The 101370-nt window shown below is 37.9% G+C and overlaps 8 protein-coding genes across 12 annotated transcripts; 6 read left to right on the top strand and 2 right to left on the bottom strand.

Moving 5' to 3' along the window:
* Positions 1-18730: 18730 nt before the first annotated feature.
* spopla (speckle type BTB/POZ protein like a) lies at positions 18731-32572 on the top strand. 4 transcript variants are annotated; one of them, XM_044365667.1, is made up of 13 exons: positions 18731-18918; positions 19160-19192; positions 21388-21471; positions 23842-23955; positions 24444-24565; positions 24856-25007; positions 25153-25280; positions 27465-27642; positions 28291-28346; positions 28477-28599; positions 30232-30374; positions 30481-30534; positions 31062-32572. In XM_044365667.1, the coding sequence occupies exons 4-13, from the start codon at positions 23878-23880 to the stop codon at positions 31204-31206; spliced, it is 1179 nt and encodes a 392-aa protein (XP_044221602.1). In that variant the 5' UTR covers positions 18731-18918; positions 19160-19192; positions 21388-21471; positions 23842-23877; the 3' UTR covers positions 31207-32572. The 4 variants fall into 4 exon arrangements, with proteins under 4 accessions (XP_044221602.1, XP_044221604.1, XP_044221601.1 ...); XM_044365669.1 differs by lacking the exon at positions 19160-19192 and having other exon boundaries at positions 21388-21482; XM_044365666.1 differs by lacking the exon at positions 19160-19192.
* Positions 32573-34308: 1736 nt separating this feature from the next.
* nxph2a (neurexophilin 2a) lies at positions 34309-57158 on the bottom strand. The gene is made up of 3 exons (XM_044365670.1): positions 56485-57158; positions 56233-56382; positions 34309-39789 (listed from the first exon to the last, which is right to left on the bottom strand). Exons 2-3 carry the CDS (start codon positions 56275-56277, stop codon positions 39043-39045), a joined length of 792 nt encoding a protein of 263 aa, XP_044221605.1. The 5' UTR covers positions 56278-56382; positions 56485-57158; the 3' UTR covers positions 34309-39042.
* Positions 57159-62631: 5473 nt separating this feature from the next.
* On the top strand, positions 62632-68660 carry LOC122991852 (UDP-glucuronosyltransferase-like). Its single transcript, XM_044365283.1, has 5 exons — positions 62632-63588; positions 64910-65041; positions 65281-65368; positions 65683-65902; positions 67821-68660. The coding sequence occupies exons 1-5, from the start codon at positions 62728-62730 to the stop codon at positions 68101-68103; spliced, it is 1584 nt and encodes a 527-aa protein (XP_044221218.1). The 5' UTR covers positions 62632-62727; the 3' UTR covers positions 68104-68660.
* Positions 68661-72606: 3946 nt separating this feature from the next.
* Positions 72607-74675, top strand: LOC122991854 (mast cell protease 4-like). Its single transcript, XM_044365287.1, has 5 exons — positions 72607-72775; positions 73044-73191; positions 73539-73671; positions 74005-74268; positions 74436-74675. Exons 1-5 carry the CDS (start codon positions 72724-72726, stop codon positions 74586-74588), a joined length of 750 nt encoding a protein of 249 aa, XP_044221222.1. The 5' UTR covers positions 72607-72723; the 3' UTR covers positions 74589-74675.
* A 1608-nt stretch (positions 74676-76283) lies between these two features.
* Positions 76284-78325, top strand: LOC122991855 (mast cell protease 4-like). Its single transcript, XM_044365288.1, has 5 exons — positions 76284-76400; positions 76668-76815; positions 77142-77274; positions 77611-77871; positions 78039-78325. Exons 1-5 carry the CDS (start codon positions 76349-76351, stop codon positions 78189-78191), a joined length of 747 nt encoding a protein of 248 aa, XP_044221223.1. The 5' UTR covers positions 76284-76348; the 3' UTR covers positions 78192-78325.
* A 986-nt stretch (positions 78326-79311) lies between these two features.
* LOC122991858 (granzyme B-like) lies at positions 79312-81901 on the top strand. Its single transcript, XM_044365290.1, has 5 exons — positions 79312-79911; positions 80269-80416; positions 80750-80885; positions 81221-81484; positions 81652-81901. Exons 1-5 carry the CDS (start codon positions 79860-79862, stop codon positions 81802-81804), a joined length of 753 nt encoding a protein of 250 aa, XP_044221225.1. The 5' UTR covers positions 79312-79859; the 3' UTR covers positions 81805-81901.
* Positions 81830-86271, bottom strand: rabl3 (RAB, member of RAS oncogene family-like 3). The gene is made up of 8 exons (XM_044365289.1): positions 86167-86271; positions 85461-85552; positions 84457-84586; positions 84242-84356; positions 83987-84137; positions 83259-83330; positions 82619-82657; positions 81830-82453 (listed from the first exon to the last, which is right to left on the bottom strand). Exons 1-8 carry the CDS (start codon positions 86210-86212, stop codon positions 82397-82399), a joined length of 702 nt encoding a protein of 233 aa, XP_044221224.1. The 5' UTR covers positions 86213-86271; the 3' UTR covers positions 81830-82396.
* A 121-nt stretch (positions 86272-86392) lies between these two features.
* On the top strand, positions 86393-99930 carry gtf2e1 (general transcription factor IIE, polypeptide 1, alpha). 2 transcript variants are annotated; one of them, XM_044365285.1, is made up of 6 exons: positions 86393-86590; positions 87471-87766; positions 87945-88102; positions 94930-95125; positions 96229-96467; positions 98611-99930. In XM_044365285.1, the coding sequence occupies exons 2-6, from the start codon at positions 87477-87479 to the stop codon at positions 99066-99068; spliced, it is 1341 nt and encodes a 446-aa protein (XP_044221220.1). In that variant the 5' UTR covers positions 86393-86590; positions 87471-87476; the 3' UTR covers positions 99069-99930. The 2 variants fall into 2 exon arrangements, with proteins under 2 accessions (XP_044221220.1, XP_044221221.1); XM_044365286.1 differs by having other exon boundaries at positions 87474-87766.
* Positions 99931-101370: the final 1440 nt, after the last annotated feature.

A 101370-nucleotide genomic window follows, 5' to 3' on the forward strand; every position in this document is an offset into this window, starting at 1 on the left:
GGTGGTTGTTAGTTTATTTCATAAATACACAACTAAACTGTTCAGCAGATTGTTTTGTGCATGTACGAATAAAGCTTTTTCATCAGATGTATGGTTAAATCAAAATAAATGTAGAAAAAGCAAAAGAATTAGGGGAGCAGCAGCTTCAGTTCTCCATCAGCAAATATGTGTTTGCTGTGTCTACACTGGAAATATTCAGCCACAGTGCTGCTATGCACTAGAGGTGTTTTTTATGTTCACATTTGAAACACGTTAGGTGCAGTTTGCAGGAGGCAAACAATACTTACGAAAATCTTAGAACATCTTGGAAACTGGAAAGACTCCAATACTAAAGGTGCTTAGATGATTTGACAAGAGTTATGCACCCTGGTCCTGAGAAACACATTTTTGTTCTGCTGTATGTGTGTTTCTATATAGATATGGTTGGAATGACAAATAAATTTGAAACTTGAAACTTGATATAATCACAAAATATAACTCAATTGCTGAGAGAGCAAGATGTCTCTAGCAGATGTTTCCTGCTTGTGGTGGAGGGTGACCTGGGGAACAGTTTGAGTTTCAGTTGTAATTGCTTTTGTTTTTAATGACCTAATTTCAATTTCACTTAAGTTTTGCAGGGAGGTTTCAGTTTTCCTCATTTAACTCTGATTATATAACTGGGTTTTGTCACAAACTGGCTCAGACTCAGTGACAAAAAGGGGAATCACACATGAATAAAGACACCAACAGGAAAAAGGAAATGAGGCTGACCAAAGATCACCTGACGAAGAACGGTAGAGGCTGAGCTGCTGGTGATGGCTTTCTCATGAGGTGAGGCACAACTAGTTGCTAAAGACCATGATAGGTGGAGGAACATTATCGATGCCTTATGTCCCAAAGGGGTCAAAGAGCATAGATAAGTAATGAATGCAGTGTGTGGATGAGTGTAGTGTGTGATGTGTGAAAACAAAATACAAACCAAAGATATTTCCTGGGATAACTTTGTTGCAAACTTTAGATGAAATGTTGTATTGACTACATTACTCTTATGTGATATAATCTTAATTAACTGTAGCTAAGTGAAAATAAACTGTGAACTCATCTACATACTTGACTTTACTGTTTTTGTTTTTTTTTTTCTCAGAGACAATTATCACTCACATTTAGACTGAATATTGTTTAAGAGAAGCAATACTAATACCCCAAAACTTGTCATATTGACATTGAGGTACTATGACATCTGATTTAGTTTTTTTATCTGCTTCTATAGGTGATTAACTGCAGGGTTATGGCTTTTCTCACTACTCTTTGATTTTACTGTCCAACTGAGAATTGGTAAAAGATGAATTAAGATATAATGATCATATCAATACTCATTATGACCATTGCAAGACCTTATTTAACCTTTGTAATTGCATTTCTTTCTATGTATTATTATTATACTGCATGGGATTACACTGATGCATGTAACAGAGACTAACCTTTTTTTAAAGTAAATTTTTTCTGACATGTCTTATTTATACATCTCTACATCTGTTTATTCTATGACTTGCACTAATATATTACGCCGTAAAACTACAGGTGATTATGATTATAATGACTATTAGGTTAAGACAGTAACACCTTTATCATTTTTTGTTAGTGCATGGAGTACAGTGACCTAATCAGCAATAACTGAAAACACCTGTGTGGCTGTGCAGGGCCTTTAAAGAATAACTTTGTTTGTTACGGCTGGAGACTTATTTTCATGGTTTTGGCATCATTCATTTTGGTAATAATAACATTGTACTTTGTATCAATTTAATTGCTAAGATCTGAGAATGGTCCACCAAAGAAATCAGGAAGGGAAAGAAACATGAGGAGTCAGACGATCATACAGGTCATGAATTTTTATTACATGGTTTACTTACAGTACATATATACATATGTAATATTTCCAATTAATACTGTATACGGTAGTAAAATGCACATATAATCATTGTCAAGTGGGCTTGACGAGACTGGGAACAAACTGTTTCACTCACTGTTTAAGCTTTATGATTGTATGTCATCCACAAACACATATTCCCTTTATAAAGACTTGTTTTGTGTGCAAATTATATATTATACTCTATCACTTTCAAATATATTATTCTTAGGGGAGCTGTATGCATAAAGTCAACTGAGCTGCATATTGAGACCATTAGTACATATTTCAAATTTGACAGTGACACAAATAAGAAGTGACATATTTCAAAGGATTTATCACATTGTGTTTTTGTTTTCCGAGCTGTTGCTGGGTCTATTGTCTATCTCTCTTAAAGCTGTGAGAAATTTATCCATTTCCACAGCAGGTTCCATTGTGGCTCCATGGCAATAATCCACACTAAACAATCAAGTGTATTTGTATTTTTAAACCTGCATTAAACACTGACTTTATGAAAAGACTCAAAATGTAAAATGAGTCACTAAAACCAAAAACACCCGGGTGGCATTTTGGCCTCTTTTAGCTCATTGTTGTGGTTTCGTAACCTGCAGATTTAACGTATATTTGAGCCTTAAAAGCTCTCATCAACTCCCCATGGGCAGCCATTTTCACATACACGCTCAGATAAACCTACTGTATGCTACCTGCGCAGCACCACATTACAGGTGAACTTACAGACTGGTTGGCTGAACATAGTTGAGCATCTAGCGGCTAAAAACATACATATTCATCTCAGCACTTGGAGTGTTTCTCTATAGAGACTAAAACAGGGCTGAAAAGAAACTACTGGATTTATATTCTTCAGGCAGCCACAAGCACGACTCCCACAGGTTGATATCATTACCATAAAAACTGTATAAGCTGTTGATGTGTGATGGTTTGTGCCTGTCAGTTTGTTTTCCTCTAACATAATACAATGCAATCTAATATAGGGGCTTTTTTAACTTATAAGCCTGTAATATAACTTTAATAACCTCTTGAACACGGTATTCTCATAAAGTGAAGTTAAAGTGAATGCTTTGACAACACTGCAAGTTCTGTATCTGCTTCTCCCAACACATCATTGAATCTGTATGATACTTATACTGACTGAAACATTCATATCCAAGACACTATCATTTTTATGCGTGTATGATTAGATCAAATGGATATATGGTAGATCTCTTGTACATCATTTTATGCACATTTTCACAAGCTCCAACCTGACACTGTATGTTTTACACTTGTAATGAGGGATCCTGTGGACCTAGATAACCTGCAGCAATATGTTGTTCATTTTACTAAAAGATACAAAATGCACAAACTTTTGTGAGCTTTCTCTGTGTGAAACTTTTTGATTACTGCTAGTCAGGTAAGATTGTGTTTTTTTCAAAAAACAAAAAAGGTGAAATAGCCACATGGACTTTTAATGACACAAACATTTTCCCTAAAACTACTTTTGAAGTCAATTACAAATGTCACCCAGCATTTCTTCTCTTTGGCCTGCATGACTTGTATTTTTTGTTAAAGTCCAGTCAGCCATATCCCTTAGGCTGCTTTTCACCTCCGATCAGAGGGACAGTTTCTTTCAGTACAGACAGACATAGCTCAACTCCTACAGGTAGCAGCTGACATGACTATTAGTCTTTCTTCTGGTACTTGCAGGTGTCAGACTCGCCGGTGCTCACTTGTCAGAGCTGCTCTGTGTGCTGTCTGAGGTGATTCATCTTCTTGCCAGCATCATTAACTTCCTTGTGAAAGGACTGGCAGAAGGAGACTCAAAGCAAGGCTCCAAAGAGTTTATGTGCCTTGTCAGGAGCTACTTTCCCTCCTCTGTAATCAGATCAAAAGTTCTCCTTCTTCTTTGTGCTTTTTTTTATTTTAATTGTTGTTCTGTCTTCGCTGTCTTTGGATGCTATGCTATTGGTGCTATCAGATATTTGTGTCCTGAAAGCAAGAAATGCAATATCCCATTGAATGTTTAAAATGTGTCTGGAATTAATCTCATTGAGACAGCATTCAATAATAGAACAAATGTTGCAATTATGATTACAGAAATCTACTAAAAATACAAAGAGTAAATGTGTTCATATTATTAATGCAGACACATTTATCATCAGTAAAAATAAACAAATGGACAATGGCATAAAAAACACCCCAGGCACTATTCTATTTTGTAATTTCCCCATTAAACTAATGAGTTTCTGTCTTTCACCATTAATTGCTTCATTTCAGTTCTGCTGCAGATGTTTATTTTTGCAATAGCATATATTCACTGATTGTTCGCTTTATTTAGTCTCCTAAATTAAACTACTTAATTAGAGAGAGATTGAAATGTAAAGACCTGTCAAATTAACCTTTTTTCCAGTACATTACATTTCTGCATTAACCCAAAATGAATTCCTACATCGGCATAAGATATCAGTATATAGGTCACACTTGAAACAAATGATGAATCTGCGCTCGATGAAGCTATCAAAAAGAGTACAATGTTCAAAGATGTCATCATGTGCTCCTGTGCACGAGAGCAATGGCCTGCCGCAATGATGATATGTATACAAAGCATATATGCTGCCTTATTAAATGTAGCATAACACTCAGGAGTTTATGAGCATTACTGAACCCAAATCTACTTTTATGTTTGTATTAAGACTGCAAATGGTTGGATATTTTGTTTTTTTAGAAGGTTCAAAAATAATTTGTCTCTTAAAATGTCTATTAAACATATTTTTGAATAAAGAGCAAGGGACATGTGCAAGATCTCCAAGATTGTTTTCTTCTGGGAGAAAATAAAAGGGAGCTCACCTCCTAACCTTTTCTCCAAAACTCACCTCATTCAGCTGCTTGATAACAAGTTATTATCCAATATGGCAGCCTTTTGAGACTAGTGAAAAGTGGCAGAAGGTCTATACTAGGCTGTTATTAAGCTGGAGTATGGACTCTTAAGGACTGCAATAGACTGTCCTTCAGCCTCTAAGTGCTTTATTATGAGACCGCACAGCTTCAAATTCAGTTTGGTCTTGTCTTATAGGTTATTTTACAAAGGATATCCTTCACAATCTTACTTCTTATGCTTGCTGGCTGAGAGGAAATATACATCTGAATTCTTTTAATGTAAGCTATTACTGTCAGATATTTTTCATGTTGTCATTTCATTTTTCCCATTTGTGCCTATGGTTTTGGTTGTGTCATTAGAATTTTATAATACTAGAAAGTCTATGCATTCTTTTGATCTGATGCAATTCTGGTTGTGACTACTGGTTGTTGCAGAACTAAACACATTTTGTTTTAATGGAGCTGTCATGAATAATAGAAATAAGTACGGTCTATGTAATACTATACAGGTACTACATAATACTATGTGTCTAGTGCAGAGGATGATGGTGAAATTGTTGTTCCCTGTCGTTAAGTACTGCAGAGGTACAACACTCCCAAGATGATTCTCGCTCCTTGTTCAATAATGCAGCTCATAGAGAATACACGCCCATTTGTTTAGGATCATTGTTTGCTCTATATATGTTGCAGACTATTGAGCCAGCAAACCTCCTCTATGAATTTACAGTTTTCGTCGGGGTTATAGGAGGAGAGCGTGAGGGAAAGAGAGTGAGCGTGCTAATAGGAAAAACACTGAATACAGGGGGAGTTTCATCTCTTGTGTCTCCACTTGATTAGTTTAACAGCTCCTTTGATCTTTTGCTGTGATTGAAATGTTTAAGTGGAACATGGGTGGCAATGGCAGAGCCAGAGAGCAGGTGCCGAGTAATGCGCCACCAAATGCCTATGAGGCACAACATCTTAATGTCAGGGGGAAATTAAAACACTTTTCCATTACCGAGGCCCTTGAATCTTAATTCATTTGTCCACACACAATACAAAGTAGGTGACAAGGTCAGTAAATACTCAATGAATAAGACGTGAATGCTGACCTTTGAGAGCAGGTAGAAATGAGTATAATTTCAAAATATATATATATGAGAGGGAGAGTTCACGTGTTCCAGTTTTGGAAGTGAATTAAGCGTTTGCACTGAGGGGCAGTTTGCATTGATTAAAGCTACACTGGGAGACTTTGCACATTCACATCTATGAATGGCATCGAGGGGTATGTTTCAAAATTGTTAACCTCAGATTCCAGAAATCCGTCAACTGCAAACAGCACACTCATGTTTACCAAGGTGCTCTGCTGTACTTCATACAAAAGGAAACCAATGAAAGAAGGGCAAAGACTAACACTGGTGAATCAAACAAAAAGGCACCTTGTTTAATTACAAAAATCACACACATACACACTCTTGTATCCATGCATTTACACTAAAATACAAAACAACATTCTCTGTACATATCTCTGCTGCCAAATCCAGTTTCCATCACCCATCAACTCTTGGAAACCCTGACATAGTCTGGAGCCCGAAGAGTCATAAGCTTGAGGTATCTTCGAGACACACTTCACAACACAAACAATTTGGTATCTGTAATGTTATGTCAATACCGCTGGACACAAGACAGATGTTGTTATTATTTTGTCATTTCAACATTTCACACCAGTTGGAGAACCTCAGAGATCCTGTTGCCCTGCGCCAGAATGTCAACTAATGACCGGACAGTTGGAAAAGAGCAGCGAATTTGTTACCACTGACAGAAAGCAGTGATGGATTCAAGAGCTGGTGAGAATCCACAAAACAGCAGCAGACAGTCTTAAAGGTCTAGGGACACAATAACAGCACAAGGAGTTACTGCAGATTTAAATACATGCTCAATGGAAGAATAAAATAATAATAGAAATGAAAAGTCACTTTAAAAACATAAATTACTTCAAACATTGACATCAAGAAATCAAATCCATTATAGAGAGAAAGATCTTTTCATTGTTCACTAAGATAGTGATAATTCTCCTGCACTGTTGCAGCTGCTTTTTTCTTGATGATAAGTACAAACACAGTCGTGCAGGACTCTGATTTGTTGAATTTGTCTTGATCTCTGCTGAAATGATTTCTGTTTTGGTTTTTGTGTGTGTGTGTGTGTGTGTGTGTGTGTGTGTGTGTGTGTGTGTTTGTGTGTGCATGTTAAAAATATATTATCGATGTTTGGGAGCGTCAAGTTCTACAAACAATTTGGATTTTTTTAATTGTAATGGTCCTCAAAATTACATACAGTAACTTAGAGATCCTCCATTAATGTCATTAAAGTCTGTAATGTTCAAATCAAATAAATAAATAAATAATGGTTATATTGTGATGTAGTGTAACTATTTTTGGTTGACACATTTTTCCTGACCATGTTTTGTCTACTGATAACATGCCGGTGGAAAATCCATTAACATTATATGGAAGGCTTTAATTATTAATGATTTCTTGTAAACCATTTAAACTTATACGTGTACTAAATGGGGAAGGGCCAGATTCAGCCTGTCTGGTCTGGGAGTGCAGTACAAAACAAGACATAGTGGAAAGGAAAAAAATAAATAAAAGACAAATCAAGCAAATAGGCAAACAAACAAAAATAATGACAAACAACAGTAGTAACAACATCATATTACAATGAAAAAGATAGCAAATGTAGAAAGCAACTAAGCAATATGGATTGATTGTGGGAAAAGGGAAGGGGGGGGTGAGTGAATGAAAGTGAGAAAAGAAGAGAGAGAGAGGAGGGGGAGAAAGAAAAAGTGAGAGCGTTAATAATTATTATAATAATAATAATGCTAATAATAACTACACAACAATATAACGTAATAATGATAATAGTCTTGTTTGATAGTATACTGTGGCAGCAGCTGGTTTTCTTCTTAATTACCAGTTTGTGCACCACTGTCAGTAGGAGAAACATTATTTCACTATATGTTACTGTATGAGTCTGTGTATACTGTATATAGATTTATCTAAATGCAGTGACAATTAACTTGATCACACTTGAAACAGCCACTCTAAACAGGTGTCTTTACAGTGATTGGTAAAATCTTACCCACCCAAAAATTGCACCTTTGTCTCTTGTTATACTATATAATATAATATTTTTCCCTGTGTGACTGTTTTACATCAACGCTAAACTGATTAAGTTTTTTTTTTATTCTGAGCAGCTGACAATGGACCCTGTGTTTCATAGTTTAGTTACCTGTAACATTCTCCAAATTAACAATCATGTCACTCCAAGTCCTGGTGCAAGTTATAAACAGGAGTCAGATATCTAAATGCCTGCAAGTTCATAATACATCTGTAATAGCAATGTTTTATGGTGGACACTTACTTCAAACTTAAATACTTAGATCTCAGATATAGCTCTGCAATGTTATCAGTGAGCAAATATGATGTCCCCATTACCCTTCATGTGTGTTATATAGCTTGTCACCTTGAAACAGAATACACAATGTTAAAGTCACCTTGACTCTATACAGTATGAAGCATAAGGGGTGTCATTATAACTCTGACTCTTGTGAATTTCTACAATAGTCCATGCCGTGCTGCCTCTTGTTGAGCTTGTTGTCTGCGTTAGCACAAGCTTAAATCAGAAGAGATTATCCACTGATTCTTGTTACAAGTCCAATCACTCCAATCACATTTGCTCCAAAGTGACTTTTCCCAGTCATCCGGCCAGGGATTTCTTTAGCCATCAATTAGAAACGTCGCTTCTAATCTGAGTCGGCTTCCCACACACTGGTCATTTCCCATTAGAGTCATTTTCCCCAGGATCCCGTGGAGCGATAGACATCTCCGTGGCTCAATAGAGGAGACGTGGAGGAGACCATAATTAAAGAGGTGGCATTTACTCTCAGTCAGGCCCTCTCAGAGATCTGAATCTGCAATTACCTTCCAGAAAATAGCATTGTCAGGACAAGACCCATGTTAATAATGGCCCCCATCTCTTGGGCAAGGTACAGAATGCAATCATTTCCACTGAAGCCGCACTTTGATTGTTTATCGCTTTACCCAGGGTTATCAGCCACTCTACTGTAGCGGATGTACACAGAAGGAAATAATCCTGTGGTCCACTAACAGGGCTATTCAAGTATTTTGCTGAGCGCTCACTGTGCTCATAAAGGGAAACTTTAACACCATACTCATAAAGGTTGTAATATCATGGATAGGATTCACCAACCAGCCGTCACTAAGTCCCACTATCTATATACTTGTATCGCTCTCTCTTTCTCTCTCTCCCTATCTCTCTCAAACGTTTTCTATCTCATTCACACTTACTGCAAGTGCACAGACTCCCCTAAGCCTCTACCAACTCGTGCCTGACTTTCCAGATACTTTATCAAGTGCATAAGGACCATTTGCACAGAAGGCAATTAAAAGCTTTAGTGGTTCCTGCAGGCAGAGGGGTAGTTTGGGGGCCCCAGTCGACACATGAGCCAGCACCTTATTTGAGAGGGCTGGCTTTGTGCAGCAAAATGGCTTCAGTAATTTATACCAAATAGACTGTAGGTAGGGTATGAGAGCCAAGAGGAACGCATCTGCATTAATCAATATGAAATTATCCTGGACGTAATTTGTGGAGGGCAGCCATGCACCTGCCTAGGAATGTGATTGGGGGAAGCCTGCAGATAAATAAGTGACTAAACACTGCTGAAAATCTGGTGGCTAGAACAAGAAAAGAGATCCAAAATCAAATCCAATCATTAGTCAGATCCCAAGGAAATGAGATGACAGAGAATTGAAAGAGTAGAAGTAATGAATGTAAAGCACTGATGATTTATGGAGCATGCATAGTACACAAATAGTCATAAAGCTTTATATGAGCTTAACAAAAAAACACCCTAAGAGTATGTTCAGTTCAGTAGATGTGACCTTTAGACATGCATCCCCAAACAAATGCAAATGTATTGGGTACTGATTGTCAAGGGTTTGGGAGGAAATAAATCTATTAGCATGGTAAATTCTGGTGCCAGAGATAAGCACGTCCTTAAAATGACCATATGCAAAAGTAGCGATAGTGAGGATGTCCAGCGGATTATCGCTTTTGCCTATCTTCTAATCAGTCCTCTTGCAGCGTTCATGTGCAAAGGCCAAGATCACTGTGTCATGATTTTGAATCAGTCTCGTATTTATTTACATTCTATTTTTGCTGGTCATTAGGTGTTCATTTGTAGACTGAAGTTTCCTTGTCTTAAACACACACTTTTTTTTGCCTTTATACACTGCTTTACTGCAAGTTCCCAATGTCGTTAATGTCAGTAAATAGAGGGGAAGCGGAGGACATTCTGGAGCTAGTCCGGCCCCTCTTTGGCAGCTGGTGACCTTCCTGGTCTATATGCTACATGACTCTCACCAGCCTCCTTTTTCAGGTTTCAGACAGCCCAGCTCTCTTTATCACTCCCTAGGATCAGCAATTGCTCACAGACAGTCTCTCAGTAATGCATCCATGCTGGGTATCTCTTCAGAGCACGACTGTGTGCTTTGCAAATGCTATATACAAGGAGTGAATACAAGAGAGAGAAAAAGTGAGGGTAGGGAGTTCAGAGCATTTCAAGTACCATCTCCAAGAGGAATATTTTAAGCTTTAGACTATTTCTTAAGGCATTTTTTAAATGGGATTTCATCTTCATTGGATAGTTATTAGTAGAAAATAACCGGAAAATACACAAGTCCTCCAAATTAAGCAACTTAATAGGTTGTTTGACCATTTGCACTCAAGAACAACACATAGGAGCGTTTTCTAATAGGTGCCCCTATCAGCAGTAATCAGCAGGACAACATTATTTGTCTGTGCTTTCCAAAACTGTTATAAATCACTATTTACTACACTGTTTTATGATGTGACAAGGCTATGGTTAAGGTCTGGTTAGGTTTAGGCACAAAAACCACTTGGTTAGGTTTAGGGAAAGATCATGGTTTGGGTTGAAAGGGTCACTCTGTTAAGGTTAGAGAAATATGTGGTGTGGGTTAAATTGACTAATTCCTTAAAGTTATGTGACCTTCATCATCATGGCTACAATAATAAGTCCACAGTTGGGTTATAGCCTCCATCAGTCAAAAGTTTGGACACACCGTCCCATTCACTTGAATGAGAAAGTGTGTCCAAACTTTTGACTGGTACTGTATACGTCATCTGACCTGCGCCACTGCTCTGGGTCACAATTTCTACGACCACTATATGGAATCCGTCACTCAAACGTAATTACCGGTCATATTTGTGCGATTGACATTACGAGCCATTTTTCATGAGAGGAAAGTCTCAAAATGCAAGGTGAAAGAGATGTGGGGGACCCTCAAAACACACCACACTCCAATCTCGGAAGTCAGGGTTACATGCATCCAAGACCACCATGATGAGAAAGTGAGAAAACTGTCCTATTACTTCTACATGGAACGCTTATCCTATTTTCAAAAATTTAATTCTGGTGTTGCCAATAGAGAAAAATCAATAAAAATGTCTTCTAAACAGTAGCTAGTGAGCTCTCCTGTTAGACAACATAGAATATAACCTTTAGACTACAAGACAAGATCCACATTTACATACAGTAAACACCAGGTTATGTTTTATTTTACTATTTAAGTTTTTGGTGACTCGCAAGAGGTTTGCAAATTATACCAACTGAAAAACATTTAGACCCCTTCCCATGATGAATGGTTCATAAGCATGGTACCACAGGCTTAATTGGTTGAATTCCTCTCTTGGCAGACAAGGAACTGTACCCCCAGGCATAGATAAAAGACTTCTAAACTCTCTTTTGTGGAGCGAGGAGATGAAAGGGCAGAGAAGACAGGAGCTTGTCAGGAAGAAGCCAGTCCCAGCAGCCAGTTAGTGTGCAGGTGTAGCAGACCAGAAGAATGACAGGTTATCATCAGCTCCCTGCTTGAGAAATGAGACGCCTCGCCATCAAGTCATGATGTCTTATTCCTCCCTCAACACTCACACCAAAGCATCCTCACTTCTGATGTGACAGTGTTTATACTGACGGTATGTTGTTTGCAAATATGAGACGCTGACATGTACAATGGTGCTCGCTCATATTTAACAGCCTCATTTTGCCATGGTTACTGTGGCTCCAAACATTGAAATAGTTGTCATTATTTAAAGGCAATTTTTACAAGATTTCCCATGAAATTTGTGAATGTTGTCATTCTTAAAGTATATTAAATGTGACATAATAGCAAATGGTAATTGTTAAATCAATTATATTTCAAAAAGGCACATACCTTACGAATAGGTAAGCGCTTGAAGTAGCTGCACACACAAAAGGAACTGTGTCATATTAATGTTTACTGATATTGTTTCAGGTGTAAAACAATACTGCTCCAGCCAAAGCCTCCAGACCTTTATTATTTCTGCTCAGGTGAAACACACTATGCATTATGTAGAGCTGTAACATAACAAACAAAGTACTTTGACTACAACATTGAAGGTGGTTAGTGATTTTATTGAGGTATTTCACAAGCTTTAAAGGTGCTCACATGCATAATGGATGAACAGCATATATGACTCATTGCCTATACATAATTGCCCTAAATATACAAGGCAACCAAGGAATTTTTATGGTGTGGAATGACTTACAAAGTGGGTCACCTGAACTCATGTTCTATTGAAAAGGTTTTTACTGAAAACTGAATTTAGTTTTACAGACTGAAAGTTGAGATTTCAAACTCAACATTTGCATTTTTTTTTACATTTAATATTTAGATTTAGCATCATCTTACATCACATCTTACATCAACTTACATTTAATCATCTTTTGCAATAAAAACTAGCTATTAAAAAGTACACAGATTTCACTGTAAATCCTGCACAAAACTGCCTTTGTTGTGTTTTTATTTTGATGTTAATTTACACCACTCCTGTCAGTTCCCCATATGAATATGACTGACCAGATCTAATTGTATTCTGCTGTTTATGTTAGACACACAGAGATAAACAAACATGCCTGTCAAACGCATTTGATCTGTTTTTTAATCAAGTGAAATGAATGTGGTTGAAGAATGTGATTGAAATGTGTTAATCTTAAAACTAATAACTGTGATTTCAAGAACGTCATAGTTCATTTGATAATCAAACCAGAGGGGAAAAAATTGTATTTTGGTTAAATTAGTGTCTCATTTCCATACCAAGCGGCACTATTAATAACAAGGAGCCAGTGTGCAATTTCTCTCACTGCTCTATGGGAAATGAGCTATGAAGAATAGCAATAATTGTCAATGGACATCTTGGCAACAGAGCATCTGCTTCATGCTACATAATCAGCCCTGTCAAAATCCTGAAAAGGCTCAAAGATTGCTGGGAAGGAAAAACACAGAAAGCACTTAATTAAGGAGAACGAAATAGAAACAAGTGTAATTTAATCTTGTTTGGAGTTTCATTACACTCACCCTCCTGTACTCCCCCTCACAGATAATTTTGTGCCAACTCTGGTGTTAAACTCCGGTGTTATAACCCTGGAGATATTTGGCTCATCACATTTTTTGTAAATGTGGTTCTGAATTGCCACATCACATATTGTTCAAACAGGTCTACGTTTTCCGGCTGTGTCAGAATCACTCACAGGATAGGTAAGCAGTACCATTACAATGTAATTTCACATGCTAAAAGGGATTAATTTGGGCCGTTGCTTGTTTTATTTCACAAAGTACATATATAGCAGTATAGGAAATCCTACTATCTGTATTATTGTTAGCTGAACTGCTCAGTTATCAGAACCAACTGACTGACTGAAGGAGACGAAATCCCTTTTCATTAGAGGGAGGTTCTAGCACATAAGAGGAAAAAAGGTCTTCAAAGCTTTTTCAGTGATTACATCTAAGTATTGGAGTCCCAGTCCAGTGCCCAGGCTCAATGAAGCTGCACATTTTAAATACTGGCACTGAGAGTAGTATTGTGCCATGTTTTTTTAACCATCTGAATAAAACGAATAGACCTTCGATGACATGCAGCAAGACTAAATTGATTTCATATGTTGACCTTCAGTCAGACACTGGAATTCTACATTTATTTACAGTTTTGTGCCTGAAGAGTGAATCTTCCATGCGTAACTATAGTCATACTGTATGTGTGACATTATATTGCACAGCCTACACAGTTGTTACTGTGAGTGAAAGAGCTGTATGCATGGTCGGCGGGGGAACACTGATTAACATATGAAGTTATTCATAAATCTGTCCGTGGTTTATGTGCATTATGTGCAACTCTAGACTGGCAGCCTATGTGTGTCCACCAAAGATTTAGTTAAAATCATGATTAGTTCGGCCTCCTTCAACTTGCAGGATCATGCTGAACATTACAGCAACATTTCCAACATTACCAATTGTTAAAGATTAATATGTTAAATGTGTTTCAGTGTGATTACTACTGGGAATGGATGAGAGGTGTGCATATATCAAACCAATTATGAACTACAAAATTCTTATGCATGCTGAAATGAAGTAAAGGACACACTGGATACCACAGAGTTGAAAATGATCTTCTCAGTGAAAGAAGAAACTAATTTTCACATTCTCTGTCTATGGTCAACCAGCGAGATTAGTTTGACAAGGAGATTCAAGGTGATAGAGTAGACAAAGTTAATGACAGCCTACAGAATGATTAGCATTTCATGTAGCTAGGATTAGATTCATTTTGTACCATGAGACATATTCAAATGAAGGATCCATAGTTAAAATGTATGGAAGCTTCTCACAATGAATGCTGTTTTCAAAGTTCGTTTTGTTCTTTGGTTGTTTATTTTTCCTATTTCCATTTTAAGTAGAAAAAATACCAAGCTTTTTCAGTTTAGTTCAAATAAGCAGTAAATGGCGTCTTTTAAAACAACAATTTTGTGCCAAAATTCAACAGTCATTCGGGTAGAAATCCATCACAGATGAGACAGAGGGAACAATTTCTCTACAACAATAGCCACAATGGACCAAAATATAATGCAGCGCACATTGTTTTAAGTTATCTATTTATATAACAATAGACATATTTTTCTGGAGAAAAATCTCTCTAGAGTTGGTTGACAGGCAGCCTTGGAAACGTAGAAATCTCTAGCTGAAGTAGACATAGACGATGCAGGTTAATATATACAACAAAAATGTTATCACCACATAAAACATCACACATTGTGTCACTGAATTTTATGTCTATATATACTGTATCAATCGTGTGAGAAGAGTATGATGGGATACAATTTTTTGCGTCATTTTTTTAAGGGAAACTAGTGAATAAAGAACTTTCTTTAAGACTTCTGATATTTTTTGACAAATACTGTTTAGCCTTCTTTCATATCCATCTATTCTTCAATATTTGGGTATTACCATATATTTTATTACTTAGATCTAATCAAATTTGATGAAATTGGAATCTTTCCACCTTCTATCTCCTTTGTTCAGTATTATGACTTTACTTCCAAGACACTGGAAAGAAAGTGTGTGATTAATGTCATGCTCAATTTTTCTCTTGACATCTGTATGACCATGTTCTGATAAGGTCACCGGGGCTCGTCTTGTCACTGAAGCCTTTTTCTCCCTGCTCATTACTTCTGTCTGTATCAGTCATCATCACTGAAGGCACTGAATACTTGTCAGGAAAAACATCAGTATTATTCGTAGATCCCCTTAATTAGAACAATAATGTAAATTGGGTGCAGAGACTGTCACAGCTGTGGTTAAAGGAGATATTCATGTAGAATTATTTTCAACATATGAAATAGGACATAAAATATGTATTCAGTGCAATTCATTCTGAAGCCAAACACGCACGAAGAATAAAAACTTGACAATCAAATTGATGTAAAACTTTAAAAAAAGATATAATGTGCCAGGTGCACACACCATGCTCTACAACTACTAATTCTACATCAGTGCTTTTAAAAGAATAGCAGATACATGCAGTTAAATGAGTATTCCTGAGCCTTCTTATTCTTGAATTGTTATCCTATGTTGTCTGTGGACATATTCAGTAAAGCCTGCTTCCCTGCCCTTAAATTAAACTGATTTAAATTCCTGATAAGCATCCCTGTATCTTTTCAACTGTGATCTTATCATCCATCCCTTCCACTTCAAGATGGGTCAGTGTATCATCACTATGATATCAAAAACATTTGATGTGGGCTTTTATATCAAAATGTGACATTTTGCTGCTGTGTTTACAGTATATTTGACCAAGCCCAAACTGGCTTGCATAGGTATTTGTCGTCACTATATAGTGAAAAAATGCAAAGACTAAACTATATTTTGTCCATGAATGTAGACTGATTGGTGCAGAGGAGCCATTTATCGCTCATTTTGCAGAACAGTGTCCATCCATCAGAAAGGGAATTAGTTATCACAGGCCTACAGGGAGCCATTATAGAGTATTGTTTCAGTGAATGGCTTACCCCAAGCTGCTTTGTGTTTGCAAGACGAGAAACATCAGAAGTAGACAGAAGAGACAGTGTGGAGACCGGCTGAGAATGAGCAGCAGTTGGTGTTTTCATCTATCATGTAAGCTATATTATATCATTCTTTTTTTCTGTCTCTATCCTATGAAGATGGGCTATTATATGCATTGTACACAGATGATGAGCCTACCTCTTCGTCTCTCTCTCTCTCTCTCTCTCACACACACACACACACGCAATGAATGACATTCATTCTTTTACCTCAGCTAGCAGTGCTCAGTGTCTGACATCAGCCCTTAACCAAACACTTCAACCTATAATCCAAATTCAAATGTAATCCCAAAACAAGCCCTATTACTAAAAGACCCTATGAGGAGGTGAGGAAAGGCCAGAAAGATACCACTATCCAAAATATCCTCATTTTGAGGGTCTAAAACTCAAATCTGCTCTCACAAAGATACAGGTATAATAACACATGCACACATTCATACACCAAAATGCAGAGACTACCTGTTGTAAGCATTCTGTATGAACTCCATTTAACAAATCCCTGAATCTCACAGTGTGTACATTTTTAGCTAAGCTAGCGGCATTGCTCTAGAGATGACAATTTCAGCTCACCCAGACTAAAATATCTCAACAACTATAAGATGGATTTCCATGACATTTGGTACAGATATCCAAGGTGCCCAGGAGATACATCCTAAAGACTTTGGTGATTCCCTGACTTTTGTTTTACCTCCACCACAAGGTCAGAGTTTCCACTTATCACTTATCCAACATCTCCTTGATGGATTGGGACAAACGTTTGTAGACATTCATATGTCCCAGATGATGAATCCTAATGACTTTGGTGATCTTTTCCTCTACCACCACCACAAGGTTGACATTTGTGGTTTTGAGTGAAATATCTTGTCAACTATTGGATGAATTGCCATGGCATTTGGTTCAGACATTCATGCCCCCTTCAGCATGAATTGTAGGAACTCCTCGCCCATCAGGTCAAAATATTTTGGTTTATGACCTGCAAAATTTACATTACCATCTGTCTCAGCTGTACTTTCTATTTAGTGCTAAATAGCAAATGGCAGCCTGATAACATGCTAAACTAAGATGGTGAACATGCTAAACATTATACCTGCTAAACATCAGCGCATTAGCATTGGCATGCTGATGTTAGCATTGGCATGCTAATGTTAGCATTGGCATACTGATGTTAGCATTTCGCTTAAAGCATCTGTGCCTGAGTGCTTGTTATTATGTCATTTTCTGTGTGGCTTTATTTTATCTCTCATCATTCTAAATTTTACTGCATTGCATTTGTATGGGACCTTTTTGTACTCTGCATTAGGGCTGGGCGATATGACCAAAATCTCATATCATGATATAGGTAATATCATATCCTGATAACGATACATATCACGATATAGCACATTTTCTGTAAATTCAATGAATAAATATTTTATATAAAATGACCACATGGAAAAGCCTATTTCTTATTACATTTTACATTAATCCTGCTGCTGAATGTGAATCTTTGCTATATGGTGTGTCGCGGGCAAAAGCTTCTTGGAATGTCTCAGTCTGGGGTTTCTTTTGAGCACTCTGCTGTACTTTCGTGGCTCTCATCCGTAGACTCTCCCTGTACTCTTTGACATGACTTTTGTGTAGGTGGTAAAAGAGGTTATTGGTGTTTGAGTTTGATGAGGGGACCGGTCTGCGACATAATTTGCAAAATACAGTTTTCTGGTCCGAGTCAAACTTTTCATACCCAAACCATGTCCATATGACAGAAGTATCCCCTTTCTTAGGTACGAGCTCCTCGTTGGACTCCTGTGCACACTCCATGTTTGTTTATGTCATCTTGCCTTCATCCTTTGCCTTTGCCTTACATCCGACTGTGCGGAAGAATGCAAAGTGTCGTCAAATGACGAAAGATATTGCCATAAAGAGTGTGATTTGCGACATCACGATATAAACGATATAACATAAAATTAAACAATATACGCTTTTCTATCGTCAAACGATATATATCGTCATATCGCACAGCCCTACTCTGCATCATCATCATTATCATGGTTTATTTTCAGAGGAGGGGATCCCAAAAGAGGGAAACAGACAAACAAGTCTGACTGAGTGGTTATTCTTTCTTAGTTCTTCTTCTTTTGTAAAAGTGAAGATGTAGCCTAAGCTGTGAGTTGTACTCAAATAAAAAATAAAATAACTCAATGTCTGAATGATCCCTTTCAGAATTACTGCCATGCATGCACCATGAATATTTTAAGGTCCATGTGGAAAGAGGGCAAACTACTATATGGTGTCTTACAATAGAAATGTTCAATGTTAATGTGTTTTATTGTGTGTCTTGCCTGAATAATATGCATATAAGCTGTCACACTAAAGCACTGGATAACATTTTTTCTTTATATAAATATTATTATTCTTAGTCTATGTTGTTGTACTGGTGGCAGTTGTCACAGATGAGATGGAGCAGGACGTTATACAAATTTCGCGCATGCGCAGTAGACATACAGTCTAGCCTCTAAAGCTACCAGCCAGCTAGACAGATGTAAGCTAGCACAGATATAAATTAGACAAAGAAACCTTGTGAAGAGTCTGAGTGAAAAACAGTTTAAAGTAACGGAGGGTGAAAGGAGCGACTGTGACATAAAGCTATATGCATTACTCGATACATATGGAAGTATGAAATTGAAAGGTACGCCGTCACCGTGTCTTTTTAAACTTTTTGTGGGCAGTCAGTGCACAGATTAGCTTCGGCTAGCTGCTAGTTAGCCGACGTTGTTTTCCCACCAGCAGATTGTACCAAAACGTGAGGGTTTACGTTAGCTCGGTTAGTTAGCATCCTGTCACAGGATGAAGGCCCCTTTTGTTTTACACCGGGTAACGCGGGGTCTTAACAGCACATTACTAACTTAACTTCATGTATCCTTTGCTAGTTGGTGTTGCAACAGAGGAGTAACGCAACTAATGTAAGTCTGCCCGGTAATATGTTATAATATGTCAAGCTAGCTGGTCAGTGTTAGCTGGATTTGCGGTGTAAAGCTAAAGGGAAATTAACATTAATCTCGCTTGTGAGAACATTAATGTTAGCTTGGGTTAGCTAAAAAAACGTATTGTACACAGAATTGACAGATTGTCGTAGCTAATGCATTTTAATAGTCCTCGTAAAATACTAGTCTTGGTGAAATTAGCTAGAGAGAACGATGAGCCTGGTGGAGTAAAATCGTGAAAGCGATATTGATGGTTTTGAAATTAGTGTTGACACCTGATGTTACGCTAACATTGAACTGTAGCTATGTCGATTTTTTTCTCCTATTAAGGTTGGTCACATCCGTTTACATCTCGAATTGCATTTAGAGTTATGCTAACTGTTATCTGTGAGGCTTAAAGAAAGATACGATCATTTAGCTTTCAACTAATGCAAACAAGCTAGATATCAGCTCGGATAGCATCCTTACTGTTGTATGAAAGGCGAGACAGCAACATTTCTAGCTAATGTGTTAGCCAAACAAAGTTGCGGGTTAATCTTGAGTTAGCTAGTTTAATTGGCCGGTTTATGTGTCGAATATTCAGCTAAAGGCTAGGCTACACGAAAAATCACCAAAATCTCAGTTAATAACATTTGATATGGTAAGGTATTTACAGCCTGCAGTGCCACATTGGGCTAGATATGTTAGTTTAAAGGATGGGTTCACTGTTTTTCAATTCTGTCTTAAAACAACAGCCAGGTATCCAAATCAACATTGACACAGCTTTTTCTTGCCATAATCATTCCCCCTGTTCATACTGGCCATTGGAAGATCCCTTCATAATGCACTTACAACGTAAGTGATGGGGGCCAAAATCCACAACCATCCTTCTGTTTGAAAATGTATTTAAAAGTTTATCTGAAACTAATATGAAGCTTCAGCTGTCCAAATGAGTCAAATCAAGGCAATATCTTTTAACATTACAGTCTTTTTAGTGCCAAAGTCCCTGTTTTTGTTACTATATTTCCACGGCAGGTCAACAGGGAAACACTGTCTGAGGAAACACAGAGGGAATTTTATGCTAAAAAGACAGTAGATGTGGTAGATATCCACTTAATACGACTAACTCAGCCTGCTGAAGCCTCATTTAAGCTTCAGATAAACTTTAAAATGCATTTTGCACAAAATGACTGTGTGGACACACTGTGGATTTTGTTCCTCATCACTTGCATTGAAAGCACATGTGAGAGCGATCTTTTAATAGTCGGTATGAACAAGGGGAATGATTACGTCGAGGAAATCCTCTTTTAATGTTCATTCGGGTACCTGACTGTTGTTTTAAGACTTGAAAAATTGTGAACCTATCCTTTAACTAATGATCTTGATTGGGTAGAAAGCTCTCATTTTCAAATGATGTCACTTTGTAAGTATTGACACTTACAGCCAATTCACATAGTAGTGACATATTTGTGACGTCTGTCACTTGCACGTCTCATGGAACAGATATGCTTCTATTTTATTAAATGACTTCGAGATACATGTCTCACAGAGACTCCCTGCGTTTTTTTACGCTCTGAGTCTATTTCTGTCATAGTGAAGCATAATCTGCACAGACACCTGTTTAAAACACACAAATATCCCACTGTATGTATGTTTTGAACTTATTAACAGTATCTACATTGATGAAGGCTCCCAGTGTGTCTGTGAGCTCACCTGTTTCACTAAAGGCAGATTCCCCTCACTCATTTTGGTGTGCGGGGAAATAAAATCAATGAATCAATAAATACAAACACTGTTGATTTCTTCCCATGGCGCCAACATGGAAACTATTTTGGTTCAGTAAATTTCTGCTGTCAGTCAGCCTCGTGAAGGCAGGTTAGCCGGCCGCTGGACAGGAGCTGCTGCTGACAGACATCCGGTTCTGCGAACAGAGGCGCTGAATGCAGGTCAGAGTCGGTGTGGATTGGAGAGATAGAACGTGCTCCGCTCACCTCTCGATTCCTATGTGGATTCCCAATTCGACTTACATAATTAATTAATACCCCGTGGTAGATCAGGTGTATTGACACAATAGTTATTTAATTGCCAGATGCCTCAGTAATGTAGGAAGCCATGTAAGAGGCTAACTTTAATTACTTTTAGATGGGTACATCAGGTCCATTTCCCAGGACTAATGTCTGCCTTTTCCCCTCTAGACTGGAACATGAAGATGGGGCCATGAAGGATCCTGTGATAACCTAGATAAACTCCATCTTTGAACATTTTCAACCATTCAAGAGGTGCTGTGAAGGTTATAATTTTCTTGCTCATGCTGATTCAGATTTCACATTTGACTTTTTATAGCTAAAAGTGGTTAATTTGCAGCAGTGTACTTTACAAAACAGTTGTTTAACCTGTCACTTCAAGAAAATGTCTGTAGACTCATGCAACCTGATATCTGTTCGTTAAATATTCCGCTATTCATGTGCAGTGTTTAAGCAAGGATTGTCTGGGAAGGGGTCAAACAGACCCAGTAGTACTTATCTAGAGAGTCACTGCTCCATCCAAGGGGAACAATAAACAGCACTGTGAAAACTTAATCCTGATGAGTGCTACAAAATAATGTCAAAACCATTTGAGGATTTGTCTCTATCCTCATTTGTCAGTAGTTAAAATATGTTCCGCATTTTGGACTATGTTTATACCTCTTTAAGGAGAGTTGGAAATATTTAACTTTGAGATGGCTTGATCAGAGGAATGAGAGGGATGACATGGGCTTGGAGGCTTTGAAATGAACTTCACTTTGTGGGGGAAAAATGAAATTAAATGTGCTGACACTCCAAAAGGGGATGTATCCCCTGAATGTCAGGGTCGGAGGGAACATAAAATACTTACAGATCTGATTCAGCTACAGTAAATGTGCCTATGTGAACATGCCAGATGTTGTGTTGTCTTTGATGTACAGTTGTCTTAACTGTCATGCTGATTAAGTGACTTAAAATGTATGAAATTACATTTCAGGAATGTAATGGACATGATATACACGAGCTGCTCTCAGACTGCTGGAAGCTGTAAGCAGCCCGGCTGGGTTTATCCAGGTTATCGGTGAGATCTGCACCGTTAGCCCAGGTCAGCCTACCTCCTCCAGCTTGTCTTTGGCGTCCAGCTGGGTGGACAGCAGCAGCCGGCCCTGTCAGTGTCGGAGCCTCCGCGTCAGACGCTTAGACATCTCATAATTACAAATGCTGGTTCAGTCTGTTCACATAAAATCAACCCGGTTTAAGCTTGTACACCAGCCCGGACCGGCAGAACTGGAAAATGACCCAACCCTAAGATTAGGTTTCTCACAATACTCATTTTTGTGACAGTTGACATTTCTGACCAACTATTGTTTCAAATGGGTTTGTGACATCACTTGCAAGATTGAAGACAAGTGTTTTCATGTTTGAGATCTTTAAATGACCTCTTGTGAACTTGCATCTTCACCTTTTAATCAACCCATTGCTGGTAGCGTTTAAGGAAAACTTCACAGGCTATTTGACCTTTACTTTTAGCCATGGCAATGGATAATTGTAGTGGTCATCTTCATGGTTACACTCAAGGCAGAAAGACTGAATATTTGAAAGTGGCATGTTTGCACATGAAAAATAAATGGCTGTTAGTTGACGAAAACAACATGTAGAATTTGCTTCTGTCACCATCATCTGTACTGGCTTGCTACACAGTGGTTACTGAATAGCTTTGTTTAGTAACAACTACCCAGTTCACCTCATCAGTTAGTCAAGAGTGTGACATGAGAAGTTGTTTTCCACTTTGACTGTGTGTATCCAGTTTAATTGTCTAGAGAGCATGTGTGTCCTCCTTCCTCTCCTCATTTACAAAATTAATCAGTTTGAGACTGTACTCAAGTTGTGAGAGAATCTGTGCACATGACTACACAAGTGGCAACTAAAGACGAAGTGTAACAGAATGTCTCCTCAGGTGTCATGGTTGGATGCATTAGGTTTCATGAATCATAAATAAGACTAGTGGTGGGACCTGAGGATAGCAAGTTAATCAGTCTGTCTGTCCTGCTATGTAGCTAGCTATAAGAATGAATTTTAGTTTTTGGTGAGCTTTCAAAAGTTTGAAAATTGACAGAATAGCAAATTGATGTGTAGGATTTGTAAAAGTGAAATGTTGTCAGTAAAATATTTGATAAAACAGTTTATTTTACATTATTTACAACTTTGTTGTTGTTGTAGTTGTTTGCACGCTAGCCATGCTAACTCTCACGGTTTATGTTTACAACCCCGCCCACACTATTTCCTGCCCCCCTCTTCTTGGCTACACCACATGAGTAAATTTCGGCTGACTGCACCAAATTCTGGTGCATGAATTATTCACTTTGTTTTCCTGCCTGTCTCAGGTTGTCAGCTACTGTGGTTAAACTGATTTCCAGAATTTGGTGTCTTGTGTCACTTAAGTACAAGACCTCAGGTTGTAGAAAGAATGCAGACTTTTTGTTTCATTACATTTTATAGCAGTTTGGATGCAAACAGATTAAAATTAATGTGATTTTTGCAACGTTTTTTGTGACCAGTTTGATTATAGTTTAGTTCATATGTGATCTTTGTTCTGTTAGTTTCTGGGAAAGTTAATGCTTCTTATTGTTTTCTTCGAACAATTAGTGCTTTAAGGACGTGAGTGGTACCCCTAAACTGGTGATGTCACGGGTTCCCACCCCTCCTCCTCCTGGGGAGATGTCAAGTGGACCTGTGGCAGAGAGCTGGTGTTACACACAGGTTTGGACACAATTTAACTAATTGAATCATGTTTTATACAAGGTGATAGAATCTATCATGTTTCAGATAGCTTGTCAAATTATCTCAAGTTCTATCACTGGGGATCTTTAATTTCTTCCCGTTAGTATGTTAATAGTCCTTTTTCTGGTAGACATTTTGACATGTCATAGTAGGAAAAGCACAATTATTTATAATAACATTAATGCTGGCTCTATTCAAGTGTACAGTAAGCCATGACAACAAGCCAGCATACACAATACCAGGACCCTGAAACCGAAGCATTCATCATTAATTTTATTATTTACGCTTCTGCTTTTTCTCAGACATAAGTGGTAAAATTTCTGTCAAAATAAACATTTTTTTCAGTTTGAGGAGGTAAAATTTTCATGCCAAGTCTTTTTTTTTTTTTTTTACTATGTTTTAAAAATGAAAATGGAAAAGCACACAGATTTGGTCTGACAGTTCTTTGTGTTTCTTCTTGTTCCAAGGTCAAAGTTGTAAAGTTTTCCTACATGTGGACCATAAACAACTTTAGTTTTTGCAGAGAAGAAATGGGGGAGGTGTTGAAGAGCTCAACCTTCTCCTCTGGCCCTAATGACAAAATGAAATGGTGAGTACACGGACGAAACTCATGCATTTGCTTTTTGGATCTATGTTTAATGTAAAAAAGAAAATGCCAACTTCCCCCAAACACAAACATAAATGCTGCTTAAAAAGTCTGCATGTTTTGTTCTAGTGTGGATAACCTGCATAGTAATTACACACTCACTCCCTCAAAGCTCTGAGAATCATCTGAAGACTCATCATAGTCTTGTTTTGTCAAAAGTGATTAAAACCAGTTGTGACTGTCTTTACTAATATGTAAAACGACTGATGCAGTGTTATCTGTTTATTTCCCAGGTGTCTGCGAGTCAATCCAAAGGGACTTGATGATGAAAGCAAAGATTATCTGTCATTGTATTTACTTCTTGTTAGTTGTCCAAAAAGTGAAGTCAGAGCAAAGTTCAAGTTTTCTTTGTTGAACGCTAAAAGAGAGGAGACAAAAGCGATGGGTGAGTACAAGCACCCAGAACAGCATCACATACAGTTATGCTACATTGGTGTTCCTTTTACACCACCAATATATTCATTTTTCCATTTTTACAAACACAAGAAAAGGCAATGTCTAGACTTAGCATTATTTTCTTTTTGTTACAGAAAGCCAAAGAGCATACAGGTTTGTCCAAGGCAAAGACTGGGGCTTCAAAAAATTTATCAGGAGAGATTTCCTCCTCGATGAAGCCAATGGACTCCTGCCAGATGACAAGCTCACACTGTTCTGTGAGGTAATTGCCATACTCTGGGTTTTCTTTCTATTCCTCAAATTAATAAGAGTCACAATCTTTTTATTTATTATTGCTGTAATTTTGCGAAAATTGCACATGATAACACAGAGCAGCACTTTTTCTCGTTCCCACATGGTGCAGACAGCTGTACCAAAAAACCCATTTTGTTGGCTGAACCGGAGATTTTTTTTTTTCTTGAACTGTGGAATGATTTGGTCACTTTGGTGACACACTGTGTCTCTGTGTTGACCAGGAGTGAAAAATGGATACTGAATAGATTTGATTTTGTAATACCGACTTTATTAATTTGAGAAGTTGGAAATGATCAGAATCACATTAAGGTGTTTAATTTAACTGTTTGATTCCACATGTTTTCATGTGTGTCATCTTCATTTTCCCAATGCTGCTTACCTGTGCAACGTTACTGAGCTGCTGTTTTGTTGGATGTAGGACAGTGTTTGTCTAAAAAGTTCATGATGTTTTTTAACTAAATCTTTGGTGTGAGGGTTACATATGCTAGATTATTGTTGTTGACTGAATCAAGTATTAACATTACTTTATGAAAGCTGCTGTATCTTTTGGAAGTATCAGAATGAATCATATTGAATCAGATGATGAGCAGAGTAGTAGATTTCATGTTTCATTCAGTCTTTGCTGGAAACACTAAAATCAGATCTCTGATGGATTTAAATGTTATGTGCAACCTTTAGCAGTGTTTCCCCTATGTTGACTGCCTTGGCCTGGCGGTGGGGTGGGGTGGGGTGGGTGGGTCCCATTCTAACCCATTGTTGCTAACTTTGGGGCAAACAGACGAGACCTTTCTTGGCCTTGAGAAGCTGCAGCATTTATTAACCAACACACTGCAGCCTGTACTGCACATTTACTGCCAGATTGACAACTTACTGCTAACTTTTTCCTCTCCTCTGCTTGCATTCACGTCACTTTTCTGCTGCTTGCTCTCTCACTTAACCACTCCGACGCGTATGCACTGCCCTATTCCTTAAAAAGAGCTACGCTACCAGGAGTCTCCAAGGCAACGACATAGACGTTGACTCACGTTTCAAAACAGAGCTGCTCAGAGGCTCTCAAACACTTCTCCTTGTCCTGGAGGCCCACAAGGCCTGTACAATTATAGGGGAAACACTGCTTTAGGGAACCAAGGCTAGCTTGATTAATTCTTATCAAGACCAGTTTATACCTGACTGTAGATATATGAGCTGTAGCAAATATATTGTTAGCAATTGCTTCAAATGACATTAAAGGGATAGTTTGTATTTTTTGAAGTGGGGTATAGTCAGTGTATTACCTGCAGTAGATGCTGGTCCGCACCCCCCAGTTTGGAGAAGCAGGCAGGAGTACCAGAACAGAAGCTAAGCAATGTGGATGCAGACAACATCAAGATGTATTTTAGCCACCTAAATAAAGGCCCAACTAAAAAATCAATATCAGTTAAAGTGTACTTTATATTTAGAATACCTTGCTGTCAGACAGCTTTTTCCTTTAGAAATACATTTTCGAAACTATAGAACTTCCATATTCCTACACATGCTGCGCACTGTATTACACCACAGATCAGATGTTTGGTCAGAAAGTGCTGTTGCAGCAAAAAAAAAATACAAACTTTTCCTTTAAACTCTTGTGTGTGGGAGTGACATGCTTCTTCCATCTTACATCACTTACAATTACACTTGTTCTCAAAATAATTGAATTGCGTATGTCAGGAAGAATAAATGTCTCCTAAAATGTCTTTTCAAGGGACAAATTAAATGAAGTGTCAATGAATTTTCATGTAAATGCAATTGGCCAAATACTGGCAGGATTAGACAGTGTGCCAGACAGAAGTTCCAGATAGATTCAACAATTTTTAGGGAATTGCCACTTTGATAAACAAATGACATTCAAATTAAAGACAGAATTAGGTGTTTCTGCAAAGTTAATTAATTTTTGTTTCAAGTGGTTGTTTTTTTTGCAAGCAAGAGTCCCTCCCACTGCAGGTTTGTTAGTCTTTAACTCTTTTTTAAAAAGAGCTAATTAAACACAAATTATATTTTTCTCCAGTCCAGTTAGACATACAGTATTTGCTACTGGATGTATTAGGATGTTTAGCCTTGATGAGACAGCTTCAGTGATTTTTTTTTTTTTTTCTTTTTTTTTTTTGTCTCTGAAATGTTTCTTTTGTTACAGGTAAGTGTTGTCCAGGACTCTGTTAACATTTCTGGCCAGTCCAACATGAACATGCTGAAGGTACCGGAGTGTCAGCTGTCTGATGACCTGGGGAACCTGTGGGAGTGTTCACGCTTCACAGACTGCAGCCTCTATGTGAGAGGGCAGGAGTTCAAAGCCCACAAATCCATCCTTGCAGGTAAGAAGGTCCTCTACCCCCAGCACCTTGCAGGGATTCAGACAGAAAACAGTGCATGGGGGCTGCGTTGTTACGGGCTTGTTGATTCAGAGCGAGAGGGCTGTGTTTTTTTCCACGCAGGGCTAATATCTGTCTGAACGTGGCCTTTAGTAAGCAGCAACCAGGAGAGAAACCCCCAAATAGGCCCTAGCGAGATATGTCATGCCTGTTCTTAACGGCCTCTCATGGAGAGCCATAAGCACCTTGAAAGGCTACTGAGGGTCTGTATTCCTGGCTTGATTTGTAGCGGCCTAGTTCTGCAGTGGGCGCTAATCCACCCCACTACCATTGCTTGGCCCTGCTTGACCCAGATGACTGTAGGATCCAGGAGATTGAAAGTCTAGCTCTCTTTTCCAGCTTGGCTCCATTAGATATGGTGGTGGCAGCTGCAGTGGTCAGAGAGAAATGCTGACAAAGTGGCAGCTACATGGATTTTGCAACATCTGTAATAATTCAGTATTCTGTAGCTGGTTTTTTGTGTTCGTTTTTTTATTTGCTCCTTTTTAAACGCTGTTTTGTAAAAGTGCCTTTATACCTTGATATGATTTGTATAATATGATGACTGGTCATTATATTTATCAGTGTCCAATTTATTTATTTATTTGACAGCAAGGTCCCCGGTCTTTAATGCTATGTTTGAACATGAAATGGAAGAGAGTAAAAAGGTAAGAATAACTGGTTACATTTGCTTCAACGCTTCTTCATGTACAGTAGCTCAAAATACCTTGTCATGTTCTCGATGACCACTCACTGTAACACAGTGGTAATAAGAGTCTTTTTATTTTTCCCTGGCAGAACCGTGTTGACATCAGCGATGTAGACCCAGATGTCTTTAAGGAAATGATGGGCTTCATCTACACAGGAAAGGCCCCAAACCTGGAGAAGATGGCAGACAATTTGCTGGCAGCTGCAGACAAAGTAAGTGTCAAAATAATTGAAAGTCTTGTTGATGTTTTTCCAAGGCAGAAAAATAATTTCCTTAATTTCTGGCTAAACATTTTCACAGGCAATTCTATACAATGCTTTGGTTTGTATGTTAAATACCATACAACAATGTTACCTTATACTGTAGATCCTGTATTTATTTAGGCTTTAGCCACCTGCCCCACCCTGAAAATATCCCCAGGTTCAACACTTGCTTTGCTTTTTACAAACATTATCAAAATACATGAACTTGGACCCATCAACCTGATCAAAATGACTGAGATGAGAATTTCAGTTTTTATTCAAACACTGCTAATTCATTTTTTAAGTTGCTTTCCATTGTTTAAGTGTGTTATTTTTTGGCAGTTTCTGACTAGTGTATCACTACAAGGAATTATGTCAAGTTAGTAATTACATCAATGAAACAGTAAGTTGAGATACAGTATAGTCATGGGCAGTCATGCACCTTGCTGTCTTCTACTTGAGCATTTGGAGCCTCCACCAGTCAATAGAGAGACCAGCATTGAATGAAAGTCAATGAGGCTAATGTGATCTGTAATGTAACTATACAGCTGTTAGTCTGCATCTAAAGCGGCATCATTTCAGTATTGGTAAATTGTGAAATTGTAGACTATTTCAGCCCCCCCTCTTTTTTTCCCCTCAATACAAGATGTTTGTACAAGGTATGAAAAATATTATACCCTTGTAAAATATAATTCTGTACATTCCAGTCGCTCTTCAATAAATACTGCTTGCGAAGCTTATAATGTTGCTTTTGTTGAGACAGTCATAAGATGGTTCAAGTTAACCCATTCAAGCTGTAGTTCGTGATATGGTTTCTATTCTACGTAGGCGTGTGGCGATAATGAAAATTCCTTGGTCATTATCTTGGTATAAAAACATTATTGTGTCACTGAAATAGGATTTAAGTCTCAGCAGTATGAAAACATACTTTATGACAACAACAAAAAAAAAAAAAAACTTCACTTGAGGCGGTGTTTTGTTCAAAATAAACATAGGCGGTACAGAATAACACTGTCCCAAATGAACAGAAAGGGCTAAATTCCAAGAGGACGTGGAGACTTAATCTGCTTTGTAGTCCCTAGTTTGGATTTTTTTCCCCCCCTTCTGTTGTTATGCCGCCAGGAGATGTACATATTTTTGCTCATGTCATTTTGCATTTGTAATAAATGCAGCTTTATAGGTATAATGCAGTATTTCACCAGAGGACTGTGATTTGAAGCCTCCTGTGTACTCTTAAATCCTTTCTTGACACCACCATTCTTTCACCAGTTCTCACATCCCTCTTGTAGGTTAAGCAAAGTGCATTGCGAATAACTACTGATCATACATTTGATAGATGAGTTTTAACTGAACAGTGAGCCAAAATATTGAGCAACAGCCTAAAGTGATAAATCTCCCTGCTGGTGGTGAAGTTTTGAATCTTGTTCATTTCTTCCCCTATTTCTACTGCAGCCATAATTATTCACAATTTTAGTAACTGATTGCACCTGTATCTCTTATGTTTGTTGAGCAGTTGAAGCCACACCTCAAATCACAGACTACCACTTTGCATCTTGACTGTAACTGCTGCTTTTTGTGTCCCTCTCTCACCACCACCCCAAGTACGCGTTGGAGCGTTTAAAGGTCATGTGTGAAGAGGCCTTGTGCAACAGCCTTTCAGTGGAGAATGTGGCCGACACCCTCATCCTAGCAGACTTGCACAGTGCCGAGCAGCTCAAAGCACAAGCCATAGATTTTATCAACAGGCAAGTATCGCAGGGAGGAGGAAAAAAAAAACCTCCAGTGATAAATTCCTGCTGCCATTTCTGTTTACCAGCCCTGAATGCTTACCTTTTTATCTCCTTGCCATAGGTGCAGTGTCCTGAGACAGCTGGGCTGTAAAGATGGAAAGAACTGGAATAGCAAGTATGTAATTAGCTGATATATGTGACACAAGATTAATAACACACTCTTATCTCTTCCCCCACCAGATGCATTAGAATTCATTGTTTTAGCCCAGGCAGACAGAGTGCTATTTGCCTTTTCAGTTTGAAGCTCCATATCTTTGTATCCAAGTTATTAATAGACTCATACCTGGATAAACCCTGGAAATGGAATATTTGTAGAATTTTAAACGGACAGGAGATGGTCACTATGAGAAGTATTTCTTTCAGATGATGAACTGTGTTTTTATAGGACACCTTGAAACATTTTCCGCTCTGTTGTATTCAACATGTGAAAATATTCTAATCGTACATTAATCTCAACCTACGTACATGTGCTGGAAGCACTAATGTCTCTTTGCAAGTTTATCATACGGCTTCTCAATCAAGTCCCCCTTATTTACTTTGTCATTACGATCTCATTTATGTTTATTGATTTTTAATGTGTATGCCTGAGTGTTTTAATGTTCTCATGTCTGAGTGTTAACTTCATTTTGCCTGTGCTTACAGTCATGCTACGGATATAATGGAGACTGCAGGCTGGAAGTCAATGATCCAATCCCACCCTCACTTGGTAGCCGAGGCCTTTCGTGCCCTGGCTTCAGCACAGTGCCCACCCTTTGGTCTTCCCAGAAAGCGTCTAAAACAGTCCTGACTGCCCAATTGTGCCCCAGGACTTTACTGGAGGTGTGAAGCATGGGTTTACAAAGGAAGGACTAGCGAGGGTACCACTCTATTTCCACCAAAACTGAACACACTTGAATAAAGAAGAGTGGAGTTTTCTGGCCAGGGATGTGGGGAGGCTGGCACGTGGACTACTGGCATCAATGGATTGGGAAAAAATTGATTCAATCGGTGTTGCTTGCTTGCTTTGCTGCCCCAACTGAATTCTGTTCAGCCTGGGTAGCAAGTCAAGCTGTCTGCTACTGTTTTTTTTCCTGTAATTTTAAAAAATGGCCTTAATATATCTGCCATTGCTCTGGAGCTGCTCTAGAGTACTTTGTCTATTTTACTCTGTGCCTGCCTTGTCACAAAGACCAGGCCTCCTCCAGGTTGCACTAGTTCCCATGAATAGTCATTTTGATATGGAGTTCGATAGGAACGTAACAAAGGTTTAACTAAATGGGAAATATTATATATTTGTAATGTTTAGCCCGTTTTGTGACTAGACATTAAAAAGCATGAACACTTTCAGTGCAAGGTCAGTTCTTTACACTTTTTAAAAGATGTGTATGCCCCATATTGATGGCACCATTTCTATGTAAATGACAGTTGAACCATCTTCAAAAGACCAGTGTACAAGAAAGTCTGTTCTATTGCATATATGTGGGGGAAAAAAAGTAATCTGCCATTACGAAGACCCAGTGTCAATTCTTATAGTACATGTAAGACGGAAAAGTGTCTATTCTTTGGCCCTAATATATTATAAAACATTGGAAGTATATGGACGTATTTACCCAGTCTCCCATTTGAATGACATATTCCAGATCATACATCTGTGAAGTGTTATAGATTAAATTTTGAGAATTTCTTTCCTTAGTATTGCCAACTTGCAAATATTATATATTCTCATATTGTGGTTAACTAAAAGTGGAGAGACTAATGCATGGTCATGTTATTGTCAAAGAAAGTGTCCAAGTACCAATTTCATTGTTTAACAATTTCTTTTCTGCAATTATCTGACATATTTGTGCAGAATTAAATGAATTGAGTATGTGCAAAAATTTCCTCTAACATGCTTGGATATTTGTAGGATGCTGAGCATCACTTCTACTGGCAATGTTATTCTGTGTTTGAATGAGGGGTTGTCATGTTTATTCAGTCCGTCTCGTATGTAGTGTGGTGTGACAGACACTTCAGAGGATTTTGTAAATTAAAAGGGTAGCATCATTTTTACATGATATTACTCATCATTCAGTATCATGGTGAGATGTTGAAACTTTTGTTTGGAAGCAAAAAAGATGGAAGTTGTTGTCTGCAAGAATGCCTGCATTAACCCATTAAAACATTTTCCAGCAGTCTGACGTTGCCCAGGTTTTTTCTTTTTCTCTTTTTTTTTTTTTTTTTTTTTTTTAACTGGGGATTTATTAAGTCAAATATTAGATTTCAGTCACTCAGGAATGGTGATTATCATCCACACTGTTTCTCTTTAATGGTTGTGTTAATGGACGTGGATGTCAGGCTAAGGTGGTCCACTGTGATAATCAAAAGTAAATGTGCACTGCATTAGCAAAGTAACATCAATAACGCTGAACCCTGTATAATACATGAAAGACATTTTTCCTTTTGTTTCATGTGTGAATGCTCGGTACAATCTCTAATTAAAGTGCACAAGGCCACTCTTCCCTGCTGGAACAGAGACGTCTTCACCGACAGCTCGCTGATCCTCGTACGCCCCTCTCAGCACAGGAAAAGCCCTGATGCCATCTCTGCTTTAGGATGCCTCTCCAACCTTTTATCTTCCTCTTTTGCTTTCCTCTACTAACTGTGACGCTTGAAAGAGAAGATACCTGCAGTGGCATCGTCACAATCAAAAATTTGTTCAGTCATTTGGATTGTAGGAAATGAGATTGTTAAAGAAGCAGTGGACAATGACACTGCGGACCTGAACTTCAAACACTTGAATATGAATATGGGTTCACCAAGTTTATTGTTAAAAGGTTTACATAAAATACCCTTGTCTTATACTTCAGGCCTAAATAAAGCAGGGCTGCAGTAGTGCTTTCACTTGAGTAATGACACGTCTGTTTGCCTAAACTAAAATTTGGTGTCTGGTCAGCATCGTTTCCACATGAGGAAATGACAGATTAAGACTAAAGAAACAGTTCGTGTGGTGCTCAGTGCATCCCAGGCAGTATTTTGTGATAAACTCTTAGATGCTTTTCTAACAACTGTGCTTTCCCCAGACTCGTCCACTTAACTGTGTAGTTTCCTTTGTTTTGTTTTTACCAGAAAGCGTTTTCACAAACCCAGTTAAAGGTCATGAACTTGTCAAATCCAGCTGTGGAATACACATCAGCTCTAGACGGAGAAAGCATTTGTAGACTCAGAACCTTTGCAGTTAAGAGAAAAAAGAATTCATGAACATATGAAAACACAACATGTCTTGTTGCTGTGTTACATTCTGGTCTGTAGAGGCGGCAGCAAGTGAAAAAATTATGTGTGAATGTGTGATCGTAGACTGTTAGTCTAAAGTGTTAATCAAGAAGCAACGAAAGGTGTTAAAACCGTAACAATCATCAAAAAAAAATATTCCCCAAAAGTAAATCCAAATTTTCATCTTGGTGAATTTGATGTAAACATAATCAAATGATTGGTGTTAATTGTAAGATCAGTGTATGACTGGGGCAATTACCTAACAAACTGGGAATCATTCATTATTTGGGTGTCTTTAATTATCAGTATTCACACCATGAAAAGTGATATTTCCGAAGGATTTGGATGTGTGCAGCAGGAAAGCCTGGTGTGACTTGATGCCTTAGGAGTGGGTGCCTCACCCTGATCAGATAAGAGTAATGGAAGCGAATGAAAAGACCCCTGTCCCTGATGGCCACTGCAAAATGGATGTGCTCCCTGAGGTGTACCTCTGGTATCATCCACGCCTGTGGACACAGATTTATTGGCCATTAAAAAGCTACACTGAAATGTACCTCTTAAAATGGTGTGTTTATCCTGTTGAGAAGTCCTTATAGGAATGAAATGAGACAACTGTGAGCACTGACAGACGCGAGCTGACTCAGTATGACAATATGCTGCGCCAAGTTCAAATAAGGTTTAATGCCATAAAAACCTAAATTGATCTTTACAATTTCATTTTAACAAAATGACCCCCTATGAAATCAAATATTCCAAAATGAACATTTGTACTTACAGTATACACACAGCAGTGTTCTTATTCCTATTTTACAGGGGAAACTGTTTAAACAAGATTAAGCAAGCAGGAAATCAATATAGGTACAATCTGCAAGGATTACAAAAATGGAAATCAAAGCAATCTAACTATAAGCAATAAATATGACATCTATCTACATGATATTGCTTAACAAACACCAAAAATAAGGAACAGTATACTCATTGATATATTTCTCTGGAAAAAAATAGAATAAATTGACATTGTTTACTCTGAAGCAATAAGTAAACACGTTTAGTTTTAGGGTTACACATTAATACACAGCATTTGCACAAAGGAGTAGAACTAAAACATCAACATAGATCAACTCAGATTTAGTTATTTCCTTATCATACACCTCTCTTTGTGTATATAATTTGACAGGATCATTTACAGCTGATGGGGAAAGACATCAGAGATACATCAAATAAAGGAACAATGACAGAAATGACTGTCTTGTGTTTAGTCATTGCCACATGCCCTAGCCTAAAAACCCCAAATGTATGCAATCATCTCCACTCATGGCATTTAATGTGTGATGGTTTTTAACACAACCTTTAAAGCTGTTGTGATTGCTAAGTCAAAGTACATTACACCATTTACTACGAGACTGGATGTTATCCAATTTTACACAGAAGCCAGTCAACTAAAGCCTGCTGTACAATTGGGAAATGTTTGACATTTTAAAATTTAGTCCCACTTCTCATTGAAATTCCAGACAGATTCTGTATTTTCACTTTTTTTCCCCCTTTTCTTTTTTTCTTTTGGTTTCTTCACTCTTGATCTTGGGTAAATGAAATTTCCCAGGCTAATTAAAGCCTATTAAAGACAGGTAATGTCAGGGCTGGTGGCGGGACCATGACAAAGTGCTGATAATTGTCTGCCAGACTCGCTAAATCCACCTGTCCTGCAATTATCGCTTTCCCCCCCACCTCTCCTGACACATTAATCCACTGTGGGGCCCTGTTCGCCAGGCTGATGCCTCAAAGTGCATCCTGCAAACACAGATGTTGGATTTCAGACTAGTTTAGCAACACATACGTTATGATGATTGTAGCAAGAAAACCAACATATTTTAGGAAGCGAACAAGGCAGGAGCCAGGTTATGCATGGATGGGTACCTACATACGTATGTGTAATGATAAACGATTATGCTCTCTGCTTGCTTTTAGAGTTTGATTTCTTGGATCCATTTATTTTCTCATGGGCACTTAATATTAAGCTCAATCAATCAATTCACTTTATTTCAGCACCAAAAAGAGAAAGATAAAAGAGATTAAAGATTGGTTGTAAGGCCATATTAATAATTCAGAGCTACTTGAAAAAATACCCATTGATCAAACGTATCTGAAAGAATAGTCCTTGTCCTGCCTGTGTTCTGTTAACAGATACAAATGGATGTTAACTCTACTTCGAGGCAATGAACAGATTATTTTGATTAATTAGTTAAAATGTAGCCATGTTTCAAGTGGGAAATATATAATTTTATGCCCTGTTGAATAACAATTCAAATGTCTTGGTATTGTCACTATTAACATGACTGAAAATTGTGTTATATTTCATCCCATAATAGACAGTTTAACCCTTGTGCCTCACTAGGGACATTTTTGGCTTTTTAATTTGTGATTTTTCAATCATTTTGGCTGTGTTAATGCATACGGCATAAATTTTGACAAGGGTGTGGATTTTGATTAAAATTTTGGTTCAACCTCAGCTCCTATAATAAGACTATAATGAAATGTGTAGCCAAAATAAAGACACTCGGATCCTTATGGACAAAAATGTCCCCAATTAAACCTATTTAAACTGTAATCTTTGACCCCTCAGCCTTTACAGCATAAAATCATGCATTCTATTACATAAGGCTTTCAATCTAGAGCTGACCTGGCTTCAAAATTGTAGTTTTTACTATTTTCCACCAGAGTTAACCATTTTCTCATGTTTGCCCTATGGGATAAATACATGCTATTTTCCTGGTTTCCACTAGAGGCATTGCTGCTATATTATGGAGCACTGAGGTCAATGTAGCAAATGTACGCAAGTAAAATGATGTGTGTGTGTGTTGATATGGATTTCAGAGAGTGGTGTGTGTGTTTGGAGCAGCCACTGAAGGTCACAATTCCCCCCCCCCTCCCTGTCTCTCTCCTTCAAAAACTAGCTTTTAAAGGTTAAAGTTCTGAAACTGAATTAATATTTGGTAGTGATAATTAGGGCTGAAGCTGGTTAAAAAATTTTACTTGGTGAAAGTGGAAATTTACAGAGCTTCCCTGGGGTCAGCTGAGAAAAAAAAAAAAAAGATCCATGTGTAAATCCATGTACACGGTTTATAAACCATGCTCTCGGATTCATAATCCGTGCCCACGGATTCGTAGACTGTGTGCAATCCATGCGCGCAAACACTGCAGTGAAGCTCATTTTAAGTTGGATATTCGACAGAAATTCACACCAGATCCAGCAGCTTCTTCTTACTCAGTTTCACTCAGTGTTGGCAGTAAGAGGACGGTTAGCTCACCTCCAAGCACTTGCTCAAAACCAAGGGGAGGGGGGGTTCACATAGGGACCATCAATAAATATTTTTATGGAAAAATCATCTTTTTTTTCAATAGTCTCCATGTCATGTGGCCTTGTGACTCCAAATCAATACCAGATATTATTACTGCACTGGACAAATAAGACACACCTCATTGTACCGTACACCGTTCTACATTGTAACAAATGTAGAACGGAACAGGTGAGAAGAAGTCAACATAGCAAAGTGGCTGTAAACTTAACAACATGTTTTTACATTTTTGAGAAACACAATATAGGTATTTTGTTTATTGTTGGACAATTATGAAAATGAAACAACTAAATTTCAACAATGTGAGACAGGACTGTAGTAGCGTAACATAATTCAGTATTGATTTGGTGTCACTGGGTCACATGACATGGAAGCTATTGAAAATAAATGATGAATTTTCCTTCAAAATAACTGACAAATAAAATTGAAAATAACAATGGTTTTGTGTCATTCAAAACAGTAATTTATATAAAAGAGAAGAACCACTAAAATCCACTAAAAAGAGGTGTATCTTATCTGTCCAGAGTGGTTATACAATTTGGATTGATTTGGAGTCACTGGGTCACATGACATGGAAACTGTTGAAAAAACTGCAATTATTTTCTATTCAAATATTTATGTAAGTAAATTAATTACACATTAGCAATCAAAATAGGTGTGCTACATGAGACCAATTTAGTAAAATTCTTTAATCATAATTTTCACTAATATAGGCAAGTCAGCACGAAAGTATAGGTGTTTTAGAGCGAGCGCTCGGAGGTGAGCTAACCGTCCTCTTACTGCCAACACTGCGTGAAACTGAGTAAGAAGAAGCCGCTGGATCCGGAGTGAATGTCTGTCGAATATCCAACTTAAAACTAACTTCATCACAGTGTCTGAGCACAGTTTACAAATCAGCGTGCACATATTATGAAAAGATCTATGTGTGCACTGACACTGCACAAAAAATAATAATGCAACAAAATCAATGTTGTTGCTAATCACTGACATATCCCAGACTGTGATAATCCAAAAAAGAATTTCAACATAGCAATTTTGTGTTTTTTTTTTTTCCATTTAAAAATAGTCGCATCATGTCAAAAACTGGCATTTAAAGAGTTAAAATTCTGAAAATGAATGAATATTTAGTAGTTATAATCAGGACTGATGGTTAAAAAATTTAACTCAGTGAAAGTGGAAAATATTGATATATAGTATTTTTATAGCAGTTTTAGTAAGGGTACACTGCACAAAAAATAGAAATGCCCTAAAATTAATGTTGTTGTTAATCACTGACATATCTCAGACTGTGGGGGGAAAATCCCCTTACATTTTTTTTTTTTTTTGGGGGGGGGGGGGGGGGTGCAACAAAAACAACAGTGGCATTATGTAAACAAACTGGCATTTAAATGGCTAAAATTCTGAAAATGAATGAATGTTTGGTAGTGATGATCAGGACTCAAGTTGGTTGAAAGATTTAACTCAGTGAAAGTGGAAAATAATATTAATATATAATATTTTTATGCAAGTTTTTTGATGCAGACATTTTTTTCTCCTTTAACGACATCAGTGCAACTTTTTTAAAGTGAGGCACAAGGATTAAATGAGTTGAGGGAATAGTTTGACAATGTTAGCATCAATGCAGCACTGGCACAGAAGCCGGTGATGCGTTTCCAACTGGGAGGACTGCTTGCCTATGGTCTAGCCTTAAAGAAAACATCTGGACAACATGCTAATTACCGGTGGTTTACAGAGAACAGTGCTGTTGTGATGGGGAGGAGTTACCCAGGGTTGGTAGCTAGCTCTGAATCCCAAGTCAACCCCTTAAACCAAGTCCCTGAACACCTAACTATCTGAAGTGTTAGAGCTTTATACTTCTCTGCAGTATATACAAAGGTTTTGTAATAATGCACCAAATCCCTCCAGTGTGCAACCCATTATAAGTTGCACTTCCAGCAAATTGTCTCAGGTATTTAGGTGTTTTGGGACGAAGGGCTTAGAGGTTGACATTTACATTGTTTAAAGGTAAAACAAAAGGTTGATGCATACTAACAACAGCTAGGTCATCCTGTGGAGGAATACGGTGTGTCACTATGGTAGTTGTAGTCAGGGCATACCTTCTGCACCAGTTTATAGTCTACACTGTAAAAGGCTATATAGATGCATATGACTTTGAAGGGCTTTGAACACAGCCAGGACACATGGCTCTGCGTCTGCTCCTGATAGCACACCTTGGATGGGTCAAAGCTGCACAGGGTAGTCTTCTTGTTGCGGTCCGTCTTCTCATACTCAATGCGACAGTTGAATGATTTGGTGTCTTTGGTCTCCAGTGTGGACTGCTGGGCGATCTCAAACTCCACCACCTTGGAGGGCGGCACCAGGCTGACCGACACGTTCCCTAGGCCCGTGGAGTTGTGGCGGAAGTAAACGCTAAAAGTGCCATTCCCGTGGTCCACGATCTTCCCTGTGATCAGCAGGTTTAGCTTGACAGTCTTGATGTTGGAGTGGAAATCCCCCCACCCGAACATCTTTTTGAACTTGCCAGTCTTGACGATGGGCCTGCGTTTAGTTCTGGCCTGTGCACCCTGAACATCTGTCTGGTTAGATAACCAGTCCCAGAAGTCCTCCATGTTCTGTAAATATGTCACTTCCCTCATGTTGCTCTTGAACCCCGGGGAGCCCCTGGCAAACAAACGCAGGGGGTTGAGGATCTGTGGACTCGCCCCCGTGGGAGAAATCTTCTGTTCGTTAACTCTGTCCCCCCACTCGATGAGCTCTGTGGCTCCTCCACGCACTTTCCTGCATGTGACCTTCAGAGAAAATGGAGCAGAGGTAGACAGAAAAAGAGCATTACAGTTAGGTGACATAAAACCTTTTAAAGCTATTACTATGTAATGTAACATGATGATTATGCAACCTATACCAAAGTGTTTTGGAGTTGTTCTACAAACACTACATTTCTGGTTGGTCTTTCCAAGGAAAAAACCCACTGGTGCACAGACAGAAATGTATTTGATGTTTCCAGTTTGCTAAGAAAATGTTTAAAAAGCATGATGTAGTTTTAGACTGGCAGTGATATCTTTCACAGACATGAAATCTTAAATTTTGGCGATTGCACTGTAAAAATGCTACAGCAGCACTTCAAGGAAAGAAAACAAGCACTTCAGCTCTAAAATTGGAGAGAAAAAAACCCACAATGAGCATGGAGCACCCGCTTGTCACACAAGTTAAGATTTACTTTAGGAAACGCTGAACTACAGAAAAGGTACCCATGGGAAAAATGTTTGGTAAACTAAAGCTTTACAAAAAGAACTTCAAACAGATGCTGAAGGAGTGCTCAGTAATTGGAAGTATGACATTTTATTGAGAATATACAAAAAGCCACTTGATTTCTTGGCATAATGACATTTCTTGAATTACTCAAGTTGCCGTCTTAAAAGTGCTGTTCTTTTAAAAAAAATGTTTTAAAAAGTGGGTCAAACAAAAATATTCCTTATTCACCACTAAAGAGCAAGGGTTGTCAAATGGATTTTATATGTATGCCCATCATTGAGACATCTGTCTACAAGATACTGAATACAAGAAGGTTTGACATTGAGCGTCTAACTGCAAAAACACCAAAATATGTGAGAACAAATAGCAATGATTGATGGTTATAACTGCTTAAATGCATATATTAATGTTTAGTTTTACAAATACATATTTAAAACATTGCAAATAGCAATGCAAAGCATGCAATAAAACTGTTCCCAGACATTTGTAGCACAAAATATGGTACAAATAAATAAATAAATAAATAAAAATAAATAACTGAATAAAAATATGAAATTCATAACACAGTATAAGGGAATGATTCTGGATGCATGCACCCCAGCTGGGATCACATTTGCATTAAGCTTCTAATATTTTAGAACGACTTGTCAGATTACATGACAATGAAAATCCCCTGGATTTAACATGTGAGCTGGTCCCAGATCACCAGGGCTATTCTTAGATATTCTATGCACATGAACTTTGACTTGTAATGGTTCCCAATGATAAAACACCCTTCTTGTATGGTAAAGTATGTACTAAATGCTAATCCAGACGCAGCAATGAACTGTGATCCCTCCTTGTACCTCAAAGCCTTTTAGCTTCGGGAGCGATTCCTGGTCCACTTCAGATAAAGCTTTAATAATTCACGGCAATAAGCTTAGCTAGTTTTATTAGTAATTAGTAGTGCCGGCTTTCCCCAGGCCCGGTTGTAGGGATCACTGAGAGAAGCAGATGTTGAAAGCACCGAGCAGCGGCTGTTTGAATTCTCACTGAGCTGCGGCGCGCTACTTCCAGACTAATTATAATTTTGCTGTAAGCCTAACTGAAGCACATGTGTACAAAGCTAACAAACTAGGTCTGTCTGCTACAATTTGTTTTGCCACAACATTACACCCCTCACATTCCTATAAACCTTTCATTTGGCCATGTGAAAGCGTCCATGTAAATGTATATGAAATGCTGCGCAACTGTCTATCTTACAATTAGAACTTTTCTTTACTATGCTTCCTATGTCCTAGACAGTAGTGACACCTTAATGAAGCAAATAGGACATAATGGCTCAGCTATCTGGATATATAATGTGAAATCAATGTGTCTCCCACGGACAGTGAGCCTGGCCCATCTATCGGCCCTCACAATGCTTAATTGAGACAGTTGCTCCCCATAAACACGGATGAATGAGGCAACACTGCAATAATGTCCCTCTGTGTAGCTCATCATATCCACAGTCATTTAATCAACTAATTCCAGTGGCAGTGCTTCCTCACTGATACTGCCACTTAGTAATACCTCGCGTGTGCTCCGCTGTTAATTTGATATGTCTCTTACAACATCACAATAACACGCTATGCTGAACATAAAACCTGTGTGACTGTGGACTCCCAAAAGGATCATTTATTCACCGCTGTGAACGAGCAAAACGTGGCACTCATCCTCTCACCAGCCTGAGCTGTTATATCTGTTACTGATTGGGTGTCGTGCTGCGCAGCTTCAGAGGTGAAACCAAATTTTGTCTTTTAGTGTAAATCTCAGGTGAGCTTTGTATAGGATGATTATAATGGAAATGAGAGAGGAGTTTAAGTATGATGAGCAACTGGGGAAATTGCTGTGACAACGAGAGGATCAGGAGAGGGATATCTAATACTTAAATGCCCCGAGAGAGATGAAGCACTGGGAACTTGAAAGCTTGCACTGAGACATAGGCTTTGGTTTCTTTCTCTCTCGCTGTCTCCCTGCACACACTAACACACCTCGTTCATTTAGGCGAATGTGGTGCCTCTTAAAAAGAGACTAAAGGAATCCGAGTTTCTGTACAACAAGACGCTGTAGAAAAAAATGAGGCAAGGTCTCATGAAGGAGAATCTACAAAAGCTTAATTAAGATTTGTTAATCGGTGCTGCTGTGCTAGAGGCATTTCAGGGCGACTTGAAACAAGACATTATTATGATAATAACTGCAGACTTATGGAGCTGAAAACACCAGACCTCATTTCAGCAGCACCAGGCAAAGAAGTGACTAGTGGCAAACATCACTGATACCTGTCTGTGTGGTTTAGCTTCTACCTTTTCCTGTTCATCCTAAACAAAACCACAGAGTCATGCATGAACCTTATACCCATCTGCAAAGATATTACAGCTATACCACAGCAGTAAAAGCTATACATGTCTTATAAAAGAGTAGTAGAGAGTAGTGATACAGCAGTAAACATACTATAAATCTACTATAACTATAAATCATGTCAGTAATGTTAATGGAGATCCACATATGTATCCACATAAAAACTGCTTTCATACTGAATGCATATATTTTTAGTATCTTCAATATCTGCAGTATTTTTTCATGCTATTATGCATACAGTATTCCCCTTTAGACCTGAAATCTTTCTCTCTCTCTCTCTCTCTCTCTCTCTCTCTCTCTCTCTCTCTCTCTGTCTAATGACTAATAAATACAGATTTATTACACGTATTAATCATCATCATTTTGCATCACCACTGACAGTTGGAGTGTCGTATTTACAAATCTCAAAATATTGCATTGTGAGATTTATTACAAAAAAGTGATGTGTGTGTTATGGACATTGTGGGAATTTTTGAACCCAGTACGTAGTTTACAAATTTTACACTTTCAGTAAAATTCAAACACTCAATGAAAATGTAGATGTAGTGCACTATTTGTCAAATAAGAACCAATTTTGGACATAAAATTCTCAACTTAAGTTCAAGTTATCATAAATATTGTATGGTTAGCTGTCAATTTTAAATATTAAATTCACTGACACATAAGTTTAGATCAATAAATATTCAGTATTTTTGGTCTGATCCAGCATTAGTAGTGTCAATACTATCGGTTGATTTTAGATGTTCACAGATATATCAATACTGGCGTAAATATCAGCCAATAAATGAGAAGTAATTTCTGTTTGAAGTCATTTACATACATAGTTTGTGCACCAGAGAGGAAGTTTGGTTTTCAATTGTAAAATGCCTCTTTCAGTACATATCTTGGTCACAATTCTTTAATTATCAAATTTAAGGAATCACGTTTTTGGTTTTGCATTCATATTAAAAAATTAACATTGGCTGATATATTGTAAAATTGTTTAGACTCTCAAAAAATCTGCCTAAAAGAGTGTCTGGACTCTATATCACGAATTTGTATCATTGGTATAGATGTCAGCATCAAAGGCGGGAAAACTGAATTTTTCTAGTTCATGCTTAAAGTGCACACACCTAAGTACATTTTTACCTCTCTATGAACCTTGGGTGTGGAATAAATTGCAGATATTGTTACTTCAGCTGTGCTCTCTTTTCTTTTAGTCTTTTTTCACAAACTGCCTTGAAGAAAACCTGTTGGTGTGAACAGGATTTTAGGCTGTACGTTCCCCATATTAAAGAATATTTGCTTTTTGTTTTAATGTGTATATTCTACATGTATTTCTATGTAGGTATCAGTATGAAATACATTTTATGTGCAAATTTTCTGTTTTTACTGCCATCTCGCCTAAGACCAGGAAAAGAGATTTGTATCTAAAGGACCTTCCTCTCTAAATAAGGGATAAATTAGTAGGTAAAATGTAAGTAGGTCACAGATGTTCTCCACAGTGCATCTACTAAACCACTTGGAGTATTGTACAATTATCATTTGTAAAGGTTCTACCCCTATGGCACATGTACTGTATGTGTGATTTTGTGTCAATCAATACTATCCAGAGGTATTAATGAAACTTAAATACTGACAGTGGCCTGAGCAGCAACCTGCCACACACTAAGTCAGGATGAATCAGCCTCGACGTTCATCTGTAATGAGCATTATGGAGCTGGCTGCCTGCTTGTCCCGTGGGTAGACATATCTTTTAGAGGCCTGACATAAAGGTAATTGCCACAGTGACCAGAACTAGCCTCTAGAAAGTTATTAAGAAGCCAGTGACATCTGGCTTCTGGATCATCTGAAGAGATGCCGTTAAAATGCATTTTCAGTGAGCAGCCGGCGACATTGTACTCGGCCGTGATGGGCTTTGGGCCGCAGGCAAGGCTACAGTGTTGTTTTGATGGCAGCGATGGAATCTGATGGAATCTCTCTCAACCTGGCACAGTTGACAATGTGGCCCGCCACTCGTGAGCTGATATCTGCTTTTCTGTTTCTTATTGTCCCTTTTTTTTTTTTTTTTTGTATTGAGAGCTTCTGCATAGTGTCCATTGCCAAGTTCCTTGTTTCAGTGAGCTAAAATAATCTGTTTTTTAGTTTTCCATAGTTGATTTTTTTCCAGCACATAAGGTTGGAATATGCGTCTGGGGAAAATTGGTTTCAGGCATCTTTCTCACAATAAACAAAATGGGCAATTAACCTGCTCATCAGTGCACGCAGAGTAGCTCCAATGATGCACTCCACTGTTCTTCATGGATTTATCTGTGCAAATTGACCTCACTTTGGTGGTGCAATTCATTTCTCTGCTAATTTTCTGTGTCTGAAGCTTCATTAACTTGATGTGCTTCTACGTAGTAAAAATCTGGACCTCCCATGGAAATTACACCGGCTTCACCGCTACCTTTCGTAATACTCTCCCAGTACTATTGCAACACAACACCTGCTGTATTAAAGATGCACAGCCCGTGCTGCTAGTGTTAGACCACAGATTGTGGCGGAGCTAGATGGACTGCAGCCTCTTGCTTTCAAGCATCCAACATGACAAGCAGCTCCACTCGCATTAAAACCATTGTCAGCCTACAATCCCCTGCCCCACATCCTTCCCCAGCCATCTTCCTCCTGATGTTATAGGGCATATCATTTGTAATGATTCACACCCAGAGCCAGTTCCAAGAGAGAAGGCCCTGGAGGCGCTTAGGCAGCCCAGAGTGAGAGTCTACACGCTGCTGAAGAATAGATTGCTGCTCTGATCGCTGGAACAGCCTCACGCTCCAAAGCCATCACTTTTAATCAGAGGCTGTCCAGGGAAACACATGGCAGGTGCTTCAGCACTGTGGTGGATCGCAACAGCAAATCCACACCGGGGGCACCTTACCAATCACGGATGGCTACCGTTAGTGTGTGTGGGTGCATGTGACATACCTCCACTCCTATAGTATAATCCTTAAGGCCATTACTACCTGACCTCTGTCAGAATGAGACAGCCTCTACTATCTTAAGACTCAAGATGTTATAGATCCAATATTTAATTTGTGGATTATGTCATCCTCTACATACTAGATATATTATCATCTGATACTTGATATAACTTCATTCTCATTTAGCAGACACATTTTTTTAATATGTTGATAAGTTGAATGATAATGTCTTATAAATATTTAGAGCAGCTAGTATCTAATGGATGTTCTTATAATCACATTTGGGGTCTAATAAGAATAAGACCTCCAAAGGCCTCAAAAACTCATCACTCATCAGGTGATGTATGTATGTTTACACCAGACCAGCTTCTAACTGTCTAAACATGCTGTGCAGGTGAGAGGAGAGGGTATGACAAGCTCCAAAAAAAGTGATGCTGATGTTTTCATCACAGTAATCCCAGTGGTATCACCAGTGCTTTATCTCATCCCTTCACCTCTTTTACTGTTGACAGATGTGCTGAAAAAAACCTGAAGAGTGTCACATCATTGCCATGAAACATAATATGTAACAAGGGAGCTGACGCTATCTACTGTAGATGCTCAGGTGGAGAGAGGGGGAGGCATCCATTATTAGAATGATTGACATTAAAAACACAAAGCTGTGAACATCAAACTTCACTGAACTTTTGGTGTAGGAGCACACAGTGAATAATAATTGTGTAAATTCATTTTTTTTTTATTCACACTAAATGTGCGGTGAAAACTGTGACCAAAATGATGGAAAAGTAAGAAGCACATGGCTGTACAGGTTGAATTAATGTGCTCGTGCGGCCACTTTTTCAGTGGGTTCATTGTTATTCAGAGCTGAATTTTCCTTCAGCACCACAAAAGTACAGAGTGTTCAAATGAGTAGTCAGTCGTCATGAGATAATTATGAATGCCGAAGAACTCAGGGGTTGCATCACTAGCTCTAACTCCATCAATCCAAACAGAAAACATAAACCAAGCCTTAGGGCTCTGAGGTGTGTAAGGTATTATTTAGTTTCAACAATATTGCCTGGTGATGAGTTTGAATGTTTTATAACCCAAGTCAAGTGCTCATGTCAGCAAGCATACGTGTTGCAGAGGTGTCCATGAGCAAGACACTGTATCCCTGACAGCTCTGGTGCTGTTGATCTGACACTGTCCTCAACATTTGACCTCTCTTGTGAAGGACAATAAGCTTTGATAGAGAGCAAGAACCCTGAATCATGCCTACTTTCCAAGAAATTATAGCTATGAACACCACTATGTAGAGTTCTCAATAAAGAGTCTTTCCCATACAAGTCCTATTTTATTCTCTGTGTTGCATCAGCATCTCTCATATTAAAAAAAATTGACTACTGTATGTTTGGGAGGTGTTTTCGCACACATGTTGTGGCAAAATATTATCTGACTGCTCATTATGTCACTCTGGGCTGCTTGCATCCTATGATTAGCATAAATTAGAGGAAATAACCCTCCTTTGGCTAGCATAAATCATATTATGTGACTTATTAGTCATGTTTATAGTGTCAGTGTTTTTCTTTTTCTTGCTAAGTCACACAGGCTCCTCTATTTTCCCTCCTGCCAGCAACTGACACTGACTGAAGCAATGCCTTACCCCACCTTTTTTTTGAGCTTCAACAAACATACACTGGTAATGGTGTTTGTATGAATCCCATAACTTCATAGTGAAGTCCACAGTGTCATCAAAGAACATTTTCCTACAAGAAGTAAAACACTTAACTACAGAAATCACACACAGTTATCTCTACTGCAGTATGGAAGCTGCAAACACAGAATTGTAGAAACATGCTTCAGTGTTTTGTTAATAAACAGAACAGATTACAGGAAATTATACCACAGTTAGCTCCGACCTTAATGACAGTTTGTTTGGATTCTAATCCTGATATACAGTAGCACTCCCAGACCTTTCAAAGTATCACATTAACTTAAATGCCTGATCTTTTATATCTGTTACTTAGCAGCTAGTACAAAGTCTGTTTTCTGCTGGGAAAAGAATAAACAAAAATGGTTTTGTCAGATCTACTGACAACACAAATGTACTAAACTTAGAATTTCCTTTCTGTGTCATAACATAGAGCTGGTTGGAGGCAATCAGACACCAAAATGTTACATTGCAAGGAAGCCAGATTTGTAAACCGACCACATTTTCACATGAGCCATAAAAAGCAGTTGTACACCTGATGCACACAGCACAGTACTCCTGTATTATTGCTTTAATATTAAAGACAGATTGCTTCTACTCACTCTCAGGCAGCAGGAATTGAAGGGTTATTGTAGAAGCATTTTATTTTTAATCATTACTTAAGCTCATAAGTTAGTACAGTCATATTTGTGTTTAAAATAAAAATCACTGCAATTCAGGACTTTTAATAAAGTAACAGCAGCAATATCATGCTGTAAAAACACTCCATTACAAGTGAAAATTCTGCTTTTAATTAATATACTGAATGGCTCCTGTCAGAGTTATATTATATATTGTATTATTGGATGTGTATTAGTAACGCATCAACATATAAAAAAGCATTTTAATGTTGTACAGTAGCTGGCCTACTGGCAGCTAACACTAACTTTTTTATATACTGTTGGGTATATATATATATATATATATATATATATATATATATATATATATATATATATATATATATATATTATATCATATTTTACTTACATTTCTATTGAAAATCTTGATCTACAAAGTAGTTAGTAAGCTTAGTTTGCAGACAAATGTAATGAAGTAAAAAGTACAATATTAGCTCATAGTGTAGTGGCTGCAATACAGTATAAAATGCTCAAGTGACATACAAATACTTCAAATTTGTACTTGAGTAAATGTATTTAATTTACACTCCATGACTGTTTTCAGCTGTTTAAAGCAAGAAAACCTGCAGCATCTACGTAATAGTGGCAAAAATTCAAGGATACAACTGAATTTATATTGACAAGCATCAGTGACTCTGACAAAATAGTAAATCAACAGATCAAGGAAGAAGGTTTATCATTTCGTCCATATTTACTATGGATTCAAATGCTCTCCTCACATCAATAAAATCTATAAAAATCCAAATTGTATAGCTGCATGAATTTACAGCCTGTAACAATTTAAAATAATGTGCTTGCTGTCAGTTTGTGAATTAACTGCAGGAGATCATTGTAATTTTATTTTCACCTGGCGGTGGCAAGCCTCGAGGGTGAAAGTTGGATATCGGTGGTGTGGGTAATTTAAATGCAGCGATGATGCCTGATGTTCAGAAAGTGTTAACAGTGATCCCACTAGGAGAGAAGGAGAGAGCGTGGAGGCGCTGGGACGAGAGCCTCCAGGTAATCTGGATACTTGTGTTATCTCAGCACCTGCCACATGTGACAGCAGCAAAGCCCTGAACACTTCACTTTTAGGCAGGCGTTACCTTTCAACGCATCATCAGTTTCATAATCCCCTTACATGGTCAAAGCGCCAACTCTTGTGCAGGCTCCTGAAACCTGCAGCACACCTCCGTGCGCCTGATAGCAGGGATTCAGGAAGATAATTCTATGAAACACGCTGGACTCAGTGTAATTATCATTCTCTTCACCAATTTTAAACACCTTCTACTGTGTACAACAATAGCAAACGTGCTTGTAAAACTCCTCACCTAATACTTAAGAAGGCATGGCATGTTAATACTTCAGGGTTCCCGTTTTAGTTTTGTCACTTCCCCTCAAGAAAACATAATCTAAGCTGAGCTTTCTTTTTTTTTCTTTTCTTTTTTTTTCATGTGTGACAACTTCAGTTTTGTTTTTTCCTCTCTTCAAATGCATGCTGTGAATGATTCGGGTGTTTTATTCAAAATGTTTTTGCTTGATTTGCTCAAACGTACGTCCACTGAATTTGACAGAGCAAATGTTTCTGTTCTCAAAGCAGATTGTGCCGCGGCTGATTTCACAGAAACAGCTCCCTTTGAAGAAGAAACAGGAGTAGAAACAACGTTGCTTCCTTTTTCTCTGAACAGCTCTGAAGACAGGTACTTCACAAGAAATATACAAAGACAGAGGGGAGCTGACAGTGCTTTGTTAGGGCTGGAAATGACAAGCTGAAAAGAAAGGCCTCAAAGCCCAGACGCAGAGGAGGAAATGCAAAACTGAGAATAATCAGAAAGGAGATTTACTGTACTTACTCTAAAGCTGTCACACCTTGCTTTTTACAGGAAAGCAACGCAGTTTTAATTAAAGAGGTCAATCATTTTCCCAAGCGCTGACTTGTAGTGTGATTGCCTTCTCCAAGTACCAAACCAGGTGGTAATTAGGAACTTCAGAGTGTTTGGGAAATATGAAAGTCTTCAAAGGCAAAAACTTTACTACTGTGCCTAGCTAGAGTCATGGTTTTATGTGATTACGCAGCTTATCATGGTTTGGTAGTTCTGACATGAAGGAGAAGTCATGGCTGTACAGCAACAAGACAACTATGTGGTTTTCAATACTGGATTGTTATGCAAACATTTTTTTAAAAAGTGACACCACGATTCCTCAGATGATTTAGACAAAATACCTGCTTTATATGAACTGTTGTCTACATTTTGTTTTGTTGCAGCACAGCATTGAAAGGCAATGCAGACAGTAAAAAAGTTGAAGTTGTGCATCAGAGGATGCTGGATCTTCCTGACCCTGCAGAGTGATAATGACAATGCTATAAGATAGCGGAGCCTCCAGCTAACACCGCCTCAGGCTGCACATCGCCCATAAAAATTCATAGCTGTGGACCAGATAGATCAGGAAACTCAACATCAGAGGCGTTGTTAGGCTCTTGAAACATTGGGGGCTTAGCCCAGCCCAGAAATCTTAAGATTTTCAGCTGATAATTGCACCATTATTTATAAGTTATTTTAGAGTAAAATGAATATAAGATGTGAGACAATGTGTTCTTCCAAAAGGTTCCGGTCAGTTGCGTAGGCTGGTGACATGAAATCAAAATAAACAAAATGAGTGCAGTCTGAGTTCTCATTCAACTTTGTTATTGTTATTTTTATTTTCAGCAGCAGCAGTAAAACTCTAAGAAAAAATAAGAGCCTTGACGTTGATGAAGCAGTCATATGCTCGATCGTATGTTGCCAGTTCTGGTCCGCTTCTGCTTCTATTGTGTGACAAATGCTCCTTTTGAACTGTGATTTGTGATTTGAACTGACAAATTGTGTTAACTCTGTGTCTTAGCTGTCTATCTGATTTTCTCCTCTTCTTCACCTCTCCAGTAGCTCTTCTGGTGTCTCATCTGTCTGTTACATTCCTCATCTCTTCTGTTCTCTCCTCTTTACTGTCCAGCTCATTAAAAGGATGCAATCAGCATATGCCAACCAAAATCTAACCAAGTCTCTAATTTTTTGATGTGATAATTAGATCATAAACACGTTATTTACCAATGTATTTTATACAGAGACTTGACCAATGATTTGAGCACACCAACCAATATCAGATTATACAAAAGCAAATCATTATTGCACTGTTCCATCACAGTGAGTGCAGGCTAGCAAGACCAGTGGCACACTGGTGTGCCTTGGGAGCTGGCCAGGTGTGCCTTGGAATTAGTCTTATTTATGATGACTTACATACAGTAGCTATAATCATATGTAAAAGTGTGCCTTGGAGATACTTGTTTTCGTAAATGGTGTGCCTTGTGACAAAAATCTTTGAGAGGAGCCCTCCTCTTCACCAACCTGAGCTTGTGGATGAGGCAATGGCACTCTCACGTCCTGACTCATCTGCTGCTACAGCAACAGGAGATAACTCTTCCTCCACCTCCTCTAGCCTCGCCTGCGCCTCGTTGCCTTCATCCTTTTTCTTTTTGAAAAAGCCTCTTACTCTATATCCATAGCCTTCAAGTCTTGCCTTAGTGAATTAGCTGGCTAGCTACCACCAGATGCCAACAAATGACAAGCCTTGTAACTGGAGCGCGTTCTCTCGCTCTATCTCTCTCTCTCTTTCGCGCTCACACAAAATGCACGCATGTGTAGTGTGAAGTCGATCCGCTGCTTGAATGAAACACAGAGGACCCAAACATATTTGCATTTTTGATCAACGATATCACATTATTTTCGATGGCTTTAATGCATGATTGGAATGACAGATGAATAGGACCAGCGCTATTTTTTCTAATTCTTATTTTTGTAAAATTATATATTTATATATATATATTCATAAAACATTCAGGGCTGTAGCCTCGGATGCCCAGGCCTAACGACGCCTCTACTCAACATCATATTAAACATAATGGTTCCTGCACCAGAGCCGCCAGAATGGGTGCGACTTGCTCTGAGAGAGCTGCTCAGCACCTCGCTTCATCCTGAAAACCTCACATCACAGGAGGAGCTGAGGAAAAGTAATCGTGCTGCTCATAATTGTTTGACTTAAGTCTTAAATGGTCCATCCAGCAACCAGATGAGCGTTATTGTCAATGCAAAGGGCAATTGTGTCACACCTATCAATCACTTGGAACTTCATTCTCTTCATTTTAGGACCTTTATCATGGATTGATTGCTGGTACACACACAATTATGATTGATGATTGAAAAAGGAATAGGTTGCGGGGCTCAATACAGTCAATACAACCTGTAGTGGCTGCGAGATACATTTGAGGGATTTAACCCGCAGAAATGACAACCTTTCCTTTGGAGGTCTGAGACAACATACAGGCTGAGGACTGCAAATGCCACAGACAGTATTGTTTATGAGGGATTATCTAGTCAAGCCTTCTGGCTAGAAAGATTGTGACCCCAATATGAGCACAGATACACATCAGCACCATGTAAGCTCCAAAATGATTCCTGGAAGGCAGCACATGCATACAAGGCCCCTTCACTCTGTCAATCCATGTTTAATCACTTCCACAGAAATTTTCTACTGGTCTGCCTGCCATTTTCTCTCATATTTTTCTCGCTCCCCACCCAATTTCTCTGGTGGCTTTTTGAAGACTTAAGTTCCACTCTTTTTTTCTCTCTTTCTTACAAGGCAAATCCTGGGAGAGGTTGATGTGAAGACCAGGCAGAGCAGGGATGTGAAGAATATAAACACATTTTTTTATTGTCCAGAGGGAAAGGGGGGGTGCAGGGGTTGGGTAGTGGGGTCTGTAAAAGAGACTAGGACCTTATCACAGCCCAGCAGCTCTGTAATTCGCCGCCATGATAAAGTGGCGGCGCGGAAAACCTTACAAGGCTGGCACAATCCAAAGACGGATTAGGTTTTTCTGACATAAGCTTCCTGAAAAACTAATCAATCAGCCCATGCAGTATTATCAGAAGCGTGAGATTAAAGAGCTGCTCCTAATCCCCCCACTGTACATTTTATTACACTTCCCAGTGTTAGTTGCCTTTAAATATACAATAAATAAATAATAAAACCAAACCTAATTGAGCATGGGGAAGGGGAAAAGGGTTAAAGAGCCCTCAGAGAGGGAATTTATGTAGAATTTATGTTTTGTTATGAAGACAGGGATAAAACTGTTGTCCTTGCCAGAGCCCTTTTTGACTTTGAATAGAGCCTCACTGTCTCGCTCCAGCACTGCAGAGAAAAAAAGTGGGGAAAAAATCCTTTGGCACATTTTTACAACAATATTAGCAGCTAAAATTGAACCGAACCGAATTCAAATTCTCACTTGTTGTAATGATTTCCCACTTTCACTGACAGATGAACAGATAAATAATCGAGTAACTAGATGTTAATAAAGAAATAAATAACTGCTCAAATTAAATGCTAAATCCTGTGAGAAATCACTTGTAATCCTCTAAATCAGTACACATCAAAGTTGGGGATGAACTCCAAGCATGTAGCGGATCCAGGGGACAAGACATGTTCAGCTTACTCGTAACGAGCTCAGCTTTGTCTCTTTAATGCGTCACACCCTTCTATCAAAATGCCTTGCTCAGTCTGACCCCGGGCGGCGTTACGGTAACAGAGGGGGTAGCTATACATTTAACACCACCACTGATCCTTTTGGTATGGGCCACATAGATGCTTTGTCATGGCATGATATTACCAAAGAGCCATAGGATACGAAGGCATAATAGACTTTGTCAACATCTCCTCACACTTAATCCCGTGAAGCATTGAAAAACCCACTGCATGCAATCTGTGGACTAAAGGCAGGGCAGGACAGGCAGAGGGAAGATGGCAGAGAGCAGAGCTCTCAAGTATGTTTTATCTTCATCTACATTGTTCTGCTGTCATTGCACAAAGGATAACTGCAGCAGATGTCATGGGGAAGAATGGGTTCTCCCAGGATGGCTTTGACCCTCTTATTTGTCCCTGGGGTATGGCACAGATGCTGGGGCCGGGGTTACATTTTCACTGTTTGATTCATGTTCTGAGTGTTTCTGTATGTGTGTGTGTGAATGACTAAAAGAGTAAGAAGAAGAAAAGTCTTTGTGTTTTGGTGTGTCATTTGGATGATTTGGCCACACGCATGAAAGATTGAAGAATGCTACAGACGCTGACCCTTTGCTTAAAACAATAAACATGTTTCCTTCATATTACAGGGTATCTTGGTGACTCAGTTGGCTGAGATGCATGCTGTGACACTATATGATGCCCGGGTTGAAATCTGGCCTTGCAATTTTATCGCATGTCACACACAACCACATCTGTCCAGCGCCTCTTCATACTAAACTATCCTATGGATCAGTTACTGTAAGAAAAAAAAGAAAGAAAGAAAGAAAAAGAAGAAAAAAAGGAAGGTTGTTCGTAGCTCAAGAAGTTTTGGTACATATTTCACGCTTTCACTGAGCTTTGGCCTGGTATTTAAACATTTTTTCTCTTCAGAGGGTGGGCGAGTATTGATAAGGACCAATGTGTCCCAAGTCAGAGAGTCGTGGGTCTGCTGGGAGGGAAACCAGTGAGGCATATGAAGAGAGCCTCCCCAGGGAAGCAGCCTTGTTCTCTGGAGGCAGGGCTCCCAATAGACACAAGGCTGATTACAACAGCATCCAGAGCAGCCAGCACCACTTTGCCGCTACATCTGCACAGTTCAAGGCTATCTTTAAAAAATCCCTCTTTGAGGATGGCACAGATGTGAAGAACTTCTTCAATCACATGGCATTTTCTGTTCAGACGTGATCATGGCAAGAGCCCTTAAAGCTAGGATGATCACTATAAAAACCACACTGTATTCAGCTACCTATAGAGGACAACATCAGCGGCTGCTGGGGAAAAAAAAAAAGCGGGCAAAGACCTTTGTATTTCCCCAAAGCTTTTGATAAGTCTTTGGAGAGCTTATTCCTGCAATCAAAACAGAATTAGACTAGGGAAAGATTATGTCCAGAAGCTTAAGACAATCAATTTCTGGTAAATATTAAATAATTTCACAAGGACTTGTGATTTCATCACACTGTATAAGTTATCAAGGAGCAACAGCGTAAGCTTTTGTAAACCTGTGCAATTTTCACTTATTGTTCACAGCTGTCTTTTTTAAAAAACTCCGGCCTAGTTTTTAGTACAGCTGTGTCGGGTGTTCAACACAGAGGTTGAACCTTGTTCAAGCCTATAAGCAAAATTTATTAAAATGATTGATTACCAGAAATATCCATGTGATATAGCTGAATAAATGAAGAGGCATGCTGTATTTGTATGGCATTGTTGAGCCATAAGTGACAGAAGCAAGATCAAAAAGGCCATAATATAAAAGATAAAGACACCACAGTGGAAATAAACCATAAACTTTGCACGGTGGCACAGCAAGCAAATCAAACAAGCAAATACTAGTTTATATTCAGTGAATGGTTAATTGATTATTTAATCTACATTTAATCCACTTTTCAATTAAGAATAATTGTTAATTCTGAACTATAATAAGCATTTTTCTCACATTAACTATGTAATGTAAATGGTTGTTTTATTGTTTAAATACACATTCAAGCATTTTTCTATAACTATAAATGTTTCTTTGGAAAAGTCACAATGCCAAATAGGAATAAAAAGTTCATTCAGATGCTATTAAGGAAATTAACTACATAGTGTATAATACATTATGGCTTTGGCAAAGTCACAATCTGTTCTGCAAAATTAAAGCAATTGGACAAAAAAATATTATTTTTGTTTTTACGATATGTTCTTAATAGGCTATATAAATAAATAAAACAACCATATATGTGGAGATGTTGAGGTTTCCTCTATTTTAAGAGATGTTAAAATTTCATGTTCATTAAGTCAGATGGTATTTTACTGTAAAGCCTGCAGGTTCTGATGACACAAAAGTATATCCTTTGTAAAACTGAATGAGTTCATGTCAGCCAAACACATTTGCTGCTCATGTCTGTAAACTCTATCTCATGCCAGGAATTGATTTAATTGATATTTGATATTATGTGGTGATTGATACAGCTTATATCGCAGGAGCTATATGTTGCAGATCTACAGTAAATTGCATATTACTGGTAAAATATATAAATATAAATAATTTAAATATAAATATATAAAACTTTGTTTAGCTCATGTCTTTTAAGGGTCAACTGTTAATATTTAAAAATTTACATTTTAATAATTTAAAAAACACAAGAACAACCTTAAGCCAACTTTTTCTTTAAAGCCCTCTTGGCTACAGACATATTTTTACATTTCTGGCTGCGCTCATTCAGCCACCTCACGCCTCACCTGGTGCAGGAGGACAAAGAACAGGAATGTTTGCAGAGCTCTCATCTTCGATGACTTCTCGACTTATTCAAGATGAGCGGCGCTTAAATCCTCTCTGGAAGATTTGGATAGGGGCAGACGCACATGCCGCTGAAACATTGCTCTGATCACCTGCGAGAAAAGTCGAAAATGTCACGATTTAAATCTGAAAGGACCCCAAGGAAATGACATTTGAGTCTTATCTTTAAAAGATAATAATGAACTTTTTCTTACCGTTTTGCAAATGTAATACCTCACTTAGGCGGTTGGAATCATCCTTGTTCAATCCACTTTCGACAAAGTGTCCTAAAATCCTCGCAATCGTCTCCGTCTCTCGGGTTGTTGAGTGATTTTTTTTTCCCTGAGCAGCTTGGACTCTTTGATTTCTCTACAAACAAGGTGAATCGGCTACATTCAGTGTTTCAGGTGAAACAACACTCCTAAGTTGCGAATCAAGCCAAACCGACATAAACTGTGAGATATCTTTTCCCCTATTTAATCCCGAGTAATTGTATTAATATGATGTCGATGTCAGGTACAGCCAAATGAGCCCGTATCCCACAGACAGAGCTGCAGTAAAGATACAGTTGCAGTCCGCTCGCTGTGCGCTCTCTTCAGCTCTACTTGATTTCAGTGCGCAAAATCCTATGCTGCGCGTCTGGAGATTCCAGGTTTGGCGCGCATCCGTGCAGAGTCAAACCAAAGATCTAGCTTTGAAGTCTTACTCTCTCCGTTCAGGAGACAAGTAAGAGTCTTGATGTCACTGTTATCAGGTTTTGTTCAGTTATACGTCCACGTTTTTAACCCTTTAAACGCGCAATGGCACTTGGGCAACGGAGAGTTTCACTGTGTTTTAGGCTACTAGGTTGATCAAAGAATAATCATGGACGTATAAGTTGCAAACCCAGAGTAAATGTAGCCATACTCGACATCTTCTGAGATGTCCTTTGACGGTCTATATGTATTTGTTATGTTTGACACAAAACATCTGTGTTTTACTTTACAAAATGATGCCTTCATACATGAAAACACATATTGTCAGTGCTTTTGGAATCATGCTGGTGAAACACAAAGTTGTGTGTGATCTTTATTCATTTGAGAACCGGCTGACGCAGCACTCCTGACCACACGGAGCAGACAGCAAAAGGTCAAACGTTGTGCTGATTGTTTCCGAAGGCAATAGGTTTTTCTCGTGGACAAGACAAGAAGTATTTGGGGATCTATGTGACTTTGGCACCACCATGTGGTCACAGCCAACCATCTCACTTTCCAGAGAGGATTTTTCAGCTGCAGTGTGCAGATGACATCTGTTCATATTTCTGATTTATATCATCTGACTAGTTGCAAAACTAGTCAGTGCTTTCTCTTCATTTAAGCTTTAGCAGCTTTGTGACAACAGCCCAGTGACTGAAGGTAATAGAGTCACAATGAAATACAAGAAGAGCAGCTTAGAGCAAAATGTTGCTCATTACACAACAGAGGCCTTATCAATTCAGAGTGAGAGTATCGCCTTACTATTTTTTTCTTTTCTATGCCACAACAGACTTTGGGTTGATTGCAATGCCTCAGATCCTTTAGGCGGGAATAGTCATACGTCAGTGCAATTAACATGCCGCTGATGAATTTAAAATCTTTAACATTGTATATGAATTTTGTGAGTTTTCAATACTAAATTAATTGCAATTGTTCCCTGATATTCATAGATCAGTTCTTGCAATACTTTACAAAGTCATCTTCTTTCTTTTTATTAATTGCATGCAGCTTTGTGCATTAATTTGTGTCACAGGCCCAATTAGTAATTTTTTGACCATATAAATTTGTTTATTTACATCCATAATAAAAGCATTTGAGGGGAAATATTCTTTGGATTTGCATGAAAGGAGGAAATGCTTCATTTCACAGCCTGGATACTTTGTACAAAATGTGATCCAAAGCATTACCTGGTATTGTTAGATGACTCTCATATAATACTGTGTGCCCTTTACTGAAGATAGAATTACAGATATGTAGAACTAGTAAAATGATATTTTACTGCACTGATCTGGTACTTTTCCAAACTGGAACACCAAACTAACTCTCCTCCATTAGAGACCTGCCCACATTTAATATGTCATGTTGGAGTAGAGGGAGGAAAAAGAAAGGGAGAGAGAGTACACATCTTTCTATGCAAAGTCTTATCAGCTTTCCTCTTAAGCAAAAGTGAGAAAGCCACAATCTGTGAACTGCAAACACTTAAATCTCACTTACTGCGTATTGCAAATACTTTTAATGATCTGTTAGCTGCAAATGGCCTGGGCATCTAAGTGACAAATGTTATGAAGTGGAAGAAAACACACATCCAGCTAACTTTAACCTTTCTTATGAACTGGACTTCAGCCAGCAGGACTGTTACGCCTCTGCATAGTTAGTTGATAACATCATCTAACTGATTAATAGTCACATGGATTTCTGCTGGAATCCTTTACATAAATGCATCAAGGTTTTGTAGGATCAGTCAATTCAGCTTTGAGTGATAAGAACTTCTACCACCCAGGTTTTAGAACAGGTCAATTTTTATAGTTCCACTCATTATTTTATCAGCACACTTATAAAACATAAATAACTGTATTTGTCCTTTGAAATTTCAGATAAACAAGGAGAGAATTTGAAATATACATCTCTTCATATGACAGCATTAGCTTGTTAAAGAACAGAAAATCCTTAAACCATTCAGTTCATGTCACAATCCTCTTTTTGATTGACCATGATAAGAATGGTCCCAAGTGCCTGCATATTTAGTGAGATGAAAAGCATAGTCTTGTACAGGGAGATGACCCCTGGATTGATGATGAATGTTACAGAAAACCAACAGGAATATCCATTTGGGGGTGTTTTTACAGCTTTGGCACCACCATCTGGTTGAGCATTACAGTCACTTCACAGTTCTGCAGGAACATCAAAACTTTAGCACAATAGTTTCTTATAAAAGGCTGTTTTTTTTTCTTTTTGTGTGTGTGTGTCTTCAAAGCAGTTAGGAAATCAGATGTTTCTCTTGTTTCTCTTGTTTCAAATTCCACAGTGAATGAAAACATTTTTGTCATGAAATACTCAACTTACAAAAAAAAAAAAAAAAGTGGTTTATACTGCATTATTGAGTAATGAATTATGACTTTTTAATTGGTTGTGGAGGCAGATATTAGTGACAGGCATCTTGCCTACAACAGATGAATTAGACACAGTGTTTTCTTATTTTCCAAAAATGGCACATTATATCAGGTGGTCGGTGCGTTGTAAGACTTGTTAATTTTCTTGCTGGTTCCTCAGTGTTCATGAGCATGTTACAATTTCATTAATGATTAATTTAATTAACAGTATATACAGCTTCTCTATGAGCTACACATGATAATACATAGTTGGAGCTAAAAGTGTTAATTACATGAGATCTGTATTGTGGTTATGGAATGAAAAGTTCCCCACCTTGTCTTATGGTAAAAAAAAAAAAATACAGTGAAAAAATATGTAAAAGATCAAAAATACATCTCAGAATCTCACACTCAGTTAAAATAGCCTGATCTAAATGAGCAAGACTTAAAAAAAGACACAATGTTTATATGTGGTTTGAAGGTTCCACACTGTAACCTCTGTTATTGCAAAGAAAGTGACCTTTGTACATACTTATGCTATCTATATACACGGTGTCTACACAGGAAGTATTTCAGCCACATTTTTTTCCATTGTCTGTCTCAGAGAGAACAGATACATTTTAACCAAAACTGTCTCCATAAGTTAAATATGTAATTGCAAGCCAACATTAATGATTCTGTTTTGGCTTTGAGTGCTGTCAAAGCATTTCTGAGGGCACAAGAGCATTGTGACTGAACCATGACTGCTGACGTTGTTATTGCAAAGTGACCGGTGTAAGACAGTGCTGTAGGCTTAAAGTGGTGATGGTTAGTGTTGGAACATCCAACCATGACAGCAACACAACACAGGAATGGACATGAACCTGGTCACCCTGTTCTTCCCTGAAGATAAAAAGTCACACCCTAAACTGGCTGATGACACTAACAACACTCTGCCCGCATCCTCCTGTGGTCAGATCAAGTGTAGACAAAACGAAGTGAAAAATGTTTTAATGTGGCGAGGCGGTCATAATCAATTTCGATTCCGGCCACAGACCTTTGTTGCATGCTGTAGCCCTCTCTCTACCCATGATTCTGTTGATGACTTTTCAATAAAGGTGAAAAATTCCATAAAATAAACTTATTTTTTTATTAAGCTAGGAATCAAATTTAAAACTAAATTATATTGCTTTAACCCCTTAACATCTACCCTTTTTATAGAATGTTTGCCTATTTGGCACACCCAAATGGAAAAGCTTATAACTGAAGAACTGTAAGGCCATGATGCATGTATTAGGCTTCATTTGACAAGTGACATATTCTAGTTTCTGGAAATGTGCTTGTTTAGCATGTGGCTAAAACACAAACAAAACCACATCAGTTCAAATAAGGCTCAAAGAAGTGTTTTCGGTCCTCGTCTATCATGAGTCATATTTGAATAACAATAATTAAGACATGCTTTATGCCAGAACTATGCAAAACACCATATACCTTCTACATCTTGTCAGCCTGTATAAAACACAGAACCACATATGTTCTCATTCAGACCCTGAGGGACAAGGTGGTACAGAGTTATCTTCCCCCTCCCACATGAACAACCTAGCTACAAAAGCCCCTTGGAACTTTTAAATGTGGGAGTTGTTGTTGTTGATTCATTGTGATAATGTCATGAAAACCAATCATTTTCAAGACGGGAGCACATCTCACACATGTCAAATAAGACACTTTGCCACTATGTAAGTTGTTTATAGACTGGAGTGATTATGCTGCAGCATCACATTATGTGTGAACGGGACACGGAAACTCTAAAACACTGAAAGTTATGGTGTTAGAAGTTGCTGAAAAGGACATTAGAGGGGGCGACTGCCTAAAAAGACTACTCTGATACAAGACCTTTTGGAAAGCAATGAAATACCCAGTCTTAATGATGAGATAGACTTTTCTCCTGTTTTGTGAAATATTACTCCAGGAATAATGAAAAAAAAGTATTTTAATATAAGGAACTATTGGTGACGATCATGATTTTGTAGTCAATATGTGCTTGTAGTCATGAACAGAAAAATGTGGACCAGGCTATAGATTGATGAATTTATCATGTGTACATATGGAAAGGATTAGGTCCACTTTGACTTGATAGCCACATTATATCTATCTTCCTTTTAACATTCAGGTTTGCCCCCTCCCCTCCCCTTCACTCCTCTCCTCTCTCTCTTCTTCCCTTCTTTCCCTCTCCCTTCTATTGATGATTCATCACTTCCTTGTTTTTGATCAATAGGCTAGCACACTGATAGAGAACCATCCTCCCACTCAACTCATTAGTGTAACACAATCTACAGTCGGTATGTGAGCCACCTCTGACAATGACACTGATAAAGACTTATGCGGGTCGCAACGCATTGGTCATGTTAAATACATATTGCCATGTAAAATAAAGGCATTTTAATTCTGCACAAACCCTACAGTGTGCCTTGGATCTTTTTGAAGCCATGCAATGAGCCTTGTACAACAGTTACTTTCATAGAAGGTTTCCTAAGGTAAAGCAAGTTGTAACCAGGGTTAAAATTCCATGAATTACATTGTTGTTTTGATGTTATCACCCCCTCCAAAGAGGAGGGTGTCAGGTTCCTCCTACGAAAGGCTTCGCACGCCACTGGTCTTCTCACACAATGGTTATAGGTATATGTGTGTGACTAGAGAGAGTTGAAAAAAAAGACAGCTCACGCAATGGCCCATTAAGCACGCATGTGTCTGTGTTTCAGGGGGAGGAGAGAAAGGAACAGCCAAAGTAAACAGAGACTTTACACTGCTTTGAACAAATCAATGAGCAGTCCAAGCTGGAAGCAAAGCTATTATGACTTGCAAGTCTTACTGATCTTTAATCCACAGCTGAAGAAAACACATACGAATACAAGCAGAAATTGAATGCAAGTAAAATACATTTCATAAAGAAAGTAGCATGATAAACAAATTGAATAAAGAAAAACGTTTTCTTTTGGTTTCACCAAAGAGACTAACACTGTATATATAGTACTTCTATTGCACTACTTTACGTACCATGAGAACAAAACTACTCACAACTTACAATATAAAGGGCGTGCAAAGTATATATAAAGTCACATAAGAGAATGATTAACTGGAGACAAAGTCAGACTGCTAGACTTTACCACAACTTCCACTGGGAATCTCGCTCTCCCTGTCTTCCTGTGGTTACGTAACATCTCGTGTGATATCGCAGCCTGAGCTTCCTACAGAAATTACACACTCACTCACACGCACACTCACTCACTCACACGCACACACACACATAAAACCACCTCTTAACAACAGCCACAAGTAGTCCTTACAACAAGTCAGCTTGCAAACCAGAGAGGAGGCAATGAGCAGCGGGGTGTGGTTTCCTACACTGGGGCTGATGGCCTGGCTGTGCTGCCTCAGTCTGGGGCCCGTTCAGGGGGGGAAGGTGCTGGTTATGCCTGTGGATGGGAGCCACTGGCTTAGCATGAAGATTCTGGTGAAGGAGCTCATCCACAGGGGCCATGAAGTTGTGGTCCTGGTGCCTGAAAGCAGCCTGTTGATCCGAGGCTCAGAGAGCTACAGGACTGAGATCTACCAAGTGCCCTACACCAAAGCTGAGCTGGACGAAAATTTAAACGGGCTCAGGGATGGAGTGTTCCTCAAGCCACCAGCAATCACAGATATGTTTATCAATGTGCAACGTTTGATTAACTTTACTTCTATTCAGGCGAAAGGTTGTGAGAGTTTGCTTAACAACAAACCTCTAATGAGTCGAATGCAGGGAGAGGGCTTCGATCTTATGCTAACAGACCCCTTTCTTCCCTGCGGCTCCATCCTGGCTCATGTCTTTTCCATACCAGCTGTTTATTTCCTGCGTGGACTTCCATGTGAGTTGGATACAAAGGCTAACCAATGCCCTTCTCCTCCTTCCTACGTTCCTGTGTCCTTCTCTGGTGGAACAGACACCATGACCTTCCCACAGAGAGTCAAGAACATGTTTATGCGTCTTGTGGAGTCCTACTTGTGCCGCATAATGTATGCCCACTTTGGGGACCTGGTCAGCCGGTATTTGGGAGACAACATGACCTACAAGGATCTTTTAAGCCATGGTGCTTTGTGGCTTCTCAGATATGACTTTACTTTTGAATGGCCCAAGCCTGTCATGCCCAACATGGTTTTTATTGGAGGCATCAACTGTGCGAAGAAAGCTCCTCTGCCAGCAGTGAGTATATAAAGAATGTATGCCAGAGTAAACAAGCATGAATCACATCTGGATTCACTTAAAGCAAATCAGATATACTTGCTTGTTTAGAGTCAAGCTAAAGCAAATCCCTTAAACCTTGATGTAATGAAATACAAAAACTACACTGAAAAACAGAAAAGTGTACAGACATCACAGTTTCAGAAAATTAAGTCATTAATCTTTTATGTTTTCTTTCAGCAGCAGTAGTTTTCAGTAAAAAAAAAAAAAAAAAGCTCTAACAGACAAATTGTGACTAAACATATCTGGAGCATCTAGCAGCTAAAGAGCCAAATATTTTCCTCAGCAGTTAGACAAGACCAACACTAAAAGGGGAGTAAATATTCAACATAAATTTGACTCCAAATTAATGTTGCTCCATGTCTGTCTGATGTGTAAACAGGTAACTGTTTGCTCACGTTAGCCAAAAGAACTTTATAAGATGAGATTATGTCCAAGATATACGTTTTTCAGCTGTTGTGGATTTCTTCTGACCCCAAGTAGCCAAAAAATTTCATAAAATAAAAAAGATAATGCAGCTTTAAATGATAGATGTCTTTGTTCATGGCTTAAAAGACTAAAAAACATTTATTTGTTTAGTTTTTTGTGCAGTGTGAATGAGTCAGCACTACAAAAGTGTTTTTGGCAACACACATAGTAAGTGGGAAAGATTCCAGGATTATTTCTGCATTAATGCTTGCGAAGACAGACAGGAAACAGCTGTGTCAAAGTATAGACGAGTCCCTTGTTTCCTTGTATTATTTTGTATCCCATACATAAAATAATCATAACATACATTGTGGAGTCTGCAAAGTATTTCCTTCATTTTGTCTTGGGGAAAGAAAGCCTTTACACTTTTGAACTGAAATAGGGACATAAATGTTTAACAAGAACTCTCAAGGGCAAAATACTGATGCTGGAATGATTAGTTTGACTGTTTATTATGATTTGTCATGAGTTGGCCCTTAACACTGTGAAAGATGGAACATCTCAATCATGGAATGTGTAGAGAGGAAGTGAGGGGCCCATTTGTGTTGACGAGTATCAAATACTTAACAAAAGCAATGTTTTTTTTTTTATTTTCAACTCTGCTGCACATTTTAATCTGTTAATGTCAAAGCCTGAAAAAAATTTCCAAGACACCAGTGCAATACACCATATGCTATTTGCTGTGAGATTACTATATGCATATGTAGAGATATGTAAGTTTCCAATATCAGTTGTTTCCTACTTGATCAACTTCCATATACCCTAAAAACTGAGATTTTTTCTAAAATTCATTTTTGCTCCAACCTCCCTGCAGGACTTGAAGGAGTTTGTGGATGGCTCAGGAGACGACGGCTTTATTGTCTTTACCCTGGGCTCAGTAGTGTCCAGCATGCCTGAGGAGAAGGCTAAACAGTTCTTTGAGGCTTTTCGGCAAATTCCACAAAGGGTAACAATCACTTTAACAGTTTAAAACAGTTCATTCAGATTCAATCAGATCACCGACATCAGTCTCTGCAAATCGCTACTGATTACATTGATTAGACTGACATTTGTTCTTTTCTTTTCACACTCAATGCCCTAGCCAGACTAAGTGATAAGACCATGTCCCCTGCCTTGCCTTGCTGAAAAATGTCAAACAATCATTACATAAATAGTTTGTACATAGAATTGTATTATATGTTTCAGGTTGTGTGGAGATACACTGGAGTGATACCTGACAATGTACCCAAGAATGTAAGACTTATGAAGTGGCTACCTCAGAATGATCTCCTAGGTATGTTCATACCATTCAAACTAATCAAAATATATTGTTTTTGTATGTGTTTTAGATAGTAGTCACAGTGATAGAACATTAAAGATTCTTAAATTAAAAGATAATTGAATAATTTTCTTCAAATGTTACCTCACTTTCATTTAATGCTTTTATTTTATCATTTTTTAAAATATATTTACATAACTTCAACATAACATTAAGTTCATTTGGACACATTTTCTGGAGTGTCATTTTAAAAGCACATTTAACTGATTATATCAAATGATCATAATACGGCATTTACCTATACTTGTGGCTTTTCCTGTGTTCCTCAGCTCATCCCAAGGCTAGGGTCTTCATCACTCATGGAGGTACCCACGGTATCTACGAGAGTATCTGTAATGCTGTTCCCATGTTGATGTTTCCACTGTTTGGGGACCAGGGAGACAATGCACATCGCATGGTGGTCCGCGGTGTTGCAGAGAAACTCGGTATTTATGATATGACAACTGAAAGCCTGTTGGCGGCACTAAATAAAATAATCCATGACAAAAGGTAAGACATCTGGATATGAATTCAAGATAATTATCGCTTAGTCATAGGCTATATGGATTTTTTTTTTTTAATCACTATAAAAGAATATATACAAATAAGGCAAGTAAAATTAAGAAAACCTGGACTGAGAAAAATAATAAATATTGACTTTTGTTGTTAATTGTTTTGAGGATGAAGTGTGTTTATCTACATATTGGAATATAATATATTTTCAGTATTCGTTTGTCAGCCATGTCACTGCACACACATGGTCCACCCACACAGGTGTTTTCACTTATGCTGCCTGATTAGACCTCTTATCTGGACTGTAATGGGACTCCTCTCTCTCCTGTTAGCTATCTTGATAATTTGTGGAGTTTTGTACAGAAACAAAATGTATGTTAACTTTCAGTGTTTCATACCAAAACACATTGTTTCCTTCCTCATACAACATTTACAAAGCCAATTTCTTTAAATGTATTTTTTCTGCCATTTTATGACTTTATTAGCTAGCAACAGAACATCTCTTGCTCTCTTTTTTTCACTCATTACAAAACTATTTCTTTCACTGTTCATGTGAACAACAAAGCACAACACTATTAATGACACTATTAAATTAATCTGCCTTCAAGAGTGGCCATTTGGAACAGCTATAAACACATTTGATTACGTTGAAATTCACTCAAGTCCTTGTTCACAGTTTGCTGTAGTGGTGGCGGTTTATTAGTATTCCAGATGATAGATTCAGATCTTTACTGACACAGAGAAGATCTGAGACCGTAGACTGACCCAGAGCAGAGGGCAGAGGAACAGTTATACAGTGGGCTGAGAGGTAGTGATCAGACTATATGCAAATACAGTTGTGGGTAAAGGAATTGTGATCAGATCAAAAGGAAGGAAGGACACGTTTGCGTTCACACCTTACAATGTGACAAAGGCAAGATCAAGGGTCAACTTGATTGTGAATTTGACTCTCCCAGACAGATGAAATCAAAGGCCAGAAACAGGAGGGGGTACTGCATTTAGACAGGATCAAAAAGGTCAAATCAGCAGGGGTCAAAAGGCAGGGCAGACACACAGTTGGCACATTGTTGATCAAGGGGTTGTTCCCAGACGTCACTTGATTATCAAGTCTCTACCCAAATGTGTAATTCCTTCCTCAATTACACAAAACATCATAAGACTTATTTCTTTTCCAGCATAACCAGGCTCTTAAACCTCCATCATTCTGGAGTTTGGTGACCTGGTGAATGTAATTCCCAGCGTAACTCCAACCAACATCATCCTGAGCAGAGTTCTAATTAGAATGAATAAGTGAAAACACCTGTGTGGTTTTGCAAAGTCTTTAAAAACTCCAATTATCACAACATCTAGTTCATTTTTTTGAAATGAATACAAATTTTTACTAAAATCTTTCATTATTATTACATAATATATGTACTGATGTACTGGTTCAACATGATAAACAAATGAAAAAGTTTTTAAAAAGAACATTTTTGCACAGTTGTAGCATTTTTATTTAATTCCATAAGAAGATTAATTCATGGAGATGGTCTGCAGTAATGATATATAGTAATATATATATATATGTATATATATGTATATATATATAATATACTTTAGGCACTTTCTCTTTTTCTCCAGTTGTATAGTTATTTGTATTAGTTAGTCATTTCCAGTCTAGGGTGTATCTAATAGCCTACAAATTTAGAGTTACCAGTTTGTTGTTGCTGCTGTTGTTAGGGGTTAAGTAATCTTATTATTATTCAAAATAGTTTACCTACTGTTTCTTTAGACTGATATTTACATCTTATTTGACATATTTATGCTATAAACAGTGATGTATGTGAGGATATACTGTAGGTCTTCTGATTATCATTAACTGGAGATCATATCATTTACTGTTTTTTTATTTTGCCACAATGTTATCTCTCCCCAGATACAAGGAGAAGATAGTGAAGCTGTCCAAGATACACCTGGACCGTCCTGTTCAGCCTTTAGACCTGGCTGTTTTCTGGACTGAGTTTGTTATGAGACACAAAGGAGCCGCACATCTAAGGGTGGCCGCACATGATTTGAACTGGATTCAGTATCACAGCCTGGATGTCATTGGCTTTTTGCTCATCATTCTCATAACTGTTCTGTGGGTGACTCTCAAATGCTGCTTGTTCTGCACCCACAAGTGTTGCAGAAAGGGGACTGCAAAGAGAAAATCAGAGTAGAGTTTTTAAATACAACATTGATTAGGTTTTCTAAATTCTGTGATGAAGTGAATAATGGAAGTTGAAACACTGCAATTATATTTCATACTGATACACTGTATGTAGTGTGTGTGTGTGTGTGTGTGTGTGTGTGTGTGTGTGTGTGTGTGTGTGTGTCCTCTCAAGAAACAAACTTCAATGCTAAAAAAAATTGTTTTTTAACCAAATCATCACAAAAATGTAATGTTTTTTGTTTTTTGTTTTATAACAGGGCAAGAAAAACGCTTTAGGTATTTCCTCTTTTTAAAGTTTCTCCAGTTATTAGACTCTTGTTGTCGAGTCCTCCGCTTGGCATGAAAATGGTTTTAGGGGGTAATTTTGGTTATTAAATGGTTGAATAATTTACTTGGCTTTTTATTGTTTTATTATTACCACATGGTCTGACAACCTTTTCCTGTAACCAAACATGTCAGGAAATATGACACCCTTTGGCAGCCATACGGGGGTCCACAGCTGATCACTTTTCTGAACTTATGCCCCAAAAGTTGGTGTCTCACTAATAAAGAAAAGATCAAATAGGATTCATTTGTGTTCTGCTTTTAGCCTAAACATTGATAAGACTGATGTGTTTAGATAATCAACTTATCTGCCCAACAATCTGCTGACCAAGGTGCCATATTGTTAATATTTTTAATAGCTAACAAGAGCTAACAACACATCTGAACCCTCAGAGAATGACTCATCTAATCAGATCAGATAACTTGTATTATCTACCCAAAGAGAATGATCACCCAACTCTGCAGTCCCTCTAGCTCTTTTTATATGGAGTTTTATACCGTTCCAAATATTTACTGTTTTGTCATTTTCAGTCGCAGCAGACAGCTGTTTTCAGTGAAAAGGCTCTTAAAACAATGCATAGCACTTAAAAGCAAATAGACAAAGTTACTGACTAGATGGTGAAAACAGTGTAACATTTTGCAGCTAAAGAGCAAAGTATTTCCCTCAGGAGTTAGTGGAGACAAAAAACTGAGCTAAAAGGACAGGGAATACTGGACTTACATTCATCATAACTCCAAATAAATGCTAATGTTGCTCTGCTGGATGTGTAGGTAACTGTTAAGGTAATGTCAGTGTTGTGTTTACAGCTTGTTTCTGCTGCCCCCAAGTGGCCCAAAATATTTATTACAGGTTTCAACTACAACATTTTACTGACAAATCACTCTTCTTAATTGCAATATCTTGAGGGATTACTGTCTGGTGAAGCAAATGTCATACCTGGAAACTGATAACTACAACTGCCGTCACATTTTGCCAGAGAGCAGTAGTTTTCAGGAATGTACCAAAGAGCACCCAAAAGCTGTTATTAGGGAAGTAGAGTGCTGTTCACTGTTATTTACAAAGTGATGCAAGACTTTGAACCAGTGACCTTTCAGTAAGTTTTACTTCTGCAAGTTTGCTGATGAGTAAAAGCTGCGTAGATGCATCATCTAACAGCCAATTATCTTGCCTTGAAGAATGTTTTATGGGAGTCAGTCTTCACTTTTGTCCACTCGGACTTTGACTTATGTGGAAGCTATGTGGATATATTGTTTGCTTCAATTCTTTAATTCTCCGTGCTCCATCAACATTGTGGCAGCACGGCTCTCCAGCCACAGAGAGAGAGACAGGAAGAAAATATGTGTCATCTTCTAGCGAGGTTGTATTGACTTCAGTGAAATTTACCTGCACTTCATTGGAGTCATTTATGTGAGCTAAACTGGAATAATCTCACTATTAAATATAATTTCACATGAATACGTGAAAAAATGTGTCCCATTGTCATTATACACCAGACAACAAAATTGTTCAATGGATGAAAAACAGAGTGAATTTTGACATTCATACAGTAAAAAGTATAAAATGTCAGGCACAAATTTTGAAATTTACCCTTAGGGTAAAGTCAGAAGAAAGGCCTGTTGGGAACTGCTCCATTGTAAGTTGAACAGCAAAACTGTGTCATTTTTGATTAATCTTCTTTTTCTGGAAGAACAGAACTACCATACTTTGTGTAGCTTTCTCAAATTTGAAGCATTAATGGGTTTTTTTTTTTTTTTTTTGGGAGGGGGGCTCATTATGTGCCTAACCTGTACAGACAAATCACAAAAAGCTATGTAGTCTCACAATTATTTGTATTGTTTTTATTATGATTATTATTAATACATTTATGCATTGACACTTGCCACTTTAGAGCTCACTGCATCCCCAGTGTCTTAGGTTAAAGTTGAATTCAATATGGCGACAGCAGTCATTTTTTGTCACTGAGCAGAGTTTGACAGTGAGCTTGATGAAATTGTGCCAGAATATTAAATATTTATTTATGCCCACTAAATGTTTTAAACAGTACACCAACTGCACACCAGACATTTCACTAGTATTACTTTTAATATTATCATATCGAAGTACTGTAAAATAATTAACAACGCAAAGTGCCTCTGTAGTCTTAGTTTGAGTGTTGCTCCCTCTTTACTACTGAAATAATAGCTACACTAGCACCTGCATTTTTTTAGTCTGTGGTATTGACACACCACAGCAGCTGCAGAGTGTTTAGTGTTGGTTACCCTGTCTGCCTGTCTTGCAGAGGTTTGGGTAATGCGGGTGGAAACATTATTGCTCTAGTAATACTTTGCACATCTTCCTGTTTATGTCCGTAAACGTCTGTGGGTTGCCTTAAAGAAACTGCCTTATACAAACTGCACATGTGGCAACTTAAGCAAGAATTCTCACATGTTTCAGTATACATCCTAAATTTTCCTTTTCATAATTTCTCAGAGTTACATTTAATAATACAGTCATATTAAGTGTTCTTCATTTGAAATTCAATGAGTTCCAACTCATTAACACATAATAAAACCACAATTAATTTGTACTAGACTATCCACTTCTTGCACAGATTAGAAGCTGATGAAATGAGGACTGACTGCTCAGGGTGCCTGCCTGCTCTCCCCGGCAAATCAATGGCTCAATTTCAAATCCACCTGAGCCATTCATGCTTCTGGAGAATGTTGTCACCAACACCCTCGACTGAAATGAGAACACCACCTTATCAAGATGGCCCCACAGAGCTCTGTCTATGGCTGCTGAGAAACTGTAATACTTCACAACCAATCCTGGTCTAATGTTACACCATAATGGAAATCCTCTCCTCCATCAAAACCTCAGCTGCACCTACTCAAAGGAATACTGGGAGAACATTGTCTGGACATCTAATCCTATGAGTTTCCTTCCACAACACTGCAAGATATCAGGGCAAACAAAAAGATGAGCATTACCACCAACTGTGCCCAGACAGACAACCATCTGTGCAAAATCACTTTTATACTGGCCCATTAACACCAGCACTTGGTGTATCAAGCCTTCTAGGAATCCCTAGAAAATTCCACAATCACCAAAACTGCTCAAAACCCTACATGAGCACAGTTTCCTCCATTGCATGGTAATGTGCTGCTGGAAAACACATGTATTGTGAATGTCACTGCCATCTGTAGGGTAATGTGTATTGTATAGACAGCTTGACATGTTACTGTCCCGACATGTCCTTATGTCCTCTGCTGCTGGTCTTTTAGAGGTTGGAAATCAGGCACATAAGAAAATTGGGGATGCTGCTTTTTTCAGCTGTGCCACAAAATTATGGAATTTTCTACTGAGATATATCAGAGAGACTAACTCAGAAGCTAGTTTTAAAAAACTGCTAAAAACACATTTGTACAACTTGGCATTTTATCAGCTCCTTTCCTTACTGTAACGCATCCTCTGGTTTTAATGACCTTTTATTGTTTTATCCACATATTCCGGTTTTATTGGCCTTTTATTGTTTTGTTTGATTTATTTGTTTCTGTTTCTTTCTTCTTCTTATCTGTAGTCTTAAGACTAAATTAAAACATTGCAGAGAAAAATACTAACTCAGGTTGTCTATTTAAAAGCAAAATTCTAATTCATTCTGGCAATGAAAAAAAAACAATTCTTAAAAATTGAGTAATGAGTAAATGAGTAATTGGGTGTGATAGGTGCAAAAACATTGTGGTTACTGTGTTATTAATACATACTTTCCATGACCACTGACCTCTTACCACACTGCCTTTCCTTTAGAGTAAATGCAGCCTACTATGAAAAAGAATCAGTCAAGCATGTGTATAATAATTCTTATCATCGAAAAATGATTACTCACAGCTTCTTTTGAAATATGATTTCTCATAGCTTAGTTTTAGGGATTTTTCAGGCCAGTAGTAGATGGGTGAACATCTGATCAGAAATCTTTCATTATTCATCATTTTTTTCACTGCAACATAAAACCATAATCCAGCAAACAGAGGCAGCACAAAAAGACACTCTGTAGGCAGTGAAGTGCTACAACAATAAGATTATTAATGGCTAAACAAAACTGTTTGGATGCAACACAGATGAAAGGTTAACACACGTAACTTGATCATCCCACAAGAGGGTCTCGCTCCTGCTGCAGTGAAAATGGTGTGATCTCAGCTCCTCTGTGCAAGAAAGACTTTGCCCACAAAGTTTCCGCTGTGGGAGTTGGATGGTTGACTACAAAAGGTGGTAGGAGCAGCAAAGCCAGACAGACTGTTCAGCTTTCATTCTTGCACAGCAACCATGATACATGCATATTGCATTATATTTGTCTTCCAGCTGCTCTCCCTCACTGGTAAGATCAAATGAAATTCCTTTCAAATTTATTGAAAAGTAACTCTAAATAATCTTTATAATAATAATAATAATAATAATAATAATAATAATAATAATAATTGCATTTTTAAGGGTCATCTGTGATTTTTTTAAAGAGGCCTTCTTAATGGATAATGATTAGATTGGGTTAAAGCATAATTTTGATAGTCTCAATCTGTAATAATTTGGCTGCTGAGGATTTTGTATCTTGTAATCTGTGTATTCATTTTACCGTCTCTTCATGTCAGGGGCTATGGAGAGCACCATAGTGGGCGGTAAGGTTGCAAAGCCTCATTCCAGACCCTACATGGCATCACTGCAGATCCGTGGACACCATACATGTGGCGGGATACTCATTCGGGAGGACTTTGTCCTAACTGCAGCACACTGCAAACAGTGAGTTTATTTTACATCACTGAATGCTTCTCAATAAGCCTGTGTTTGTTATATACTAAAAGATTTTAAATGATTTGTGACATATTAATGATACGTCAGGATATATGACAACATACAGTATCTGCTCTAGCCTGAGGTTAAGAACAACACTATGAAAAACTAAAAACTATTTTTTTTTATTGATGCATTAATGCAGAAATTTTGCATTAATGCAACAGACATGATGATTGACACTTTTTGTACAGTAATTCTTACTTCAAAGTTGTAATGTTTTCAAGTGCCTTACAAAGTGTTAAGTGCTAAGTATAAATAAATGATTTACATTATTTTTGTCCCATGGTTGTCAGTTCTGAGCAAATGACGGTGGTACTTGGAGCACATAACATATCCAAGAAAGAGAAAAGTCAGCAACGGATCGAAGCGGAGTACATTACACATCCAAAATACAAAGAATACGATTATGACATTATGCTACTTAAGGTAAACTAAAATTCTGTAAATTCTATATCAAAGACGCACTTATGTGTTTAAAAAACTGAAATCTGGAAAGTATGTTGTATAACATTTAGCTGCAGTTAAGTCCATCATTTCAGTTTCATTTTTCAGTGTCTTTTTTTGTGATTTAAAGTTGCACTAATTTCACACATTTGCAACGAAGCAGATGAGGATGTGAGGATTCGATGCTATAGCTAAAATCTCAATGTGGCTTTAAAAAGACGAACTCAAACTGAAATTTCTAATACATGAGTTTACTGAGTTGTGCATCAAAGTGCAAAATAACAAATGATGTTCTGACTCTGTTCTCTTTCACAGTTAAAAAAGAATGCCACACTTAATAAGAATGTGAAGACCATCAAACTTCCTAAGAAAGACGGAAAAATTCCAGCCAACATTAAGTGTAATGTTGCTGGCTGGGGCTTAACTGGAGACAAGAAGAGAACTATGTCAGATGTACTGAGGGAGACAAGAGAGAAGATGCAATTCAGCTTTGAGTGCAAAAACAAATGGAAAACATACTTCAATAGTCAACAAATGCTATGCACCACATTTACCAAAAAGGAGGGAGGCATTTGCCAGGTGATCAACCAGACCAACAAATAAGCCACCAACTATTAAATACATCAAAATACACCAGTAATGCTGCTAACAGAAAATTTCACAAACTTGTTTCCTTTGTTCATGAAAAACAGGTGTAATCTCTTCATGGACTACTAAATCATGTGTTTCTGTTGTCTTTCTTCTAGGGTGATTCTGGTGGACCACTTATCTGCAACACCGAGCTTCACGGGATAACAGCTTTCACCTACAGCGATGATTGTAATGATCCCGAGTATCCCCATGTCTTCACTAAAATCCACTTCTTTCTCCCCTGGATAAAGAAAGTGATGCAGGGATAGGGGGATGTTGTGTGAGCCAGAGCCACTATTCAGAGGGCAAGAATGCTTCCATTTCTTCACTTTATTATTAAATAATGCAGGCAAACATTTATAAAAAAAATCTTGAAGCTTATATGTGTGAATGTTTTACATGTAAGAAAATATACAATAGATTGCATTATTTAAAATCAGAGGGAAAAAAAGGTGAAACTGAGTAATTTAACACAAAATTTACACTGTACATTCATATCATCTGCCTCTGTCCTTTAACAACATGTCTGTATTTTAATTTCTGAATTGTTCCTTTTTGCAAATTCTTGTGTAAGTTTGGTCAGCCTTGCTTATGTTTATTTTTCTAAGTCTGTTAAGAATCCAATGTTTTTGTGATTTATGCTTGAATCTTATTGGAAATAAAAAAAACTTACAGAATAGATACACATTCAGAATGATTTTCATTAAGGAGAAATAGCAGTCAAAATGTGGTGGGTAGGTGGGGAGTTTGCGAGGGGGCAGGTATAGAAAGTATGTGAGTAAGTGTGATGGTTGAATTGTGTTGTAAAAGCCCACAGGCAAATGTATCTTATGCACACTGAATCATCTGTAGCTCCATCTGGTGTACAGTAGAAAGAATACAATAAGCTGTATGAGGCCTATTATCTCTTGTGAATCCCTTGCTGCTCTTGTTTTTATTACATATTTTAACTCATCTCAAGCCATCTTTTTTTTCATCAAAAAGACACTTGTGTGAAGAGTTAATCAGACATCATTCTTCTAAATTCCAGGATCAAGTGTGTGTGACGTAGCATGTTGAGTCATACAAACACCCACTGGCATTTTCTTTAGTAAATGCTTACTTGTTGGTTGTTGAAAATTAGTAACTAATATTAACAGCTTGAATGGACCTAATCTAATTAACCCTCTGCATATTATACCAAGGTTGAGAAGTCCACAAAGTCTGAGTACAATGTAGGCCTGCATAGACCTGCAGCAGACAAGTGCCTGGGCTTATCAGGCTCAGTTATGTTGCATGCTTACTTTGTTTTAAGTTTTAAGACTAAATTAAAATATTGCAGAGAAAAATGCTAACTCAGGTTGTCTTTTTAAAAACAATCAAATTCATTCTGGCGATGAAAAACAATTCTTAGAAATTACAGCCTTATTTGTGTGTGTGTAGTTTAGTGTGTGAGGTGTTTGTTTGCATTGTGGTTACTGTGGTATTAATACGTACTTTCCACATGACCATTGACCTCTTACCACACTTCCTTTTCTTTCAGAGTAAATGCAGCCTACAATGAAAAAGAATCAGTCGAGCATGTGTATAATAATTCTTATCATCTAAAAATGATCACTCACAGTTTATTATTGAAATATGATTTCTCACAGGTTAGCTTTGGGGATTTTTCAGGCCAGTAGTAGATGGGTGAACATCTGATCAGAAATCTTTCATTATTCATTATTTTTTCACTGCAACATAAAACCATAATCCAGCAAACAGAGGCAGCACAAATAAACTTACACTCTGTAGGCAGTGAAGTGCTACAACAATAAGATTATTAATGACTTAACAAAACTGTGTGGATGCAACACAAATGAAGGGTTAACACACGTAACTTCATCATCCCACAAGAGGGTCTCGCTCCTGCTGCAGTGAAAAAGGTGTGATCTCAGCAAGACTTTGTCATCTGCCCACAAAGTTTCCGTTGTAGGAGTTGGACGGTTGATTATAAAAGGTGGTAGGGGAAGCAAAGCCAGACAGACTGTTTAACTTTCATTTCTGCGCCATGATACATGCATTTTGCATTATATTTGTCTTCCAGCTACTCTCCCTCACTGGTAAGATCAAATGAAATTCCTTCAAATTTATTGAAAAGTGACTCTAAATAATCTTTATAATAATAATAATAATAATAATAATAATAATAATAATAATAATTGCATTTTTTAGGGTCATCTGTGATTTTTTTAAAGAGGCCTTCTTAATGGATAATGATTAGATTGGGTTAAAGCATAATTTTGATAGTCTCAATCTGTAATAATTTGGCTGCTGAGGATTTTGTATCTTGTAATCTGTGTATTCATTTTACCGTCTCTTCATGTCAGGGGCTATGGAGAGCAGCATAGTGGGCGGTAAGGTTGCAAAGCCTCATTCCAGACCCTACATGGCATCACTGCAGATCCGTGGACAACATACATGTGGCGGGATACTCATTCGGGAGGACTTTGTCCTAACTGCAGCACACTGCAAACAGTGAGTTCATTTTACATCATTGAATGCTTTTCAATGAGCCTGTGTTTGTTATATCTAATAGATTTTAAATGATTTGTGACATATTAATGATACGTCAGGATATATGACAACATACAGTATCTGCTCTAGCCTGAGGTTAAGAACAACACTATGAAATTTCCTTAAAACTATTTTTTACCGCTACATTAATGCAACAGACATGATGATTGACACTTTTTGTACGGTAATTCTTTCTTCAAAGTTGTAATGTTTGCAAGTCCCTTGCAAAGTGTTAAGTGCTAAGTATAAATAAATGGTTTACATTATTTTTGTCCCATGGTTGTCAGTCCTGAGCAAACAACGGTGGTACTTGGAGCACATAACATAACCAAGGAAGAGAAAAGTCAGCAACGGATCGAAGCGGAGTACATTCCACATCCAAAATACAAAGAATACGATTATGACATTATGCTACTTAAGGTAAACTAAAATTCTGTAATCTCTATATCAAAGATGCACTTATGTGTTTAAAAAACTGAAATCTGGAAAGTATGTTGTATAACATTTAGCTGCAGTTAAGTCCATCATTTCAGTTTCATTTTTTCACAGTGTCTTTTTTTGTGATTTAAAGTTGCACTAATTTCACACATTTGCAATGAAGCAGATGAGGATGTGAGGATTCGATGCTATAGCTAAAATCTCAATGTGGCTTTAAAAAGATGAACACAAACTGAAATTCCTAATACATGAGTTCACTGTGTTGTGCCACAAAGTGCAAAGTAACAAATGATGCTCTGACTCTGTTCTCTTTCACAGTTAAAAAAGAAAGCCACACTTAATAAGTATGTGAAGACCATTGGACTTCCTAAGAAAGACAAGAAAATCAAAGCCAACATTAAGTGTGATGTTGCTGGCTGGGGCTTAACTGGAGATGAGAGACATCCGTCAAATGTACTGAGGGAGACCACGGAGAAGATGCAATTCAGCTTTGAGTGCAAAAACATATGGGAAACAAACTTCAATAGTGAACGAATGCTATGCACCAAATTTACCAAAAAGGAGGGAGGGGTTTGCCAGGTGATCAAACAGACCAACAAATAAGCCACCAACTATTAAATACATCAAAATATACCAATATCCCTGCTAACAGAAAATTTCACAAACTTGTTTCCTTTATTCATGAAAACCAGGTGTAATCTCTTCATGGACTACTAAATCATGTGTTTCTGTTGTCTTTCTTCTAGGGTGATTCTGGTGGACCACTTATCTGCAACACCAAGCTTCACGGGATAACAGCTTTCACCTACCGCAAAGATTGTAATAATCCCAAGTATCCCCATGTCTTCACTAAAATCCACTTCTTTCTCCCCTGGATTAAGAAAGTGATGCAGGGATAGGGGGGTGTTGTGTGAGCCAGAGCCACTATTCAGAGGGCAAGAATGCTTCCGTTTCTTCACTTTATTATTAAATTAAGTAGGCAAACATTTAGAAAATCAATTAGTTTTGAAAAAAAAATCTTGAAGCTTATATGTGTGAGTGTTTTACATGTGAGAAAAAATACAATAGATTGCATTATTTAAAATCAGGGAAAAAATGTGAAATTGAGTAATTTAACATAAAATGTATACTGTACATTCATAGCATCTGTCTCTGTCCTTTAACAACATGTCTGTCTTTTAATTTCAGAGTTGTCCCTTTTTGTAAATTCTTGTGTAAGTTTGGTCAGCTTTGCTTATGTTTATTTTTCTAAGTCTGTTAAGAATCCAATGCTTTTGTGATTTATGCTTGAATCTTATTGGAACTAAAAAAAACTTACAGAATAGATACACATTCAGAATGATTTTCATTAAGGAGAAATAGCAGTCAAAACGTGGTGGGTAGGTGGGGAGTTTGCGAGGGGGCAGGTATGGAAAGTATGTGAGTAAGTGTGATGGTTGAATTGTGTTGTAAAAGCCCACAGGCAAATGTATCTTATGCACACTGAATCATCTGTAGCTCCATCTGGTGTACAGCAGAAAGAATACAATAAGCTGTATGAGGCTTATTATCTCTTGTGAATCCCTTGCTGCTCTTGTTTTTATTAGATATTTTAACTCATCTCAAGCCATCTTTTTTTTCATCAAAAAGACACTTGTGTGAAGAGTTAATCAGACATCATTCTTCCAAGTTCCAGGATCAAGTGTGTGTGACGTAGCATGTTGAGTCATACAAACACCCACTGGCATTTTCTTTAGTAAATGCTTACTTGTTGGTTGTTGAAAATTAACAACTAATATTAACAGCTTGAATGGACCTAATCTAATTAACCCTCTGCATATTACACCAAGGTTGAGAAGTCCACAAAGTCTGAGTACAATGTAGGCCTGCATAGACCTCCAGCAGACAAGTGCCTGGGCTTATCAGGCTCAGTTATGTTGCATGCTTACTTTGTTTTAAGTCTTAAGACTAAATTAAAATATTGCAGAGGAAAATGCTAACTGATGTGGTATTAATACACACTTTCCACATGACCATTGACCTCTTACCACACTTCCTTTTCTTTCAGAGTAAATGCAGCCTACAATGAAAAAGAATCAGTCGAGCATGTGTATAATAATTCTTATCATCTTAAAATGATCACTCACAGTTTATTATTGAAATATGATTTGTCACAGGTTAGTTTGAGGAATTTTTCAGGCCAGTAGTAGATGGGTGAACATCTGATCAGAAATCTTTCATTATTCATTATTTTTTCACTGCAACATAAAACCATAATCCAGCAAACAGAGGCACAAATAGACTTAAACTCTGTAAGCAGTGAAGTACTACAACAATACGATTATTAATGACTTAACAAAACTGTGTGGATGCAACATAAATGAAAGGTTAACACACGTAATTTGATCATCTCACAAGAGGGTCTTGCTTCTGCTGCAGTGAAAAAGGTGTGATCTCAGCCCCTCTATGCAAGACTTTGTCATCTGCCCACAAAGTTTCCGTGGTGGGAGTTGGACGGTTGACTACAAAAGGAGGTAGGGGCAGCAAAGCCAGACAGACTGTTCAACTTTCACTCCTGCGCAGCAACCATGATACATGCATATTGCATTATATTTGTCTTCCAGCTGCTCTCCCTCACTGGTAAGATCAGATGAAATTCCTTTCAAATTTACTGAAAAGTGACTCTAAATAATCTTTATAATAATAATAATAATAATAATAATAATAATAATAATAATAATAATAATAATAATAACAATACTACTACTACTACTACTACTACTACTACTACTACTACTAATAATAATAATAATAATAATAATGATAACAGCTTATTTTTAGGGTCATCTGTAATTTTTTTTAAAGAGGCCTTATTAATGGATAATGATTAGATTGGGTTAAAGCATAATTTTGATAGTCTCAATCTGTAATAATTTGGCTGCTGAGGATTTTATATCTTGTAATCTGTGTATTCATTTTACCGTCTCTTCATGTCAGGGGCTATGGAGAGCAGCATAGTGGGCGGTAAGGTTGCAAAGCCTCATTCCAGACCCTACATGGCATCACTGCAGATCCGTGAACACCATACATGTGGCGGGATACTCATTCGGAAGGACTTTGTCCTAACTGCAGCACACTGCAAATAGTGAGTTTATTTTACATTAATGCAGCAGCATAAAGTGAAGTGAATTTTGTAGCACAAGCAGCACAAGGATTAAATAAGCCTGTGTTTATTATATTTTTAATAGATTTTAAATGATTTGCGACATATTAATGATACATCATGATATATAATGAAATACAGTATCTGCTCTAGCTTGAGGTTGAAACAATTTTTTACCACTACATTAATGCAACACACAATTTTGATTGTCAGTAATTCTTACTTCAACGTTGAAATGTTTTCAAGTCCCTTACAAAGTGTTAAGTGCTAAGTATAAATAAATGATTTACATTATTTTTGTCCCATGGTTGCCAGTGCTGAGCAAACGACGGTGGTACTTGGAGCACATGACATAACCAAGGAAGAGAAAAGTCAGCAACGGATCGAAGCGGAGTACATTCCACATCCACAATACACCGGAAAATTTGATTATGACATTATGCTACTTAAGGTAAACTAAAATTCTGTAAATTCTATATCGAAGATGCACTTATGTGTTTAAAAAACTGAAATCTGGAAAGTATGTTGTATAATATTTAGCTGCAGTTAATTCCATCATTTCAGTTTCATTTTTTCACAGTGTCTTTTTTGTGATTTAAAGTTGCACTAATTTCACACATTTGCAACAAAGCAGATGAGGATGTGAGGATTCGATGCTAAAACTAAAATCTCAATGTGGCTTTAAAAAGACAAGCACAAACTGAAATTCCTAATACATGAGTTTACTGTGTTGTGCCAAAAAGTGCAAAATAACAAATGATGTTCTGACTCTGTTCTCTTTCACAGTTAAAAAAGAAAGCCACACTTAATAAGTATGTGAAGACCATTGGACTTCCTAAGAAAGACGGAAAAATTCCAGCCAACATTAAGTGTGCTGTTGCTGGCTGGGGCTTAACTGGAGACAAGAAGAGAACTATGTCAGATGTACTGAGGGAGACCAAGGAGGAGATTCAAGACAGTGACGAGTGCGAAAACATATGGAAAACACACTTCAAAAGTGAACGAATGCTATGCACCACATTTACCAAAAGGGATGGAGGCGTTTGCCAGGTGATCAACCAGACCAACAAATAAGCCACCGAATATTAAATACAACAAAATACACCAGTAATGCTGCGAACAGAAAATTTCACAAACTTGTTTCCTTTATTCATGTAAAACAAGTGTAATCTTTTCATGGACTACTAAATCATGTGTTTCTGTTGTCTTTCTTCTAGGGTGATTCTGGTGGACCACTTATCTGCAACACCAAGCCTCAAGGGATAACAGCTTTCACCGACCTCAAAGATTGTAATAATCCCGAGCATCCCCATGTCTTCACTAAAATCCACTTCTTTCTTCCCTGGATTAAGAAAGTGATGCAGGGATAGGGGGATGTGTGAGCCAGAGCCACTATTCAGAGGGCAAGAATGCTTCCATTTCTTCACTTTATTATTAAATTAAGCAAGCAAACATTTAGAAAATCAATTAGTTTTGAAAAAAGAAATCATGAAGCTTATACATGTGAATGTTTTACATGTGAGAAAAAAATACAATAGAATGCATTATTTAAAATCAGGGGAAAAAATGTGACATTGAGTAATTTAACACAGAATTTACACTGTACATTCATCATCTGCCTCTGTCCTTTAACACCATGTTAAAAGCCTGTGTTTTCATTTCAGACTTGTTCCTTTTTGAAAATTGCTTTGCTTATGCTTATGTTTATTTTTTTACATCAGTTAAGAATCCAATGTTTTTGTGATATATGTTTGAATCTTATTGGAAATAAAAGAAAAAATTGCAGAATACATACACATTCGGAATGATTTTCATGAAGGAGAAATAGCAGTCAATACGTGGTGGGTAGGTGGGGGGTTTGCTGGGAGGCAGGTATCGAAAGTATGTGAGTGAGTGTGATGGTTGAATTGTGTTGTAAAAGGATGTCAAACCACAGAAAACTGCTGTTGTGTTCACAGTTTATCAGTCATAGTGCAAACTTTTGAAGTTGAACCGTTTTCTGTCTGTGAAACCCGTCATCTGTAGAGAAAGTGAAAGGAGTGTGTTGGTTTAAAATGAAAACCTTAGTCCTTCACAACTGAATTGTTATTTTGGGGTCTTTTTACCAATATTATCATAATGACATTGTGATTTAGTTTTCTTATTTCTTATAATTGAAATAAAGGCTGGAAATGCAAAACTCACCTGACTTGGATCTCTTGTGAAATATCTCTTCTCTATTACCTGTTTAGAGATAGGTTAGAATAGGATAGAATTTAAGTTGACATTAAATCTACATTAATATAAAACTCACACACTTGTGTACATTTAAAGAGGGAACTTTGCACAAAAATGACTTTTGAAGATGACCACTTGATTGCTATTTCAGTTCATTGTCAGACACATTTACATATTTCATCAGGAAATGTCATTATTTTCTTACAAAGAGTAGGTTATAAATTATGTTATTATTTAACTATGTAAAATGTTAAACTTAGTCTTACATTTTTATTTTAAGAAGGTAATTATGTCTGCCAAAGTTGTCATTTTGGATTGTTATACTGTATATTGTACTGTAATATTCACACTGACAACCAATTTACCAACAAAAAATATTGTTATACTACATCCCTCAATGTAATACTGGTTTGAGGCTGAGATTTGTCACCCGGTGCCGTTGGAGGTTTCTGCTCTACCTACAGATCCACATCGCAGAGATGTGAGTAAAAATATATAAAAAGTAATCTTGTAATCTCAGTAATCTTGACATACTGTATTGTGGAGACATTCTCTACAGAAACAGAAAATAATTGCGTGTTGCATTACAGAGTTCTGGTTTTCTCACCTTATCAAAGAATCGGCTAAGTTTCACTGCATTTGACGTGCCTGCAGCAAGGTATCTTGGGTTGGTGCAGTCCTGAGAAAATAAAATAGCACTAAAGCCACAAACCTCAACAAAGGTTTTTTTGTCTCTTAGCGGAAGCCTGTATGTGTAAAATGTGTATGTGATAGTAGCATCTTTCAAATTGTTTTGATAGCATAGGTTTTTGTTTGTAGAAAATTTTCCATGCATTGCTGTCTGTTACAGTATCTACTTTGATACTACCACTAGGTGCCACCAAAGTCATTGATTTTTAAGTCATATACATTTGGGTAAAACTACTACAAGTCCCTTAGATTTTCTTTCTTAAAAATTGTCTACATGGTTGGTAAGTCTAATGAGAATCAAGTGAGGGACGATGATGATGGTCACTCAAATGCAAAATTTTCAGATCATCTGCTATGTAGCATGTGAGAGAACTGATAACACTGTTCTTCCTTTGTATCATTGTCCATCTTACTGCTGCCCCCTATGGTGAGGATCAACTGCTAAACACCACTCAAGCATTGTAGCTTTATTCGTAACAGTCTTGTCATATTTGAACAACCTTTTCATGGAAGATTTCTGTAACATAGACCCATGTTTGAATGCCAAAAATGTGTTATATTAACAAATAACCATCAATGGTACAGATTCCACATCTGAAAGGGGTTTAAGGTCAGAGCTTGAAGGATTAAATATAGTTGACTTACGAGATTGATCTCCTCTGCGTTGAAGTCCTCTGACAAGAAGGCTGTCCGGGTGAGGACTTCATTGCGTTTGTTCTCTGGGATCTGGTCAAACTTGGTGCCAATCAGCAACAAAGGCACTGGGTTCTCAGCAAACTGCTCTCGGTCGTAGTCACTGCAGGGAGAAAAGAATATTTTTCCTTTAATTTTGACAACTGTCTCAGTGTGTTATTCTCCACTCAATGAAAACAAACAATACCAAGACACACGTCTACTTACCCATTTGAGACAATGACTCCTGTTGGAGAGGAATCCTTGTTCAAAGCCTCTAGTGACCAGCGGTAGAGATTCTGAGAGGATTTCTTATTTGTCAAATCGTGCACCAATATAATTCCTGATAGAATCCAGAAAATAACAAAAATGAGAAAATTATAGCAAACTTTATCATTTAAAATTTCTTTAAATCTATAAATGTATAAGAAAACCAGCTCTACCATTAACGGAATTGTAAAAGACAGCTCTGGTGCTTTTGACACTGCTAGCACTGCCAACAGATCCTCCAACATCCCACAGTTCAATGTAGTAGGTTTTCTCCTCCGGGGTTCCCTCCTTATAGTCCTGAACCTGTAGTTGAAAAGTTATTGTGACCATTCAGTTATTTTATTCTTCTAAAGCATCTGTAACATATAAGTGCAATGCTTATTATTATGTGACATTAATATATTGTATCAGATCATTCATATATCTAAACTAATATCAATCAGATATTGTCCAGTGTATTCCATTTCTGATATTATGGTTATAATTCAAGTTGTAGGATTACATATCCATTTTGTATTATATGTTCACCACTAAAACATGCCGTCAAAGGGAATTTTTGATGTTTTGACTAGAGCTGCAACAATTAGTCGATTAATCAATCAGTTGTCAACTACTGAATTAATTCTGATTAATCAACGATTTTGATAATCAACTTTGAGTCATTTTTAAGAAAAAAATGTCCAAATTCTCTAATTCAAACTTCTCAAAAGTTAATATTTTCTTGTTTCTTTAGTCCACTATCACAGTAAATGGAATATCTTGAAGTTGTGGACCACTGGTCGGGACAAAGCCAGACATTTAAGAATGTCATTGTGGGATTTGGAAAACAGTGGTTGACATGTTTCACCGTTTTCTGACATTTTATAGACCAAACAACTAATCATCATCATTATAGCAGTTTCTGTGATATTTCTAACAACTATTCTTTTTTGTTTTGGCATGACAATGCTCAAATAAAGTGAACACAATATTAGATTTGTGCTATTATAATTCAAAAACGGTATATCCCTGATATAATAGGAAAAATGTCTACAGATAAATCTATTTAGAAGATTGTTGTGTGACCAAGTATATACAGCACTGCATATCTGGAGTTTCTTCAAAAGCCAGCAGCATAGTTTCACATCTTATCCCAATTACATTGTGTGACACATTAAGAAACGTTCACTCTGCTTACCCGTACATCTACAGAGCAGCCAACAGTCCATGATGGATTTCCTAAAACCTGGTTCTGACATAGCAGATGGACTAAGGAAGACTTTCCCACCCCTGCAAAAGACAAGAGAGGTAAGTGAAGCACTAATAATTTTAATGATATGCATAATATTTGCCTTAATAATATTCATAATATGTAGCTTTCAGTCATTTTCAATGTTGCTACAAAAATAATGCTACAAAGTTACTACTGCTACTTGCAACAAATAAGACGTAACACTTGATATGATTAAAAACTCAAGCCTCCATTTAAAACAAAACAAAACAAAACAAAACAAAAAACATATGTCCGTGTGTAAATACTTCCTTTTTTAAAGAGCTGTTGGGTGTCACTTTAATTCAGAAGTCATGTCTCTATTCACTTCAATGGTAGGTATTAAAAATTAACCACTTAAGTAGGCAGTGGAAGATGTTGATATATTATAACATGTGTAATTATTGCTTCTAAATTATGGGTCACCTGGTGGTGCACCTTAACGAATTTACTGGAAGACAGGGCGATTTTACGTCAGGTATGAAGGTTTACAGAGCCACTTTGACAAGAGTTTAAGTGCCTTAAACAAACGTTGAGGAGGTTGCAAACCGTTGCCCAGCATAAATAAATGTCTATACAAATAAGCAGACATGTTTATTTTAAGTTTGAATGGCGAAAACAGTTATTAACTTACCGGAATCTCCTAAAACTAAGACCTTTACCCTGTCAAGAGAAGCCATTTCTGGTGACAATCATGTCCCGGAAGAAAACAGTGGAAAGCCCCGCCTGTGAGTCTCTCTGATTGGTTCCGATAAATTACTCAATCTGACAGAGAGCAAATTCATTCGTTACAGATGATGCCAATCAAAATATCTTCCCTTCTATTGGCTATTGAGGTAGCTTTTATATATCGTCATTTCGTTACGGTTTTGGTTTTCTTTCCGGGGTTGTCTGTCTTCTCAAAATGAGTAAAGTGCATGCTAAAAAACCTAGCAGTTTATAGATTCAGAAGAGCAACTATGTCCTGTGAATTTTAGCTCTCCTGAGGCTGTGTGTCTTCTGAAATGACTTAAGGAAGCGGCTTCTTTATCGTGTTTGTGGAATTTAAAGAGAATCAGGTAAAATTTGGCTGGCTAACGGTTTTATACAAACTAACTTCATTATGGCTGTAAGTTTGGTTAACGGTTAACTTAACGTGAAGTTAGCTGTTAACGTTACACTAGCAACACCTGAATGTAGTTAAGTGTTAAAGTGACTGTAACGTTAGTAACTAGTATTCTCACCAGTAGTTGCAACCAATGTGGAGCTTATTTGTCTCTTTGTCTTTGTTTGAGCTTGCTAACATTAAGCTAAGTGGCTACTATCAAACAGCCAGATATGTCTGATAGTGTTTAGCTCACACTGCAGTCGACACAATTAAACAGGACCAATGTTAAAAGTTGTTTTATGTAACTAATGCTTAACGTTGAAACATTCAGCCAAACGTTAATAGAAAAGGGGAAGGACGGAGTGATATTATAAATATTAGAGCTGCAACGATAAGTCACTTCTTTGCCAACTATTAAATTCATCGCCAACTATTTTGATAATCGATTTATCGTTATGAGTCATTTTTATAAAGACGAAAATGTCCAAATTCTCTGATTCCAGCTTCTCAAATGTGAATGTTTTCTGTTTTTTTAGTCTTCTGTGACAGTAAACTGAATGTTTTTGGATTATGGACAAAACAAGATATTATAAACAGAAACAGTTATCGACATTTTTCATCATTTTAAGGACCAAACAACCAATCGCTTAATTGAGAAAATAATCAACAGATTCATTGATAATGAAAATAATAGTTAGATGCAGCCCTAATGAATTTAGAATCTTCTTTACCTTAAAATGTCCTCAGTGTATTTATATTATTACATAAATCTTAATTTTCACTCTAAATTTCACTTAATCGCCACCCTAAGCTTTGAGTAACGTAACCTGTTCAACCAACTCTCTCCACAGCAGAAGATGATAGAACCACAGCTACTGACCGAGGTCCCTGCAGCACTTAAGCGGCTGGCCAAGCAGGTCGTAAGGGGTTTCTATGGGGTGGAGCACGCCTTGGCCCTGGATGTGCTGATCCGCAACCCCTGTGTACGTGAGGAGGACATGCTGGAGCTGCTCAAGTTTGACCGTAAACAGCTGCGCTCCGTACTCAACACTCTGAAATCTGACAAGTTTGTCAAGTGCCGCATGAGAGTGGAGACAGCCCCTGATGGCAAGACAACACGACACAACTACTATTTCATCAATTACAGGTTATTAATGTTTATGTTTCCCTTTCTGGTCTGCATAGTCAGCGCAACTGATAGACATGGTGTCCTAAACTTCTCCTGCTGTGAATTTCAGTTCTTTAAATTGGCAACCACATCAAAGACAGTGTATCCTCCCAAGTCAATGTGTTGCACTCAACAACGCTTTGTCTGATTTTTATAGGGTACTGGTAAATGTGGTCAAGTATAAATTGGACCACATGCGACGGCGCATTGAGACAGATGAGCGAGACTCCACCAACCGTGCTTCTTTCCGGTGTCCCTGCTGCTTCTCCACCTTCACCGACCTAGAGGCCAACCAGTTGTTTGACCCTATGACAGGTAAACTTTAAGCAAAGTGCATGTTCCTTACAGACCAGTAGCACATTGGTGGTGTTGATCTTTAATTCTGTTTCAATATGAGAAACTAATCTGGCACTAAAATTTGACCTTATTATGTATAGTATGGTTTAGTACAATAATATGATTAGATGTGATTTATAGTTTTTTTTTTTTCAGTGTGTGAACTGGTGACAAAGTTTGGCAGCATACAGTTCTAGAGGAAGAATCATACCTTTTTAAATGACTGACTTGAAGATGGCTCTTGATTACTATTATGCCAAGACCATAGCACCATGATAACATTGAAAGGTTTTAAAGAGCAAGATGGAGAATAAATAGGAGCAAGGAGAATTAGGACTTTATGATTGTTGTGTTGCAGAGCTAGAAAGGGATGCAGAATGCTTGTATGCCTTTTCTTTTTCGAAAAATCGTGATTCCTTTGAAAGAGGACATTGTGCATTATGTCCTCCTTCGTTGGCAAAACCTCAGACCCAGTTACACTATGAAATGTCTGGTGTTATTTAGTCTCCATATAACACCAGATTAGAAATTATAATGAATCTACACTCCATCATTATTGTGGCAGTGTAGCCAACTAAAACAGAGGAACTGAGTACATGGAAATATCACTTGGTTCAGTTTTAAGTTTTCTTTTGTCTTTGTTAAAACAGCGCTCCTCATTAAGTGTATTTAAAAATATTAACTTGTACAAAAGAAGTGGCCAAGTGTCCTTGGATTTGAATACTTTTGAAAAGGTCGTAAATATGTTGTGTTAAAACCTGGAATTTGATTACTAATTGATAATGATGATGTTGGCATGGCTTTTTTCTCCTTTATAATATTTTTATACATTCTTATGCCATACAAAACTTAATTTACGCAATTCCCCTTAAACAATAAACAAGGTAGTTAAATGGTCAATAAAATGTTTATTATGAGTAGTTTAGGTTGGGTGGAACAATTAAAATGTATGGCAATAGACTTATCTTTTCAAAATAAAGGACCTGGTCATTGCCAAGGTAGACGTTTTATTAGGTTTACTTGTACCCCAAGATGATGATGATGATAATGTAAAAATATAACTGGCATAATATTTATATATATCATATAAATTGTCAGCACCCTATGTTTCATAGTGTCCTTGGCAGTATACCTCTAGATGGCAGTCAGTGCTCAGTGTAACATCAGTCAAACTGTCTACTCAGATAGTTTCACTAACAGATTGGTTTAGTACATGAAGTCCCTAATAAGAGCAAAATTACGGTGCTCATTTAAAAATATGTTCACGTCCCCAGTCTGTCAACATCCTTTTTGTGAGTGAAGTTGTGCATTGGAGCCTCCATATCTAGATGTCCCCCCCAGTTTCCCCCAGGCCATTTTATTTTTACATATTTTAAAGTTGAATTTTCCCTGAGTTCAGGTTCAGACAAATGTTAAAATATGGAACTTGAGGTGTTTAGTTTTGTCTTTAACTGTATACTTAAAATTCTCAGACCATAAAGTTGAAAAACACTTCAGTGTTTACTATTAGCAGTAAGTGAATGCTAATTGAATCCCTAATTGGGGCTCATTAGGCTAAATGGCAGTGCAAGTGGTCCAGTGTAAGCTAGCAGGCATAGCACCTTCACCAAATTAGCAGTCTAATATGTCAAAGTTTACCATCAGTGTACTCTTCATTTTGTTTTGAGGCAGGCCTAGCATTACATTTAATAATCTTATGGGATGGGTTAGGGTTAACCTGATGCCACTGAAATGCCACATTGTAAGTTGGACACATCTGATGACAATTCACATTTTACTCCTGAATGATGATTGAAAAATATGATTTGAAAATTTAGTCTTGATTAATGAAATAATCTAATGAAATAGTGTTGTCAGCTCATAGGCTAGTTCATCCTTCCATGATGCATGCAGCAGTTTATAAAAGATGCATTTTATTTCTGAATTCTAATCATAGTACAAGAAAATATGTTAGCTTTTTGATGGGTTAATTTGACTTCCTCATCACAAGAGAGATGGACAAACTGCACTTGGTCCTTAGGACCTCTCTCAGCCTTCTAAGAAATATTGATTCTGAGAAATGCAGTGATACTGACAGGTTGGCTGATTAAAAATAGAAAAACTACAAAAAGATACCTTGGTAATATGCTTTCTATTGTCCTAACCTACTCGTTTAAATCACTTTATTCCTCTCACTCTAACCATCTCTCCCCTAATACTCTTTTCTTTCTGTCTGTCTTTCTGACACTGATTGTCACTCTGCTTGAATAAAAGCCAGCAGCTGTCTACAACGTTGCTTCCAAATGGACGTCACGTCACTCACTTATCCCTAGAACTTATCCATTATTGTGTGTTTGTGCAAGCGTTTGACCTGTTTATAACAGAAGCAATCAGAAAGTCTTAGTCATCTCAGACAGACTGTGGGTGGGGATATGCAGAATTAAAAGGGAAGAGGACGCTAAATAGCTATGGCATTAGGGCACATACTGTTGGCTCACACTGGGACACAGCCACCTTGCTTGAGTCACCAGTGCTTGCTCAACTGAATAGGAATCCCAGTCCCAGTGAAATCTTCAAGGGTTATTATTTAATCATTCACAGCTTTAGCAGGTAGATACATGCAGTGTTCATGTTGTCATAGAACATGTAATTTTTTTGGTATTTTTCACTATTAATTCAAATAGCAGATTCCCTGATTATACAAAATTCCCAGTTAATGGAAGTAATACTTTCTGTGGCATGATGTTAAAATCACATACATATAACAAATGTTAACAGATATTATTTATAATAATTGCATGTAAGAGGGTCTGGGTATGAGACTGTGGCATGTCATTGAATTGAATGTGTTCGCCTATTAGACAAATTGAAAGCATCTCCCCAGAGTATGGTGGTGGTGGGAGTTTCAGTTAAATATATGACCAAGATATGTTTTTTATTGCTTTCTAACAATGCATGAAAACGGATGCTTAAAACCCTGTTTTTGTCTGAAATACCTTGTGCTTGTTGGATGATGATGATGTGTATGTTCCTTGTACTTTAAGGAGAGCTCTTCCTCATGTTCATTCATAAATTGAATTCCTTCTCAGTCTGTCAGAATGAGGCACAGTACTTGCATCGTCTGCCAATCCGAAGGTTAACTTCTGGTTAACCAGCACTGTTGCTAGGATCCACAGAGAGGCATTTCAAATACGATAGCCATGTCTTGCTTGCTTTTCACCAAATGTTCATCTCTGTTTTCATTGTGAAAAATAGTTTATTGGTTGAGACTCTGAAAACTAGGCTCATGTTTTTTTTTGCTACCATCTTATTGAATATGAATCCACTATTGAATTCTCTCATATAATTGAAATTTTGGAGCTCGCATCACTGCAGAAGCTGAAATAAACATGATGTGGTTGAAATAAAGTTTTTATTTTGACTTTAAGCCAAAGTCAGCCATATAAATCTCTCCTTTAGCTGCACAACAACATGTTATAATTTAATATACTGGAGCAAGTGTACAAGAACACGTACCAGATCTTTCTTTTTTCATTTTTGTTTATTTATTTATTTATTGTTAATATCAGGATTTGTTCTGTTCTTTTACAGTGGAAAAAGTATAAAGTCTCATGTCACCTACAGGTGATAAAGCTATTTCACACTGTGCTCCAGCATTATTAAGTAAAAACACTGCATCCTAAAATCTTATTACAATGTCCTGAGTTGACCAATTTTAAGGTTTATCAGTCAGACAGGAAAATTAAAAGTTGATTGTGTGTTGTGCATGTGATGTTAAGCTGCACATTGCCTACAAATGTCCATACAAAGTACAAACCCCAGATCTTCTGACAACATGTTTCTTTGTTGTCAGACAATTGTTCCTGTGTGCTGGTTTCTTGTTTCAACATATCCTACCAGTCAGTTTAGAATAGAAATTTAAAAATATGGGCATATCACATTGTCAGGGATGAGTCATGAAAATGCTATATAAATTGAGGAAAGAAAATGCACAGTAATGCCACAGAGAATAAATGCATTTTATAGACGGTGTAAATTTCACACTGGGGGAAAAAAAAAACCCAACACATTCTCAGCTTGCTGGTACTGTTTTGGAACCGTCAGCGTCTTCCTGTTGACGCATCTGTCATCATCTTGCCAGTTCCTGTGCACTGGTTTCTCGTTTCAACATATCTCTATTGGTATCAAATCTCGCTGTGGGGGCAGTAACCGGGCACCCTGACAGGTTGACAAAAAGAATACCTGGATCTCACATAGCGGTAGTCTGCAAACCGGTTACTTCTGCAGGGCCAGCAACACTCTGTGCAAACTCACAGGAATGGGAAATGACATCGCTAGTCTTCCAGCTCATTCTGACCCACAAAGAGGAGCCTGAAACACTCTTGCTTTTGTGAATGTACCCCCCCCCCCCCTCCCCCCCCCCCCTCTTATTTTAAGAACTTTTTAAAAATTTTGATACTAAATTTTGATGCCGATCCATCATTTATAGGGGAAGTAATGATGTTTACATTCTTTAATTTATTGCGATACAGAGAAAAGAAAATAACTAAGCCTTTCTTCAACTTGATCCATGTTATTTGCTTTAATTGACCTTTTAAATTCACTTCTAAATACAGGTGCACATTATGTATACGGTACAGTTACAGGATTCGATTCACTGAAACAGCAGTGCCCATTAATAATAATTATTTGAATAACAACGTCATAACAGTAGTGCTGTGTTTGGTCTTTTTTTAAACACATGAAATACATCTTATGCAAATGACAACATATTATCTTAAATTCATGTAAATTAAAAGAAGGCACTACTTCAGCTGTTTACCACATGGATTGATGAGGGTCAAGTTCTTTTCCATTTAAAAGTCCTGAAAGGCTTAAGAGTCCAAATGGTTTAGAAACTGAGGGAATATTTGCAAATACTGTCTCATTTCATTTTATATGTGAATGTCCTTTCTTATATCTAACACTGTAGCACATGTGCGTCTTCTTTTTCCCTCTGCCTCTCTCACTCACCCCCCACCTGCCCAACACACACACACACACACACACACACACACACACACACACTTTTTTTAATCTCACACATACACAAAAGGTAGACGTGGGGTCTGTGCTAATGCTGGAACAGTTCCCGTTATTGACACTGAAATCAGCCAGCAAAGCAGATGGTTGAACATGCCCTTCTCTTATGCGTGTGTGTGTGTATGTCCCAAAAGCCTCACTCAAAGCCTCAATGAAATGTATATAAAATTATCCTCCAGAAAAGGATTATCACAATGGAATAAACTAACATTTCTGATTACCTTTGGCAAGACAGCCTGCAGTGTCATTAGCTGTGAAAAGTATTCAACACAACAAGTCCTAGAGTGGTGTTTACCAACTGGTCTAGCCCACAAGGTCTACATCTCTCATTACTAATTAAGTGATAGTCTACACAAAGATTAACTTGACACTCATTTAGTTTTATTTATGAAATGAAAATACAAGTAAATGAAGTACAATTTGGGGTTATAAGTTTGTAAAGAAGTAAAGCAAAATGTAGTAGGAAAAGAAAAGGGCAGTTGCTCAAAAAACAACCAAACCAGTGCTTTGCTTTATATAACACACTTGTAAGGAAAAAGTTTAATTCCTGTCATACATTCTTTCATCTGAGGAACAACTATGACATGGAAGGCCGTACATTTGCAGGACTAAGTTTCCTTGCTAGCCAGGCTACATGACTTAAAGCTTGTACAGCATGTCACCACCAGTCACTATGCAGGGGGAAATCATACTTCAAAATTAGTATGCTGTGTGGAAATGTGTTATTCTTCTAGATTGTTTGATCCAAAGTTGAGCTGTGATCCCCTTTTGGACTGTGACCCTCCAACTGGAAACCACTGGCCTAGAGAATTATGGCTTATTGTTTTGTTTGTAAAAATTAGGGATGTCTCGAGCTGATGCAGAACATATTTTAACGGATCTGTATTGGCAAAAATAAACCAGATCAAATGCAAATCCTTTCTTTACTGTACTTTTCTGTGTTTTTTCTGACTTTCCTGTGACTTTTCTGCTCTCCTTCTTAGTATTGGCAGATACCCAAAATTAATTAACTCCTATCAGGATTGGGGCCAAAAGAACTTGATCAGGACCTCCCTAGTAAATAGTGTGTTTTGTTTGGGAGGTGTTGGAATGGAGTAAAAATCACCTGACTGGCAGGCTTCATTTGTATTTATTCAGAGATTTAAATATCTTTGCAATCTTCTGTCAATTAGATGTGGAGTGTAGCATGGAACCGGGGTATCACAGAATGGGTTACTGAATCCAAAATGTCAGTTATACAAGTTTCTTTGTACAACAGCATACATGAAATCCATACAAAATAGCAAATGGTGTGATGGTTCATTGTGATATACATTTTGACCCCAAGAATGGTTGGCTTTTCCATACAGTGTGTGATTTATATCTCAAAATTAAGAGGGAACATACGTGGTGAGGCAGTACTTGTACGTGTATGTGACTGTACATTTATCTCAGGTTGTGAATGTATGTTCAATTTAGTGTGACGCAAAGTCACTTCTAAAATAAAGTAAAGCTGCAGCAACACACATTGAGAGAAACACATTATTTGGAGCCTTCTCAGTGGAAAAACAAGCACACATTTTGGTTAAAACCACAACACATTGCTCACTACTCATATCTATAAGTGGTTTTTTGGGCTAAAAGCAAAAGCAATGCCTAAGAGGCTTGTCCCTAGATTGTCATTACATGATGTCTGCTTTAGCCAGGCATGTTAGCTGAACCTCCCCTCTTACTTGTTTTAAGTAGTTTTCCATCTTTACCCACAGGTACATTTCGCTGCACCTTCTGCCAGACTGAGGTAGAAGAGGATGAGTCTGTCTGTCCTGACGCCAGGACACCGGTGGCACGCTTCAATGAGCAGATTGAACCCATCTACGCACTGCTACGCGAGACCGAAGATGTCAACTTGTCCCATGACCTGCTAGAGCCAGAGCCTACTGAGATCCCTGCCCTCAAACAGAGGTCAGTTTCTGACAAGTCTCACAGAAATACACTACTTATTCCCCTTAGTCAGCATAACATCAGTCTTCAAGAGTCACGTCATGGGGCAGTTTCATTAAAAACAGATTTGAGTACACCTCTCTTCACAGCAATAATGGCTCAGCTCCATAACATTTGGTGCCACAATGGCTTTCTACTCTATTAAGCCACAGGAGTAATCCAGAATTGAAACAGTTCTGTGATTTAGCTTGAATGCATTCCATTTTCCATGTTTGCAATTATTAATTCAGCTTTTGACGTTCGTTCAAGGCTATTTGCACAAATGAATTACCAGCAGAGGTGCATTATTAAACTTAATCTCTCACAAATGTGTGTGAAGGAACTGATGGAGAGCTGGTTAACCCAAAGTAAAGGATTTGTCAGGAGACCACAATGTCTTACACAGGAGCATTTATTGAAGCCTGATCAAGGAGAACAGAGTTATAGTACAAGTGAAAACACTGCAATGCCACTCAGTTCTGCGGTCTGCTTCCGGACAAGAGCGTTTAAACCCTTCACCAAATCCTTACCCTTTCTACCTGTCCAAATAAGGTTATTCTTCTCTCATCCATTGGGTATTGAATAATAAACAAGACATTATGCTGACTAACATTAACTGATGCCACGTAGTCCGTATACAGGTCACATGCTATACATTCTAAGAGGAGACCAGTCTGACCGTCTACACAAAGCACAGCATATCTCCACTCGACCTTGGTCGCCATAGGACCCAGCCAGCCTTATCAAGACAGCTGCTTACCCCAGCTAACCTCAGTAGATAGAGAGATGAACCACTCTGAAAGAGACAGGTCATGACCTACTACTCCCAGGATGGAGAATGACCAGAGAATGACCCAGGGAACACAAATATTTCCCCCACAATGTTGCTTCACTCTCAAGCCAGTAAAAAGCCAGTCCACTTGCAAGAAATCATAGAATGAAGTGTAGTGTACTTACCCAAAATTCAGCATTCAGTTGAAGTTTAACATTCAGGTCACAGCCTACCACCTGCACCTAATTTCAGTTAACAAAAAAGGACGACCCGTATCATCTACTGACTTTTCACAAACTTTTCTTTCACCTAGCCGCGAACGTGCTGCAGCATCTGCAGGAAACTCCGCAGGCGGCCCACACCGTGAAGCCTGGTCTAACAAAGGCTCGGCCTACGCTGACCTGTACACCCAGAATGTGGTTATCAGTATGGAGGAGCAGGAAGACCAGCAGAAACAGGCCAACGAGGGCAAGGCACCTAAAGAGAGGCCCGTCTGGTTGACCCAGAGCACCGTGCAGGGGGCTTACAGCGAGCCTGACATCCTCAAGAGCCGTAAGTGAGGTTTTCTTTCACTACACCCAGTCATTAAGTTACTGTGTGTAGAATTTATGTGCAATTATAGCGTCTTTCACATTACTCTGGTGGTATAAAGTCTTTTCTATGGAAATCAAGACAGTCTATATCTTTTTTGCTTGTAATGCCTCAGTTTCCTGGAGAATTTAATATTGTAAGTCAGAGTATGAAGAATTGTATAATATCTCATACTTTTACCACCATCTTGTCCATCATAGTCACACAGGCAATGTGCAATTGTGCTTCTGGTCTGAAAGCCCATTGATACCTCCCCTCTTACCTGTCTGCAAGTGTGTTTTTGTCCTCTGTTCTGTCAAGGGTCTTTTTAAATCCTATGCTTGTTGCAGTGTTCACATAGTTCTCCCATACACCGCCAAATACTCACGTTAATGACTTTCGAAAGGTGTCCACAAGTCTACATATTGAACATTGAACAAAGGCTTTGACACAGAGAAGCTTGGTTGTACACTGAAAATGTAATTAATAGGCAGACATTTCACACACAGGCTTAAATAAGACATTACAGCCATGTAATGTCATGGTGAAGCTTTCTGAATGTACTTGGTTTTTCAGAAAACAGTAAGATGATAGTCTGGATGTACTGCAACAAGCCCAACCCAAACCCACACATTTGACTTCTCTTCTCTGACCTTAAATTTCAATCCCCGCTCTCTTTGTAGTCGAAACTGGCCATCGCAGGTCAACGCTGGTCATCTCCATCTGCCAAGGACTTCACCAAGTTAGGCAGTCAGTCCTGGCCAGACTGCTATTGAACCGTAATTGCATAATTGAAATAATCAGACACTTGATTAGTGCATGGCTGAGCAAGGATTCCTCATTAATGAAATCCATTCTTGTGGAAATTACAAGAATTACGCGTTCTGAAGGTCCTGGTTCTCTGTGCATCTGTCTGTAATAACAGAAATGGCATCTGGAGATGAGCAGGTTTAAAACAGGGCTGTACAATATAACGTTTCAGCATCGACATCACGATAATCACATTGCAGGATGCTTAATGTCAAGTAAGGCAAATTAACTCAAACACGTCACGCTACAACTTTTTGTTGCTTGATACAAAAGGAAAACTTGCAAGGTTCTCATTTTCCATGACTAATCTACAAGAAAAGTCTGGCTGATATTACATAATTTAGTCTGATTTAAGGGCTCTTGGAGTTTGATCAGTTCCTAATGTGCTCTGGTGGAGGGGTGCACTTCATCAATTTATCAAACAACCAAAGCAAGTCCCACCAGTCAGCTACCACAACCTGAAAATGAGCGCTGCCTGTTTGTTGGTTGTTTGATAAACTGATCGAGTGCAGCCCTTCACCATGCAAAGCACATAGCAAACTGATCGTTGTGCATGCAGAGTCTGCATATCACCTGGCTGTAAACATGCACACAACGCAGCTACTGTCATAGATAATGACGTCTGGATGATAGAGGCAGGCGTTAAGTTCAGCTTTTGAGTGCTTGTATTCCCGTTTATCAGCAGCACCTCGTCCCTGTGCTGGTTAAAAAGTTACTGTCACGGGGGCTGGTCCATGCCCTAATGTAAGAAACACTTAACACACAAAACTTGCAGTATCCAGATCTATCTATACTTACATCTTGCCAGCGTATATAGATAAATCTGTTTGTTGCTTCAGTTTGAGAGTTGTGTGTGTGTGTGTGTGTGTGTGTAGGAGTCCACACTGATTTTTGAAGGGGTGGCAGAGGATTGAACCAAGTTGGATGGAAGTAGGAGGTTGGGTTGTGTTTTGTTAGAAGAGGAAAGACTTGTAAAGTACCCAAATGATAAAAATTATGATTCTTTATGATTGTATATCTGTATATGAATAACACACTGCATGTATCTGCTGAAATTTCCTGTATTTTTTCATACCACAATATATATTGCAGAAAAAAAAGATACTGCAATGTCAGGTAGTGACCTGTAATAAGTATTGCTTTATGAGGCTGTGAGATAAGATTCTAGATAGACCCACCATACCCCATCATAAGACCTTGATGTCTTGTTCCAGGCACGAGCAGCTAAACCTAAATTCCAGAAGAAGTTGTTAGAATCAATAATTTCAGGGTTGGATTTATTTCTAATTTTAATAAGAAATGTTTGTTTCCACAGGTGGAGACGTTGTACCCGGAGCCCAAGATGGAGCAGCTGGTCTTGGAATTGGTCAGTCAGATGAAAATGAGGAAGTGATGCGTGCCCTGCTCATCCATGAGAAGAGGGGTGTGGCAGCAGCAGGTGGAGGCGGAGCAAGCGCCGCAGCCAAGGGGCTTACCTCCGCCACGGCTAATGCCAGCGACTCAGAGAGCGACACCAGCGAATCGGATGACGACTCTCCTTCAGGTCCTCCCGCTGCCACAGCTACTAAGTATCGGGGTGCTGAGGAGGAGGAGGAGGAGGAGGATGATGACTTTGAGGAGGTGGGAGATGAGCCAATGGTGATGGTGGGAGGCCGGTCGTTCTCATACCGAGAAGTGAGCCAGAGGCCAGAGCTAGTGGAGCAGATGTCCGCACAGGAGAAGGAGGCCTACATTGAAATGGGACGAAACCTCTTCCAGGATATGTACTTCTGAATACACACAAATATATACACATGTATTTACACACACACACACACACACACACAGCAAAACAATTTGATGGATTGGCATTTAAGTCCTGAATATATACTTCTGTTGTCTCACGCTGTCAATATCGGAGGCAAAGTTTTTAAGAACAACTTTTCAAGAAGAAGGAAGACGCTGCTCAAGAAGTATTTACAGTCAGCTTTATGCTCTTTCATTATAAGAACCAATCACACTCTTCGACAGTGTTGTGTCACACTTTTAGTATTCTGTCTCAAGTATTTTCTAAACTCAACAACCAAGAAGGGAGCTATCCAGCTGAAATCTGTGCACTGAGTGCCAACTTGTTTTTTCTTACTGTGTTTTATCTTCATTTCAGCTGTAAGTTGAACTGTCTGTCTACACCAGTCTCGTTTCAGCCGCGTTTTCAGCCATCCATCTCTCACATGTCTGACGAAACAGATTTGCTTCAATTTGAATCAATACAGCTGTCTACTTAGAAGTGTATATTTCTATGCTTCAAGTCTGTTTCATTCTGACTTAAGCTCATGACTACATTGATGTGTTGGGCTGTGAGTGATGCCGAGTGCGCAGCAGTACAGTGGCTGAACACATGCAGTGTGACACTGACAGATGACTGAAGCTGCTGCTGTGCTTCTTTCACTACACTGCCAGTGTAGAAAAGGTGGTAAACTGAATATCTTCTGTTTTTTTTTTTGTTTTTTTTTCTGAAATAGGACCACAGACTGGATTTAAAATCTCAGGCAAATGTGAAATACAAAAACGAAGATATGGGTAAATTGTTGTGGTTAACAGTAAAACATTTGTTATTCTGAGTAATCTGTAATAAAAGATACTGCAGTATCAACAATGTGCATGGAAGTGTAATAATTTGTGTACAGAGATTGATGAATGTGAGTATTGTGTACCAACATTTAGACTTGCTAGCAATTTACAATATACAATAAGGGAGCACTTTGACATTTGTGACAAAAGCCATAATTACTACAGTTCTGAATCATTATTCAAAGATCTGAGCAACAAAACATTTGAAACTTTGATTAAATATTTATTAGAGAGAAGAGAACAAAGAGTGCTCCTACTTTTGCATACATTTTTTATCAGTTATTTGAAATTTATTCATATATATTCATTTTTACTGTTCATGACATACAGTCGTGTATGTGTTTGCTTTTATTCTCTACACAGTATAATGCCTCCTATCAGCTGCTACTTTACTGTGTCAAGTGGCCATTGGTTCTGCCACATTACTCCTTCTAAAGCACAAAAGAAACAAATGTGGTGCTCTCATCACAGTTATTTTCAGTGGTATGAAAAATGTTTTTTATTCCTTGTGGGATTTTGCACATATTTGTATTCCAAAATTATTTTAAAATCAAATAAGTTTAAATATCCCCTCCAGTTATGTTTTATGACAGAAAAATACTGCACTCTGAATATGTAAATAACTTCCCAGCAGTTGATAATTTTTTAACAGCTGGACACAAGATGCCTCCTACTTAACTCAAGTCCATTCTCAGATTAAGTGTACTAAAGGTTTTGAGTTTCCACATCACGTGTGTAAATTGCGTACTGCACCAGGATTGGCTTTTTGTGTAGTCGTGATGTCATAAATCATGCTTGTAGGTAACCGTCTTAAACTCAGATTTAAAATGACACATTCTAGTGTCAAACTCTGCACAGTGAAGCTCAAACATCCAAGTGAAGGAACAAGAAAAACACATTTTTAATTTAGGGAGACTTTATTTGTAAATAATGTCTTTATTGTACTAAAGTAGTGATATTTTTTTATTTTTACAAATGTTTATAGAATAAATTTCAATTACATGTGAAATATGTGCAAAAAAAAATACCTGATTTCAAACTGATTTCACACAGTATCACTGGGTTGGATGATGTCAGATGGATTAAAATTCTTGGACAAATATTTATACTGCATTTTAAAAAACATTTTTTTAATTTAAAAGAAATTACACTATATACTATAAATACGTCCACATGATGATGTCTAATTGTTACATGTTTTCTCTCTTAATTTCCCCCTCTTACAATTCATGATTTTCTAAAAGTGCCAAAAAATGACAAAAATAAGATGGTAAGAAGTGTCCACAGCCATGCTAGTTGTCATGTCTTCACTTAGGCACAGCGGCACTTTGACATAAATGCTAGCATGTTAGTTCAGTGTGTTAGCATGCTAATATTGGCAATTTAGCACTAAATACTACTACTCAAACAACAGCTGAGGCTGATGGAAATGTCATTAGTTTGGCAGGTATTTGATCATAAACCA

Source organism: Thunnus albacares, chromosome 11 (genome assembly GCF_914725855.1).
Source record: "Thunnus albacares chromosome 11, fThuAlb1.1, whole genome shotgun sequence".
Taxonomy (NCBI): domain Eukaryota; kingdom Metazoa; phylum Chordata; class Actinopteri; order Scombriformes; family Scombridae; genus Thunnus; species Thunnus albacares.

Bases quoted from the DNA above. Each gene is read 5' to 3' on its own strand.
- LOC122991858 (XM_044365290.1), top strand. From the start codon at position 79,860: ATGATACATGCATATTGCATTATATTTGTCTTCCAGCTGCTCTCCCTC. The intron at 80,886-81,220 runs GTAAACTAAAAT...TCTCTTTCACAG, and splicing joins ATGACATTATGCTACTTAAG to TTAAAAAAGAAAGCCACACT. The intron at 81,485-81,651 runs GTGATCAACCAG...TCTTTCTTCTAG, and splicing joins GGGATGGAGGCGTTTGCCAG to GGTGATTCTGGTGGACCACT.
- gtf2e1 (XM_044365285.1), top strand. From the start codon at position 87,477: ATGATAGAACCACAGCTACTGACCGAGGTCCCTGCAGCACTTAAGCGG. The intron at 87,767-87,944 runs GTTATTAATGTT...TGATTTTTATAG, and splicing joins TACTATTTCATCAATTACAG to GGTACTGGTAAATGTGGTCA. The intron at 88,103-94,929 runs GTAAACTTTAAG...CTTTACCCACAG, and splicing joins GTTGTTTGACCCTATGACAG to GTACATTTCGCTGCACCTTC.
- LOC122991854 (XM_044365287.1), top strand. From the start codon at position 72,724: ATGATACATGCATATTGCATTATATTTGTCTTCCAGCTGCTCTCCCTC. The intron at 73,192-73,538 runs GTGAGTTTATTT...CATGGTTGTCAG, and splicing joins ACTGCAGCACACTGCAAACA to TTCTGAGCAAATGACGGTGG. The intron at 74,269-74,435 runs GTGATCAACCAG...TCTTTCTTCTAG, and splicing joins AGGAGGGAGGCATTTGCCAG to GGTGATTCTGGTGGACCACT.
- LOC122991855 (XM_044365288.1), top strand. From the start codon at position 76,349: ATGATACATGCATTTTGCATTATATTTGTCTTCCAGCTACTCTCCCTC. The intron at 76,816-77,141 runs GTGAGTTCATTT...CATGGTTGTCAG, and splicing joins ACTGCAGCACACTGCAAACA to TCCTGAGCAAACAACGGTGG. The intron at 77,872-78,038 runs GTGATCAAACAG...TCTTTCTTCTAG, and splicing joins AGGAGGGAGGGGTTTGCCAG to GGTGATTCTGGTGGACCACT.
- nxph2a (XM_044365670.1), bottom strand. From the start codon at position 56,277: ATGAGAGCTCTGCAAACATTCCTGTTCTTTGTCCTCCTGCACCAG. The intron at 39,790-56,232 runs GTGAGGCGTGAG...TTTTCTCTGAAG, and splicing joins TCTTTGTCCTCCTGCACCAG to GTCACATGCAGGAAAGTGCG.
- spopla (XM_044365667.1), top strand. From the start codon at position 23,878: ATGTCACGGGTTCCCACCCCTCCTCCTCCTGGGGAGATGTCAAGTGGA. The intron at 25,008-25,152 runs GTGAGTACAAGC...TTTTTGTTACAG, and splicing joins AGAGGAGACAAAAGCGATGG to AAAGCCAAAGAGCATACAGG. The intron at 28,600-30,231 runs GTAAGTGTCAAA...CACCACCCCAAG, and splicing joins TGCTGGCAGCTGCAGACAAA to TACGCGTTGGAGCGTTTAAA.
- rabl3 (XM_044365289.1), bottom strand. From the start codon at position 86,212: ATGGCTTCTCTTGACAGGGTAAAGGTCTTAGTTTTAGGAGATTCCG. The intron at 85,553-86,166 runs GTAAGTTAATAA...TGTCTTTTGCAG, and splicing joins CTTAGTTTTAGGAGATTCCG to GGGTGGGAAAGTCTTCCTTA. The intron at 84,357-84,456 runs GTAGAGCTGGTT...GGATTCTATCAG, and splicing joins CTTTTACAATTCCGTTAATG to GAATTATATTGGTGCACGAT.
- LOC122991852 (XM_044365283.1), top strand. From the start codon at position 62,728: ATGAGCAGCGGGGTGTGGTTTCCTACACTGGGGCTGATGGCCTGGCTG. The intron at 63,589-64,909 runs GTGAGTATATAA...ACCTCCCTGCAG, and splicing joins AGAAAGCTCCTCTGCCAGCA to GACTTGAAGGAGTTTGTGGA. The intron at 65,903-67,820 runs GTAAGACATCTG...ATCTCTCCCCAG, and splicing joins AAAATAATCCATGACAAAAG to ATACAAGGAGAAGATAGTGA.